At 46.1% G+C, this 121,896-nt stretch overlaps 4 protein-coding genes and 3 long non-coding RNA genes across 24 annotated transcripts; 3 read left to right on the forward strand and 4 right to left on the reverse strand.

Annotated features, from left to right (window-relative positions):
• Positions 1–16,957: 16,957 nt before the first annotated feature.
• On the reverse strand, positions 16,958–22,474 carry LOC147601918 (uncharacterized). Of its 15 annotated transcripts, none has more exons than XM_086743375.1 (7): positions 21,789–22,474; positions 21,622–21,697; positions 21,431–21,532; positions 20,247–20,306; positions 19,177–19,257; positions 17,249–17,470; positions 16,958–17,077 (listed from the first exon to the last, which is right to left on the reverse strand). In XM_086743375.1, the coding sequence occupies exons 2-6, from the start codon at positions 21,638–21,640 to the stop codon at positions 17,307–17,309; spliced, it is 426 nt and encodes a 141-aa protein (XP_086599501.1). In that variant the 5' UTR covers positions 21,641–21,697; positions 21,789–22,474; the 3' UTR covers positions 16,958–17,077; positions 17,249–17,306. The 15 variants fall into 15 exon arrangements, 13 of the variants coding, with proteins under 13 accessions (XP_086599501.1, XP_086599523.1, XP_086599531.1 ...); XM_086743405.1 differs by having other exon boundaries at positions 16,963–17,077; positions 17,190–17,470; positions 20,191–20,306; XM_086743366.1 differs by having other exon boundaries at positions 16,969–17,077; positions 17,190–17,470.
• A 2,383-nt stretch (positions 22,475–24,857) lies between these two features.
• Positions 24,858–28,182, reverse strand: LOC147601919 (uncharacterized). Of its 2 annotated transcripts, XR_015258011.1 has the most exons (3): positions 28,024–28,182; positions 26,846–27,025; positions 24,858–26,380 (listed from the first exon to the last, which is right to left on the reverse strand). It is a non-coding gene; the product is annotated as an uncharacterized LOC147601919 (long non-coding RNA). The 2 variants fall into 2 exon arrangements; XR_015258010.1 differs by lacking the exon at positions 28,024–28,182 and having other exon boundaries at positions 26,846–27,144.
• Positions 28,183–28,513: 331 nt separating this feature from the next.
• LOC147601920 (uncharacterized) lies at positions 28,514–31,308 on the reverse strand. 2 transcript variants are annotated; one of them, XR_015258013.1, is made up of 4 exons: positions 31,233–31,308; positions 31,023–31,137; positions 30,737–30,907; positions 28,514–28,916 (listed from the first exon to the last, which is right to left on the reverse strand). It is a non-coding gene; the product is annotated as an uncharacterized LOC147601920 (long non-coding RNA). The 2 variants fall into 2 exon arrangements; XR_015258012.1 differs by lacking the exon at positions 31,233–31,308 and having other exon boundaries at positions 31,023–31,211.
• A 451-nt stretch (positions 31,309–31,759) lies between these two features.
• LOC147601921 (uncharacterized) lies at positions 31,760–35,412 on the forward strand. Its single transcript, XR_015257547.1, has 3 exons — positions 31,760–32,051; positions 32,831–32,933; positions 35,288–35,412. It is a non-coding gene; the product is annotated as an uncharacterized LOC147601921 (long non-coding RNA).
• A 1,051-nt stretch (positions 35,413–36,463) lies between these two features.
• On the reverse strand, positions 36,464–45,584 carry LOC104487072 (guanylyl cyclase-activating protein 1-like). The gene is made up of 5 exons (XM_010129935.2): positions 45,466–45,584; positions 43,220–43,497; positions 40,105–40,254; positions 38,777–38,867; positions 36,464–36,596 (listed from the first exon to the last, which is right to left on the reverse strand). Exons 2-5 carry the CDS (start codon positions 43,415–43,417, stop codon positions 36,469–36,471), a joined length of 567 nt encoding a protein of 188 aa, XP_010128237.1. The 5' UTR covers positions 43,418–43,497; positions 45,466–45,584; the 3' UTR covers positions 36,464–36,468.
• Positions 45,585–47,709: 2,125 nt separating this feature from the next.
• Positions 47,710–98,581, forward strand: GOLGB1 (golgin B1). Its single transcript, XM_086743508.1, has 23 exons — positions 47,710–47,769; positions 53,660–53,756; positions 54,407–54,559; positions 55,332–55,484; positions 59,527–59,679; positions 62,129–62,251; positions 62,683–62,796; positions 67,997–68,408; positions 69,067–69,158; positions 69,465–69,561; positions 71,266–71,339; positions 73,949–74,039; positions 74,728–74,795; positions 75,575–80,607; positions 81,661–83,611; positions 85,213–85,391; positions 86,631–86,796; positions 87,934–88,065; positions 91,407–91,565; positions 91,696–91,793; positions 92,461–92,595; positions 94,865–94,970; positions 96,208–98,581. The coding sequence occupies exons 2-23, from the start codon at positions 53,667–53,669 to the stop codon at positions 96,340–96,342; spliced, it is 9,714 nt and encodes a 3,237-aa protein (XP_086599634.1). The 5' UTR covers positions 47,710–47,769; positions 53,660–53,666; the 3' UTR covers positions 96,343–98,581.
• A 4,984-nt stretch (positions 98,582–103,565) lies between these two features.
• On the forward strand, positions 103,566–120,209 carry LOC104485033 (hematopoietic lineage cell-specific protein). 2 transcript variants are annotated; one of them, XM_086743520.1, is made up of 15 exons: positions 103,566–103,647; positions 105,992–106,075; positions 107,841–107,914; positions 108,886–109,015; positions 110,241–110,351; positions 110,634–110,688; positions 112,754–112,864; positions 113,399–113,509; positions 114,158–114,213; positions 115,442–115,511; positions 115,752–115,888; positions 116,521–116,631; positions 116,996–117,305; positions 118,073–118,144; positions 118,523–120,209. In XM_086743520.1, exons 2-15 carry the CDS (start codon positions 105,992–105,994, stop codon positions 118,657–118,659), a joined length of 1,569 nt encoding a protein of 522 aa, XP_086599646.1. In that variant the 5' UTR covers positions 103,566–103,647; the 3' UTR covers positions 118,660–120,209. The 2 variants fall into 2 exon arrangements, with proteins under 2 accessions (XP_086599646.1, XP_086599655.1); XM_086743529.1 differs by having other exon boundaries at positions 116,524–116,631.
• The last annotated feature ends 1,687 nt before the right edge of the window (positions 120,210–121,896 follow it).

Consider the following 121,896-nt stretch of genomic DNA (forward strand, 5'->3'; position numbering starts at 1 on the left):
TTTCTTGAAAGACAGCAGACCGAAGAAAAGTAGGCACAGAAACGTGGCGAGTGTTAGAGAAAATAAGACAAAAACTACAAAAAAAAAATACAGACAGCTTCCTAAAACAGATGTATTAAGAAAACTGAAGAAGTCAGGGCACTGAGAAAACGTGAGAAATAATTTAAAAACCAAGAAATAAAGACAGCAAGCAAGATACATGTCCAAAATCTTTTAAATTACAGGGAGTAGGGAGATTAGCACGAAAAAAAATAAACAAACTTACATCAAACTAAAACAGCGACATAGAAGGAAAATCTCAAGGGCGCCAACAGTAACAAAAGAGGAGAAATACCAAAAAACAAAGACGTGGAAGGAAAAATGCAGCCACAGAATAAACATTTCAAAAGCGAGGGGAGGAGGGAAATAAATGGGAAAAAAAAAGACAAGACGTGACAACAAACCTAACCGGAGATGTAGAAAAATGTAAAAAGCGAGGATGCTAAGAAAACAGAAGAAGAACTTGGAGGAAACACATCAAGTTGGGAAAAAAAGAAGACGTATAAAGAAGCTTTTAAGAGTGAGGCATATTAGGGAAATACACGTTAATCTTTCAAACTAGGGACAATAAACTAACAGAAACGTTGCAAACATGTCAAAGGCAGTGAGGCAAACAAAATACAATAGCTAATTAACAGATGACAAAATAAGGACAGAGATAAAAGTAGAAAATTGAAATGGTTAGAGATGAGAGCAGCATAGAGAAAACTTTTTAGAAACACAAGTACTTAAAACAGCAGTAGAAAGAAAATGTAGAAAGTAAAGGCACTTATTACAATAGGAAAAAATGAAAAATGTAAGGACAGCAAATTAAAATAAAAAGAAAATGTCAAAAGCAACAGAGAAACACTAATGGCAAACTGAAACGGAAAAGTAGAAAGAAAATTTACCATGCAAAGGGATGAGGAACAGAGGAATAACCAAAGAGGGCTTGTAAACTACACAGATTAAATCACCGCAGCGGAATTTAAAACATAGAAGACAGGCACAAAGAAATGAAAAACACAGACAGAGAACACGATGAGTGGAGCTGTAAAGGCAAAATTTAGAAAACAACAAAGTACAATTCCCAGAAGGAACAATGAGAAAATAAGACCAAGGAGCTGGTCAGAAGTATACATATATATAAATAAAAATTGAAAACTAACGGGATAAATAAAAGAGCAAGAATGTATAAAAAACATGAAAAGACAGTGAAATAGAAGGAGGAAGAGATATTAAGTTTGTGAAATTGATGGACTGCTAGAGCAGGGGAATGTAATAAGAAATTGAGTCAAGGAGGGAGATGATACATAAAAATATATTTTTTAAATTAATGATGTGCAATAAAATGTGGGAAAACTAAAACAGGGAGAGAGAGCGAGTTAGAGAGAAACATGAGGAAAAAATTTAGGACTACACAGTACAGGGCAGAGTGGGCAAAATGACAACATGTTTTTGGGAGCCATACAGATATGTGGATGGACAGAGGAGGAGACAGAGGAAAAGAGGATGGGAGACAATTGCAGAAGGGTAGCAAACCTGAACCCGAATGCAGGGAACGGGACGAGCAACTGACCGCAGCTCCTGGTGCTGGCAGGAGACCCTCACCGCCATGACTCCTCTCTCTTTCTCTGACGCTTGGTCCTGTCCGGTGCCTCCTGCCCGACCCTCAGCTGTTTGGCAGCACACAGTGGACACCTCGATGCTCCTCATCTGTGAGGCTGCCCCGATACATGGTGGCTCACGTGCATGGTGGACAGAGCTCCTGAGCTCCCAACACAGCATGGTGGTGTGTGCTCTGAAAAGGACGGCTGGGAGGCACCTGCCTCTGGAACCCTCTTGGACTCACTCCTCAGCTGGTTCCCCTTCATCAGCTCCCTCAAGCACTCCTGCCCTCTCTATCCCCTTTATAGCTGGAGCCCCTTCACACTGCAGGACCAGCCTCACTAGCCCCACCTGGGGCTGCCCCACCTCCAGCCCCAGCTGGAGCCCAGCTGGAGCCCATCAGGAGCAGGGGCCCTTCCCAAAGCCCTGCAGCCCATCACCCCCTCCCCTGCAACTGTCTTCAGCCAAAAGCTGTGCCCTCAGGGGCTGCAAACACATCCAGGGGCACAGAGGAGGCAGGAAAAGTCTATTCATGAATGCACATTAAAAAAATCCCAGCAGTGAGTTAGCTACAAGGCTCCATCCAAAAATGCAGCAGGACACAGGGAGAAAGAGGAAAGAGAAAAGCAGGAGGAAGGACAGAGAAAAGGCAGGGGATGGGGAACTGGAAAACAGGATGCTGCGAACGAGAGATGTGGAGCCAGAGAAGTGTGTATAGAGAGGAGAGCTAAGACATTGCGTGAATACACAGAAAGACGGGGATAGGGCAGTAAATAAGAGACAGAGGGCAGGAGAGAAATGCAGAAGGAACCACCAGAACACCAAGATGAAGACAAGACAAGGAACGGTGAAAATTATGAAGTGAGGAGAGGGTGAATATCATTTGCAAAAAATCAAAACTAGAAACAAAGAGATAGATAGAGGTGGATGTAGAAAGGAAATTTTGAGAAGCAACAACCTACAACAAACATAAGCAACAAGGAACTAGCAAATTAGTGACAAAGAAAAGTTAGTTTTAAAAGTGTTAGTTTTAAAAGTGTTTCAGTTGAGCACAAATCAAGCACAATGCGTCCACCGCAAAAGGCACAGTGCAATCTTCTACCTTTCACCTTTTGCTCAAGGTAACAACCAAAGACAAAGACTTAGACGTAAAACTGAAAAAGCAAGGGCGGTAAGAAAGGAGAAGACACAATGAAAAGAAAAGAGAGGAAAGGGAATAAAAGAGAGACAGAAACGGAATGTTTTAAAACAAAATAGGACTATAGAAAAAAGTGGGGGAAAATGAAAATGAAGTGCCAGTGAGCTAAAAGAGACTTATAAAATAGAACAAAGCAAGGGCACTGAGGAAAGGCACCAAATAAATAAAAGAGAAAACAGGCAAATAGATTCAGGGAAGCGGATAAAAACAGAAGACTTGGTGATGGGTATCAGGGAAAGGGAGAAAAATATAAAAACCAGAAATGACAAACTGTAACAAGGACCTAGAAAGAAAGTTTTAAAATCAAAGGCATGAATACAGACAAGAATTTATTTTTTTTTTAAAGATAGCAAACAGAATACAAGTACAAAGAAAAATGTAGATGCAAATAAGATTAAGGTTATAAGGAGAAAGTAGGTAGCGACGGCAAGAAAACCAAAAATGATGAAAAACAATGTAAAGCACAATGGCGCTATGGAAAATAAAGAAAAAATAATTAAAGATTACGCTAGCTGACAAGGTCAAATTAGAAAACTTGAAAAGCAAAAGCACTAAAGTAATAGCAATATCCGACTAAAATGGAGAGAGAGATAAATTCTTAAAGGTGACAGCAGTAAGGAAAAAGAAATAATTAGAACAAAAATGCAGAAAAATGAAGACCAAAAATGATAAAAAGGAGAGTCAGCATTTTAAAAGCAACAGGGATTAGGGAAATGAAGAAAAAAAAAAATAGCATGGGTAAACCAAAATGGAGACTGAGAAAGAAAAAAATTACAGCACCGTAAAAGAAGAAAGAGAAGAAATAGATGAGTGAGAACAGCGAAGGAGTGTAACGGCAAATATTGGAAATAAAAAAAAAAATGCCCAAGAAACAAATAGAAACGTATAAAGAATAACTAAAAAACAAAGCTGCTAAGTAAGGGTACATTACAACTAAAAAAATAAGGGGACCGACCACAAGAAATGTATGTAAAAAAGACAAATGGTCATCAGGAAATAACAACAACAACAACAACAAAACTAAAGCGCATTTCTGGCACGCAACTAAAATGGAGAACTACAAAGAAACTTTAAAAAGCGATGGCGCTGAGGGAGGATGAGAAATGATTCAGGATCAAGAGAACAAATTAAAGATAGCAATCGGGATAGAATTAGACAGAAAATCTGAAAACCAACGGTGAATAATGAAATTGGGTGAAAAATTCCCAAATAGCACAGTCCACCTAAGAGACCTACAACATTGTAAAAGCAAGGGCACTAGAGATACTCAGGACATAATTTAAAAAAAAAAAAATAGGCAAAATAGAGGCAGAAACCAGACAGAAGTAAAGAGAACATTTCAAAGGCAATTGAAGATTGAGGAAATAAAGAAAAAATGAAAACACAGTGCCGTCAAACAAAAAAAAAAAAAAAAAGTGTAGAAACAGAATTTTCAAAGTGAGGGTTCTGTGGAACAACAAGAAATTCTTCTGTAAAAACTGCATAGGGCATAAAAGTAGACATTGAAGGAATGCTGAAAAAGCAATGGGGAATAGGGAAATAAAATGAAAGCTAAAATTATAGGGACAGCAAGCTAAAAGAGACTTAGCAAGAAAGTTTAAAAACCGAGAATGCTAAGGAAATAAATAGAATTTTAAAAGACAGCAGACGGAAGAAAAGTAGGCACAGAAAAGTGGTGCGTGTTAGAGAAAATAAGACAAAAACTAAAAAAAAAAATTACAGACAGCTACCTAAACCAGATGTATTAAGAAAAATGAAGAAGTTGGGCCACTAAGGAACGGTGAGAAATGATTTAAAGCCAAAATATAAAGACAGCAAGCAAGACAGATAAAGGTATAATTTTTTTTAAATTACAGGGAGTAGGGAAATAAACACGAAAAAAATAAACAGAGTTACATCAAACTAAAACGGAGACGTAGAAGGAAAATCTCAAGAGCGACAACAGTAACGAAAGAGGAGAAATACCAAAAAACAAAGACATGTAAGGAAAAATGCAGCCACAGAATAAACATTTCAAAAGCGAGGGGAGGAGGGAAATAAATGGGAAAAAAAAGAAAAGACGTGACCACAAACTAAGCCAGAGATGTAGAAAAACGTAAAAAGCAAGGATGCTAAGACAAGAGAAGAAATAATTAGCGTAAACACATCAAGTGGATAAAAAAAAAGACGACGTATAAAGAAGCTTTTAAAAGTGAGGCAGATCAGGGAAATACATGTTAAAATTTCAAACTAGGGACCATAAACTTATAGAAACATAGCAAAAAATTCAAAAGCAGTGACGCAAACTGCATGCAAGAGCTAATTAAGAGATGACAAAATAAGGACAGAGACAAAAGCAGAAAATTGAAATGGTCAGAGATTAGAGCGATATAGAGAAAACTTTTTAAAAGCACAACTACCTAAAACAGGAGTAGAATGAAACTTTAGAAAGTAAGGGCATTTATTACAACAGGAAAAAATGAAAAATGTAAGGACAGCAAATTAAAATAAAAGTAAGAAGAAACTGTCAGAAGCGACAGGGATGAAGAAAATGAAATAAAATCGATAAACACTAATGGCAAACTGAAACGGAAAAGTAGAAAGAAAATTTACCATGCAAAGGGATGAGGAACAGAGGAAGAACCAAACAGGGGTTGTAAACTAAATAGATGAAATCACCGAAACGTAATTTAAAAGGTAGAAGACAGGCACAAAGAGATAAAAAACACAGGCAGAGAACACGAGATGAGTGGAGCTGTAAAGGCAAAATTTAGAAAACAACAGAGTACAATTCCCAGAAGGAACAATGAAAAAATAAGACCAAGGGGCTTGTCAGAGGTACACATATATATAAATAAAAATTGAAAACTAAGGGGATAAATCAAGGAGCAAGAATATATAAAAAAATATGAAAAGAGAGTGAAATAGAAGGAGAAAAAGATATTATGTTTGTGAAATTTATGTACTGAAGAGCAAGGGAATGTACTAAGAAATGGCGTCCAGAAGGGAAATACATAGAAAAATTTTTTTTTTAATTATTGCGGTACAATGAAATGTGGGAAAACTAAACTAGGGACAGAGCTCCAATTAGAGAGAAACATAAGAAAAAAATTTAAAAACTAGACAGTATGGGGCAGAGTGGTCAAAATAACAGCATGTTTTTGGGAGCCATACATATATGTGGATGGACAGAGGAGGAGACAGAGGATAGGAGGCAGGGAGACAATTGCAGAAGGGTAGCAAACGTGAACCCGAATGCAGGGAACGGGACGAGCAACTGACCGCAGCTCCTGGTGCTGGCAGGAGACCCTCACCACCATGACTCTTCTTCTCTGCTGCTTGGTCCTGCACTGTGCCACCTGCCCGACCCTCAGCTGTTCGGGCAGCACACAGTGGACGCCTCGATGCTCCTCATCTGTGAGGCTGCCCCGATACATGGTGGCTCACGTGCATGGTGGACAGAGCTCCTGAGCTCCCAACACAGCATGGTGGTGTGTGCTCTGAAAAGGACGGCTGGGAGGCACCTGCCTCTGGAACCCTCTTGGACTCACTCCTCAGCTGGTTCCCCTTCATCAGCTCCCTCAAGCACTCCTGCCCTCTCTATCCCCTTTATAGCTGGAGCCCCTTCACACTGCAGGACCAGCCTCACTGGCCCCACCTGGGGCTGCCCCACCTCCAGCCCCAGCTGGAGCCCATCAGGAGCAGGGGCCCTTCCCAAAGCCCTGCAGCCCATCACCCCCTCCCCTGCAACTGTCTTCAGCCAAAAGCTGTGCCCTCAGGGGCTGCAAACACATCCAGGGGCACAGAGGAGGCAGGAAAAGTCTATTCATGAATGCACATTAAAAAAATCCCAGCAGTGAGTTAGCTACAAGGCTCCATCCAAAAATGCAGCAGGATACAGGGAGAAAGAGGAAAGAGAAAAGCAGGAGGAAGGACATAGAGAAAAGGCGGGGGATGGGGAACTGGAAAACGGGATGCTGCAAACGAGGCATGTGGAGCCAGAGAAGTGTGTATAGAGAGGAGAGCTAAGACATTGCGTGAATACACAGAAAGACGGGTATAGGGCAGTAAATAAGAGATAGAGGGCAGAAGGAATGCAGAAGGAACCACCAGAACACCAAGATGAAGACAAGACAAGGAACGGTGAAAATTATAAAGGGGGGGCGGGAACATTGGCAAAAATCAAAACTAGAAACAGAGAGATAGTAGAGGTGGATGTAGAAAGGAAATTTTGAGAAGCAGCAACCTACAACAAACATAAGCAACCAGGAACTAACAAATTAGTGACAAAGAAACAGAAAGTCTAAAAAGTATCAGGGCACAAAACAGAGGCAAGAATTAAGAATTGCAGACAGGGAGATGGAGAGTGGCAGACATACCAAGATAATTTTTAAATCGCCAGGATACAGGTAGCATACTCAAGACTTAAAAAGTAGAGGAGCTGATCAGAGGGAGACATAGGAAGAAAATTTGAAAAGGGACAGGGTACGAGAAACACGATCAAAGAATTAGAATTAGGTCAGAGAAACAGGATAAGGTGGCAAAAAAATGTACATACCTACTGAGTTGAAGCAACTTAGGCAAGAATTAAAAAGATAGGGTTGGAGAGATAGAAAGAAAATTACAGAAGTGGTCGGGTGCAAGAAACATAGCCAACGATTACAAGAAGACAGACAGGGAGCCCGATGGGAGGAAACTGCAGTGACTTAATATTGGATGGCTGCCGTGTGCCCTCAGAGCTGCTCTATAGCTCCCGCTCCTCAGCAAGACAGGATGACAAAATACAACAAAAACCTTGTAGGCGGACATACAGAGAGATCGCTCACCAATGACCATCACAGGCGTAAACAGACTCAACTTGGGGAAACCCATTAAATTTATTGTCAATCAAAGTCAGAGTAGAATCAACAGAAATAAGACCAAATCTAAAAAGAACAGCTTTCCCCCACTCCCTCTCCCTTTTCCTGGTCTCACCTTCACTGCTTACTGCTGTACATCGTAGCCCTGAGCAACGCAGGGTGACACGGGATGAGAGGTGCAGTCAGTTCATCGCATGTAGTCTCGGTCGCTACTTTGTCCTCAAACTTTTTTTATTGCTGCAGCCTAGGCTCTTCTCCACGGAGTCGCGGATTCTGCCAGGAGACGCCTCCGGCGCAGTCTCTCTGCACGGTCACGCCTTCCTTCAGGCACATCCTCCTGCTCTGCTGCGGGGTGCTCCACACGCTGCCAGACGACAGCCTGCCTGACCGTGGTCATCACCACAGGCTGCAGGGAAACCTCTGCTCTGGCATCTGGAGTGCCCCCCGCCCAACCCCCTTTTTCACTGACCTTGGCATCTGCAGGGCTGGTTCGCATTTTCTCTATCACAGCTTGCACGCAGCATTTTTTACCTGCTCTAAAATGTTCATCGCAGAGGTGCTACCGGTGTTGCTGACGGTCTCGGCTTTGACCGGCAGCAAAGCGGTCTTGGAACTAGAAGTGGCTGTGTCCAGCACGGAGGCAGCTCCCAGTGTCTTCTCACAGAACCCATCCCTGCAGCCCCTGCCCGGCCCTGCCGCCACAGCTAACATAACCTTGCCACGTAACCCCAGTACGACAGCGATCAGCCCCAGGACAGAGACGTGGGCTTGAGAAATAGGGCAAGGGAGCCAGAGGGAGAGGCCCAGATGGAAAAACAATATCAATGGACTACAGGCCATACAGGAGGGAGTGGCAGGGAACCAGACGGACAGAGATGAACAAAAACAAAGAATATCAATTGGTCCCAGGGCACAGGGGGAAGAATTGAAAAAAAAAAAAAAAAAAAAAACAGACAGAGAGGTGGACAGAGAGAAACTGAGAAATACAAAAAAAAAAACCTTAATGATCTAAACAGGAAGAGACAGATTAAAAAATAGAGTCAGAGAGCCAAATACAGACAAAATGAAAAAAAAAACACAAGAGTGGGCTATGGGACAGAGTGGGAAAAAATTGAAAGCTAGGGACTTGGAAGAAGTCTCTCTACAATACAGGTCAGAGACAGAAGAAGGAAAAAAACAGGGACGTGGAGCCAAACAGGTAAAGGTGGTGGGGTGGGAATTGTAAAGTGCTGAAGTGCAGACGAGGAGAAATTTAACAATTTGGGATAAGAACACAGACAGAGATGGAGAAAGACAAAAACAGTGTTGGGCTATAGGGCCAAACCAGAGGATAAAAAAAAAGAGGGACAGGTAACAGGACACAAGTGCAAACAGAAAAAAAAAAAACCAACAGAGAGTAGAACAACAGAAAGAGGTGGACTTGGAGAATTGGAGCGGGAGAGAGGCAGGGAAGCAAAAAAAAAAAAAACAAAAAAAAAAAACACAAACAACAGTGGTGAGAAAAAGAGAGGGTGCGGGCAGTGATGCTGAAAAGATATGACACGACCCCAGGCAGACGGGACTCGCCGCAGCGCTGAGAGCAGGTGCTGCTGCAAGATTTTGACGGTTCGACCGTCTCTGTCCATCTCTCTCTCTCCCCCTGCCTTCTTCCTCTATACCTCTGATCACTTGACTGTCATACAGCTAAGAAAACAGACTGGCATCTTACAGTGCTTACAACACAAGGTGTCCAAGATTCAGAGCCTCACGTGCACGTACCCTGCCACGCACTTCGGTGAGCGGAGTTGCTGAAGACTATGCTAAGAGCGATCCATCCTCTCCCGGAGGGGGGGATTGTCTCATATCTGCAGCAGGAGGCAGCTACTGTCAGGACCTTCTTTATTTTATTCTTCAGCTGCTTTACCTTTCTCTGGCCTCTCCGGCTTCAGCTGCGGCAGCTCCCCTCCGCAGCCAGTAAGCGTCCGGCCGTGGTCCTGCCTTTTCACCTGTGCCGCTGCGACGACGAGGACAAATGCGCCCCTGCAAACCTGAGCCAGATGCAGTCGACAACATCCCTGGACAGGAACCGACACCCCAGTCCTTAGTGCTGCCTCTGGGAGAGGGAAAAAACAACCGTTACCCACAGCGATGACTGTAGCTCTCCTCAGGCAAGAACGCCTCCTTCTGCAAGAGCTGCCAGAGACGCTGCTCCTCCCCTCAACTCATGCTAATGGCACCTGCATTTAGGGAGAATATCGCGTGTTTAGAGAGCGTTGAGGCTGGTGGTGCTGTTAAAACAGAGTTTAGAGCCATTCTGTAGCTACAGAACAGACTTCAGGGGAGAGGCTGGAGCTAGGTGCAGCTGCATGGGGTGAGCGTGGCTGAAGGAGTTTTGCCGAGTCAGCGAGGCACCCAGCGCCTTTGCCAGGGGCTGGAATGTCTCCGGGTAATCGGAGGGGTGGAGGCAGCCCTATGCCACTTGTCTTCCCCTTTCCTCTCCACCAGCTCTCAGGAAATCACTAGAAGCTGCCCCGACAGTGTCGACTCCGACTCGCTGTCAGCCTGTTGCACCGGTGGATTGAAACCGTCCTGACGCTCTCAGGAAGACATGCCCCAAGCAGACCATGTCCTGAGGCTGCAGCCCCGCAGTGTACACCGGGCCATCGCCATCAGCCTCTCCAGCCCCGCCGTGGCTCCTCGGGCCCCAGCCCGCAGCTACAGCCGTGCCCCTGACGCCTGCTGTGTAACCTGCTTCCGTGGATGCTCTGACAGCTGCTCACCAAGCACAAAGGACTGCAAACACAGCCACGAGTGCGAAAGAGATACCGAGCATTTACTTGTGACTGCGTATAAATCCTGGGAGCCCACTTTGAGGCTCTGTGCCTGTATCTTCACCCTTCCCCTGCGACAATTCGGTAGTCCTTACCAGAGGAGAATATACAGAAAACCAACACACACCCATGCGGGACAGGACACAGGAAGAGAAAGAGACAAATAAAACAAAGGAGAAGGACTGAAGAGCAGATAAACTAAGGTACAGGGAAAATAACCGTGGGATGGATAAGTCAGTAAAAAAGGGATGAGAAGCCCTGCTGGGACACGGCAGAAGAAAAACAGGATCAGCACCAGGATGGACAAAAAGAGAGATAAAAAAAGCAGAGAGCAAAACAGACAGATCAAGAGACATTTCATGAGAGAAGTAAGGGAAGAAGGGAGGGGAAAAACCAGATAACAAGCCAGAGAAGTGGACAGAAAAAAAGAGACACGCACAGATCAGAACAAAGAGAGGGAGAAAGAAAACACAAGCGTGGACTGCAAGGTGAGAAAAAAAGCCAGGGAGTAGTGCAGAGGGGGATAACGGGACATTAAGCTACAAAACAGGACACAGCAAGGAATGACAGCACAGGAGATATGGAGATATACAAACAAAAAGTCAGAGGGAGGATGAAAGACAGCATATGATAAAAAGAAAAAGGAAATAGGGCAGAGAGGGAGAAAGAAAGATTAGAGGGACAGAGAGAGGAGGAGGGTTGCAGGACCAAGGCAGAGAGATGAAAGAAGAAACAGGAAAAAAAATGTGCAGGGCAGGGGGGCAAAGAAAGACAGGAGAAAGGAGAGAGCAATATAGGAAACAGATGAGGCAGAGGGAACCAGACAACAGGATACTGGAAGAAAGAGACAGACAGTGAGCAGGACACTGAGACAGTGAGCGAACAAGACCAAAATACATGGACCGCAAGGAAAAGCAAGGACAGAGAGGTGAAGCAATAAATAATAAGGACAAGGAGTGATACAAACGATCGCGGCAAGTAAGAAACAAAGAGGAATGAACGCAGGGACAGGCAGATATATAATGAAAAAAAGCGGTGACAGTGAGCAAGACAAAGGGATGGAGTGAGAAAGAGAAGACATTAAAAAGAGAGATAGGAGGGCAGGGACACAGGCCAGCACATACAGGCACAGAGAAGAAAACAAAGCCAGGGAACACACCAGAGAAATGGGGAACACACCACACACCACAAGAAAGAGGGAGAACTGCAAAACCACAAAGAAAGAAAGAGAAAAAGCAGTAGTAGAAGAAGAGAAAGGGAGACAGAACAGGACAGAGAAACAGAGACAAGAGAAGCAATACAGGGAAACAAACAAACAGAAGCGCAGCAGTCTGAGAAACAGAGGGGGCAAGGGGAGGGACAGAAAGGGCGCAGGACGCAGAAAAGTGGATTTGAGGCCCCGAGGGCCTGAAACTCACCCCACCTCTCGCTGTCAGCCAATTCAGACGCTTCTTTCTCCTTCTCTCTTCCTTTCCTTGAACTCCAGTCACTTGGCTGTCTGCCACCTAAAAGAGGGTATCTCACAGCTCTTCAGAGACAAGATGTCCTAGACACGTGGCCTTGCTCACTCACGCACTACATATCCGTTCCATGCTTTGCATTACACGTACGGACCCTGCGCTGCACGCTGGGGGTCTAGGCTGCTGCACGCTACAGAGACAAATGCTTCATCACACGGAGAGGCAGCTGCCGGCCAGGTAGCCTTGGGTTTCTTCTTTTTTACCCTTCTCTGGCCTCGCCAGCTTCAGCAGCTCCTATCCAGAGCTAACAAGCGTTCCGCCCGTCCATCTTCATGAAGTGCCACAAAGACAGTGATACTGGGCAGAGACAAACCACACAAGCCTCGGGCGACTGCAGTCAACAGCATTCTCCAAGGAGGAAGCACGTCCTCTGGGAGAGCAAACGAATCAGCAGCAAGCATTACAACCACAGATTGACAGTGCCCAAAGCCTCTCCTTCTGCAAGAGCATCTGGAGATGCCTCTCTTTCCACGGACTGCTGCTAACAGCACCTGCGCTAAGAGAGAATCCAACGCATTTGGTGGCCAACTTAGAGACTTCAGGACAGGGCTGGTGAGCAGCCCAGGGCTACAGGACAGGATTCAGGGGAGGCGCTGGAGCTGGGGGCAGCTGCACAGGACCAGCGGCGCTCAGGGCACCTCAGGTGGAGCTGTGCTGTGTCGGGGGAAGCACCTGGCATCTGTGCCTGCAGCGGGGTCCGCCTCCTTCCCCTCTTCCCTTCTCTCAGCTCTCGGGTAACTCCCCGGGGCTGCCCTCACCGGGCTCCAGCAGACCGGGACCCTGCCGTGGTGGGCGCTTCGAAGCTTCCCCTCCCGCCAGCCCCAGGCGGCCGGCGGGCAGGAGACAGCCCCGCACCGGCCAAAGGGGCTCCCTCACCTCACTGCTGCTCCTGGCCCCCACCCACCCCCGGGCAGCGCCCCCCGCACACCGCCCTGCCGGCTGCTCTGTCCCTGGCGGAGGAGCTGCTCTGTCCCTGTGCAGGACTGGCACACCAGTTCTGTGCTTTGCACGCCAAGCGCCCGCCAGCAGTGTGCCCGTGGGGCGGCAGCGGCGTTTTGTTACCGGGAGGCAGCAACGAGCACGGTGGCACCGCACCGCAGCACCGCATCGCCGGTACCGGCGGCCGGCAGCGAGCAGCACGGTGGCGCCCGTGTGGCTCGCACCTGCAAGTACCAGGTTTGCTTCGCCAGGCGGCAGTACTGAGCACAGACGAGTGCCAAACCCTGCACGTGAAGCGCCCCAGAGTGTCTCTGTTCAGTCGGCTTGAAGCGCACAGAAAACCACACAAAAACGAGAACAAAACTACACCGGGGCCGCAGGAGTACCACATGCTCCACATAAGCCCGAGCGCAATGCGGCGGCGTGGCAGCAAAAACTAAACCTACCTGCACGCACTGGCAAACACAGGATGGGTGCTCAGCACTGGGTGCGGAAAGACTACACCTCCCAGGATGCTCCGCGTAGCCATCATGGCGGACCAGACACCTCGTGCCTCTGGACTTCAGCTCCCGGCACGCTCTGCGAAGCCATAACGGCCAACCGCAAGCCCTGTACCCCAGGACTACAGTTCCCAGCATGCCACAAAAAGCAGCCTTTCCTGCGGGCACACCGTTACCCCTGCACCGAGCGCCCCAGCACAGCCTCGCAACCCCCAGCACGGACGCTGGCAGCCCCCACCGCTGACTCCAGCACGCCGCAGCACGGCCGCGCCCCCACCACTTTCTGTAGCCGCACACAGACCGCGCCAGCCCGGCTGCTGCGCTCCTCGTGGCTTTTTCCGAGACCCGCTGGTCCATCGCCCGGCCCCCGCTCACCTTCTCCATCACTGCAGGTGCAGCCGCAGCCCGGCGGCCCTCGGCGACCGCTCCACTCCCCCCGTGGCTCGCACTTGCCCCTCCACGGCCACCCGGGGCAGGGCAGCACCAGCCCCTCCAGCAGCACCCACCCCTTTACAGGGAGGGGCCGTCTCCATCACCCTCACTGCCCACACCTGGGGCTCCTCCAGCCCCGGCCCACAGCTGGAGCCCGGCAGGAACTGGGGGCCATCGCCTGACCCCCACACTGCATCACCTCCTCCCCTGGGCTCTTCACAGCCCCTGGCCCCGGGCACAGGGAGCAGAAACGCAGCCATGAAGTCAAAGGAGACAGCGAGTGTTTATTCAGTCACGCACATAAGTCCGAGCAGCGAGTCTGCTCTGGAGCTTGCAGCCCCCGATCCCCTCCCCGTGTCCCTGGAACGACTGCCAAGTCATTCCAGGAGCCACGCTCGTTGGTTCGGCAGGGAACGTACGGTGGGTCGGCTGTGTCCTGGAGCGCCGGGCTGTCGGGCAGACTTGGAGGCTGCCAAAAACAAAGAGCAGGGCACGGGACACTACGAGAGAAGAGAAGAGAGAAGAGAAGAGAGAAGAGAAGAGAGAAGAGAAGAGAGAAGAGAAGAGAGAAGAGAAGAGAGAAGAGAAGAGAGAAGAGAAGAGAGAAGAGAAGAGAGAAGAGAAGAGAGAAGAGAAGAGAGAAGAGAAGAGAGAAGAGAAGAGAGAAGAGAAGAGAGGCAGCTTGCAAGACAGAGGGGCGTAGCGAGAAAGCACGAGGCAGGAAACAGGATAGCGAGAGAAGGATGGGGACAGAGAAGGACAGGGAGCCTGACAGAGGTGGGCAAAGAAGCAGAGGGGAGAGAGGAAGAGAGGCAGCAGAAAGAGGGAGCGGGACAGAGACCAGCAAAGAAGGATGGGGAGCAGGATGGAGATGCAGGAAAAACCTGAGCTGGGCAGTACGACAGGGAGGTAAAGACAACTAGGTGCAGGAAGCCAGACCGAGAGAGATGGAGAAAGCTAAAGCCATAACAAGAACAGGGCAGAGAGGGAGGAATGAAACAACAGTGAAACAACAGGGACAGGAAGCCAGGACATCATCCAGGTTGGACAGAAGAGGTGACAGCAAGGGGACAACACAAAACAAACCATACAGCTGCACGCTTAGAGGGCAGAGAGGGAAGAATTAAGAAATAGGGACAAGGAGCCTGAAAAAAAGAGAGAGCTGGAGAACAAACAGTATAGCGATGCATACAGAAAGAACAGGGGCGGAATTGAAAATCAGGTGCATCAGGGAGCCAGAGACGGCAAGCTGGATAAAGAAGAAAAGCGACAGGCTAGAGGGCACAGAGGGAGGAAATGGAAAACCAGAGACTGGGAGCTGGACAGAGAGAGAGGCAGAAATTAAATGGGCAAGTGCGACAGGCCACAGGGCAGAAAGGGAGCAATGGATAAATAGGGACAGAGGACCAGGCAGAACACAATGTGAAATAATAGGAACAGGACCAGCCTACAGGGAAGAGGGAAGAATTAAAAAACGGGGACTGGGAAGCTAGACAGAGTGACATGGAGAAACAAAAAAAATAACAGTGACGGCTTACCAGACAGATAGGGAGCCGCAGGCAGAGAGAGATGGAGGAGAAACAATCAAATAGCGTGCAGCTGCAAGACAGAGAATGTAGAATTTAAACTGAGCATTACAAGCAGGTGGGCTAGCTTTGTGGGTTTAGCCCCTAGCACCCATCGCTGCGCAGAAATTACAGAAGTAAATACCTCTGCTCTGTGCGTAAGCCTGGCGTACTGCGCACTGGGTAAACAAACCCAGATTTGGGACAGCAAGAGGGATAGGGAGCAGGACAGAGAGATGGAATGGGAAAGGAAAAAATGCTGGGAGGCTGAACAAAGGCAAAGAGAAACAAAGACAGAAAGCAGGGCACGGGAATGGAAGCAAAACAAAATAGCGATGGCCTGCAGGACCGAGACAGCGAAATTAAAAAACAACCACGGGGAGCAGCACAGAATGACAGAGAGAGAATAAAGGAACAGAGAGCAGGACAGCTCTGGAGGAAAAAAAATCAACTGTGATGAGCACTGAGAGAGAAAGACCAAGAAATAAAAAAGACAGTGAGGGAAAAAGAAAGGAAAGAAGAGACATCCAGCTGAAGAGGGGAAGACAGTTAGAAAAGACAGGAGAGAAAATGGGACAGAGAAAGAAACAAACAGACAATAAAGTGGAAGGAAGCAGAGGAAAAGGACAAAAAGAGGAAAATAAATAGGAATAGGAGTGAGATCGGGACAAAATGGCGGGGGGAAACACTGACCAAGGAAAAGAGACAGAAAGAGGGACAAGGGAGAAGGCAGAGAAAAAAAATGGCAGCAGCCAGATGGAGATGGGGGCGGGAAAAAAACCTTGGATAGACAGCAGGACAGAGAAGAACATGAATATGAGCAAGGATCGGGACAAAGGGATATAGCAAGAAACGACAAGACAGGGAGCAAGACAGACAGAACAAAAAAGCATTGAAAGAGAGAGAGCATGCACTTGTGAGATCCACAGGGGTTGGAGAGATAAAGATAGATCTTGAAAGAGCTACAAAGGCATATGAACTTAATAAAAAGGGCCAGGGAACAGCATGAAGGCCCAGAGACAGCAAGAGATGAACAGGATGGAGTGAGAGGCAGAATGGAAGAAAAACAGCAACACCAAGCAAGACAAAGGGATAAAGCAAGAAAGGGAAGGGAGGAGAGAGACAGGAAGGCAGGGACTCAGAGCAGCACGTACAGGCACAGGGAGGAAACAAACGCCAGAAAACAGACCAGAGAAACTGCAAAGAAAAAAATAAAAAGAGAAGGATGCAGAAAGGCACAAAGGGAAATAAAAGGAAAAAACAGTGATGGGCTGCAGGACAGAGCCAGAGGGTGGAAAAAAGGAAGAGGAGAGGGGAGAACAAGAGCCCAGATAGAAAAAGAAAGGGCGCTGTACAAGAAGAGAGAGAAGGGGAAAGAGAAAGACGGATAAAACAAAAAAGAATAGAACAAGAAGAGAGATACAGGGAAGCCAAGAAAATCACAGGAGCATGAGAAAGAAAAAGGGAAAGAGAGGCAGCTGGGGGAGGGCCAAGGAGGCCCTGAGATGCAGAGGAGGGGAGAAGGGGCCCCGAGGGCCCAGGACTCACCACAACTCTCAGCGCTCCAGGGAGAGTTTGCCAGTTCAGACCCTTCTTTCTCTGCTCTTCCCTTCCTCTTCTGTCACTCCAGTTGCTTGACTGTCCCAAACCTAAGAAAAGTGGGGGATGCGTTACAGCTCTTATGAGACAAAGCTCCCTAGAAACGTAGCCTCGCTCACCCACTACTTGACCGTGCCCCCTTTTTAAATTATGTGTACAGACCCTGCGGCGCTCTTTGGCGGTCTAGCCTGCTGCGGCCTTCAAAACGGGATCTTCCTCACCCAGAGAGGCAGGCTGTCTCTTGCACGCAGCGGGAGGCAGCTGCCGGTCAGACGGCCTTCAGTTACGTCTTCCGGAATACCGATCCACAGTGACAGGTGGCTGCCTTCGTCCAACCGGACTGCGCACCAGCTTGCGGCTTTGCCACCCCCTTGCCCTTGAGAGAGTGGCTACCTGGAGCGGCTCCACAACCACTGCTGCCCAAAACAGCAGAGGAAAAGGCACTAAAAAGCAACGACAAAGAACAAAGACAAACTGTCAAGACACTAGGAATGACATGACATGAGATGAGACATGACATGACATGAGAGCCTAAAGCATCAGCCAGGCAGGGCTTGCAGCTGACCTTGTGCTGCAGTTTAACCGCAGCCAGCAACTAGGCAGCACACAATTGCTCGCTCACTGCCCCAACCCTGTGGGATGGGGAGAGACTCAGAAAGGTCAAAGGGACAATTCTTGTGACTTGAGATAAAAACAGTTTAATATTAAGGAAGAAAACAACCACCACTGGTAAGGAAAAGCGGAACAAAAAAAAAAAAATACAGCAAAAGAAAACCCAAGACGTGCAACTGATATAAATGAACACACTTGTAAGTTTCAAATGAAAACATTTAGAGTGTTTTCATTTTAGAATGGAAACAATCTCCATAAAAGTTGGGGGTGGGGGCACTGGGCAAGTTGGGGAACACAGGCAGCGCCCCAAGGATCCCGAGACAGAGGGGTCATGGGGAGGCAGCGCCAAAAAGGGGGGCATCGAACAGGGACACAAAACCAGAGTGCAGGGCAGGCAACGGGCAAAACACAGGGGAAAAAAAACTCACAAGGGAGGAAAACCTTACACGGGGTGGGGGCGGAGGGGTGTGTTTTAGTGAAAAGCATTTGGAAGTGATACAGGGAATTAACGGTCTGCTAAATATTGCTTGATTTAGAAGACTGACTGTCTGCATACTGCTTGATTTAGGAGACTAACTGTCTGCTAGACAATGCCTAACAATCCTCTTTGCCTTGAAACTCACTTAATCTTATCAGGGACTGGTACTTGTCAAGAAACTGGTATTCCTCAGGGACTAATATGTCAAGCAAAGGACATGATAACAGGAGCTGCAACGTTGGTCAGAAGTCGTTAAGAAACTGCTGAAATCACCAAGTGAAAGGAGAGCATGGGTGAATGACTGAAGTTCATCTAGAGGAAGATCAGACCCCTGAAGAAGTAAACGACCACCAGAGACAGATCTGAAATGCTAACGCAAGTGGTTTTTTAATAACCCCGCCTCGCTTATGCACATGTATGTCTGTATTGTGCAATCCTAGGAATGTGTGTACCTGCACCGGATACATTTTTGGTAAAATGTGCTGTCAGTGTGCGTGCTTTTGGAGAAGCAATCCCCCACGCACCCGGTGCCAAATAAACATGCCTGCTTTATAACTCTCTCCGAGTTGTAGAGTTTGATCCACGCGTCAGGAGGGCTGAGAAACACAGAGCGGGACAGTGGGGACGGATACGAGGGAGAGACGGACACGCAAGGACAAGGGGTACGTGTGGGAAGAAAGGTGCATAAGGATGACCTATAGCAGGGAGTCCACGCAGGACAATCCACAGCACGTAACTCACCCGGCATAACCTGCACGAGATGACCCACACCGGACAATGGACCCACACTGCGTAATCCCCAGCGAGAACCCCTCCGTCTCCCACTGGGTCACACCAACTTTCCCCAAATTGAGTGGCTTTTTTTTTTTTTTTCTTGTCCACAATATTTTTTTTCCCATGGCCAGACCATGCTCCAGACCACACCTCATTTGATTTTTCCTGTGTCTGAATATTTAGTTAAAAGACTACAGAAGGAAAATCACCCCATCCTTAACATTCACTTTAAAATCCATGCGGCAAGTCCCTTAGGAAAAATGCAGTCACGCATCATAGACGTACCTTGTCCTTGCAGACCGCTACGGCTCCTTTCCATCCATCTCGTACTTTCATGGCCAAGGAAAGGGCGACCACGGTGAAACGCTGGCAGCAGACATTCAGCAGAGAGAGGGAAAAACCCCTTAGTTTAAAGCTAGGCAGGAATCTAACTCTTCCATTCGGGCGAGGTTTCTCAGGACTAAAACCACGTGAAGGACAGAGTATTTTGCAGCACCTGCTCATACCGGCCTTTAAAGCTTTTGCATTTTTCAGACACCCGGGCCTTTTTTTGACTCATTGGCAGCTTTAGTTTCACTCGAACCGCTGTCCTACATACAGGCAGGGGACAGACACAGATGCCTACATACATTTTCTCAACCCTAAGTACAGCCGAGATCTCCCCACCCTCTATGTGCCAAGTTGAATATTTGTTTGTTAAGGAGCACAGCAACACTTCTCTCCTCGTGAACTGCCTCCGAGCAGAGGAGGGCTCTGGGATTTCCTGGACGCCAGTGCTCCCGCTTTCACTGTCAACTCCGCACGGCCACCCACCGGAAAAAAGGCCTCAAAATAACGAACGTCAGACGATTGCTGCCACACCAAAAGTGCCAGCACTGAAAGCTCGTGCTGCTCCTCGCCGGCCCTTGCCAGCGCCTCTACAGGCCCACAAACATTATCCAGCCTAGAGACTGCATAAAAGGCAGACCGCCCCAGGCTGCAACACTCTTGCCCAGTGTACACTGACCAGTAACGTCTCCCCCTTCACCTTCCCGAGAGAGACTGTTCCCAGGGAGCCCTCTTCCTCCCATCAATTTACTACACCCTCCCTGCAGTTTTCAACCTTGTTCCCTCCTCGGCTGTGGTCCCTCAACTTAGCTCTCAAATGGCCAGAAATCACATTCCATCCTCAAAAGAACAACCCCATGCTAACTAAGATGGCGCTTCCTCGCCCAGCTCCTCATCACCATCTGCAAAAAAATAAAACCCCAAAAATAAAACCTACCAAACAGCACTGCCCTTCAACATCACACCACTTACCACCAATCTCTTCTGTGGCACTCTCCTCCTCAAAAGCGCCGCAGTGCTCTGCTCACCGGCTCCACTCATTCCCAAGAAGTCCAATGCTGCAACTGCCGCTCGTGGTGCTTCAGATGCTGAGAGACGCAAAGCTCAACTTACTTTTTCTGGGGTGTAGGCAGAAAAAAATAGGTGTCATACCAAGCTAACTAGAAAAGTATGTCATTACATGCAATGACAACATTATCAAAAACCACCTGCTTTAGCTTCCTACAAGAAAACAAATGCTCCAGGCTTCATTTCTAGCAAGACCATTCATGCTATCTAACTTCTACCACAGCTACGTTCTGGACAGGGCTGAATGACAAATGTAGCAGAACGTGGTGGCTCGCACACGTGGCCGACAGAGGCACGGAGCTCCTGGCACTGCGTCCTGGTGTCTGCTCTGTCAGGGAGGGCTCAGATGGACCAGCCACTCCTTGCTGGAGGCACCTGCCTGTGATTCACTCCTCAATCCCCTCCAGCAGCCATGCCCAGGCAGCCCCCTTTACAGCTGGAGGCCCCTCATAGAGCAGGGCCAGGGCCAGCCCCACTGGCCCCACCTGGGGCTGCCCCACCTGGAGCCCACTGGGAGCAGAGGCCCTTGCCAAAGCCCCACAGCACATCACCCCCTTCCCTGTGCCTGTCCTCAGCCATCAGCTCTGCACCCAGGGGCTGCAAACACATCCAGGGGCACAGAGGAGGTCACAGACAGTGAGATACAGAACAGAAAAAAAAAAAAAAAAAACAGTGACAGTGCACAAGACAAAGAGAGAGAGAAAGAAAGAATAGAAAAGAAAGAGAGAGATAGGAAGGCAGAGGCACAGGGCAGGCATGCAGAGGCACAAAGAAAAGCAGGCCAGAAAACATGCTGGAGAAATTAGTTGGGGGGAGAAGACGGATGCAGATCAGGACAAAGAGATGGAAAAGGCAAAAACAGCAATGGGCTGCAGGACAGAGACAGAGGACAAACAAAGGAAGGAAAGGGAGCAGAACAAAAGTGCAGGGATACAAAACAAAAGGAAGCGGTACAACAAGAGATTTAAAGGGAGAGAGAAAGGGGGAAGAGCATACAAGAACAGACAGAAGAGGAGAGGCAGAAGGAAACAATAACAACAACAAAAAATCACAGCAGCTTGGGAAAGGTAGGGGTCACGGGAGCGGCAGGGAAGGACAGGGACACACAAGAGAGGAGGCAGAGCCCCAGGGGCCGGGGACTCACCACAGCTCTCACTCCCGGCACTGCTGGGAGAATCTGACAGGTCAGACGCTGCTTTCTGCTTCTCTCCTCTTCTGTAACTCCGGCCACTTGGCTGTCCTCCACCTAAGAGAATACCTGGGTGTCTTACAGCTCTTAGACAAAAAGCTTCCTAGACACGTAGCCACGCTCGCTCGCGCGCTATGTGGCCGTACCGTGCTTCAGGTTCCACATACAGACTGTGCAGTGCACACTGGCGGTCTGGCCTGCTGAAGAGTACAAAGAGGGATCCTTCCTCACCTGGAGAGGCAGGCTAGGCTCTCTCTGGCCTGCAGCGGGAGGCAGCTGCTGGCTGGCTGGCCTTTGGTTTCTTCTTCTTTACCTTTCTGTGGCCTCTCCAGCTTCAGCTGCAGCAAGTCCTCTCCACAGGCAGTAAGCGCTCCATCCGTTCATTTTCGCTCCCGCACCGCCAGGAGAGCGCGGCCGGGCAGAGACAGCCCACACAAGCCTGAGGCGAGTGCAGTCAACAGCATTCCCAGGGGAGGAACGGACAGCCACGGCCTCGGCACGGCCTCTGGGAGAGGGAAAGAAGAAGCAGCGACCGTTATTACCGCACGCGGCCCCTGGCCGGAGCCCCTGCTGCCGCAGGGGATTCTCCAGATACACTGAGGTCCCCCCTCGCAGCCTTCAGGGCAGGGCGTGGCCCGGTGCTACGGGACAGGCTTCAGGGGACGCGCCGGAGCGGCGGGCAGCTGCACGGGGCCGGGGGAGGCTCGGGGGGAGCTCTGGCGAGCTGGGGAGGTGCCCGGCGTCTCCGCCCGGGAGGGGGGGCCCCCTCCTGCCCCTCTTCCCTTCTCTCTGCTCTCGGGTCACTCCCCGGGGCTGCCCTCGCCCGGCTCGCCTCCAAGCGGGCGGCTTGAGGCTCCCCGCGCGGGCAGGAGACAGCGCTGCAGCTGCCAAAGGAGCTCGCTCACCTCACGGGTGCCCTCGGTACTCACCCGCCGCCGGGACCCGCGCGCCGCACACCGCCATGCTGCTCCCGGGCACAGCGCATGCGCGAGAGGGGCCCTGCATCCACGCATGCGCAGTCAAAAGCCTGTGCCTGCCAGGCGAAGGGCAGAGCAATGCACATGCGTGGCCGGGGCTCAGCATGCGAGCATGCGCGGTAGGGCAGATGAAGCTGCCAGGAGAAGGATAGGGGAATGCGCATGCGCAGCTAGATGGTGACACCTCTGCATGCGCGGCCCCGCACTTTTAACCGGGCATGTGCGGTCGGTGTGCATCACCCACGCATGCATTTGTGCCTTACCAGGAGAATGGCAGAGCAACACGCGTGCGCGGCAGGGGCTCGGCTCCCGAGCATGCCTGTTCGGGCATCTGTGCCTGCCCGGAGAATGGCAGAGCACTGCGCATGCGCGACTCCGAGCTGCAGTACCCGCTTTCGGTCACCAGGCGGCAGCAGCCCCGTACCGCTCCGGTCCTGGGTGTTCAGCCGGACGAGCCACGGCCGGTTCCTCCCTCCCGTTCGCGCCGTCCGCAGCCGGTCACCCCTTCCCGGGGCACGGCTGCCCCTTTCCCCCCGCGCAGCCTGGGCAGTGACATTTGTGGCCTCTGTACCAAAAAGCGTCCCCGTGGGAGGGGGAGAGAATGAGAAGGGTGAAAGTGAGGAACCTCGTGGGTTGAGATGAAAACAGTTTAACAATTAAGAAGAAACAAACCACCACCAATACCCCTTGTGAGGAAAGGAGAGAACAATAAATGCCCAGAAAGAGAAGTGATAAAACTGAAAACAATTGCAAATTATCAATTAAAACAACTGAGATGGAGTGAGGTGCAGGGAAGCAGGTGGGAGGTTTCAGTTTGGGGGTGGTGGGGGGCAGGCATCACCCCAGGGTCTGCAGGCAGAGGGGTTACGGGGGGCAGGGCCAAATACGGGGAGGCAGAGCAGGGGTGGAGGGGGGAGTGAGGGCACAAGACAGGAGGGCAGGGGGCACGGGGGGGACCAATCACAGGGGAACATTTCAGTGGAAAGCATTTGGGAGGGTGCAGAGACACAGAAGGGGCAGGAGGGACGGACACGAGGTGGGGACGGATGGGGACGGATGAGGAGGGTGTGGGTAGAAAGGTGCATGAGGGGACATGTGTGGGGATGACCTACACCGGGGGTCCGCTTGGAATAATCCACAGCGGACACAACTCACCTGGGATGATCCGCAACCGATAATCCACTCCAGGTAACTGACTCAGACAGACCAGGTAATCCACGCAGGGTAATCCCCAGGACTGTCCCTCCATCTGCCAGCCTTTCACCCCACATTGTCCCCAAATTAAGGCGGCATTTTTCTTTTTGCTTTCCCATAATATTAAAATCTGGGGTTTCGGTGTTTTGCCAAAATATTCAATGCTGGGGTTTTTTGGCACTATTCCACAACATAAAATTTGGCAATTTTTGCTTTTGGTTTTGTGCACGAAAGTGGGGGGGATGTGAGGGGGTGCTTTCTAGCTGCACAAATCCAGGCTGATCTGGCTTTCCTGGGAGCCTCAAATTAGGATATTTTTCCACCTCAAACTGATGTTAATTGGGTTCCCCCCGCATTGCAGACCCAGATTCAGAGTTTTGGGTTATGTTCGTGCTGCATTGGCAGCTCCTACTCTGCGTGCACGGCCCTGCAGGTGAAAATCCCCTTGTTGGGGCATTGGCCCCAAATCGAGACAGGAAAAGGAGAAGGGGCAGCTTTTGAAAGCATTTTTCTCTCTTCAGTAGAGATGGGAGGGAGCAAGTTTTTAAATCTTCTCTGCAAATAGGGTTTCTTTCCATTTTCAAAACTTTACATAGCACAGACACACATGTATCTATTTACACACACATTTCATATATATTATCTATTTACACGTTATATATAATATCCATTTAGACTTGTATATTTACACTTCCATACATTTACACTTACACATCTATTCAGGCTAGTATCTATTTACACTTCTGTACCATAGCACTCCAACACCTTTTTAGACCTCTCTATTTAGACTTTGATGGCTACTTACAATGATATCTATTTAGACTTTGTTATCTATTGACACTTACGCATCATCTCTACTTAGATGACAGATAACATCTGCTTAGAGTTACTATGACAGACACAGTAAGCGCAGACCGCTCGCCCTGTAGGTGCCACGTCTCTCGCTCAGGCTCTGCTCTGCAACCCTTGCCCTCAGCCCCCGTGCCGGGACAGGCTCCCCAGGCCACCAACTGCCCCTGGCCCCTGTTGGCCCCGGGCTCTCCTCAGCGGCCAGCCCTTGCTTCTGCACCCACGGGGCACTCGCTGGAGACGGAGTTGGGAGCCTCCGGACACAAGGCTGGGCCCTCACCCTCAGTACGCTGAATGACTGGCAGGCAAACCTGGGCTGGGGGGATCTACCGAGCACCACGAGACGCTGACAACCAGACACCTGAAAAACAAAAATCCCAAATTGTATTTCAGCAGGTTAAAAAAAAAAAAAATAGCACAGAAGAAAGTAGAGGAATTCAGTCAGAACAAGGGACAGGACAGCAGTTGAGCTAAAGGAGGATTCTACGTAAACAGGTCAGCTCAAAATACAACACATCTTTAAAAGCTAGAGCGATTTGAATGCTTAAAATCAGTATTAAGAATAATTGAGATGATTTTGAACACATTCATAGCATAACAGTAACAACTCTTGCTGGTGCTGGAAAACGCCTCCCCCCTTCCTTACATCACCGCTGCAGAGAGCCTCACCCCTGCCAGGCTGCAGGACAAGGGTGTTCCCGCAGCAGCATCTACGCTCACGGATCCACCGCAACAGCCCTTGCGCTGCTGCTGCACATCTGGTTTGCTTGGTCAATAAAGCCGCAAGTAAAGCGTAAAACTCTAAAGAGTAAAATGAAAAATAAATAACATATCTAATTAATTCACTTCATGCTAAAAAGATGTGTTTATGTTTACATAAATCCAATTTAAATGCTTGTACTAGAAAAGTATGTGATGTTCCTTTTGCATTAATTTAACTCACGGAGCTGTGAACTGATACAATTAAGTTATCTGTCTCTGAAATACACAGCTGCTACTTGACTAGGAGGTTTTTTGTGTGTTGCGTAATTAGGAGGGGCATCTGGCCGGCTGCACTGCCCAGGAGAGTTGCTGCTGAACTGCCAGGGAAACTCGCAATTGAAAGTGAGACGGAACTGAAGTACTGCAGAGCGCTCCATCAAAAGATTGGGAAAAGAACCCTGTGACATTCAGTTGCCTCTTTTTAAACACACAGAACAAATACCTAACTGCTTAAGTACACCTAATAAATTGTATGCTACAGCTACTTGGCAGTTACAGTTTAAATAATGCAAGTCCATTTGTAAACCACACAATTTTAACTTTTTTTTCAAGTTTTATTTACGACAGAAAAATGAGTGAGAGAAGAGATTCCTCATATGGTTTTACTTTCAAAATAAAAGAAAAAAAACCAAACAAACCAAATCCCCAGTTCTGCAATCCATAAGGCTACCAAAAAGGACTGGCAGATTCGCTAATGCCTTTGGCTGTACCGAAGCACGCAGAGGAACACGTTTTTACGATATTTCAACTGCTGCAACCAAGAACTCTAAGACCTGCGCTGCCATCAACTTTTGGAAGACCGTGCTGGGCTTGGGTGTTTGGAAGGAAATTGACTTGAGTTTCCTCTTTTTTTTTTTTAAGAGAGAGTGAAAAATCTTGTTGCTGATGACTTCTACTGTCAAGTACATCATCTCTGAAGATCCACTCTGATAGGAAGTCCATAAAATGTAACTTCTTTGAATGAGAAAGATTTCCATTCTGGAAAATCTCTTTCCAACTGAAGTCAAAAGTTACACACTGCAGGTTAAGGAAAAAGGGCATCACTGAAGCAGCAACTCACCAAAACCACATCAAGACTCACTCTTGTCACTAGTGACAAGGCTGCTATCGTTTTTTGGGAAGCCTGGGAAAACACATGGAAGCAACGCTGATTTGTCCTGTTTGTCCACATCTCTTCTTCGACCCTGATTGCTTTTAGTACAGATGCTAGCATCTCAGTAAGGTTTGAGTACTACTACAAAGATATTTTTAAAAGTTATGGACTGAAATAGCATAAAGCTTTTATCATGAAAACAAAGTCTGTTTCTTCTGAACTCTATGAACAGTTTCTTTCCTCTTCTACTACAAAGTTATTTTCACAGTATCATTTAATAGTAAGCGCACAGAAACAGAAGATTACGCTTTCAGGAAGAGAAAAACAGAGGGAAGTAAGCTTTGCATAGGCACAACAGGCTCCAGGACAGACCTTATTTTATTTTTAGTACTTGTGTTAAAACAGTTCATAGAAAAACTACAGGAGAGTTGGCACATTAAGAATGTTAACTTCAAAGTCCACACTACAGGTACCTTCGAAAAAACGCTGACACACCTTGTAGATGTACCTTGTACTTGCAGACCACTATAGATCCTCTCCATCCGTCTTGTACTTTCAGGGCAGAAGAAAGAGTGACCAGAGTGAAATGGTGGCAGTCGACATTCAGCTGAGAAGGGAAAGGGAAAAAAAAAAAAAAAAAAAAAAAAAAAAAAACCACCAAACCAAAAACCCCCCCTAAACTTTAGCATAAAGCTGGGTAAGAATCTAAAGCTTTTTTTGGGGGGGAAGGTTTGTGATGACTACAACTGAGTGGAGGAAAAAGTATTTTGCATCACCTTTGGTACAATTGTTGATACCAGCCCCTAGCATGAAGGCCCAGAGACAGCGAGAGATGAACAGGATGGAGTGAGAGGCAGAATGGAAGAAAAACAGCAACACCAAGCAAGACAAAGGGATAAAGCAAGAAAGGGAAGGGAGGAGAGAGACAGGAAGGCAGGGACTCAGAGCAGCATGTACAGGCACAGGGAGGAAACAAACGCCAGAAAACAGACCAGAGAAACTGCAAAGAAAAAAAGAGAAGGATGCAGAACGGCACAAAGGGAAATACAAGGAAAAAACAGCGATGGGCTGCAGGACAGAGCCAGAGGGTGGAAAAAAGGAAGAGGAGAGGGGAGAACAAGAGCCCAGATAGAAAAAGAAAGGGAGCAGTACAAGAAGAGAGAGAAGGGGAAAGAGAAAGATGGAGAAAAACAGAAAAATGGAAAAAGATGAGAGATACAGGGAAGCCAAGAAAATCACAGGAGCATGAGAAAAAAAAAAGGGAAAGAGAGGCAGCTGGGGGAGGGCCAAGGAGGCCCTGAGATGCAGAGGAGGGGAGAAGGGGCCCCGAGGGCCCAGGACTCACCACAACTCTCAGCGCTCCAGGGAGAGTTTGCCAATTCAGACCCTTCTTTCTCCGCTCTTCCCTTCCTCTTCTGTCACTCCAGTTGCTTGTCTGTCCCAAACCTAAGAAAAGAGGGGGATGCGTTACAGCTGGCACATTCTTAATGTTAACTTTAAAGTCCATACTACAGGTACCTTGGGAAAAATGCAGACACACATCATAGACATACCTTGTACTTGCAGATCACTATGGATCCTCTCCACCCATCTCGTACTTTCAGGGCAGAAGAAAGGGCGACCACGGTGAAATGGTGGCAGTCAACACTCATCTGAGAGGGGGAAAAAAAAACCACTTTAGCATAAAGCTGGGTAAGAATCTAAAGCTTCCTTTTTGGGGGAAGGTTTGTGAAGACTACAACTGAGTGGAGAAAAAAGTATTTTGCATCACCTTTGGTACAGTTGTTGATACCAGCCACTAGAGCTTTTGCATTTTTTAAGAGAACTGTGCCTTTTTTGACTCCTTAGCAGCTTTAGTATCACTAGAACCATTTTCCTAGATACACACAGGTGACAGACACAGATACCTACACACGTCTTCTCAAGCCGACATTTAGCCAAGATTTCCTTCCCCTATATAACCCAAGTTGAATGTTTTTGTGAAAGAGTACAGCAACCCATCTGTCCTTGTGAACTGCTATTACGATCCAATTTGGATGAGAGGAAGGCCCCCTTGCATTTTAATTGACCTCAGACAAGTCTGGGAGGGTAGGGGCAGCTAGATCAACCTCTCACTGCAGGTTTGATCACCTCGAGCAAGACTAAGACAAAAACGAGGTCAAATGCCGTGTACCTGAAACAGCTTTTATTATCAAAAGTAGAAAATATTAGCAACAGGATAGGATAGAATAACAGGACAGAAATCAAGCAAGCAATCAGAATAGAGTTGCAAGAATAGTCACCACCATGGATCCGTGGCATCCTGAGAGTCCAAATCTCTCAGTGCTTCGGCAGCGGGCAATCACGCCAGGGTTTGTCTCAACAGTCCTTTAATCCTCGCTCAAGGGCTGCGGTTTCTGACCAGTTGCACGTCTGCACATTTCTGCACGCGTGCACACGCTTCATGACTCTGGCCCCGTTCCTCACACAACTGTTCCATGAATCACAGACTGGGGGTCTCTGTAGCCTTGCAGTCGTCCTTATCTTATTCAGCAGCCGGAGGAAATTCTCGCTTGGCTAAGCAATCCTTAGAGACAAATGATCTACAGTTCAGTCTCTCACATGCAAGCAAGCTTTGAGACAAAAGTCCCATAATTCAGACTCTCACAATTGCCTTGTTTTGCATTCCAAAAAAGGAATGTTTTTTTTCAGGTCGTTTCTCCAAACGGTCACAATCTTTTAAAACTGCAGTTGTGCTACCAAACCTGCTTAAGGTCCCTCCCAGTTTCGGACAGTCCTTAGATTTCACAGGTACGTGCTCTATTGCATCTTCCAACAGCAACAATACGGCACGCTCTCAGACCCAGAGCACAACCCTACGGATGTCTGCACACATCTCGTTCTTTTGATGAGAAGCCGCTGAGCATCCCTGCGAGCACAGCCGCAGGCACTGCAGCAGTTTCACCTACACCAATTGCAAAAAACCCACAGCAGCAACAGCTTCAGAATATTTAGACCAGGAACAAGGGAAAGACTCATAAACTATCTCCCATCCCTGAACACCCTACATAAATCTACCAACTTGTGGAACAGCTTCATGCAATAAACATGCATTCTGTCAGACACGTTGCTTGACCTTGACTCTTCCCACTGCTCTTGCCTCTAACAGAAGCTGTTGCTTCTCTGAGTTCGGAAATCTTTCATCGAGCTCATAGAGCGCTACTGATACACGTAAACACATAGCACTGAGCCCACAAGAGACCGCAGAATGACCTCCTTGCTGAGAGGCTTGTGGTTGATAGACCCTTGGGCTCTACCCACCATCCACCAAAAGAGAGGAGGAACCATCAGAACACACAGAGCCATCAGGTCAGTAGCAAGTCATTTGCTCTGGTTTAGGTTTACAGCATATAAAGCACAGAAAAGAGAAATGGGCTGTTACTGGAAGAAAGGACACCTGCTCTTCTACAGCAGCTTTGTATATTACACCAACATGGGTGGTGACATGGAGGGACAGGAGTATATAGCAAGAAATTATGGAAGAGGCAGTGGGACAGAGAGAGAAAAAGGTGAGGGGCAGAAAGATGGAAAATGGGATAAGAGAGCAAAAGACAGAGAAAGGAAGCAGGATAGAGGAGTAAACGGAGAAAAAAAAAGGACAAGGAGAAAGACTGAGATGGAGCAGGAAAAAGCAGCACTGCATGCAGGACAGAAAGATGGAGAAAGGAAAGACAGGGATGAAGAGCAGGAGAGAGGAACAGAGAGAAAAAGGGAGAAAACGAGAATGACAGAAGACGGATAGACCAAAATAGGGCAAGGAGCTGGACGCAAAGAAAGAGGGACAGGGAGAAGGACAGAAAGATATAGACAAAGTAACAGAGAGTAGTACAGGAGAATAGAGAAAGATGACTAGCAGGACGGAAGGACTGGGACAAAAAGAGTGGGAGAGGGAGCAGAACAGAGAAATGGAGGGGGAAAAAAGGGACAGTGAGAAGGACAGAGAAACAAAGAGAGGGGGGAGAAGAACAACAGGGAGAAGGACTAGAAGGATGACAGGGAAAGGGAGCATGGCATAGGGACAGAGAGACAAAGACAGGGATGTGGACTACGACTGAGGGACAGAGAAAGAGGGAATGGAGCAGTATGCAAGAATATGCAGAAGAAAAGAGGTACAGGGAAGCAGAAAAAATGCCAGAGAGGGAAAGAGATGGTCATGGAGTCAGAGAGAGGCCAGGGAGCCAGGCAGAGGAATGGAAAAGCAAAGAAAGAGGTGTAGGGATGAAAAACAATGCAACAGAGGGAGAGGCAGGGAGGCAGGCTGGAATGTGGAGGGGTAAGGGCTGAGGAGCGCAGTGAGGGACCAGGATGCAGAAAAGGGAGACATGCACCCAAGGGCCCAAAACTCACCGCGGCTCCCTCTCAGTTCTGGCCAGAGAATTTTACAATTCAGACACTTCTCTCTTTTCCTCTCTCTTTCTCTCGCCCATCCTCTGCTGTAGCTCCAGCCACTTGTCCACCATCCACCCAAGGACTATCTTGGTGTCTTACAGCTCTTAAAATACAAGGCTTCATAGATACCTGGTGCAACACACAAATGCACGGGCTTACCATACCTTTGGTGACACACAGAGCCCCCAGGCTACATTTTGGTGATCTAGCCTGCTGAGGACTACTAACAGGCATCCTTCCTCACCCAGAGAGGCAGAGTTTCTCGTCTGCAGACAGAGACAGCTTCCAGTTCAACCCACTGCATTGTATTCTTCAGCTGGTTTGCCTTTTTCTGGTCTCTCCAGCTTCAGCTGCGACAGCTACTCTAAAAAGCAAGTATTAGGCTTTTCCCTTTTCACAGACATTTACACGATAACCAGCCAAATCAGAGACACCCGAGGCGAACCAGAGCCACCCACTGCCACCGACACCCGCCAGGGAACCAACGCCTCCACGCCCCTCCCGGGCACCGCGCATGCGCCTGAGCCGGCGCCGCGGGGGCGGGGCCGGGGCCGGGGCCGGGGCCGGGGCCGGGGCCGGGGCTCGCTCCCGAGAGCTGCGCGTGCACAACGGCCGAGGTGCAGCACCCAGCTTCGGTCACCGGGGGGCGGCAGCGCTGCGGCTCCCGGCGGAGCGGCCTGGCAGCCCCGCGCCCAAATACTGCAGCTCCCAGCCGAGCGGCGTGGCTGACGGGCAGCGTTTCCGCAGCCTTGCCAGTCTGATAGCGGGGATCGCTTCTGGTTCGCAAAGTCCGCTCCTGAAAGTGGCGCCCGTGGCTTCTTGCTAGCTCATCAAATAGTGTGAGAGGCGAGGTCTGTGTCTTGTCATTGTCTCTGTGTATTTTGTTTCTGGCTTCCTGCTTTTTCCCTTTGTTTCCTAGCCTAGCCGACAAGGTCCCTGAGATAAGCTTGCTGGAATGAACGTTCTCACCCTCTCGCATGCCTTCATCGATTAGGGTAACTGACCAGGTTTTGTGGTCAGGCTGGTGTCCTTGTACGTTCTTGTTGTCAGTGACATCTTCCTTTCCTTATTACCTGGTTTTGTTTTGCATTGAGAAGGGTCCTTGAGTGGGTACCCTTAAAGGAGCAAACACTCTACTTCCACATACTCTTACCAACAGCAGCTTCATTTCAAGACAGCCAGAATGCCACTTGGAGCCTGTTCAATCAGCTAGGCCTTCTCCACAGCTGAAGTTGTCAGCACAGTGGCAGTTTGAAAGTTCATCCTGCGCATGGTGAGTGATGGGGATGTTGATGGACTGCTCATACCAAGGCATAGCCCTGCAAGAGAGCCCATGGCAGAGCTTTGGCAAATCCTTGCTAGTGTGACTGGGCAGCTGGCTGAGGCAAAGGGTTCAGCTGGGGGAAGGGCACTCCTAGGCCATAGCTGCCTTTGAGGCAAGCAGGAGGAGGGAAACCCAAGAGACTTCTATGACCTCTGAGAGAACAGCTTGGGTTAAGCCTTGACCAAGGACAATCCCTGCAGAGGAAACATCTTCTTGATGAAGGATGAAGTGTTTGTGGGAAGACCTGGACTGTGGAGTCAGCAGTGTCAATGCCCAGTGGGTTTGGGGGAGCATCTGTGGTGGGTGCCTGTACTTTCTGCGAGCAGCTAAATCAGATCTAAAGAGAGGGCCTAGAGCCATCAGCTGCTGAGGTCACACTCCTCAGTGAGACTCTGCACAGGACGGGGAGACATTTGGATGTTGGTGGGCAGGCAGAGATCTTTGCCAGTGGTGGGAGCCTGAGCAAAGTGGTGGCTGTGGTGGCTGCAGAACAAATGTCCCTTCATCACTGCTCTCAGTAGGACAGAAATGGCCACAGGGGAAGAGACCTGCTGCAGGCACTGGGCATTGCTGCGTAGCAGGGTGTGCCATCCTGCACAGAGGTATGCAGCAGGGCGCCTGGATCTGCATGATAGCTCTTAGGGAAGGTGTCGGCAATGAGGTGAAAATGGAGAGGGAAGTCAGGGAAAGAAAGATGCCTATGGTGAGACGGATCTGTTTTCTCTCAGGCCCTTGAGTAATGGTTCAGCTTGGCCAAAGAATGGGAGGAGGAGAACCCTGCAGGCTTATGCTCTGCTGCTGGGCACTCATGAGGACTGACTCGAGTCTATGGTGAGGTTGGGCTCCTGCAGCTGCCATGTCTCCCCTCCCTGCTTGCTTTAGTCCTGGCAAGGATCTCTGCCCAATGAGGAGGCATCGTGCTCTTGCTCTTTTGCTTGCTGCTTCGTTTCGTTTTCCATGATCACTGCTTGGGATGGGCAGTATCGGTCATTGGGACTTTGCGTGGTGAGAAACAGTGCATCATTCATTTTGTATATTTTCTTATTCCTATATTTTGTTATTATTGTCATCTTCCTTTGCTATTCTAGTAAGCTGTCTTCATCTCAACCCACGAGTTCTCCTTTCTTCCCAGTTCTCTCCCCTACACCACTGAGGAGGGGGAGGGAAAGCGAGCAACTGTAGTGACTAGGGCTAAACCACAACAACCCCTATCTCCAAACCCTCACTCTAACCCAGAGAAGTTGTGGAGTTCCCATCCTTGGAGGTATTTGAAAACTCTAATGTGCTGAATTCAAACCATAGCTCTAGATTCTATCCTCCTAATTCTTCTATTCTTCTATCAAAGGCATCAATTACAAGATATGTTTATTGTACATTATTTTAATCTTAACTGTACAAAGAAAGCCAAGTAGGTCAGAAAACAATTATCTCCCCTTTACAGAGATTTCCTCCCCCCCTCCCCAGTCTCCATTCCCATAGCTTCTGACAAAGGCACATATACTGCCAGATTGGTCTCTCGAAGTACACACTGGCTGCAGAGCCAAAAACCAGTGAAATAGTTCAGTAACAGAAGAACAGAAATATTAAGAACAAAACACATGTCTGCAACTTAGTTTAGTGATAGCATGGTGCAGTTTTTTTGGTCTACTACAAATGTCATAACTGCATCTCAGCTGGGAAATGTTCCAGCGTCATTAGCAATGACAGCTAAGGAAGAACCAGTTTTCTATAACATTAAAAAAAAAAATTAAAGTTCACTTACAAATATTCTGGATTATTATTGAGAACGTACTGTGTACATGCCCTTCCCTTTTATGTACATCAAGAAGATTCTGTACAGTGTGTATAGCAGCTTGCTGCAACACTGCTGGCAACTACAGCTTCTTGGTGATTTCTTTAATACATCAGCTGCACTTCTAAAAATTCTTTACTTTCCTAGGAACTAAAAATAGGGTTTTTCTGTATATCTGATGATAATAAAAATGCAGTTTTACATGTAACTGACCCACGAAACTACAGGAGACTGAGGACTTGTAACAGGTACAGGACAGGTTCAACAGAGTCTTGAAAAAACACCTCTGTCTTCCTTAGTCCAAAGGGACAGCAGAGTCCAACAGTATATGCTCATAATAATCCTCTGGAGAACTGAGCAATGTCTGCCAGTACCCAGGTTGTGATTCCTCTCAGAAGCTCTAAGACTGCAGATGTGCACATGCCACTGGGATCTTGACAGGCTGGAGAGGTGGGCCCCTGAAAACCTCATGAAGTTCAACCAGGCCAAGGGCAAGGTCCTGCACAAGGGTCAGGGCAATCCCAGGCACAAATCCGGGCTGGAAGATGAATGGATGGAGAGCAGCCCTGAGGAGAAGGACTTGGGGGTGCTGGTGGATGAGAAGCTCAACATGAGCCAGCAATGGGCGCTGGCAGCCCAGAAACCAACGGCACCCTGGGCTGCACCCCCAGCAGTGTGGGCAGCGGGTGAGAGAGGGGATTCTGCCCTCCTGCTCTGCTCTGGTGAGACCCCTCTGGAGCACTGCATCCAGCTCTGGAGCCCCCAACATAAGAAGGACGTGGAGTTGTTGGAGAGGGTCCAGAGGAGGCCACGCAGATGATCAGAGGGCTGGAGCACCTCTGCTGTGAGGCCAGGCTGAGAGAGCTGGGGCTGTTCAGCTTGGAGAAGAGAAGGATCCAGGGAGACCTTATAGCAGCCTTCCAGAACCTAAAGGGGGCTACAGGGAAGATGGGGAGAGACTTTTCAGTAGGGCCTGGTGTGACAGGACAAGGGGTAATGAGGGAGGTAGATTCAGATTAGACATCAGGAAAAAATTTTTACAATGAGGGTTGTGGAACAGGTTACCCAGAGAGGTGGTTGATGCCCCATCCCTGGAAACATTCAAGGCCAGGTTGGACGGGGCAGGGGGGGGTTGGACGGGATGGCCTTTAACGGTCCCTTCCAACCCTAACTATTCTATGATTCTATCTGGAGTATGAGCCCACCTGGCAAGATGTTTGCACCTACTCTAAACATGAGCACTCGCTCTCTCAGGCTCCAGTGACAATACTGACTAAATCTCCCTTGACTTAGATGAAAGTCTAGACACTTTGTTCGGTATACATACATACATACTTCACAGAAGCTTAAATATAAGCAAGAGTAAGTCTACCCTAAAGTCTTCTCGTTACAGGTCTGCAAGTTCTTCCTCCTGCACAGGAAAATCATGCCCAACTATGGCATAGGCACTCTGCTGAACTTTTCCTGCAGATTGAAAGGAGCTTCTGATTGTGACCTTACCTAATGTAAGTGAACAAGACAGTTTCTCTGTTCCTGTCCATTCTACATCACTCTTCCCATCACGTACAAAGACAGAGAGTCATTTGTGGCAGCACTGATCAAGAGTATCAACTTCACTCCAGTATTCACATGAACAGCAGGATTCACAAGTCACCTTGTTGAATTGTTTCTTTTGCTTCTTAGGTTTTCTCCCCAAGAATAAAAAGAAAGACCAATAAAGGATGCGTGAACAATATTAGGATCATCTTCACATACTTCATTTATTCAGTTGTATGAGAGGAGAGTAGTAGGATGACAAGGGCAAAAAAAGATTTGATCTCTCAGGTAATCCTTCTGCTTTTGGAAACTGAGTAGCATATTTTCTCTGGTTACAGAAGCTGCTCCTAAACTGTTGACTTATTTGGTAAAGAGTTCTTTGATCACAGAAAGCTGCAAACAGCAGCATTACTGACAATGCAGCTGGGAACAGATTTGCCACTATCAGCCTTAAAGACTGATTTTTTCTTTCAGCTTTTGAGATCTTATGAATAAAGCTACTTCTGTAGAGACTACCAAATCCAAGCACATCTGGTATGGACAAACATGCTGGCGTTTATGATCTAATACGATGACAAGAACACTGGAAGTTACACTCTTTTGATAGGTCTCTACATTGATAACAGTTTGAGACTCTTCTTTTGTGCACATCAAAAATTCTCCACACTCCATCATCCAGTTCTGCTAGTGCTCTTCGCAAACTTAGCCTTATTTTTAGTCCATTGCAAAGTCACAATCTGGGACACAGAATAAGGAGGAAATCTGTGGCCTGAAACTTGGTCTTTAAATTTTAGGAAGTCAAGTCAAATACTGCCACCCAGATCCGGTTTTTCTGAACCTGCCCTCCATGTATGTGGCTGAGCTTCAATATTTGTGTAGGAACATGCACTCAGATACACACATATAGCAGTGTCTTTCTGTTCCTACTTCCATATGCATGTTTATGGAAATTTTGTTTGTTTTAAAAAATGCTGTCTCTCCTTTCTGGTGCGTGTACACCGTTTTCTCTATTGGCACAGTATTTTCTCCCAGCTTGATTTATACACTATGCCGACGGTTGTTGATCATGGCCACAATGTGTGACAGGTCCAAACTTTTCATCATAACCTCCATGAACTCCTCATCTTTCCTTGCTCCCTCCACAAATTCATCCAGAGAAAGTTCACCTGTGTCAGACACAGACAGAAGGCATCAGAATCATGCCAATCCACATTTGAACAGGAAAAGGAGTACAGTAATGTAACTTTGGAGACCACTTACTATGCATATGCTGTTCTAATGCATTAAGAGGCCTCAGAGAGTCTTTTTAAGTTTACAGGAAACTTCCTCAATATCCAGACAACTCCAGTTTCCTTTTCTTTCCCCACACAAGGGAAACATAAGAAAGAATACAGAAAGTGCATAGCTAAGGAGTGGGACCATAGCTTGCTATAAATAAGGCTGGATTAGCTGCTTCTTTTTGGCCTAACTTGTAATAGTCCTAGCCTGCCCCATACTTGCTGTTTTTCATGTTTAAAAGAAGTTACAGAAGGAAACTGTGACAGGCACAAATAGGTTTTCTGTCCTAGGCCAAAAAGCCCTTGTGCAGCAAAGCAGCTTGGCAGAGTTTTGGAGTAACAAAGCAGCATGGCAGAACGTAATGAGCACATGAAGTAGCAAGGAAAGAACTATCTGTCAGGGACATACAGCAACTAAGGTGGCATTGACCAGCTTTTGACTGACTGGTCCATAGCACTTCATGTGCTTGTTGTACTGCCTGTAGCAGACCCAGTGAAGAGATTCTGAACCTCAACATTAAATTTCAGTTCTTCCTTTCCCTGCTGCTGAAATATTTAGGAGCAGCAGGGGCCATCTGTTAATATTTCCCACTTCTAACTCTGACATAAGCTACAAAGCAACATACAAAAAGGCAAAAATACCCCCACTACCAAAGTCCTGTAGACAGAACACAGCTGAGACAGTACAGGGAACAAATCCTGTCATACTGATTATGTGTGATTGTGTTGGTTTTGTTTAGTGAGGGGGCCCTATGGTGGCAGCTCCTGTAAGCTTGTTCTGTAAGGTTGTTCCCCTTTGTCTGGTGAACTTGGCTGGGCCTAGGGCGGACCCACCGCTGGCCAGGGCCAAGCCAATTGGTGGCAGAATGTTCCCTGATAACACCTCTGCGATAACATATTTAAGAAGGGGAAAAATAAAAAAAAAAAAAAAAGGAAGATGTGAAGAAGCTGAAGCGAAGGAAAAGAAGGGGAGGCATGACCCCTGTGGGCCTTGCGGGTCTCACCCTCTGGACTCCTGCCGGGCAGCTGACCGGGCCCAATTCGGCCCGGCTGCAAGAACTGGAGAGGAGATGAGATGTAAAGAGATCCTGAGAGGCGTCTGCCTGAGCCAATTGTGAAGAATTTCTTGTGAAATGAACGGCTGCAGACGCCAACATCAGTGAAGAAGGAGGGGAAGGAGAAATGTTGCTCCTGGCTGAGATTCCAGTGCAGCCCATGGTGAGGCCGGCTGTCCCCCTGCAGCCCATGGAGGCCCACAGAGGAGCAGAGATCCCCCTGCAGCCCATGGAGCCCACGGAGGAGCAGAGATCCCCCTGCAGCCCATGGAGGACCCCACACTGGGGCAGGTGGGTGCCTGAAGGAGGCTGTGGCCCATGGAGGCCCTGCTGGAGCAGCCGTTCTGGAGGGACTGCACCCCGTGAAATAGATGACCCACACCGGAGCAGTTTCACAAAGGACTGCAGCCTGTGGGAGGGACTCCACGATGGTGCAGGGGAGGAATATGAGGAGTTCTTCCCCCGACGATGAAGCAGCGGCATAGAGTGACAAATGATGAATTGACTGTAACTCCCATTCCCTCTTCCCCCCTGTGTCGCTCGGGATGGGGAAGAAGGTAGAGATAATTGACATTAAGTTAAGCCCGGGAAAAGGGAGGCGTGGGGGAAGTTATTTTGTTTTCTTTTTCATTATCCTGCTTTGGTTTTAATAATAAATAGTTTTCCCCAAGTTGAGTCTGTGTTGCCCATAACGGTAACTTTAAGGATCTCTCCCTGTCCTTATTTCTAACCTTGAGCCTTCTTTGTTATATTATCTCTCCCTATTCCCTTGGAGGGTGGAGGAGTGAGTGAGAGACTGCGTAGCTTGGTCTCGAGCGGGGCTAAACTACAACAAGGATGCAAGGAGAAAAATGACTTAGCAAAATCCATGGAGAATGCATTACCAGATGAGAATTCATATAACAAGCAAATGTAAAATGAAGAGGCATAAAGTTCAATCAATAAAGGAAGACATGGATGTTTGTCTGTAGCACAGAGACCATCTGAGTTACATGACAAAGACAGGAATCTTACCATCTCCATTCACATCAATTTTGTTGAAGACTCGGTTGGTGAACTCTTCTGCACTAGTTTCATGGTCACCACCATTAATAGCTCGAATAGCCTAAAAGAAAAGAGCAAGAATAGGAAGCTGCCTAATGACTCCCAAAATGATAGATGGATTCCACTGCAGCCTGTCAGCGTAGATTCAGAACAAGATAGTAATGCTTGGTACCTACCCCATACAAATCAACTGGCATCATAGGAAAACACAGCAGAAATCATCAGGCCTTACAATTGGCACTGAAAAGTGCAAAGGGAGCATGGTTCTGGAGCATGTAATGAGCAGTGAAACCCAGAGGATCACCCTAAATCTGCTTAGGTAGAGGTTAAGCACTGCAGAAATGGCAGAGTCAGGATCCACCTAACTGATCCACTTTCTATTACCTTATGGTCCGCCAAGCCCAATAAACACTGTCGAACACTCTCTACATTTGACATTATGAAATTCCTTTGTTATATGCTGTGTTCACTTATTTCTATTCTTGCTTTCCCTACTTCCATTTATATACTGCTTCCTGTGTGTCCTGCTTCTCCCTAAAGCTCGCTGGAAATTCATTTTCAGCCTGAGAAAATTTAAGCATTATTCACTACGGTTTTCTACAATTCATCTTATTCATAACCATACAGTGCAGGGTTCTCTTTTCTTTCCATGCCTAATTGTTTCCTTTGTTTAAGGATGTCCATGAAATACATGATTCCATCAATCATTTAGGGTCACTGAATCTTTCCGGTACCTTTCTAGTTTCCCAGTCTCTACAGAATAATCTGAACTTCCAGCATAATTCATTATGAGATATTCATAAGGTCATGTTTATGCCTGTAACTCCAACACCTTCCACAAGAGCTATTTCCATGCAGCCTTTTCCATTGACAGTCATTCTTCTTCAAACTGTTTGCCAGAGTCAGAAATATTTTATTACGTTGACTTCTAAAAAGTAAACTGGGAGTAACTGTCCAACTACTATTCATATGGGGAAAAGGACATATGAAGGACACATTGCAGAGACCACAACTGACAGTCACGGAGTCTGAAATCTTGGAAAGTGCAATTTAGGTCCTAGGCAGCTAATACAATTTTATGGAGTTAGCTATGGTGTAACATACGCTGTGATGGTAAAAAGAGTCCATCAAGGCTGCTTACTGGACTATGAGATTGTGGGGAATTCTGCTAAAAGAAAAATGCTGTTAAATAAAGTCTCATCCATTATCATCCATATGGGAAAAAGTGAAAGTCTTACTTGTGTGGTGGAATTTGTCTTTAGGGAAAGAAGAAAGAAGACAGACCCCTGGAGACTTGCCTTAATAATGTTGAGCAGTTCATGTCTATCAATACAGCCGTTGCCATCTACATCATAGAGCTTGAAATACCACCGCAATTTCTGCTCCATCTTCCCACGGAGAACAAGGCTGAGGGCAGCCACATATTCCATGAAGTCAATATATCCATCCTGGGGGAAAATGAAAACCAAATTGTAGCAGAAACAAACTGAGGGAGTTATGGCTCTGGAGCTGTTTTACCTTACTGCTCTTTAGATTCACAGCTAAAAGAGAAAGAAAACCAAATGGCAGAGAGACTTGAACGTAGGAAAAAGCTTTAGTACACACACATACACACACACACATGCTATTTCTCTGGCCACCTTTAAGATCTCCTAAATATCTGGATTCCTAAAGTTGTGATCTATTACATGTCTAGGCTATTCTGTGCTTGCCACTCCTCATGGCCCGTGCGAACGAACCCTTCTCTGTCCACCAGAGCTGACTGCCTATGGCCTGCTGGGAGAGAAAATTGATCCAGAGCTCTGGATGCAAGAAAAGTGGAAGGTAATTATACTTTAGGTTTTCTGTTCTACTCTGCTTTGTCTTTGTGGGAAACTGCTGCTACTGAAGTAAGCAATAGATCTCTTCTCCATTCTCTGAAAAAAAAAAAAAAAAAGACTGAACATCCTTTTTAAAATATGTAGAACATGATTTGACAGCTGGGAAAAAATGGTTCTCTATTTAGGTTTTTAAACATTCAATTTCTTGAATCTACAAATAATCTCGAAAAGCTCTTGTTTCCTCTGCAAGAAAAATGACAGACAGTAAAGGTTCATAATTCTTAGATTTAACACTGTCAAAAATTTGAAGTGGTTAAAAAGAAACAACAAATGACGTGCTTATCTCTGTCAAAGATTCTGAATAACGACTTCAACAAATTACAGAGCAAAAAAATGAAACTTTCATTTATTGAGGTATTTAAACAAAGTGAGATACCTTTCTGGAAGGGATGTAAATAAATATATGTAAAAGGCGAATATAGGTGAGCACTACTGTTTTAAAGCAAGGATCACAACATTTTAAAATATTCATTCAGGACCATTGTAGTACTCCTCTTATGTGAGTTTTTCATAACTTCATTGAGCAAAGTCACAGAAAACAAAGATAACCAGCTCTAAAGGTGGGAAGGCATGACTGCAGTTCATATAATAACTCTCTTGAAAATTTATCCTCCTTGTCCTCAGCAGAGTTCTCAGTATCTGAAGGTCCAGAGGGCAGATGATTGCATCCATCATCAATGTCTGTATTACTACAGGGTGGCTCTTCCTCTGGGTGCTCTTGTTCCTTGCCCTTGTTTATAAAAGGAGCTTAGATTAAGTGGCTAACTAATAACAGGCTAAGATTAACTGATGTAGGTCCAATTCCACTAGTTAGAATCATAGACTCACAGAATAGTTTGAGTTGGAAGGGACCTTTAAAGGTCATGTAGTCCAACCCCCTGCCAGGAGCAGGGACATCTCCAAACAGATCAGGTTGCTCAGAGCCCTGTCGAAGTTTCCAGGGATGGGGCATCCACCACCTCTCTGGGAAACCTGTTCCAGTGTTTCACCACCCTCATTATATATTTTTTTTCCTTGTATTTAGTCTGAATGTACCTCCTTCTATTTTAAAACCATTATCCTTCTTCCTTTCACAACAGGCCCTGCTAATTGTTTCTCCCTGTCTTTCTTGTAAGCCCCCTTTAGGGGGCTACTTGTCACATTGTTACTTCATACCCCTTGATATCACTATTACTTTATTTAGAATATAGCTCTTTATCTTTATATGACCAAATCTGAATTTAAGAGTCTTCTGAAAACATTGTTTAGTGTATAACATGGGGCTCCCAGAACTTTGGAATGTGTAACATCCTTGACTAAAGTCCTTAAACATCCCAAGAAATTACAGAGGTAAAGGGAAATACTTGTGCAAGAACTGTAAATGTGTTAGTTTAGTTTATAAAACTGCTTCTCATCACTATCATAATCCTGGGAAGAGAGTTTTAGTATGAGAAAGGATATTCTTTGAGATTTGCAGTCATTTCCAGTCACTATATCCACCACAAGACCTCAGCTACCCTAATGGAGCCTGGCTGCTCCTCTTTTACCTTTAAGAATTTTGTAATATTCCTTAGCATTCCTTAACTCCTTATGCCTTCTCACATGTTGTTCAAACCAATGTTCTTTGCTCAGTCCCTAGCCTTTCCTTCTTCAAAACTGACCCTGTGATTTCCCAGATGTTTCACATATCTCTGTGACCAGTTCCTGCTTGACTCACAGATATTTACTCCAGCCATTTCAGAACCTTGGAGCAGAGAGCAAAGCTGAATTTTCCCAGGCTACCACAGAACCAAATTTTTCTGTTATTGAGATTACAGGCCTGCAAGCATAGGCTTAAGTATTGGATTAAAAAAACAAGCAAAAGTGACGGGCACTGCATGCTTAAAGGAATTATGGAGGCTACTGTTTCTTACCTTAGAGATAGTCAGTGGTCACCCGTCACGGGGAGGAGAATACTACCTGCCTCCTAGCCACTGCTACATGCTGTACCCTCTGAGGAGAGCCACACAGATCGTCTGCCTATGCAGTATTAATTTCCGTGCCAAATACCTGGAAATTACTTCCTCTGTGAATGTTATAATGATTTTGGTTGTGTTCGATTCCTGTAGTCTCTAGTATCTAATACATATATATTTTTTAATAATAAGAACGCAAGGATAAGGATAAGGATAAGGATAAGGATAAGAATAAGAATAAGAATAAGAATAAGAATAAGAATAAGAATAAGAATAAGAATAAGAATAAGAATGAAATCTCCTTTCATTAGTATTTGTCTAGTCAAACAAGGCCAAGTCAATTAATACACCATAAGGAATCCTCAAAATTCAAAGATGAACTTGCACAAGGTAGGTAGATAATAAGGTCTTATTACCTATGGTTATGTTATCTATGTCATTATCTATGCACATTAATTTGCTTCTTGCATTTAGCTACTTTGCATTAGTGACCCTCAGCAGCTTTCCATGCTAATGTTTGTAAGAGAAACCCAAGGACTCCTGAAGTGCAGGAGTTGGTACGCTTTTTAAGCAGTTAACTTCCTTACCAGAGAACTCACCTTGTTCATATCAAACGTGCGGAACATCTGCTCGATGTACTCATTGGCCTCTGGATCCAGCCCTCGAAGCCCAAAGAACTGTTTAAATTCATGCTCCGTCAGCTGTCCAGAAGGACATTCTGTCATGAACTTTTTGTACCAGTGGTGGATCTCAACAGCCTGCAGATCATCCACTGTGGAGCTGCTATTGTTCCCCATGCGTATGTGTGGTCAGAAGAATGATGGTACAGGAATGATCCTCTTCCTTCTGTTGCTCTCACAGCACTGCCTGTCTGCCCCTGTCCGTGTTCAACATTAGCGTCAGTTAAGTGAGGGATCTAACTTTCCACAAGCCAATTATAAATGTTAATCTGCTTAGAGGATGATTTACAAACCTGAAAGTTTCAATGATACAAACAGTCTGCTTAGAATGGAAAGGAGGTGCAAGATAATCTAGCAAATCACTGCTATTTCAGAAGCCAAATCAGAAAGGGTGAAAAAGTTAAGCAGACACTGGCATCAGGAGCTATACTGGTTTGGTACACTACCCTATTTTTAGCCTTGATATAATTATACATGAAGATAAGAGGAAAAGGCTACAAGATGTGGGATCTGAGGTGAAGTAAAGATCTGCTCCTCTAACTGGATTTAAGAGTCTGTTTTCTGAAATAGAAATGTTGGACAACTTAGTGTATAGGACCAGAAAGTGTTAAAGAAGTAGCCCAAGATAAATGTTATGTTAGGCTATGTGGGAAAATGTTAATCTCCATACATACAAAGGGGTACAGAGGAACAATGGCAGGAGGAACCCAAATAATCTCCTGACCTGGCTAATCCCAGAACCACCACAAAAGTGCAATCAACCCATAAAAGTCTCATCTGCACAAACAGGAAGCAGCAAAAAGAGACAACCACAGGCTGGGGAACCCAAATAACCCAGTAAAAGAAATGAAGCCCCTGTTGTGGCTCCTTATAAGGCTGTCGTAGGGAAGCCATCAGCCCCACGGGCCTGGAGGTGACACCCATCACGAAGAGTCAATGGGAGAGGCTGTCGGAGTACCTTACGGACTGAGTGGGGTTACTGCTTAGGGCTATGAAAAACATTGTGGGGTGCAAGGGAAGAGCATTTGGGGATTGCACAAGACTTATAATGGGATGTTTAGGGGAGGAACTAAAGGTGAGGAACTAAAGGTGAGGAAAGGGATGGGCCTAGGTAGTTTGGGGATGAACGAGGATGGGAAAATGGAGGGAAAGGGGATGCAAGGGGCTGGTTACATGTAAAATGGTTGCTGGTCAGATGAGTGTCTAGCCATCTCCTATGCCTCACCAGCAGTGTCTTTCCTGTCATCTAACATTTCTAACTCTTTTTCTGGCTGTACAGCTCTGTTCTGTGTGCATGTGTGTACATGGGGATTTAAATACCCACAACTGGAGTGAGTACTATGGGTCACAGAAGCCTGCATGTATTTGGTGCCAGCAACCAGAATGAGTGAGGATCTAAGTGCCAGCAACTGGTATCAGACCATGGATCACAGGGTCCTGCATTGTCTTGGGTGCTAGCCACTGGAGTAAGTGAGACTATGTACGTCTCAGTATTTGATCACTAGTGAATATCAAGCCAGATTACCCAGCAAATAGGTTAAGTGGTTTAAGAACCAGGTGTGCGTCTGTCTTTGGTAGTAAGGCAAATGGAGAAGCTGACTATTGGAGGACCAGGGGTCCAGCCCAACTGCTGGAGAGACTGTAAGGTGTTGGGTTGAGCTAGACCCACTTGTCTGTGTGTGTTTCTTTGTGCAGGAAGCAGACAGCTGGAGAAAGCAAGGATCCTGAGAGTCTCATCACAGTTACTGGAGGGACCTACACTGTACATGTCCATGTGTATGCTGGTGTGTGCAAAGGGATCTGCGCCAGCAACTGTAGTGGGGCTATGGGCCTTGGGGATCTGGCACGTCCAGGTGCCAGCAGCTGGGAAGACCAGGCTTCCAGAGCCAGCTACTGGGTAGACCAGGTGTCTAAGCCCAGCTACTGGAGTGATCTGTATTGTGCATATGTGTGTATTTACACTGATGTATCTTCATCCCCCACCAGCCAGAGGGACGACAGGATGCAGCCATTGTTGCTGTTCGTGTTTGTGTGAGTATTGAGTGCTTCTATCGGTGTTGCTGGCTGGGTGCATATGTGGTGTATGTTTCTGTGTGCCTACTAAGAATGCATTCTCAGCTTTCCAATTGGGTGGACCTGGGGGCATGGAGCTGTAGCAGCCTCACCTCTATCAGGCCACCAGATCTGGCAACTCCTGACAACAGCACAGATGAATCAGAGGCTATCACCATCTTTACTTAGGAATGGTTGTCATTCCAATGTTTTATTCTCACAAACCTGTATCTGTTAAAACACAGAAAAAGCTTATTTTTGTACCGTAATTTACAAAAACACCTCAAACACAGAAACATTTTATAATAAAACAAGGAGACATAATTTTAGATCCTGAAACAATGAACAGTGCTAAACAGTCCATGTACTTATCTTTTGTGGCCAGCATCATATAACAATATAAGTAGCACCACCTCAAATTCACCTTCTCTCTCTAAGAGCATATTAAATCAACAGAACAAGACTATGTATCACATTTTGAGTACTTATACTGAAGCCGCAGATAAACATTATTAAGACCATTAAAAATCCCCCCTTCAAGAGGGGCTAAAACACAACACTGCTGCTCCTCTGGATATTAAAATCTGTGGTTCACTCTGATGTTTGCGGTGCGACAGGGGAGTGTCATGGCAAGTTGTCAGCATCTGAGTCCTTCACTGGGAGGAATGTGATGTTCTTTTTAATGGTTTCCTCATGCTCTCTGCTCTGGGTCTGCATTTTTTAAATGGATCATTAGTTAGTTGTTCATAGCCATGGAGTCTCCAGAAAAAAAGCCTGTGCCCCATCTCTCACCATCCCATATCTGTTCTCCTCTATGCCAAATCCTGCATCTCCACTTCTCAAGACCCCAGCTGTTTTACCAGACCTGTATTTCTCTACATCATTGTGTTAGAGTTGTAAATATCTAATTCTACCTAGAATAACTGCTTGTTAATATTACCTATATAAAACCATGGTTATACCACACAAGGATAAATAAGTAAAATAGCCATAGACACCTGATACAGCTAAATCAAGTGAAACAAAGCTGCAGGCAGGTCATGGAAAGTTCAGAACAGGCCTGGCTAACCTTAGTTCTGGAGCTTTGCAAGCTCAGTACAGCATCTATGGCAATACCCTATGACAGGACTACATAGTCACATCAGGAGGAATATGGGTGCATTCAAATGTATATGCTGAGACATGATGAAGACAGACGGAAGACAATGAAGATTGTGCTGATTAAACTTCAGGAAGTCTTAATGAACATTATGAAGTTCAAAAAAGCCAAGTGCAAGGCCCAACACCTGGGCTGGGGCAATCCCCAGTACCAATACAGACTAGGGGGTGAATGCATTGAGAGGAGGCCTCTAGAGAAGGACTAAGGGATACTGGTAAACAAAAAATTGCACAGAAGCTGGCAATGTGTGCTTGCAGCCCAGAAAGTGAATTGTATCCAGGGCTGCATCAGAAGAAATGTGGCCAGCAGACTGAGGGGGACAATTCTCACCCTCTACTCTGCTCTTGTGAGACCCCACCGGCAGTACTGCATCCAGCTCTGGGACCCGCAGTACAAGACAGACGTGGACCTGTTAGAGTGGGTCCAGAGGAAGCCACGGAAATGGTTAGAGGGCTGGGACACCTCTCCTGTGAGGAAAGGCTGAGAGAGAAGCAGTTGTTTAGCCCAGAGAAGAGAAGACTCCAGGGAGACCCTACTGCAGCCTTTCAATATATAAAGAGCGCTTCGGAGGAAGATGGAGAGAAACTTTTTACCAAGGCCTGTGGTGACAGGATAAGGGACAACAGTTTTAAACTGAAAGTGACTAGATGTAAGCTGTACATCTCCAGAAGTGTTCAAGGCCAGGTTGGATCAGGGCTCTGGGCAACCTGATCAAGGTGAAGATATTCCCGCCCATGGCAAGAGGGTCGGACCCGATGACCCTTAAAGACCCCTTCCAACCCAGACCCTCCCGTGACCGCGCAGCGCTCACCGGCGCAGCCGAGCACGTCCCGGAACCGTGCAGCACTCACCAGCGCAACCGAACCGCGTTCCCGCCCCAGCAAAGCGCGGGAACCGGACGCACGGCACCGCCCCACCCACTGTCTCACCACGCCCCTAGACAGGTTTCAGAAAGCCTTGGCTGATTGGTTGCTTCGTTATTATTGGGCGGGCCCGCAATCCCTACTCGGGATTGGTGATTTTGTGCCATGTTGCAGGATAACCATGGCGCCGAGGCGGCTGCCTCGCTGCAATTAGCTGATAATCACGTCTATCTTCCTGCTTCCGTAGCTGATTGGCTATCCTCCTGCGGGGAGGCGGGGTCGTGCTGGAGGCGGAAGCCGCCGTGGCGTGTTCCGGTGCTGAGGTGGCCGGAGGTGGGGTTGGCTTCACAGCGGCGGCGCCGTTGCTGGCGGTGGTGGGTGCGGGTTGTTGGCAGGTCAGTGCTTCCCCTCCGCCTCTCGGTGTTGTCTTTCCGCTGTGCGCGGTCGCCCAGCTCTCGGCAGTGGTCCCGGGCTGGGCTCCTTCCGAGGTGCGGCGCGGAGTGCGACACCGCTGCCAGTCCCACTGGGAGCGGCCCTGCCAGCCTGCAGGGCCCAGGGAACGAGGGCGGGTGCGCAGCTGCTTGAGGCGCAGGGAGGCGAGGAGCAGCGGGGCGGGCTGGGCCGGCGGCGGCGACCCTCTCTCTCCCGGGCTCCGTGGCCCGGCCCGGCCCGGCCCCCCCCACGCCGGTACCAGCGCTGCGACCGTGCCGCCTGTCGCCGGCGGTCTGACCCAGATGTAACCGGCAGCGGAGCCCGTCCTGGGAAGGTTTCTGCCCTGTGAGGCCCGCTGGCGGCATTGCGGTCAACGGAGCTCTCGTCGGTAAGTCTGCGGGACTGGCAGTGCAACCTGTAGCTGCCTCGGCGCTGGCTTCCCCTTCCCTTGGCAGAAGGCTGTTGCTAGTTCCCGAGGCCTGGGATTGCAGGCGGCAGCAGCAGTCGAGATCTATTGCTCTTCTTTGATCCTGGTCCCTTTCAGAGCCCCTCTGTGCACTGTGAGAGGTTTGGTCCAGGGCTTGTGTACAGCAGCAATGCCTGTTTGCCTTCAAAAGAAGGGAAATGCAAAGAATTAAACTTAATTTATGTGTATTAAACTTATAATAAAATTAATTAGGGAAAAACACTGTCAAGTCTTTCTTCCCTATGGCTGATAGCTAGAGATAGAAATGTATAGATTTATGCACTGCTTGTTACTCATACACAAACTGTCCTGTGACTAGTAATGGACTTAAGTTGTTTGGGCCAGCAAGGGAAGTATTGGTATGGTACGCTGGTAGTCCCATTGTTCAAAGTCTCACAAGCAAAAGTTCATTAGTCACAGAAGTCATAGAAGTGTTTAGCAAAGCATTCTTTTCAGTTACAGCCAGAATGCAAACTCTAGTGGCGTACATCATGAACACAGTGCAGATCTTTTGTGTTCTACTATTAATTACAAAAGTGGAAATCTGTATCAAAGTTAGTATGATCCTGGAAGAGCAATAGTCTTGTCTCTGAGAGCTGTACTGTTTGCTTTATTTGGGTGAGGCAGTGGAACACCACATGACCTCTGTCCTTTTGTGTTGGTCTACTTCCATTTATGAGGAAATTGGCCAGCATTATATAATACTTTCCTGCTGTAAGCTCAGAAGTAAATATGAAGTGCACGCACCAGAGTATTCCTGCCACAAGTCCTTGAGGCTAATGCATAAGACAGCTACCATCTTGTGTGTGGACTGTTGGCTTTGGGACAGTATTTAAAGCTATGTTTTGCTTGTTCTTGGATTTATTCTCAGGAAGAGTTCAAAGAAGACTGAGCCAGGCTCTTTACAGTGGTGTCCACTGACAGGATGAGACACAATGAGCACAAACTGAAACACAGGAGGTTCCCTCTGAACATCAGGAAACACTTTTACTGTGTGGGTTGCTGAGCACTGGCATAGGTTGCTCAGGGAGATTGTAGAGCCTTCGTCCTCAGAAATATTCAAAAGCTGTCTGGGCACATTCCTGGGCAACTGGCTCTAGGTGACGCTGTTTGAGCAGGGAGATTGGACCAGATGACCTCTGGAGGTTTCTTCTAACCTTACCGATTCTGTGATAAGATCCTCCTTGAGCCTTCTCTTTGTCCTTCACTGAATTTGCCCAAACAAGTTCCTGCCTCTCTTGTTCTGGAGAGCCCAGAACTCGATACAGTACTCCAGATGTGGCCTCACCAGTGCTGAGTAGAGAGGAAGGATCACCTTCCTCCTGGCAATACTCCTAATGCAGCCCAGGATGCTGTTGAGCTTTGCCATGAGGCTGCATTCATGGCTTATGGTCAGCTTGTTGTCCACTGTGATCCCCAGGTCCTTCTCTGCAGAGCTGCTTTCCACCTGGTCTGCCTCCAGCATGTACTGGGGCATGGGGTTATACCTCCCCAGGTGCAGGAATCTGCATTTCCCTTTGTTGAACTTCACAAGGTTCCCGTTGGTCCCCTTCCGCAGCCTGTCCAGGTCCCTCCGGATGGCAGCACACTCATTTATGGAGTATCAGCCATGCCTTCCAGTTTTGTGTCAGCTGCACAGCTGGTGAGGGTGTGCTCTGCAGTGATATCAGCCAGCTGCCTCTGCAGCTGGAAGCAGTTCTGGAAGCATCCTGTCAGGCCCTGTGGACTTGTGTATGACCAGTTTGTGCTCCCTAGCCTGGTCCTCTTCCGCATAAGATAAGTCGTCTTTGCTCCAGAGTTTCCGTCAGGTGTTGGTGGACTGGGATTCCTGAAGCATGATCTTGCCACTGAAAACGGAGAGAAAGAAGACAGTGAGTACCTCAGCCTTTTCTATGATCAGAGCCGCTATCACATTTAGCAGTTGGCCCATGTTTTCCCTGGGCATCCTTTTGCTGTTTATATGGGTGCAGAATCACTTTTCATTCCCCTTCACAACCAGTGCCATATTCAGTTCACTTGAGAATGTAATTTAAAAGCAAGTTCAAAAGACATGAATCTCTAAGACTTGAGTTCAAGTTATTTAAGTCTGTGCCTGTGCAAATATGTGCAGACAGGCCTCAGTTCCTCTGTTTGCATTTTGAGGAGACCAACTGTGAGCCAAGCCCAGCAAGGCATATTAGCTTGAGTTGAATATCAGGCTAATGTAGCCAGCCTGGACAAAGGCTAGGGAATCTTTTCTCGATGTAGTCCATGTACACATGCTTGAAATTGTAATGCTTGTAGCATGCAGATATCTGCTGAGCCCCATACATATTTCTTGTTACAATGGATGTCTGCAGATGCCAGATTCTACTTTTTTCCATATTCCTAATACCACTTCTAATAATTCATCTATTGGTTCTATTAGTCCTAAATCATGTCCTCTTAATAACCCTGTGTCACATCTCAGCCACATATTGTGCATTTGTGACTTTAAGAAGCTGTGGCCTAATGCTCAATAGGAAGATCAGATTCATCCTCTTCAAATATTGGTGACAGTCAGAAAGACGCATTTTTGCATTTGTTTGTCTGGTTTTTTTAAGTGTGCTTTTACCACTGCCAAGACAGCAGGTTCTGTTCCTCATTGGGGTATTATGGGGAATGCCCCATGTTTTACAAAACTATAAATACTTCATCATTCTTATAATGAACCATGATTCCAGGTCTTTAAATGAGTCTTTTATTTTGTCCGCTTGGTGAACAGTTGATGTTGACTGAATAAATTTCTCTAGTAGGAACTGTAAAACTGTATTATTCTGGAATTCTGTGCCTCAGTCTCACCCGGGGCCAGCTAAGAAGCAAGAAAAGTACTTTTTTCACTGGCTATTGTATTGATACAGAATGTGAACAGTCTTGGCTTTCTGACTGTATGCTGCTTGAATAGTTTCATCTTCTAGAACTCTTTGCAAGAGACTGTGTCAGGCCTGACTTCTTGCCTCACGTCGTTTTGCTCCACTAAGTGTTTCTTGAGCATTTTATTCTGTAGGCTGAAGAGACTAAGCTCATGCTACACCAAGGCATGTCTCTGCAAGAACAAAAGAAATCTGGTTTCCCGAACAAGGAAGACTTTTCACTTTTTATGCTTATTGCAAATGACTGACTGTAATAATCCCGAAGTGTACTGTGTAGGATGAAGAATGGGTGGGGGTTTTTTTTGTTTTTGTTTTTTTGTTTTTTTTTTTCTTCTCTCTCCATCAAGAGGCTTGGTTCATGCAACCTGTCAGTACCCAAGAGATAAAAAGGAATGGCATAAAGGACCTCTGTATGACTGCTCAGCCTTGGAAACCTATTTATTACTGAATAAGCAGACCTATGAGCTACTTGGTGCATAAAAGAGGTTAATGTTCACTGCCCTTTTCTGCTATTCTTACTCTAATGTGCATTGTGACATTTTCTACTTCTGCAAAATCAGGTGGTTAGAAGGTGTGACTGCTACGGAAGGGTAAAGCACTACTGCTCTCTTCATTGTCAGTATTTCCACACTTTAAGTGGCAATCTAAGAGCAAAGATTTGCTTACTGAGATAAAGGAGGTCAGGAATGAGTGGGTCATTCCAGCTAGCTTTAGAAGCCTACTTCCAGCTAAACAGAGACATCTTGCCATATTAAAAGATTCCATTTAATGGAGTTAATTATTGTAATGTAAACTTGATCTTATGGCTAAAGTGAGTTTACCTAGTTTCAGTTTGCACTACTGGAGCTTCTTTTACATTTGTACAAATTATTTTGCCATTTACAGGCATGGACTTAGAGTTGGGACAGATCTATAGCTTTTCTGTTAAGAGATATGTCAAGTGTTGCATGTGACCTTTCCTCATAGAATACTAGAATGATTTAGGTCTTAAGGGATCTTGGGAGCTGATTTGATCAAACGCTCTGCTCTTAGCATGGCTAACTTCAAAGTTAGATCAGGTTGATGTAAGTCTATTCCAGTATTTTTTTTTTGTCATCTTCCCTGTGCATATTTTTTTTTTCTTGGTTGAAATTTCTTATGCTGCAACTTGCGTTCACTGCCTCATGTCCATCTGTGGTGCAGCTCTGTCTCTGTCTTTAGCTACCTAATAGGCGATTAAAGGGAAGACATGAATTATAGCCCCTTCCTTACCTGCTATTCTCAACATTCTTAGCGTCTCCATATGTCTTGTAAGCCAACCACTATTCATCCTGGGGGCTTTCTGCTGTCCTTGCTTCAGTTTATCCCTGTTATTTTTCTGTATTGGGAAGCTTGAAAGTGGACACTGTACTTCAAACGTCTTACAAGTGCTGAACAGAAAGGAATAATTGCTTCCCTCAACCTGCTGGCTATAGTCTTACTAATACAACTCAGTTGACCTTTTCTGCTGTGAGAGCACACTACTGGCTGATGTTGAGCTTATCCACTAGCATCCCTAGGTTGTCTTCTGCAACACAGTTTTACAGCCAGTTGGTTCCCAGCCTGTACTACTGCATATGTTTGTTCAGTCCCAGGTGTAGGGCTCTGTATTTGCCTTTTCTGAACTTCATGTTTCTATCCATCTGTTTCTCTAGCCTGTTGAGAGCCCTCTGGTTGGCAGCTCTATATTTTGGCTTACCAACTGCTCATTAGAATTTGGTGAACTTTCTGAGGTGGGTTGCATCCCATTTACTTGGTTAATAATGGAGAACTTAATCTGCCACTCTCCCCAAAATAGCAAATTATGTATTGCTGGTTGGTACTGCTGGTTTTTTGTCTCCTGAATGTTAAGGAAAGAAGGTACGCTAAGCAGCAGCCAGGGAATATATGCCCTCTCCAGACTATTCCCCTATGTCAAGGTCCTGTCCTGTCACATATGTGACATGCAGAGGTCTCATAATCTCTCCAATGTGACACATTGGCATCTACTTAGCAAACATCAGGGCTGAGTTCAGCATTCCCATCATTTATTAACAGAAAGCTGCTTTTATGTATTTACAGGCCATGTTTAGCCTCTAAAGAAGTGACTTCATTTAAGAATCCCTCTTCTTTTGAATGAACTGAACAGATCGTTGTTCTGTGATGTCATTCTTAAGAAAGATCAAGGATCAACTATGAGGATGACTTGAAATCTGGTATAAAAATGTAGTTTTGAATCATACATGTAGAGTGGTAAAGGTATCTTCATGTGTCTCAGCAGCACATCCTTTGCTTTTGTGTTCAGAAAGTCTGGCTGATTTTCTTAATGTGACCACTTCTTTATTCCTGAGATTTTACTTTGTTTTTTCTCTTTTGGCAGAGGAGACATATTCCCTATGAGCCTGGTCACCTCTATAATGTTCAAGATCACAATGAAGAGATGCTTATTCTTCTTAGCAGTTTTGACTCTGTAACTGTATTCTGACTGTTTTGTCTTAGGCCGAAGATGCTGAGCCGTTTGTCAGGTTTAGCAAGTACTGTTTTACAAGAGCTGTCAGGTGATGATGGAGATGGAGTTACTGAATCCTCTATTGCTGTAAGTACGGTGTTATCTAAAGACTTTCAGATCTTATTGAGAGTTAGTTTGGGGAGTGTGAATCGTTTGACTGCAGTGAGAACTGTTTCCTGCTTTTTCATTGCTGAGCACTGTACCGAGCTATTGTTCCACTCTGCCTCTCCTATATTCCTGACCTCTGAAGTCAGCACTTCTGTGGGGCAGACTATAATCTCCTTAGTTTTCACATCTCAAGGTGGAAAGGATACAAGGATACTAGAAAACAAACTAGAATTAGAGTGAAGAAAAACTTTTAAGAGTGCTAATGATTCTGTGTAGCAGAAAGGGGAGCTTTGCATGATTGGGTGACAGTGGAAGGCTTGATGTGTATGTTGCCCTTTGGTACTTGAGACAATGGGTAGTATGTGAGTGGTAGAGTCTTTCCAGTACCACTTGTTTCAGATTTGCTGGTGTTGTGTTGAGCAAAGATGCTCCTTTTTGGTGTGTTGGCTCGTGGGAGTCCTGTGCTTTCCTCCTGGTTTCACCTAATTGTGTATAGTACTATAGGCTACATGAAGAGCTTGCAAGGAACAGAGTTCAGCATTTAGGAGTGGAGCTGAAGATACATTTGGATGCTATGATGCAGTCTGTTTAGACTTTTTTTCTCCAGAGCACTTGTTTCACCATTTCAGGTACAAGCTTTAGAACCAGAAGCAGAAGGCATGGAGGAGACACCTGCGGACCTATTGGAGCGCCTAGCTCAAACAGAAAAACTGGTTGTTCAGCTGAAGGGTTTGATCCGAGAAAAAGATGCTCTGCTCCAGCAAAAAGAAACTGTACTCAAGGTATCATTTCTTTCACTGGGGACCTGGGAGCAAGAGTAAAATGCTGCTTCAACTTTCTGTGCAAGGCAGTCTCTGGTTTATTTTGAACATTTGAAACACCTGCACTACTAAATGCATAAATTCCAGAGAATTACTGGAATCCAAAGAATGGACCCTAACCCAAGAGATGTAGGATAGCTTCTGTTCATTTTGTTTAGGGATGATTCCTTCTAGAGTAGACAGGTTACATCCACCTTACGTACCGTTTTGTCTTGGAGTGCCTCAAGGCCTGTGCAGATTCCTGGTGGCTCTAATAAATACTAATATGTTTTGTGTGACGTTTTTCTTTCCCTGCTTCAGAGGAAGTGTTTGAGACAGAGTGGGCTGTGCTGCAGTCACCCAGGAGTGCGGTGGTTTTATGGCACATAACCGAAGATACATATTGCATACCCTGAGGCGTGACATGAAAGAAAGTGCAGTTACCTGAAATAGTGTTGAGGGACCACATATAGTAGAGGAAGTCAAACTGAGTTTGTACTAACTGCTAGGACAAGTCCCTTGAGTGATCTGTCCCTTGAAGAGAAAGTACTAGAGCAGAAGCTTAACTATTTTGCTCTGTATAGTGTTTCAGAGCAAATTTGTTTCCTGGGTATGTTTTAATTAGCACTATTACTGGGGAGACAGGTTTGGACAAAGAATGGCGGACTGACAAATTATGTAACTTTTCCAAGTGGCGCTTTCAAGGTGATAGCACTGGAATTTTAAGTGCAGTCAGTTTGTCTTTCTTTTACAGGAAGAACGAGAGGCTGCAGATGCTAAGCTGATGAAGCTTAAACTTCAGGCCAAAGCCAAACTGACCTCTCTGAACAAACGCATTGAGGAGCTGACAGAGAAAGGATCACCATTGCCTGCACAGACCTTATCAGAAAAGCAAGTCTATCCCAAGGTTGGGAGAACAGGGCTGTGTAAAAGATGTTAGCCTCTACTGATAATCTGGTGCCACCCTACATTTTAGGTCCCAGTGAGCTAGCAGGTGCGCTCTCTCTTGTTAGCAGGACATTCATAGTTCCAGCAAGGATATCTATGCTGCAAGAAGCTGGCCTGTCCAGCTTCCTTGTACTGCAGATGCCCTTGGAGTGCACAACTTGATCTCCTCAAGGGTATAGGCCAGTTTCACTTCGCAAACCGCCAGTAATCTGTTGTAGCTAAGTTCTTTCCTGCAAAAATCGTACGTCTATCTGAGCTGTGAGTTTAGAAATGTTATCTGTCATGTGAGTACAACAAAGGAGAGGGAAGGTTTTCTGAAATATGAGAACAAGGAGTTAAGGAGGTCATTAAAATTCAAAGGCAGTAACTTAAATGTAAAAAAAATATATATATATATATTTCCCAGCCATGTAGCTTCCTATGCCACCACACAGTTTTATGGTTAACAAGCCATAATTGTGTAAGCTAGGTTAAAAATGAGAGGAAAGTGTCCTGTACCAAGACATTAAAGAAACTATTAGCTACTACATGGAAACTGCTATCGGAGCTGGTAATTTTTGAAAACTTAAAATAGTTCTGCTGACCACATAGTTTTCTTTAAAAAGTTAGTAATATTAGGCAAGGAAAACATGATGGAAGTCCAAACAGATTGCAGGACATCAGATGATGTTCATTAAAGCAGAGAAGATAAAGGTTATTTGAAACATTGAAAAAAAAGATTAAAAGATTATAGGAAACATTGAAGGGTGAGTGTGAGAGCTGTCAGGTGAGAGGTGACTACTAATGGATTAAAGATTGGTTCCATGACTTGTGCTCAGTATTTTTGATTGATAACATCATAAAATCATAGAAATGTGCTACTGTAGTTCACTTGACAATGCGATCTTGAGAATCTTTCTCAATGCAAAGAAGCATTTGGTTTTCATACAGGAAGATCTGGATGATTTTGATGATTGACATAGTATGAAAATAAAGAAAAATTTAACAAGTGCAAGATCAAGCACTTGTGGTATCCTGGCACTGTATACTGCAAGGCCATGAAAAAAATCCCCCAGCTGCAGAGGACAGTGAAGGCCCTGGAGGCTATTTAGCTATGTCACTTTGCATTGCTGTCCTGCTGCTGAGGCTGTTTTTAGCTTATTCATATGGAGACCTGTGTGCTATTATATTACTTTGTGTAGACTTGCTGTTATGTACTAATGAGTGTTCTTGCTTCAAAAATCCAAATTTATTAGTTGAAGAAGGCAAAATGAGAGAAAGCTGATCATCAGTTGATCAGTGTGATGCAGATTTTTAAAAGGAGGCCTACTCCTTTTTGTTTTGTTTTGGTTTTGTAAGGCAAACAGTTATCCTTCCAACTATTTTCCACTAAGAGTGGCGAGGCTTCATGTGGAGTGTTGTCATGTTCTGTTCACTTGGAATTAGGAAAGATAAATTCTGCGAGCAGAAAGAATTTCCATCCTCCCATCATATTAGTAGATGCTTTTACTAGACACTCAAAATAGCTTGGCTATTTAGTCAACCAAAGGCAGAGAAGAAACATCATGTATTTCTACAGTTGTATGAGGAAGGTAAGCACCAGGAAAGTAGGAGAACCGTTAAAGTGAAAGGACAGTACTGGCAGGTGAATGATAAGAAAAATGGCCTTCTAATTAGAGGAATGAAGTCTTGATACAGTCTCCAGTGGAAATGATAAGGACTGGAGCATTATTGATTTTGGGTTAGAACATCATTTAAGAGAAATTGTTAGGGCAGTTACCTGCAATATTATTTATTTGAACCAGAAGCACTTTTTAGATACTTTCTTGTACAGTTAGACCTACTGAGAAGCTACAGATTCCTTTATTTATTTATGATTGTTTAGAGTTGTTATTTATTTGTAATTGCTATCTTGAGTAATGGTGATATTTCCTGGACCGATACCCTGCCATTTGAAGGTGAAAAATATAGGTTAGGGTTACATGACTTGCTGTGGTATTGAACATTAGGAATTAGGATTTTCTTTTGGAAATCGTGAGGGATAAGTATAGGAAAAGGCTTTTTTCTTTTCCTCTCCATGGTGGAGGCCCCATGGGAAGTCTGTATTTTAAATATCTAATTGGTAGTATTAATCTCTGGGCTTTTAAGAGTGCCTCATTTCCAGAAGAATCAAAATATCAGCTTATATCTTTGTATTAAGTAGTTGGTATTTGTATACAGAACAATTGAGGCTTCTCGTAAACTTTTTAAATGGGTAAACACAAATTATGTTCAGATATAAGAGCTTATATGTTTTGGAAAAACATGATACTTGAAAGCTTGATCTCTGGGAACTTTGTGGCTGTGCTGTTGTCCTTAATTGTGGTACTTTGTGTAGTGACCAGTGTGCAAGGACTTTATCAGAAGCCTTTCCAAATCCAACTGTAAATACCAATCCTGAAAGCTAATCCCAAATAAGCAAACTAATCCACCCGTCTTCCCCCCCCCGCCCCCCAGCAACTGCTTTGCCTCAGCCTTATAAGTGATGTATATCTCTGGCTTTGTAAAGGTTCCTGCACTTCTTTTGTTTATTTTTTCCTGTTCTATTTCTAAGTCTACGTGCATTAAAGCTTCCTTTGTCTATTTTACCTGCTTCCAAAGACCTTCTCTGTAGGTGACACATCTTTTGAGGAACTTATTCTTATTACACTGACTTATAAGTCCTTCTAAAAGTCTCCATAAACTTTTCGGAATGGGTTTAAAGGACGTAAATACTCTGTAGACTCCATATGTTATTGGTGATCTTTGATCCAATACGTGTAACAAGGAAAAAGAAAGAGAGAAATTTTGTATATATTCAGTCAAAAGTCCCCAGCACTAGGTGCTTGAAGTAGTTTGGAGTGCTGAGATGATAACGATAGCGGGGTGTTTTTCCTGCTCTCAGTAACAGTGTTGATATGCTGGACCTACTATGTGACTCTGTGTTAAGCAAGTGTACAGCTGTGGTGTTAAGAGAGTTGCCTGCCATACAGACGGTCTTTGAGAGACAAAAAAGAGTGCAGGTGTAATGTGCTAGTATGTCTGAATAGACATAGCCAAAGCACATGTTTTATGTGAAATGTTGTCTGAGTTTAAATTTCATGGTCATAAACAGGTTTTTAGTTCCTCAGAGTGGAGTAGAACTGATGACTGTTTGTGTGTTCCCTTTGCTTATTTCTAACAGATTCATTGCTATAAATCCCTTTAGTCTAAACAGATTTCCATGGGCGTTTTCTGTAGTCTAGAATGTTTAATGTCTGCCCCTTTGTCGTGTGGAAAATATTCTTCTATTGCTAATTTTAAAATGTTTCAATTCTGGAATTAGAGAAATGTCTAAAATTAAAAAGCCTCACAAATCAAGGTGGTCATATCATAGCTTATGTATTATATTTTATTTAATAATGTGATTTACCTTAGATTATATGGTAAGCATTCATGGATAATTAGCCATTTCAAAGTGATTTGACACCTCTGAATTAGACATCTTGTGCGTATCTACACAGAAACAGGGAAAATAGTTACTTAGTGTAGGACAAATGCATTTAAAGAAATGTAAAGTTAAAAAATTAAGAAATGTAGTAGAGATTTGTGATGGGACAAGGGGTAATGGTTTTAAAATAGAAGGAGGTACATTCAGACTAGATATAAGGAAAAAAAAAAATTTACAGTGAAGGTGGTGAAGCACTGCTTCAGGTTGCCCAGAGAGGTGGTGGATGTCCCATCCCTGGAAACGTTCCAGGCCAGGTTGGCCGGGGCTCTGAGCAACCTGATCTGGTTGGAGATGTCCCTGCTCCTTGCAAGGGGGTTGGACTGGATGGGCTTTAATGGTCCCTTCCCACCCAGACTATTCTATGACTATGAAATAAACATCTGGTTATGAGTCAAGAGGTCAAGAGTGCAGTAGCATTCTGAGTTTTAAATTTTTTTTTAATTTACCAGTAATAGGGATCAGTTTACTTTCTTCTGTTTCTTTTCTTTCCACTTGTTTCCTCCTGCAATGTCAGAATAACCAAAATACAAGTGAAGGACATAGAGAGGAAGCCAAAGCACTAAAAGAGCAGCTCAGGGAGCGAGAGGAGACTCTTCAGGATCTGAAGGATCAGCTGGCTCTAGCCAAAGTGAATCTGAAAGATGCTGAAATCAAGTATGCAACACAGGTACAGAAAAATTTTTCTATTAACCAGTTTGTGTGTGTGTCTGTGTTTCCCACCCTAGCCTTTACACTAGCATGATAGAATATTTTCAGCTGGAAGGGACCTGCAACGGTTGTCTAGTCCAACTACCTGACCACTTCAGGGCTGACCAAAAGTTAAAGTATATTATTGAGGGCACTGTCCGAATGCCTCTTAAACGCTGACCGGCATGGGTATTGGCCACCTCTCTAGGAATCCTGTTCCAGTGTGTGACCACCCTCTTGGTAAAGACAGGCTTCCTAATGTCAAGTCTGAACCTCCCCTGATGCAGATTTAAACCATTCCCACATGTTTTGTCACTGGATAATTTAATAGACACAGTTGTTCCTGAGGACATGCTGTTGCTAGGGAATATGGCTTAATCCTGCAGCCTGACAGAGGTAAGGTTGACAAAGCTCTGTGGTCCCCAGTCCAGCCAGTAGGATGGCTGAAAGTGTGCTCCTAGCAGGTGCACATGCACAAGTCCTGTATGTATGGCCAGCCACATCGATAACACAGACAGAAGCGCCCAGCACGCACATGAACACAAATAGTACCAACAGCCTCACCTTGTTCCCCTCTATGGCAGCTTGGATGAGAGAGTAGTAAGAACATACACAGATGTACCTTGTGGATCTCACCAACAGCTGTGCTTAGACACTTAAGGCTGCCTAGTAACTGGCCCCTGGATCCGAGTCTCCCCAGTTGCTGGCATGTGGACTTGCAAAGCCCCAGGAGCCACAGCTCCACTCCAGGTGCTGGTACAGACCCATTGCTTGCACACACGTGTGCACAGAGCTGGCTGGGACTCCCCTGGTCTCTCCAATAGCCCACCCCCCTGCGCTGGCTTGCTTTAAGAAAAATGGGCACTAATGTGCCCATGCATGCAACGCGGACACTCCCTCCCACCACCATCACACCTGACCAGAGCTCCCCTGCCCCCTTCAGTGGCCAACCCACTGTGATCTTATCCTTAGAGAGACACAGGCACACAGAACCCTGACTGGGACTCTCCTGGTCGTTCTGGTAGCCAGCCTCCCTCTGTTCTTACTCTTACAGACACACAGCCAAGCACATGCACAGAGCTGACCAGGACTCCCCTGGTCTCTCTAGTAGCCAGCTCCCTTAAAGATTCACACATACGCACATACGTCCTGGCTCCCGGGCTGTTTCACCTACTTTGCCACCTAGTCTGGCTTAGTACTCACTAAGTGAGTATGACTCACTGGTCATACATTCACTTGCACACTCGCACTTGGTCTAGTTTCTGGCACCATGACATAGAGGCCCTCAGACCTACGGTCCCACTGCCAGCTGCTGGCACTTAAGTTCACGTGCTCTTATCTCTCCAGTTGCTGCACCGTGGACACACAGGCCGTTTCACTCACAGTCTTGGTTCCAGTTACAAGCACTTAGACCCCCCCCTGCACAAATACACACCAAATAGAGACCCTCTCCCACAATGAAAGAATTAGAAATGGTGTTCAGTAAGAAGACAGGACAGACTACTGATCAGCTGCAGGGCATGGCCAGACAAGCATATTGAGCAGCCACTGTTTACACAACTGGCCTTTTAAAATTCCCTTACCTTCTCTTTTTTTAATTTTTTTTTTTTTTGTTGCTCCCCTAATCGCCTAGGTCCATTTCCCTGCCTTTGGTTCCTCCTCTAAGCATTCCATTAGTCTTTCACTATCCCAAAATGCTCTCCTCTCATGTCCTGTAGTATATCCTATACCCATAGACAGTAACCACCCTTGGTCCAGAAGGTGCTCTGCAGTTAAGTCATCTTAATGGGTTTCACACTTGGAGAAGGGGACTGATGTCTCTCTGAGGAGGCGGGGAACAGCCCCTCGAAGGGCCTGGACAAGGTGTCCCTTCCTCTAAGTCAGAATTTGGGTTCTTCCCTGCTTGCCATTGCTGTTCTGTGATGGGCTTTGGAATAGCTGGGGCAGAGTAGTCTTTCATTTCCCAGACCTGCTATTGCCACTCTGTGTTCTACTATGGATGTGCAGAGGAGCTTCTTATGTTATGTTGTGTTTATTTATGGAAAGGGTTTTGTTAATACTCTGAATTGCAGGTTTAGCTTTTGATCTGTGAATTGGGCTGCATCCTATACGAATAAAAACCCAGAGTTTTCTGAGCTTGTAATTATGTACTAATCATATCTTTTAACATTCTGTATATTTGTAGATGAAATTCTATTTTTTTTTTTCTTTCTAGGATCTGAAATGTTATCAGTTAATATATACGTATTGATAGGATAAAGATACCATTTGACCAAGGTCACAAATAGGATTATCAAGCTGAACACCTCACTGCACACATAATATGCTGGTGCATGTTGAAAGCAAGCCTGTATGTCTGTCAAGCTCATAACCTTATTGTTGTTTTTGTTTGGTTGGTTTTTTTTTAATTTTGTGGCTTATGTTTTCAGCTGAGCTCCCTGCAGGAAGTGATTCAGGAGAAGGAAGCTCTCCTAGAGGAGCAGGTTCACCAGCACCAAGCTGAGTTACTCAAGATAGTGGCCCAGTCAGATCTGGAAGCAGAGATGCAGCAGGTATATTTGATATAATAATTTTCGGGGACAAGAAAGGAAAAGAAATTTTACCAGTCTGAAGACTGAGTGAACTGTTTTCATCAAAGTAACTCAGAAAGGATGAGAAGAGATATCATTTGGTTATTTGGGTTTTTTTGGGGTGCTATTTTGGACTTTCAGAGTCCTAGCTTCAATCTGCTGATTTGCTATCAGTTGAAAAGAAAGAACAGTTTAAAAGAAATATTAAATTATTGCACTTCAGTTCCCTATTTGTGAAACAATGGTGAGCTCTTCCTACTGCACCAGGGCTCCAGAATAACTGTCAACAGAAATTAAGTTATTCAGGCTGTTAAAGTAACTGTGTTATGAAAACCAGGTGTATGGATGAAACTAGGAAACCTAGCCTTCTTATCTTAGCCTCCCAGATACTGGTATAGCACTGTCTCTCACAGAACCTGCGTACACTTCAGAGAAAGCTAGAGGAGCAGGAAGCAGCTCTGCTTGGACGAACTCAGATGGTAGAATTGCTGCAACAGGAATTATATACTGCTGAACGACAAAACCAGGTACCTTTTCATGCTTTACTTATTGCTTTACTCCCATGTATAAGTGGCAGATGGGGCCTTTGTCAGTAGCTCAGAAGTTACCAGGTTAACATTTCTAGCACCAAGTTTCCAGCATGAAATCAGCTGGGAGGCTCCCTCAGGTCAGGCTTTATACATCCAGCTATAGTAGGTCCAGCCAAACAACAGGGATAGGGACACTGCAACAGCCATCTCTAGTGACCCGGGTTCTGAGCAAGTGGACAGGGACAGACAAAATTGATCCATGATTAACTGTGCTGACTGATACATTCAAAGTCATCAAATACACAATGCTTCAGCTAAGACAAAAGTGCCTAATGGTGCTGCTCTAGCTGCGTTGTTTGTGGACTGCAGTATCCAGGCCAGATCAGAGCATAGACAGATACTGCTCCTGTGACTGGAGTGCTGGAATAGAGGGATGCAGGCTCTTTAGGAGGAACAGGCAGGGGAAATGAGGAGGGAGTGTTGCCCTCTATATCAATGACCAGCTGGAGTGCAGGGAACTCTGCCTGGGGATGGATGAGGAGCTGACCGAGAGCTCATGGGTCAGGACTAAAGGGAGTTCAGGGACAGGTGATGTTATAGTGAGGAGCGGCTGAGGGAACTGGGATTGTTTAGTCTAAAGAAGAGGAGGCTGAGGGGAGACCTCACTACTCTCTACAACTACTCGAAAGGAGGGTGTAGGGAGGCAGGTGTTGGTCTCTTCTCCTAAATAACTTGTGATAGGACGAGAGGAAATGGCCTAAGGTGTGGCAGGGAGGTTTAGGTTGGATGTTAGGAAACACTTATTTACTGAAAGAGTGATCAGGCACTGGAACAGTCTGCTGAAGGAAGTGGTGGAGTCACCATCCCTGGAGGTGTTCAGAGAATGTGTAGACATGGCACTGCAGGACATGGTTTAGTGGACATGGTGGTGTCAGGTTGACGGTGGGACTTGATGATCTTGGAGATCTTTTCCAACCTTAAAGATTATATGATTCTATGATAGTGGAGGTCTGCTACAGGCCACCCAATCAGGAAAACTGAGCGGATGAGGCCCTCTATAGACAGAAGCAGCGTCACGTTTACAAGCCCTGGTCATTATGCGGGGCTTCAGCAATCTATGAGGTTTCTGGAATGTGTGGATGATAACTTTTTTCTCCAAGTGATAGAGGAGCCAATGAGGAGAGGTGCTATGCTGGACCTTGTTCTCAGCAACAAGGAGTGGCTGGTGGAGAATGTGGAGCTCAAGGGTGGCCTCAACTCCAGTGACCATGAAATGGTGGAGTTCAAGATCCTCAGTGCAGCAAGGGTGCCACACAGCCGGGACTTCAGGAGAGCAGACTTTGGCCTCTTCAGCAATCTGCTTGGCAGAGTACCATGGGATACAGCCCTGGAGGGAAGAGGGGCCCAAGAAAGCTGGTTAATATTCAGGGATCACCTACTCCAAGCTCCAGAGCGAAGCATGCCAACAAAGAGGAAGCTGGGCAGATCCACCAAGTGGCCTACATGGATGAACAAGGAGCTCCTGAACAAACTTAAACACGAAAAGGAAGCCTATAGAGGGTGGAAGCAGGGACAGGTAGCCTGGGAGGAATACTGAGAAATTACCTGAGCAGCCAGGGATCAGGTTAGAAAAACTAAAGCCCTGATAAATTAAATCTGGCCAGGGACATCAAGGACAACAAGAAAAGCTTCTATAGATACATCAGGGATAAAAGAAATACTAGGAAAACTGTGGACCCTTTCCAGAAGGAAATAGGAGACGTGATTACCCAGGATATGGAGAAGGCTGAGGTACTCAACAACTTTTTTGCCTCAGTCTTCACCAGCCAGTGCTTTGCCACATCTTCCGAGTCACAGAAGGCAAAGGCAGGGACAGGGAGAATGAAGAACCACCCACTGTAGGAGAAGAACAGGTTTGAGACCATCTAAGGAACCTGAAGGTGCACTAGTCCATGGGACCTGATAAGATGCATCCATGGATCCTGAGGGAACTGGTGGATGAAGTTGCTAAGCCACTCTGCATTATATTTGAGAAGTTGTGGCAGTCAGGTGAGGTTCCCGACAGCTGGAAAAGGGGAAACGTAACCCCCCTCCCTTTTTAAAAAGGGAAAAAAGGAAGACCCAGGGAACTACAGGCCAGTCAGTCTCACCTCTGTGCCTGGTAAGGTCATGGAGTGGGTCCTCCTGGAAACTATGCTAAGCCCCATGGAAAATAAGGTGACTGGTGACAGCCAATGTGGCTTCACTAAGGGCAAATCGTGCCTGACTAATTTGGTGGCCTTCTATGGCAGTATTACAGCATTGGTAGATGAGAGAAGAGCAACTGACATCGTCTACCTGGAGTTGTGCAAAATATTTGACGCTGTCCCACACGACATCCTTGTCTCTAAACTGGAGAGACATGGAGTTGACAGATGGACCACTTGGTGGATAAGGAATTGACTGGATGGCCACACTCAGAGAGTTGCGGTCAACAACTTCGTGTCCAAGTGGAGACCAGTGATGAGTGGTGTTTCTCAGGGGTTGGTATTGGGACCGACACTCTTTAACATCTTTGCTGGTGACATGGACAGTGAGATTGAGTGCACCCTCAGCAAGTTTGCTGATGACGCCATCTATGAGGTGCGGTCGACATGCTGGAGGGAAGGGATGCCATCCAGAGGGACCTTGACAGGCTTGAGGAGTGGACCGTGCAAACCTTGTGGAGTTCAAGAAGGCCAAGTGTAAGGTGCTGCACCTGAGTTGAGGCAATCCCTGGTATCAATACAGACTAGGGGATGAATGAGTTGAGAGCAGCACTGTGGAGAAGGACTTGGGGGTACCGGTGGATGAAAAAGGGCCTGTTGTGACAGGAGTAGGGGTAATGGTTTCAGAATAGAGGGAGGTAGATTTAGATTAGATATTAGGAAGAAATTTTTTCACTGAGGGTGGTGGAACACTGGCCCAGGTTGCCCAGAGAGGTGGTGGATGCTCCATCCCTGGAAACATTCCAGGCCAGGTTGGATGGGGCTCTGAGCAACCTGATCTGGTTGGAGATGTCCCTGCTCCTGGCAGGGGGGTTGGACTGGATGGCCTTTGAAGGTCCCTTCCAACCCTAATCATTCTACGATTCTATAAAATGTGTGCTCGCAGCCCAGAAAGCCAACCTCATCCTGGGCTGCATCAAAAGAAGTGTAGCCAGCAGGTCAAGGGAGGTGATTCTCCTTCTCTGTTCTGCTCTTATGAAGACCCCACATGGAGTACTGCGTCCAGCTCCAGAGCCCCCAACATATGAAGGATGTGGACCTGTTGGAGCAAGTCCAGAGGAGGGCCACAGTGATGATGATGATGATGATCAGAAGTCTGGAACATCTCTTCAATGAAGATAGGCTGAGAGAGTTGGAGCTGTGCAGCCTAGAGAAGAGAAGGCTCCAGGGACACCTTATAGTGGCTTTCTAGTACCTAAAGGGGGCTTATCAGAAAGATGGAGATAAACTTTTTAGCAGAGTCTATTGTGATAGGACAAGGGGTAATGGTTTTAAACTAAAAGTGGGTAGATTTAGATTAGACATAAAGAAGAAATGTTTTATGATGAGGGTGGTGAAACACGGGAGCAGGATGCCTGGAGAGGTGGTAGATGCCCAGTCCCTGGAAACATTCAAGGCCAGGTTGGACAGGGGTCTGAGCAACCTGATCTGGTTGGAGATGTCCCTGCTCCTTGCAGGGAGGTTGGACTGGCCTTTAATGGTCCCTTCCAACCCAAACTATTTAATGATTCTGTTATATGATTCTACAATTCTGTATTCTTTAGTATGTCTTGGTGAGAATCATAGAATCATAGAATATTTAAGGTTTGAAAAGACCTCCAAGATCATCAAGTCCAACCATCAACCTAACACCACCATGTCTACTAAACCATGTCCTGAAGTGCCATGAGAACTTTCTAATATAATGACACAGCTTCTGGAGTGATATTGGCTCTCAATCAATTTTGAGCATGAAGAGAATGAGATCAATTCTGTTCATATATGACTATATATACATGTGCCCCTTGAGACAGGGTTCAGTACTTGTTTGCAAGTTTAGGCCTTGTTTGCAGATAGAGAATGAGCGTATTTTTAATTTTTTTTCCAATATCTGAACTTCTGAAAATAAGTCTCCATCCCTTTAGAAGAGACTTACACTGGATCAATCTCATGTTAATAGGCTGCACAATCTCCAGTCAGTCTGGTGCTGAACCTCACTTTGATTACTTTTACACACTTATGCACCACTGTTTTCTTTTCCTGCGTGTCCCAGCCAGGCACAGTGGTGGGACCTCTTACCACCAGGAAGAGGTGAAAAACCTCAGTGAGCTGATTTGTACTCACTACTGATTACGTTGCTCACTGGAGTGTTTCATGAGTGGCAGCATGGATATCTTCATGGCAAAGTTGTTAAGGTCCCATGACTCCTCCTCTGTGTCTTTGACTCCCCTCATGCATGTTATATGGTCAGAGGGAGACCCTGGTACACACGTAAACTTGAGGCCACGTGGTTGAAGTTTCTCTTTCTACCCATAAAGGAAAGGGAGCTCCTTATGAGACTCCTCTAGAAACTTGCTATGCTAACTGTCCACAGCTCCAGGCCGAGGAAGTTTGACAAAAGGAATTCTGACGAGTGTAGGGTCTGTTTCTGTTCCTTGGTTGCCTTACGTCTGTGGTCAGTATTGACCAGCTTTCTGGGATCTTTCTTGAAACAGTGGCACTGGGTGGAGCACTCTGTTACCTCCAGTTTCATATTTCAGTATTTCTGACCTTCTTTCACATACACACTTTTGTTTTGGTCTTTAATTATACTCTGGAATTGTTGACTATCCCCTCTTTTGTTGTAGTCCTTCCTCCCCTTTTTAAGAAGCTTTCTTTCCTCTAAAAGAGAACTCATGGCCACTGTTCTGTTGTTTTTCTTCTATGTTCTCCTGCTCTAAATTAAGACTCATCTTTTCTTTAGCAAAATTGAGAGTTCTTGTTTCTCCTTGCATTGCTTTCCTGCAATTTGCAAATAGTAGAGCAGTTTCTTTCTAGCAAAATAAGACTTCTGCCATGTTTATTTCCTCCATTCTGCTACTTAGATATTTGAAAATTATTTAATGGCAATTTTAAAATATAAATCGGGTACTTTACTTTGGCAATATATTGAACTAGTTGAGAGTTAAATTCATTTCCATATCCTTTTACAGACACTCCTAGATCAGTGCCAGAAGATGGAACTGGATCTAAGCTCCCTGAGGAATGTGCTAGATACAGAGAGACGAGAGTCTCAGGATCTCAGAGAGAAGATGGAGCTGGAACTCGCTGAGAGGAAGCTGTGCTCCCATCGCTTGCAGGAGGAGGTGCGGTGTCTCTCAGAACAGCTGGAAGAGGCAAGAAGAGCACAAGCTGAAGTAGAAGTGAAGTATAAAGACCTGGAGCAGGAACAAAGGCTAAAGGTGGAAGAGAAAAACCTGCAGATCAGTTATCTTAAGGTTGCTGAGCAAGAGCTGCAATCTAGACATGGTGCCCTTGTAGCTGAAAATGATCAGCTGAAACGGGATGTTGACCGGCTGTTGGTGGTGGTTGCTGAAAGCAGTGGTACAAAACAGAAACTACAGGGTGAGCAAGCACAGCAGTTTGGTGAAGCAGGTTCTCGAGAGCCTAAGGATCATTGGATTGCCTTCTATTCAACTTTGTTTTTATAATACCTCATAAGAAATTATTTGTATAAGAATTCCTAATTGCATAGGAACATAGGAGTGGTTGTACTGTCTCAAACTACAGGTCTCTAGTGCGATCCCACCTTTCTGTCTTTGGCAGTGCCCAAAGCCAGTTGCAAGAGGAGAAGCATAAGAGTAGGGCAGCGTATGTGGTGCTTTCCTTGTGTACTGTCCCAGCCTATAATCTTTTGAGGCTTATGGATTTCTTGAGCCAGTTGTATTTTTTTAATTAATAAGTTGAAGGAAAAAAAATCCAACAAGTTATGTAAGTTCTTTTTAGATGTGCCACATTCTTAAGGGTCTGAAATTACAAGTAAAACAACCAAGGAAAGCAAACTGTACCATTTCCTCTGTAGGCTTATATTAGAACTAATAACATTGATCTTGCCTCAAGCTGTTATTTCAAATTGATTTTCTTCCAGCTCCTTTACAGTCCAAAACAGAAGCAATGACTGAGAGATGAGGGATCTCATATACTATTGTGCATACATGTAAACTGGATACGTATCATCAAAAAAGGCAACACACCTTAACTCCCTTTTTCCCCACTCTGTTAGATGAACTTGTACAGAAATCTGAGGAATGTGCCTGCTGTCAGAATGAGCTGAAATCCCAGTCAGTAGTGCAGGTCTCTGAATTGAAGAAACAGGTATGATCTTTTCATATGCGTCTCCTGAAATTTTCCAATAGGTTGAGGAACTGAAACTAAATTAAATGTTTGGTATTCCTTTTTTATGATGTATTGCTTGAGAAAGGCTCTTACAGGTTCTCTCAGCCAATCAAGGGGCAGACATGTTATCACTGTTGAAGCCTGAGAAGAAATAAGAGTCAATTTGAGTAATTTAAGTGTGGACAATTGATTTGATGAAAGGTTAATTCAAAGATCAAAAACTAATGTGTATGTAAAAGCTGTACTGAAATTTATCTTTCTCCCCTCCATCCTATGTTTAAACAGGATGAAACAACTTCACAGGAAAAAATAATAGATCAGGAAGATGGGAACGGGGCTTCACTCCTACCCACAGGAAACTTGAAAAGAAAGAGGACTGAAGGTGGGTACAATTATCTCACCTATTTTAATATTCTTAAAATATGTAAGAATTATTCTTGCCTATTTTTAGATAATAAACGTGTCCATGGCTATTGGTTCATTATGCTTTCATTGCCAAGATCTTCAAAAATAATATGTAATTCTTTCCAGTGGTTAAAGTAAAATTTAATTCTAAAGGGAAAAGGAACTATTTGAACCTCAGACAGTGAACAGACTGACAGAAACAAATCGGTGAACCATCTGGAATTATTAAAAAGATGGGGCTGTGCATTATAGGCCCGGCTGTATGGTGTTATCTTGTGATATGCAGTGTGATGGTTGGTGTTTTGGCCGTGAGACAGAGTGGGTAAAACTCTTTACCTGTGTGGTTCATGTGCTTCATGTTCCTCCATGTATGGTCTGTGGTGATAGGTGCAAAGAGCATGGAGAAGATATGAAAAACCTAGGATGACGGCAAGGAGGGTAATATTATGTGATTGCAGACTTTTCCAGAAAAGGGTGCTGAGGTTAACTTTATTGTGATAGGGTATATTAAGTTCAATTAATAGTTTTCATTTATTGGGTTTTTTGTTCCATTAGCGTCAGCTATACCTAAGGATGGTAGAATAAATTTTGTATTCCAAGACACTGTGTACTTGCACATTGTTATATTGTACAAAATAAGATATTACTGAACTAGTAGCTCCTCCCTGATACAAAATGCTGACAGTTTGCAGGTGGTGCTTCTGCAGAGCTTATTTTTGCTCCAGTGTGGGTCATTTCTTCCACGGGGTGCACTCCCTCCAGAACGGGGGGTCCTCCACGGGCCCCACAGGGCGGGGGGGGGCCTCCACGGGCCACAGCCTCCTTCAGGCATCTGCCTGCCCCGGCATGGGGTCCTCCATGGGCTGCAGGGGGATCTCTGCTCCTCCGTGGACCTCCACGGGCTGCAGGGTCACAGCCGGTTTCACCATGGGCTGCACCACAGGCTGCAGGGGAATCTCGGCCAGGAGTCGCATTACTGCTCCACCTCCTTCTGCACTGCCCTTGGCGTCTGCAGCCGTTCCTCTCACCAGAAATCCTTCACAACCGGCAGGCAGACGCCTCTCAGGGTCTCTTCACATCTCATCTCCCCTCCAGTTCTTGCAGCCGGGCAGGGCCGAGTCGGGCCCAGTTGGCTGCCCAGCGGGAGGCCAGAGGGTGAGGGGTGCAAGGCCCACAGGGGTCACGCCTCCCCCTCTCTGCCCCTGCTCAGCATCTTCACATCTTCTCTCTTTTTTTTTTTTCCTTTTTTTTTTTTTCTTTCTGTTTTTCCCCTTCTAAAATACGTTACCACAGAGGCGTTATCAGGGAACATTTTGCTACCAATTGGCTTAGTCCTGGCCAGCAGCGGGTCTGCCCTAGACCCATCTGAGTCTGCTGGCAAAGGGGAACAACTTCTAGCAGCTTCTTGCAGAAGCTGCCACCATAGCTCCCCCCCACTAAATAAAACCACAACAATAACAGCAATTGTTCTTTTCTAAAAGCTGCTTAGAAGAGCATGTTGTTTTGGTGGTTTGCCTCTAAAAAAAAACCCAAAACACGTTATCCAATTACAATGTTATATATCTCCACTACATAAGTGTTACTAACAGCCATGTGCCCTGTTCTCTAAAGCTCCTGGAAGAATATCCTGTTACTCTCTAAATCAGAGTTTTAATTTTCAAATAAATTGTTTCTGTTTCAGAAATACCACACTTGCAACTTGCTCTCCAGGAGCTTCAGCAGGAAGCTGTGATGGTCGCAGAAAATGCAAAGCAGGTAATGATTAAGCAGCTCAAATAAGCTAAAACTAAAATAGGTCAAGGGCTCTCCTTAAAACAGCTAAGCTGTTATGGTCTTTTTTAACAATCCTCTTTGGAAGGTTATTATTAACTGGATTAATGATAAAAGACAGAAATAGATTACAAATACTCCTTGTACTGTCTTCTTATCAGACTGTATTTCCCTTTGCTGGCTGTGTGGAATTCTTGTGTCCTTCATCCACTCGATACATATTTGTGCTGTTTTCTGCCTCTTATGAGTTAGTTCTTCAGCAAAACCATAGGCTGAACTGAGGCAAGTCTCAGGAAATACAATTCCAAAGGCTCGGCTGTCGTGATAGGGTGCCTTTGCAACCAACCCTATCTATGCCTACTGCCCTGATGGGGATCTGGCAGACTGGAGGAAGCTGGGTTCTTTGTTAAGTGGGAGACAGTAGACTCTATCCTTGTACTCTTCCACTGTGAACAGCTGCAGGTACTATTGCAGTCAGTCTGTTGGTGAGAAGAATCATAGAATGATTAGGGTTGGAAGGGACCTTCAAAGGCCATCCAGTCCAATCCCCCTGCAAGGAGCAGGGACATCTCCAACCAGATCAGGTTGCTCAGAGCCCCGTCCAACCTGACCTGGAATGTTTCCAGGGATGGAGCATCCACCACCTCTCTGGGCAACCTGGGCCAGTGCTCCACCACTCTCAGCATAAAAATGTTTTTTCCTTACATCTAGTCTGAATGTACCTCCTTCTAATTTAAAAACATTACCTCTTGTCCTATCACAACAAGCCCTCCTAAAAAGTCTCTCCTCATCTTTCTTACAGGCCTGCTTTTGACTACAAGTCCTTCTCCTTCTTCTCAATTCATTCTCCACCAAGTCTGTGCAGGATCACATACATTCTGCTTTGCTTTATACTCAGCAGGGTGGTGGAGATGACTGCCTCTCTATATCTGTACTAAGAATTTGTTGTAGAATTTTTTGTTAGCTTAGAGCAAGGTCTGGGCTCTTTCCAGACTGCTCCGCTCTGTTCCAGCCTGCCAGCAGGAGGAAGATGATGATGCTGTGTTTTATCTAATACATTCCTTTCCAACAGAGAGAGTTTATAGTGTATATATATTACTCTGTGTGTGTGTCTGTGTTGTATTGTGTGTGGGAGGTCTGTCTGTGTGTACACACACACGCTCTTTCTCCGCCCCCCCTCCCTGAGGGCAGATAAAGGTCTTTGAGCTGTTTTCTAGAGCCCCTTTATAGGTGGTGGAGATAACAGGTTCTTTAGCATATGACTGGCCTGGACCAAGGAGGATGTTGAAAATGGGTCAATGAATCCAGCTCTGGAATTGTCCCTTTCAATATCTTAATTATAAACAGTGTAGCTAAATAGCTTGCATGTAAGTATTTACACTTGGCCAGCGATATGCTACCATTTGTGCATCTGACCCGTGATTTTAGCCCAAGATATGTGTGAATCCAAACCCTGTTCAAGGATTTGGGTCATGTGCACAAGTTGTTTGGATGCATGCCATGCATTCCGTTTCAGTGCTTGGAGCCTGCAAAGGCAAAGTGCTCTAGAACTTGGGGCTGGAGATAGTTTCCTTATGATTGTGTGACCTGTTAGTGCCCTGTACTTACATTCTAGGTAGTTACAGCAACTGTTAGTTCTGAATGCTTAACTTTGTTTTCAGTCTTTCCATTAGTTGGATTGGGATTTTTTTTTCTTGCTTTTTGTGAGGTGAGAGGGAGTAGCTTTTTTTAGAGACATTTTACTTTGTTCTGACTTATGATCTCTTTGTACTCTAGTTAAAACCTTTTCCCACAGAAGTGGTACTAACGGTGCCACTTGTTTGTTGTGGTGATAGACAATGTGTGTTGGGAACTAGCCAGAAATATTGCCATTCATTTCAGGTGCATGGTAACTTGTAAGTGGACTTTTCAGAATGAAGAAATTAGTAGATGAAGTCTTAGTTCTCCTATGGATGTCAACAGCAAACTAACCAATTTCCTGGGCTTTAGTCAGCATCTTTGTGTGGGCAGAATAGTTTGTGTCTGTGAAACAGCAAAATCTCCTCTCTTCCCAGTCTGTTCCATCTTCTTTAACAGTCAGGTTCTGTCCTATCTGACAGAGAAGCAGGAGACCTATAGTAGTTAATAGATTGTTGTGGGGTGGTTGGTTTGTCTGTGTGGTGGAGCCTAGTGTAACTTTCCTGGCAAGACTGCAAGTTCTTTATCTGCTGGAGTAGTGAGGCTTACAGTGACAAACACATGACTTCTCACCTTCTCTGCATAGGTGGTTCAGTGAAAGGTTATGAATCTATAGTTAGTCCCTTTGAAGCAGTGAAGATGGAAAGAGGAAGCATCTCAAGGTGGGAAGGAAGTTACTAGAATCACGGCATTCATTGATATCGTAATCTGCTGAGATGTGTCTTAGTCTCTTGCTTAACATCAAAACTAATCTACTTTTTAAAAAAAAATTATTTTCATTAAGTGTTAGTGTTACATCTAAAGTTGAGCCTGATAGTTTTTACTTAAAGCTTGGCAGAGCAGCAGGCAACTAAGACAGCTGTCTTCTAATGCAAAGATCATGGCACAAAACTAAGTATTTTTAATTCAACCAATAGAATAAGAATGTTGGACCTGAGGTGAAATTGCAAGACTTGCAGACTCTGGAGGCTCCAGCATCTTACACGGACTGCTCTTCTGCTTCTACAGGTGAGGACACAGAATAAGCCACATGACAAGAAAACTCTGGAAAATTGAGAAGTTTCAGGGACAAATCCAAGGTGATTTGGAAAGAGGAGCTTTCAGGTCAGAATATAAAGATGTACAGGAGATAGAAAAGATGCACACGAGGTAGAGGAAAACATTCTAATGTGGGACATATCAGAAGATAGAAGAAAGAAGTGGTTCCTAAGATGAGAAAGGGAGAAGAGTTTGAAGGAGGGTGTGTTTGTAGATACAAAGGCTGATGTGTGAGACACAGAAGAGAATGAAGATAAAATGAAGAATTGGGGAATTGGGTTCGTCTCTGCAAGCTAGTAAGTTTCTTTTTGTGTCTGGAATTACCACCACCTCCCTGCCCCCAAATTATAAAAAAAACCAAACCCTCACAACCCAAAACCAAACAACCTGTTACCTAGTTCACTTGTCTCTTTGCCTTTTCGTTCTTCTATGGAGGTTAGATATAGTGTAGATATAGTGTAAACTTAGGTGATACCAGCATGCAGCAAATGCAGGAGGTTTTGCATGTGCAGGGCTATTGGGCATGTCTGGGTTTTTTTGTCTTTCTCACCTTGGAAACTAGAGAGGCTGCAGTCCCCTATATTGTCTCTCCACTTACCTGCTGACTTTACATGCAACTCATATTGCTGATGGTGACAAGTGTACCTTTTATTACTAGGTGTGTCAGGAGAGCTGGTGAATTCTGAAGTGCAAAAGCCTTTTGATGACACTTCAGTACTCCCTGAGGTACAATTTTAGTTTTAGTTTAGTTTTGGTTTGGTTAAATTTTTAAATCATGTAACTTATTAAAGTGGTTGTTGCAACACTGCAGTAGGCTTTAAGAGAGAGCTCTCCTTTAATAGTTCCCTGAAAACTGTTTCTGCCCTCCAAACTGACGAATAGACAGCCTGTACAACACAAGATCTTGACTTATGGGTGGGCTGCTGATCCGTGCTTTCTGGGAAGGATTTGTGACTACTTTTCTTCTGTAATCTGCTTTTGGGGATGGGGGGAAGTCTTAAGATAGTTATTTGGAAAAAGCCAAGCACTTTAGTCCAGTGCTCTCACTTTGGAGATGGACACAGACTGGAATATGGGCTTCTGCACTGTTTCTCTGCCATGTTAGATGGACAGATAGAATAGGGGACAAAACCTCCTTATTCAGGAACTGTGGATAGGATGCCAGGAAAATGTGGCTGGATAAGTACACTGGAGAGAATCACAGGAGAACTGAAACACTTCAGGATCATACTATCTTGTAATCAAGAGAGAATGGGAAATAAGGGAATAGGAAGGCCATTTATGGTCTAATCCTAAAGCCAGAATCTTTCATGCTGTAACTTCAGAAACTGAAATGAACAGAAGTGACCTGAGGAGTCCTCCTGTTGTTAGTGAGGCTACTATTTATTGCAGTAGCCAGCTCACGAAAGGGTATGCTTAAACTACAAAATGTGGGAAAAGATATTTCCAAAAGTGACCCTTTCACAAGATTAAAAGGAAAATTGAAACCTATTATTTTCTTTTAGGCAAGCACAGATGGTTTTCCAAATGGAAGTGAGCAGTTTACTGAGGAAAGTTGTCCACCTGGAATTCTAGAATATCTTGCTGCAGAGAAACAGAGAGAGCTGTCGGTGTTGCTGCTGGAACTGAAAGAAGCCCAAGAAGAAATAACTTTTCTGAAAAGGCAACTCAAGGGCCCAAACAGCCAAACTTCTACAGGTAACGAAACAGGAGAAGCAGCTAACCAGCTGGAAGATAATTCCCAGATGCGGTTTCTTGAGAGGGAAGAGCAAATGGCTTCAGATACACAAAATGAGTTGGGCAGTACCTCATTACTGAGAGAAATAGAAATGCAGCAAATTGGTGTGCTTCAGGAAGACAGCATCAGTCATCAAGAAGTGCCCCAGGAGAGCACTGTCCCCTGCAGAGAGGAGATGGAGGCAATGGAAGAAGTCTCTACAGCAGATCCAGAGCCTGGAACCACTCAATCTCAGAAAGAGATAAAGTTACAAAACCAAATTACAGAACTGCAAATAATTCTACAGAAATTAGAAGAATCCTATAAGAAAGATCTAGGAGAAAAAAATGCAGAAATAGATAGGCTAAGCCAGTTGGCTGAGGAATACAGAAGAAAAATAGAGGATTCTGACAGTGTATTTTGTGCTTTGACTGAAGAACGAGATCAGCTCCTGTGTCAGATGAAGGAACTTTCTACCACAACAGAACTGAAACAGCAAGTGAAGCAACTTGAGGAAAATCTAGCTCTTTCAGAAAAGCAGAGACTGTCAGAGAGTCAAAGCAGTCTTCTGAGAGAACAAATCGAGAGCCTTAAAAATGAATTCAAATCCAAGGAGATAAAAATTGAAGCTTTGCAAAAAGACTTGGATGAAGCGCAACTCCAGCTTTCTGACCAGGACATGCAGCTGAAAGATCTGAGAAGCCAGCTTGAAAAGAAGGAATGTGAAGTACTTGATCTGGAACAACTTTTGAGGAAGAATACAGCTGAGATAGAAGAGCTTTCCCAAAACTTAGCCTCAAAGGGACGTGAAGCAGCAAGCCTAGAACAGCTTGTTGCTGAACACATCAGATCTATAGAGAGCCTACAACAAACCTTGCTGGAGAAAGACCGACAGATGACGGAGATCAGTGTCAGCATGTCTGAGAAAATGGTCTTGCTGAACGAAGAGAAATTTTCTCTAGAAAATGAGCTGAAGAGTCTTAGAGAGCAAACAAGTCTATTATTAAAAGCACAGGAAGAAAAAGACCAAAACACAGAAGGAAAAGATACATATCTGAAACGTGGGGCATCTGAACAGCAGTATGAGAGACAGGCAGCCTGTGAAGAAAGTGAGGTATCAGTAAATGAACTTCTGAAAAAAGAAAACGAGCGAGTAAAGCGGAAGCTGCAAGCAGCACTTGTTAACAGGAAGGAGCTTCTGAAGAAGGTTAGCAAACTGGAGAATGAATTAGTACAATTGAGAAGAGAACGTGAATCAGAAACCTCAGTGGCTCAGGAGGCTGAAGGGGAAGAAAATATGACAAGTGTGATAAGTAGAGAAGTGAATCTTGAAAGCCAGCCCAGTGAGGAGTATCTAATTCAACTGCTGTCTGAAAAGGAATCTGAGTTGCAGAGCATCCGGAAGGATCTGCTGGATAAAGAAGCTACTGAAGCACAATTGCAGGCAGTGATTGAGGAAATGAGGCAAAGCTTGCAGTGTCAGACAAACATTGTTTCAATTAAAGAAGAAGTCATGGAGAGTCAGACAAATGCCGACAAAGTAACTGAAACCAATAAAAGCCCTGAAGATTATGAAGAAAATGAAAAAAATAGTTCAGCAGCTACAAATCCTGAAGAACAACAAAAGTCTGCCCTGAAGGAGAGGATTTCAGCTCTTGAACAAGAAAAAGAACAACTTCAAAAAAAACTTCAGGAAGCTCTGGTATCTCGCAAAGACACTATTAAAAAGGCTCAAGAAAAAGACAGGCATCACAGAGAACAGCTGAAACAGCAGAAAGATGATTACAATATCCTGCAAGAACAATTTGATAGGCAAAGCAAAGAGAAGGAGAGCATCCAAGCTCAGCTCAGACAACTGCTGGAACACAAAGGATCAACAGAGAGTGTTCTTGGGAATCAGGGTGGGTTGGATTCTTCATGCACGGAAGCGGAAAATACAACAAATAACAAGCTTGTAAAAGTTGCAGATGTTTCTGGGGAAGAGCTTAAGAAAAACCTTGAAAAAATGCAGATGGAGAAAGAGGAATTGGAATATAATGTTAGCCATATGCAAAGTGAACTTGCTTGCAAATCAGAATTAGTCTTTCATTTGCAGGAGCGCATAGCGCAGTTGTTTCTGGAGATAGAAGAGCTGAAGAGAGCCTCTGACCAAGCTGAAGCTAAGGCAGCAAGTCTTCAGATAGAATTGGATGAGAGTCGAGCAGAAATTTCTAGAGAGGGCAGTCTGGAAGACCTGAAAACACGTATGCACCAAAAGGATCAAGAAATTGAATTTCTTAACTTGCAGTTAAGGGAGAAAAGTGAAGCTCTCAGTAATGTGCAGGCGCAGTTGCTGGAAAAAGAGGATTCAGTCAAGAGACTATCTAGTCAGTTGGAATCTCAAGCTCAGGTACATGAGGAACAAAGCAAGCGACTGCAAACAGAGTTGCTTGAAATTCAGGAGAAGCAAGATAACAGTGCAGAAGCAGCTAAGCAGAAGAATCAAATGCAGAGAAAGTTGCAAGCTGCACTTATCTCTAGAAAAGAGGCACTAAAGGAGAGCAAATCTCTAAAAGAGGAGTTGGCTGATGCTAAAACTACTATTGAAAATCTTTGCGTCAAGTTGACAGATATGGAAAGCCAAATATGTGGCCATATTAAAGAAACAGATACTTTAACAGAAAAGTTAACGAGTCTCAGTGAGGAACGAGAAAAACTTATTGGAGAAATTGATAAAGTACTTACAGAAAATCAGAATCTTGATGAAAGCTGCAAAAACCTGGCATTTACTCTAGATAGAGTTGTTCTAGAGAAGGAGAACCTGGAGAAGGAGATGGAATCCTTGAAATGCTTTCAAGCTACTGAGAGTTCTGAGTGGCATGAGAAATACAGGGACCTTCAGAAGGAATACGAAACTCTCCTGCAGTCATATGAGAATGTGAGTGATGAGGCTGAGCGGATTCAGCGTGTTTTGGAAACTGTTAGGCAGGAAAAGCAGGAAATTTTCGTTAAGCTGAAAAGTGTTGAAGCAAAAAAAGTGGAAACGGATAAGCAGCTACAGGAAGCTGGACAGGAAATTGATGGAATGAAGGAGAAAATGAGGAAATTTGCAAAATCAAAGCAACAAAAGATCCTGGAACTAGAGGAGGAGAATGAGAAGCTTAGAGCAGAGGTGCGTTTTACAGATGGAGAGCTACAGAGGACTGGAGATGTCTTTACAAATTCTAGCCTGAAAGAAGATCTGGAGAGCTCTAGGAGGGATTACCAGTCTCTTTCTACTCAACTTGAGACAGTAATGGCCGAAAAGGAGTCTCTTAATCAAGAGATCACAGACTTAAAGTGTCATTTGCAGTTAACAGAATCTAAGCTGAAGGAAAGCAGAGAACTGGTAGACAAGTATGTTGCTCAGAAGACAACAGAGGAAGAAACAAATCAGACAGTTGCTACACCACCACCAATGGAGACGACTAAAAGTCAAATGGACCTAAGTTTTAGACCAGAGTCTCCTACTGCGGAGCTGGAACAAAAAGCATTTGAAGGTACTAGCCCTTGTGAAGATCTCGATACCTACATACAGCAGATAGCTGAGCTCACAGAGCGAATCACAGAACTAGAAGACAATAGGAAGGTTTCAGAGCAACAGCTGGGCGACATGCGCATGTGTGTTGAGACTTTGGCAGGTGAGAAAAGGGCTTTAGAAACTCAAATGGAAGAGAAAGTCCATGAATTGAATGCTCTTCAGGACACACTAGCAAAGATGGAACAGACTGTCCAAAAAACCAAAGACGACCTTATCAGGATGACAGAACTGAAGGACACGCTAGAGGCTGAGAAGGATGATTTGGAAGAAAGGCTCATGAATCAGCTGGCAGAACTTAATGGGAGTATTGGAAACTATCAGCAAGATGCAACAGACTTCCAGATCAAAAATGAGCAACTGAAATGTGAGCTTCAGAGTTTGCAGAAAATGATGCATGAACTGGAGGAGGAGAAATGTCAGATGGCAAAGGAGAAAAGTAAAGCAAGTTCAGAAAAGCAAAAGGAATTTGTAGAAAAGCTAAAATGCAGCTGGAGGGGAGACAGCAGCATACATGTAAAGGAGCTTCAGGAACTGCTGAAAGAGAAGCAGCAGGAGATTAAGCAGCTGCAGAAGGACTGTATTAAAAGCCAGGAAAGGAACAGTAGTTTAGAAAGAACTGTTAAAGCTCTGGAATTTGTGCAGAGTGAGTCTCAAAAAGAGGTAGAAGCAGCCAAAGAGACTTTAGCTAAAGCAGTTGAAGACACCAGGAAAGCTGAAGCAGAGCTTGCTCTCTGCAGAGTTGTGTTGGATGACACCCAGAGTGAAGCAGCAAGGGTTCTCGCAGAGAGTGTCAAAGTGAAAGAAGAGTTGCAGGCAAACAAAGAGAATATTAAAATTCAAATGAAGAAAAAAGATGAGGACTTTGAGAGAAGACTGGAACAGGAAAAAGAGAAGCACTCAAAGGAAATTAAAAACATGGAAGAAAAGCTGGCGACTTTGCAGAGGGAGAAAGACTATATGGAAACAACTGTTGGTGATCTTCAAGACTCCGTGAAGACAAAGGATGAAGAGGCCAAGCAATTGGAAGGCAGCCTAAACAAAACACTAGCCCAGCTTGCAGCCTTCACCAGGAGCATGTCGTCCCTTCAGGATGACAGGGACAGAGTGATAGATGAATCAAAAACTTGGGAGAAGAAATTCACTGAAACTATTCAAAAGAAGGAGGAAGAAATACGTTCAAAAGAGGAAACTTGTGCTGTGCTAAAGGACCAGATGAAGCAGATGACCATACATGTGGAAGAACTTCAGACTCATATATCCAGGTAAAGAAAGTGATAATGGCTCAACTGATAGTCTTATATTTCCTTTTGACAAGGCAGCAGCCAGAGGTGAGGTAAGATTCCCCTTTCTTTTGCAGTATACCAGAAAGAAAGAATTTTGATTATGTAAATATGCTAAATGTGACAGGTAATTGGCAAAACTACTGCACGCCTAAGATGGAGAGCAGAATTAATCTTCTTAATAAAGTCATAAACATAAGGGTCATCTCCTGGATCATTTATGTTTGGACAGAAAAGAAGTTTTGGAGTTATGTTGTAGGGAGTTACTATGTATTTGTTGTCTGCACAAGGATACAGGAAAATTAACACTGTTAAATATTCCTTCTCATCATTAGAGTACGGGTGTTAAATTGTTTCTCTGTGACAAGCAATAGCCATCTGAGTACCATCTAGAGTCTTTATTAATCTAAAATTTGAAATAGATTATTTTGCATAGAGTTGTTGCATTCAGAGATTAAACTTCAGAGATTACATTTAAACAGAGAGAACATTGGGATACATAATTCCAGTTGAATATCAAAATAGATTTTGAGGGAAAGATGTAGCTATGGAAAAGTAGCAAAATGTACATCTGGGAATTTCCAAAATGGTTCTAGAAAGTTTGTGATCAACATGCTAATGAAATGAACATCAAGCATATGAGAACAGCAGTTTCATTGTTGGCATTTTTTTGTTGTTAGCTACAATGGATGAGAGAAAGAAGTATTTTGATGAAAATGAGGTGATAACATTCAATGTTTTATGTCCTCCATTTTTTCAATATTGACATAAAGATTTATCTCACTGGACAACTTTTAAAAAATGTTCCCCCAGCACCACCCCCTTCAGACAATAGTGCAGTCAGAACTTTAAAGATGCCTTGAATCTTAAATTAAGGGAAAACTAATCATCTGTATATTTCCAGCTTGCTTTCTTAAAGTAAAACTAATTTTGTGGCTTTTCTAAATTAGTGTAATCAATGAAAACTATTACTGTGGTCTTGGATACTGAGGTATTTCATTGATTTGTGACTGATTTTCTCTTCTCTGTTTTCAGGCTGGAACACAACAAGAAAGACTGGGAGTCTGAATCCAGGAAGGAGATTCAGCGTCATCAAAAGACATGTGAAATGTTGCAAGAGGAAAAAAAGGAACTTTTGGCTCAGCTTGAAGGGTCTCAGAAACTGTACAGCAAGTCTCAGAGCGAACAGCAGAAACTGGAGTCAGAAATCAGCAGCTTGAGAAACCAACTTGCTGACTTACAGAATTCCTTCACCAAATGTGAATCGGTCAGAGAAGAGCTAGGGAGTATGGTCAAGCAACAAGAGACCAGTATCCAGAATTTTAAATTCAGCTGTGAACAGCTCGAGGCTGATCTGCAAGCTTCCAAGGATCTAATAAATAAGCTGCATGAAGAAACTAGTGCCAAGGATCAAAAGATCATTAGTTTGCTGTCTGACAAGGAAGAAGCAGTTTCAGCTGCTCTATCAGAATTACAGCAGCAACATTCTGAAGAGATGAAAGAGCTGGAGCATAGGCTAAGTAAGGAGGAAGAAGATAAAAAAGCCTTGGAAAATGAGAAGAACAAATTTCTTGACAAACTTGATCATCTCACTGAAAAGATGAAGAAAAGCAGAGAAGAAAGTAAACAGCAAAAGGCACAGCTGGACTCCTTCACCAAGTCCATGTCATCTTTGCAAGATGACAGAGACCGCATACTGAGAGACTACAAGCAACTTGAGGAACGTCATCTTGTTATAATCTTGGAAAAAGACCAGTTAATTCAAGAGGCTGCTGCTGAAAACAATAAGCTCAAGGAAGAAATCAGAAGTTTTCATAGCCGGATGGATGACCTCAACTCTGAGAATGCCAAGCTGAATGCAGAATTGGTGCGGTATAGGGAAGACCTAAACCAAGTTATTTCAATAAAGGACTCCCAACAGAAGCAACTTCTCGAAACACAGCTTCAGCGGATCCAAACTCTGGAAAAGGAAAAGGCAATCATAGAAACACAGCTGAAAGAGTCCGAGCATACTCAGGATGATCTCAGGAAGTGCATGGAAACCTTGAGAGAGGATAAAGTCAGTATGTCTCAAGAGATTGAAACCCTTACATCCTCTCTGTCTCAGATGCAGAGTGAGATGACAGCATTACGTGAGGGGGGTCCTCTCATGCAATATCAAGCACAACTGAAGGCCCGAGAGGAAGAGGCACAAGAACTGAGTCATAAGCTTTCCCTCTCACAGAAAAGGATAACAGAACTTGAGGGGGAACTAGTATGTGTTCAAAGGGATGCAGCCAAGAGAGTGGGAGAGGCTGAGGACAGGCTTCGAAAGGAATTGAAGCACCTACATCATGATGCAGGGATAATGAGGAATGAAACAGAAACAGCAGAAGAGCGAGTAGCAGAGTTGGCACGGGACTTGATGGAAATGGAACAGAAATTTCTTGCAGTCACAGATGAAAACAAAGATCTTAGAGATCAAATTCAGTCTTTTGGGAAGTCTATGAGCTCTCTTCAGGATAGCTGGGACCAGGCCAATGAAGAGCTCTGTGTTTTGAGACAGAAATACTCTGCAGACTTAGAAGAACACAAAAGTCTAGTGCAGAATCTTCAGAAACAGATGGTTCAGCTGCAAGAGGAGCAACATTCCACTGCCAAGGACCGAGATACAGTGAGGTCTGAGCTGACAGAACTACAGAAAGCCACTGATGAAAGAGGTCTCTTGGCCCAGATTGAGGAACTTAATCAGAAGCTCAGAGCCAAAGATGATGAGCTTCTCCATTTGTCTTTGGAACTGGAAGGCTCTTCCAACCAAGTCAAATCTTTCTCTAAGGCTATGGCAAGCCTGCAGAATGAACGTGACCGTCTGCTGACTGAATTGGGCAAAACACTTAAGATTGAAGAAGTGAAACAACAAGCAGAAGGGAGTACTTCCACCGCTCCTTCCGAAGTGCAGAGTCTTAAGAAGGCACTGTCCTCCTTGCAGAATGACAGAGACAGAGTGGTAAGTCATCGTTCTCTCTTCCTGTTCTTACTTAAAGCCCCATAGGAGATTTGGATCTTCAGACCTTAGAATTCAGCACACTTAAATCTGGTATTTGCAATGTGAAACATAGATCATTGTCTTCACAGAATCACAGAATAGCTGAGGTTGGAAGGGACTTCTGGAGATCTTCTAGTCCAACCTCCTGCTCAAACAAGGTCAGCTGGAATAGATTGCACAAGACAGTGTCCAGTCAGATTTTTAATATCTCCATTGGTGGATATTGCATAACCTCACTGGGCAACCTGGGTTTTTTTGTGTATCTGAAAATGGTTTCCAGATTTAGTTGCTCCATCACCTTCCCAGGGATGGAGATGAAGCTGACCAGCCTGCAGTTCCTAGTTCCTCCTTCTTGCCATTCTTGTAGGTTGGGATGACATTTGCTTTCTTCCAGTCTTCAGGAACCTCTCCAGGTCACTATGACCTTTCAAAGGTAATTGAGTTGCCTCCCAATGACCTTTAGCACTTGTGGGCACACTCCATCAGATCTCATAAACTTATTATGTACCATCTCTGTTATCTTCTCTGACGTATGGAAGCTGTGATTTGTTAACTTTGCAGGATGGTTTCTCTTGCTACCTTGATTTAAAACACAGAATCATAGAAATAAGATATGGGTTCCTGTTAACCAGCTTAGTCCATATCTGTGGAAGCTCGTGCATTTGATTTGTCTTAGATTTCCAGAGACTAGGGCAAAGACTTAGGAGTGTTTCTCCTCTTGGCAGCTGATTACCAAGACAGGTCCAAGGCATTGCAGCTTATTTAAGCAGCATACTTAAGAAGTCTGTGTTTGTACAGTCTCTGGCATAGTGTGGCTCAGCAAGTTCAGAGTTTTCATTGCTGGCCAAATGACAGACTTCTGCAATCATTTTCTACTGTCACTTAGTCTTAGTTTTCCCTTCTGTTAATTCACAGCAGATTTGTGGTACTGTTTTAAACACATCTTCCTTCTTGTCCATTTTGTATCTTGGTTATTTGTAGATGTATATCTCCTCCTGCTGTTTTGTTGAACTTGCATATCTGTGCTGATACCAAGATAGACCCTCAGTAGAGGGGTCTCCTGACTCATTAAGTGTTCCCTGTCTCCAGAGTCAGCCACGTCTTCTTGTCTTCGAAAACTGATTGCAGTGATGGATCTGTAATGGCAGCTTATTTCTAATTCCGTTCTGAGTAGACTGTCTAAAGGATTTTAGTTGCTCAGTTCTCTGGCTTACAGCAAATACCAGCTTCGGGAGTTATTCTTAACCAGCTTCTGCTGTCTCACTTTGTTGTCCTCTGAATAAGGGGATTAATATTGTAGTCCAGGCTCTTTTTGTTAACGTATGTCAAATCTTCATGGAAGGTCTCAAACCTCAATGCTCTCATTAACAATAGAATTCTCTGAGGTTTTATTTCTGAGCAATTTTTAGTAGACTGCTATAATCACTGATCCAATTTCTAGTTTCTAAATGTAACTTTTTTCTCCAGATGCCACAGTGGGAAATGCTCTTAAACACTTAAAAGTAATAAACCTAGCTGCTTGCTCAGTTGTCACACACTCTGGTATTTCCCTTTAATTAAAGGTAAGAGAGCTGAAGAATCTGCAACAGCAATATATACTAGTTGGAGTAGAATCAGCTGAAAATTCTCGCTTAAAAGCACAACTGCAGGAATATCAGCAAGATGCAGATAAACAGCGCCGTCTCCAAGAACAGCTGAAGCAAGAAAGTATTTTCTACCAGCAGGAGCTCCAGCAACTTAGGTGAGAATTATCTGTCTTCTCACTGCCTCAGGGGTGGAAATGTGCCATTTCTTTCATTCAAAGAGCAATTGTGGGCATGAGGCAAAGAAGGCATTGAGAACTTCAGCCTCACTTGTGTCAGCTGTCACTAAATCACTTTGCCGTGTTCAGGAGTGGGCACACATTTCCCTAATTCAGCTTTTGCCTCACACTTAGGGTGAAGGATTACAGCCCAACGTATTGGAAGGAAATGTCTGTGTGAAATACATCAATGACCTTTTAATTTTTATTTCCTTCATCCCGTGGTGGCCAATATCATATGAGAGGAAACTTAGACTCTTTCTTGTGTTGGTGCTTATGTATATAATTGCAGAACTGTCCATTCCAAACTGATGATGAACACCCTGTATTATCCCACTGATATTGTTTAGAAAATACTAATTTTGTATGACTGCCTAATCCTCTGTTTCACTTGCTTTATGTCATCTATTTTTTAAAAAGTCTGTTATTCAAGTCTACTAAATTGTCATCTCCAACTGGACTAAAACTATTCAGGCAAATATGCTCCGTTCTTAAAATGGGGGAAAAAAAATCCTTTCAGGTACTTCAGAGATCCATCTAAGAATGACTGAACCTGGAGTGAAAGAGGTGGGGGTTTTTGTGGAAAGATGTATGGCTTATCTTTGTCCAAAGTGATATAAAAAACTTGTTGTGCTCCTTCCCCCTCCTCCTCCCCTCAGTCAGACCCTCAGACTAACACCTCAGATCTCATAAAGTTTGAAGCAGCTTACAAATTTTATTTATCTCCTGATAAAAGAAAAGAAGATTTATTTCTTGTCTAGCTTCTACAATGTAAATGAAGCTAAGGCCTCAAGTTTGCACGCCGGGATCAATGCTATGGTTCTGGTGCATGTTTGACTAAGGCAGGGCTAATGTTATGGTGACAAGTGGCATTGTCAATTACTCGCTTGACAGAACTCTTTGTATAGCAAGATCAAAACAATATCCAGGAATACTGAAAGTGTGAGCATTGGACATTCTGCAGTGTTGAGCCAAATACAGAATACTTCCTTAGACCTGCTTTTAAAGTTCTTGTACTTAAGTGGGTTGTTTGTTTTAGTTTAGTTATAAAAATTATTTTCTGTCATGGGCTAATGATAGGAAATAGAATCATCCTCAGCTCATTCTGAGCTGGATACCTGGATATCGTAAGTGATACTGGTAACTTCCTGGTAATTTCCTTTGTGTCGTACTGGACAGACAAGAGAAAACTACATGGGAAAAGCAGAACAGCAGCATAAAGGAGCAGTACCTGATGGTCATAGCAGAAAAAGACAAGCAACTGAGCCATTTACAAAGGATCATGCAAGAAATGAGATCGCCTCTCAGCAAGTCTCAAATTGTAGAGGAGCAGTTCCAAATGAAGGTGAGTGGAAATATACAGATTCTTTATTGCATGGAAATGTGAGGCTTGAAATTCAACCCAAGTAGTACGTGTTGCTTATATTCAGCTCATACAGACTGCAGTATTGGAATTTGTTGTATGGCCTCCGAGGACTATACCAAGAATGCAACTTGGATCATTGAAAACCTTTGGAAAACTCTGGCATACCCTTATGTGCTCTTCCCTTAGTTCATGGTTCCTAGCGTTTCAAGAAAGAGAGTAAAAGAGATAGGGCTTCCTAGGCACCTTAGATCCTTCTAAACAGTATGGAATGTCTAAGGTCTGTCTTTCGGGCTATTTTTGCAGAATTGCCTCTTGCACCATGTTTGAATCTACAGTCTTCTGGTTTAGTTCTCCTTTTAATGTCACGCTCTAAATTTTATGTTTCCTATTGAATTTTTCTTGCTGTTTTTGCCATGACAGGGATCTACAATCCTAACTCAAGCCCGAGAGGCTGAGGATTGAACATTGCACTTTCTGCCTTCTTTCCCATGTATTGCAGTCTTGAAAGTGGAGTGGAATATGCTGAGTATTTTGTTGGTCTAGGGAAAGGTGCTTGCCTGCTGCATGTACAATACCATTACATTATGAGGAATGAACTCTCCTGCCCACATCTGTAATGTTCCAGTGAGAAGCTTTTATGTCAGTGGAAGAGGCGGGAAATCTCCCCGTATCCCTTTGACACGCACATGCATATATGCAAAGAAAAAGCTAGAACAATAAGCATGTGATGTTTTCCAGGAGAATGCTTCAGTGCTAACCTTTTAGTCTGTGTTGAATGAGCGCAGTGTGGACATTGCTTTGGGTTTTTTGTTTGTTTTTCTTGTTCTCGTTCATATGCTTTTTTTCTTTCCTGTATTTGTAGACAGCTTTAAGACAACTTTTGAGAAGGACCCATCGTATGTGCAAGTTCAGTGATCTTTCCTAATTATTTGGATTTTCAGATGGCTTTTAGGATATTTCTGTTTATTCCCCATTTGCTGTTTTGCTTGAGCAGATCAAGATCCAAGCCTAGGAAAAATGTTGGGCTTTGACCATGGAATATTAAACAGAGAGGACAAATACGAGAGTGAGTTGTCACTCGTGCAGTGTATTTTTTCATTGTTCTTTCCCTGGCAGATTTCTTCAGAAGTTCTGAGAGGGGACTTTTCAAGCCTAGAAATGGAGTCGAAACATCTCCGGGCCCAGCTAAGTGACAGCCTGAAAGAACTGCACCAAAAAGAGCTCAGAATTCAGCAGTTAAACAGCAAGGTATCAATTATATCTTATACTTGCTTGCAGAGTCTGGGATGAGGAATGTGGGGAAGAGGGTAGGCTCGAGTAGGGCTCAGGGAGCAGGAATTAGTCTTTCTGTTCTTGTGGGCATTTAGTGAAGTAACACAAAATCAGAAACATTAGTTAAAGAGACTGCTGGAGATGATCTAGTGCATCCTTCTGCTGCTCAAGGCAGCACTGTCACCAGCATTAGGTCAGGTCAGCCATGACTTTCCCTAGCTGAGTAGTGAAAGAATAGAGATTCCAGAACCTTTCTGGACCTTTGTCCAGAACTGCTCTACACTTTTAATGCAAATGTTTTTCTTAATGTCTAGTCTGACTCTTCCAAGCCAGTCTGTGGCTATGGCCCCTTATTATATTTTCTGCCACTGTCAAAGAGAGTTTGGCTCTGTCTACTTCATGACTTTCTTTAGTTTATTTGTAAAATACTGTAAAATGACCCTTTAGCCTCCTCTTTAGCAGACTAAAGCAGCCCAGCTCTCACAGTGCTCTCATGTGCTCCAATCCCTCAACGATCTCAACAGCCTTTTCTAGACTCCTTTCCATTTCTCTGTCCATTTTAGAATCATTTAGGTTGGAAAAAAACCTTAAGGTTACAGAGCCCAACCATTAACCTAACGCTACCAAGTCCACCACTAAGCCATGTCCTTAAGTGCCACATCTACACTTCTTTTAAGTACCTCCAGAGGTGGTGACTCAACTGCTTCCCTGGGCAGCCTGTTCCAATGCTTGACAACCCTTTTGGTGAAGAAATTTTTCCATTTCCTCTTGTCCTATCACTTCTTACTTGGGAAAAGACTCTGACATCCACCTCGCTACAACCTCTTTTTAGGTAGTTTTAGTGAGTGATAAGGTCTCCCCTCAGCCTCCTTTTTTTTCCAGACTAAACAAACACAGTTCCCTCAGCTGCTCCTTATAAGACTTGTTCTCTAGAGACTTCATCAGCTTCGTTATCCTTCTCTGGATGCACTCCAGCACCTCAAAGTCTTTTTTGTAGTGAGGGGCCCAAAACCAAACATAGTATTCGAGGTGTGGCCTCACCAGTGCTGAGTATGGGGGGGACAATCACTTCCCTGCTCCTGCTGGCCACACTACTTCTGATACAAGCCAGGATGCTATTTGCCTTCTTGGCTGCCTGGGCACACTTCTGGCTGATATTCAGCCAGCCATCAACCAACACCCTCAGGTCCTTTTTCACCATGCAGCTTTCCATACTCAGACTCTCATACAATTGGCTTCAGCCCATCGATCCTGCCCATCCAGATCCCTCTGTAGTGCCTTTCTACACTCCAGCAGATCAACACTCCCGCTGAACTTGCTGTCCTCTGCAAACTTACTCAGAGTGCACTTGATCTCCTCATCTGGATTGTTGATAAAGATATTAAACAGAACTGACCCCAGCACTGAGCCCTGGGGAACACCACTTGTGACTGGCTGCCAACTGTATTTAACTCCGTTCACCACGGCTCTCTGGGCTCGGCCATCCAGCCAGTTTTTACCCAGCGAACAGTACACCTGTCCAAACCATGAGCAGCCAGTTTCTCCAGGAGAATGCTGTGGGAAACGGTGTCAAAGGCTTTACTAGACTCTAGGTAGACAACATCCAAAGCCTTTCCCTCATTCACTAAGCGGGTCACCTTGTCACAGAAGGAGATCAGGTTAGTCAAGCAGGACTTGCCTTTCATAAACCCATGCTGACTGGGCCTGAGCACCTGGTTGTCCTGTAAGTGCCATGTAATGGCACTCAAGATGATCTGCTCCATAACCTTCCCCAGCACTGAGGTCAGGCTGACAGGCCTGTAATTCCCTGGATCCTTCTTCCAGCCCTTCTTATAGATGAGCATCACATTTGCTAACCTCCAGTGAACTGGGAGCTGAAAATGTGTGACCTAAAACCAGTCTCAGTATTCCAGGTACAGTTTTATTGGTACCAAGCAGAGCAGGTAATAACTTCCCTCAATCCACTGGCCTTGCTTTTCCTAATGTAGCCCAGTAGACAGTTTGCCTTGTTCACAATGAGGATGTACTTGTATTCAGCTGGGCAGCTGCTGTAACTCCCTGGTCCTTTACAGCAGAGCTGCTGCCCTGGCAGTCTCTTCCCATCCTATAATGATGCATGGGTTTGGCCTCAGGTGCAGAAGTTTAAACTTATCCTTATTGAATTTGAGATTTATGTTGGTCTAATCCTGAAATTTCTCAAGGTCCCTCCAGATTGAAGTTTTGGTCTTTGATATTTCAGCCACTTCCCAAAATACAATACTGGCTGCAAATTTGCTGATGCTATATTCTGTGTCATAACTTATATTGCTGTCAGTGTCAGGTAGGCCACAGGAGTATTCTGCTCATTGTACTGGAGCTGGCTGGCATGGAGTTAATTTTCTTCATAGCAGCCCCTAGGTTGCTGTGTTGTGGATTTGTGACTACAGCAGTGTTGATAACACAGCAGTGTATTAGCTGCTGCTGAATAGTGCACAGCATTAAGGCCTTCTCCATTTCTCACCCTGCTCTTCCTGCAGCGAGTGGGCTGGGCATGGGCAAGAGCTTGGAAGAGGTCACAGCAGGGACAGCTGACCTGAATGGACCAGAGAGATGTTCCAGGCCATATACAGACCACACTCAGGAGAGTCAGTGACAGTAGTGTCTGAATCAGCAACTTTTCTGTCACTGAATTAGTGCCCTTTCTCTAAAGTAACCAGAGAGAGAAAGGAGGAGGGAGAAGGAGGAAAGAGTGGGGGTGGGGAGAGAGAGGGAGACCAGAGAGCAAGATTATGTGAGGAAAGTTGTTTCCAGGTTCCATTTCTATTGTCTGGAGCTCTTTCTAGCCTCCTACTTTCTAAACTCCTGAAGTAAGTCCCTCCTTCTGAAGGCATGCTTGTGATCTTCACTGCTGCCTGCGAACTTGGAAAAATTGTCTGTATTTCAGTGCAGAATCACCAGCAGCCTGATTCCCACATTGAAATGGAAGACTCAGAATTTAGCAATCTTCAGAAAGAGTTGCATTCAAGGAGAAAGCAAGAATATAAAATCATAACTTAGTGATGATATTTCTGAAAGGTTTAGGTCAATCTCAGCACTTCAGAAATCTTGTTCTAGAAGCATGTTATTCTGTGTATTGTGTGGATGTTTTGGGACTCCTGTTCTGGAACCCTTAGCCACAAGTTACCACTGGAGATTATCACTGGTCTTTGGACCTTAGTAACATGCAATGTGGCAGTTCCCATGTTCTCAATAGAATTCTTACCCTCAGTTAAACAGAGAACAATTTTGCTTTCACAAAAATGTGAATTCTTTACTTAGCAGTTGTGTTCTCTTCACAGCTATCTCAGGTCTTTGAAGAGAAAAATGCCCTCTCCCTCCAGCTGCGCGGTAGCAATCGGAACATCTGTGAGAGCCATCAGCGCTACAACGAGGTTCTGAACCGCTGCTTGGTGCTTGAGAGGCAGCTCCAGGAGCTGCAGTCTGCAGACAAGGGCATGGTAAGGGTGGGCTTCTTGGTGCAAGGGAGGGAGAAGCTTATTGCGGATGGCTCCAGTAACTGCAGCATTTTAGCTGCTTTCTCTCCTCTTCATTCAGTGTTATCTGCCATGCATTCATGCTGTCTTTCAGGAGTTGTTTGCAACAGATGCTGCTCCAGGAGCACCCCAAGAAAAGAATGAGCCTCAGAGAGGCAGTTACACACCAGAACTGCAGGAGTTGCAGCTGAGGTAAAGGAAGCCTGAGAAAACAGGGGTAGGGATGTTAGTCCTGATGGAGCTCTTTGGGCTAGTGATGAGCTTATTTCTGTTACTCTCTATCAGAGTGTTGGAAAAATTCAGTTCCACACTAGGGCCTTGCAGAACTGGAGGAACTGTTATATGCACTTGACAGCACTATGGATAGAAGTTTGAAAAATGAAGAGACAACATGCAGCAGCAATTCTGGTTGACCATTACCAGCCAAACTAGCTAGCATCTTTGATTTGATGGGCTGGGTCCTCATTAACTGCTTAAGTATATCAGTGGTCTTGGTCTCAAGGATGTCAGCCTGAGAGTGTCTGGAATTGAGACCTAGCACGTGATTCCTTGTAACCTTCTGGAACTAAGATCTAGCACATAAGTCTTCATACCCTTTCACAATAATTTTTCAGAAGGTGGGGCCATGGATGACAGAGCCAAGGATCTCCTTCCTGATGTGACACAGAAGTTAAATAGATTTATTTTCTTTCTTGCTTTCCAAATAATTTAAATATATTAATAAAAGATAACTAAGTCTTCTGTGTGAAGTGGAAGGGAATCAGAGTCTGTTCACATACTACACCAGTGAATACAACAAAAACAGAATAGTCTATTAATTAGGCCTTTTTTTGGCATGTGCTTGGTTATTTTCTGACAGGTTGTCCGAAACAGAACACATACATAGCAGCACAAAGCAGGATCTGAGGTATTTAGAAGAGCAGCTGGAGGAAGAACGGGACCGTCGTCTTGCTGTAGAGGAGGCGCTCTCTGCAGCACAGGATCAGATCAGGAGGTGAGGGAGCATGAGCAAACAGGCAGTATCACCATAAAAGTGTGGTGATCTTAGCTCTGTGTTCTTTGCACTTCATTACATCCTTCTGTCGAATGTAACTGGGGGCATAGAAACGACTGTACCATAGAACCACAGAATAGTTTGAGTTGGAAGGGACCTTTAAAGGCCATTTAGTCCAACCCCCCTGCAAGGAGCAGGGACATCTCCAACCAGATCAGGTTGCTCAGAGCTCCGTCCAACCTGGCCTTGAACGTTTCCAGGGATGGGGAATCAACCACCTCTCTGGGCAACTAGTGTGTTCCAGTGTTCCGCCACCCTTATAGTAAAATTTTTTTTCCTGATGTCTAATCTGAATCTGCCTCCTTCTATTTTAAAACCATTACCCCTCATCCTTTCACAACAGGCCCTGCTGAAGAGTTTCTCCCCATCTTTCCTGTAGGTTCCTTTAGGTACTGGAAGACTGCTATAAAGTCTCCCCAGTGTGTCTGCCTCACAGAACGGTTGAGGTTGGAAGTGACTTCTAAAGGTCATCTGGACCAACTCCCCTGCTCAAGCAGGGCTACCTAGAACCAGTTGCCCAGGACCATGTCCAGATGGCTTCTGAATATCTCCAAGGATGAAGACTTCACAACCTCTCTGGGCAACCTATGTCAATGCTCAGGCACTCTTACCGTAAAAAAAGTGTTTCCTGATGTTCAGGCTATCCTTGAATTGTAGACAATGATAGAATGAGACAACTGACTAGACATTAAGACAAATTCAGACTAGAAATGAGATGCCAGCTTTTTCAATTAGTTAAATTAACTACTGGAAAACATAATTTGGAGACTGGGAATTCGGTGAAGGCAGAAGAGGCATTTTCATACTTCCAGGGGATTTGTCTCCTCAGTAAGCACCTGTCTGTCATGGGCAAAACAGTCTTTACTTGAAGAATGTCACTCAATTTTAATGTATTGCCAATTAACATAAACTTTTAATTAATTTGGGTATTAAGAAACAATTAAACATTTAGGGAAAACACTTCTCCCCGCTTTTCCCAGGCTCAGCTTCACTCTAGACACCTCTCCTCCCCCTTCCCAGTACTCAGTTCCCATTGTTTGCACCGCAGATGACACTCGGTCCCTTTGGTGAGGCAAAGGACAGTGTAGGAGGTGGGGGTCAGGAGGGCCACGAAGATGATAAGAGGGCTGGAGCACCTTTCCTATGAGGACAGGCTGAGAGAGTTGGGGCTGTTCAGCCTGGAGAAGAGGAGGCTCCGGGGAGACCTGATAGTGGCCTTCCAGTACCTCAAGGGGGCCTACAAGAAAGATGGGGAGAGGCTGTTCAGTAGGGTAATGGTTTCAAAATAGAGAGAGGTAGATTTAGATTGAATATTAGGAAAAATTTTTTTACAATGTGAGTTGTAGAACACTGGAACAGGTTGCCCAGAGAGGTGGTGGAAGCCCCATCCCTGGAAACGTTCAAGGCCAGGTTGGATGGGGCTCTGAGCAACCTGACCTAGTCAGGGATGTCCCTGCTCCTTGCAGGGGGGTTGGACTAGATGACCTTTGAAGGCCCCTTCCAACTCTAACCATTCTATGATTCTATTATTTTATGTAGTAATTTCTGTCTGCTGCTCCTTGTTTCCTACTCATTTCCTCCTTCCCCTAACAGCTACCGCCCTTTTCTGAGTATGTTTGAGCAGAGGTTCCATATGCTTCTCTGGTTGTAGTTCTGGCACGCGGTGAGACATCGTCCATTGCCAAGCCAGCTGGAACCAGCTGTGACTGGCACAGGGCATGTCAGGGCCTGCTGCCACACAGCTCTCCCTTGCCATCTCCCTGTTACCAAAACCTTGCCATTTATACCCAGTTGACTGTGTATGGCAGGTTACTTGACAGATGCCCTTATAGTCAGCAGAGAAAAGCAGGCTGACTTAGACTAGATGTTTCTCTCTGACTATGGCTATAGCCATGGTACAGGAAGTGGCAGGCATTGAGCAAGTGTCACTTGTATGGAGAGCACAATATGCCTGCTCTGGTCAAGTTTCACCAGCCTTCTGGTGGAGGAAGGAGGACTGCTGCTGGTTGGATCACCCAGTCCTGCTCAGCTTGAGCTCAGGAGGCACTGCAGTTGTACAAATGAAACCAGGTCTTGTCAAGTGAGACCATGGCTTGCTTGCAATGGTTGATTACTTCTTGAAGAAATACTTCCTTTCCTAAGCTTGTCTACAGTGTTGGTTTGGGGCATCATGCAAAACAATTTAATTTCACCTTTTTTTTTGCGGCAGGTTGCAATCAAGTGAGTGGACGTCTTCCTTAAGTGCTAGCACTGATATGATTCCAGGTCATGAGCATTCCTTGCTGATTGACTCCGTGGATAATAATTTCAGCAAAGTAAGAACTTACATTCACAGTTGTCAATGATGTGAGCCCTGGCTGATCCAAGAAAATAAGAACTGAAAACTGTGAACCTATAGCAGCTAAATCCTTCTGTAGGCACATTTAAATCTGTTCGGGTTTGTGTAGGTTTCTGCTCTTGTCTTGCTCTGTTTTCCATGCCAAAAGCCACATACTGTTCTGATTGTGGCTCTACTATAGTCTGCATAAGCAGACTAAATTTCAGAGGTCACTAAAATGTAGGCCAGCATTGTCTGTACCTAAAATGTGGTCCCAGGTTTCTTGTGGAATTTTCAGCGCTTCAGTGGTGAGCAAATAGGCATAGTCTGTGCAAACAGCGTGCAATCTCATGCATAAGAAGTGTACATGTTACCGGCCCTACCATCTGTGATGTCTGGAGAGTATGCCCTTTTGTTTAGCAACCATCTCAGTTTTTTCTCACTTGCTGTCTTTCAACCCTGCATCAGCCAGGCTGGCAGCTGAATGGAGAGCTGCTTTTTCACTGTACTGAATGACAGCCTGGCAGTCACCTGTCGTGTTTTACTAAGGAGGAAGCCCTGCTGAAGAGTTTGCCCTGTGGTCTCTTCAGGACTTGTGGGTGGTGCTCTCAAGAGCAGCACCAGCAGAATTATGGCAAGAGTCATAACTGCATGCTACTCTGTGCTCATGCCTGGGGTTTGTTACTAGCATAGACAGTTTTTTCTTTCTACTGGAACTTTGATGGGAGATATTACATTGTCTGAGGACTCCTGAAAGAGCCTCTGTAGAGAAAGGTCACTCTACAGCAGCTTGTTCAACAGCTTCAGAAGTGCTTTGAGCTGCAAGGGTGAAAGGATGCAACAAATAAGTAATAATTTTCTTCTAGGCCAGAGAGTGAATCAGGATTCCTAGTAGCTCGAGGCTCTAGCAGAATTGATCCATATATTTCACTTGGAGGAACTAGAAATTTGTAGGGACCAAATGTTAGCGTTAGGAGACGTTGTGCATTCTGTTGCCCTTTCTCAAGCAGAATTGGAGAGAGCTGGTTCATGAGAAACCTGCAGAGAGCAGGGGAAGGGGAGTATTTAACTGAGGACTGGCTCTAGAGGTCAAATCTGACAGTGGAATGGGTTCGGGAAGGTTGATGCTCATTACCTTAAACAAACTTATCTTCATGGCCTGGAGAGCTCTAGGTGAAGGTAGCTGGAGACATCGCCATTCCTGGTACTGACTGGTCTCTCTTTTACTCTTCCAGACTCGGAATATCCTTGGACTGCGACGCCTGTTACGCTCTCTCTTCCTTTCCCGGACGCACTTGCCTCTAATAGTGGCCATGTATCTGCTTGCTGTCCATGTGCTGCTCTTCCTGTGCTTTACAGGCCACCTGTGAACAGGAGTAACAGCCTTTTCTTGAGGCACAGCCCTCTGTGTAATCCCTGGGCCTGCATTCCCTATCAACAGCGTAGCACTTCAATCAGCTGCCTTCTTTTTCTAAATCAGCCCTTAAGGAGCAGCTGCACCCAGCAACTTGCACCCTGGGTTGCTTGCTGTCTAAGTATGCAGCAGCCAGTGCTGATGCTTGGGATCTGTTTCCAGGACATCTGCCATTCCTTTGGTGTTTTTAAATGAGTGGTACATTTTCTGAGATAAGGTACTCACACTACAAGCTTCAAGGACAGCATCTGTTCTGTACCCAGAGGTAGCACTGCTCACAGAATCATAGAATCACAGGATGGAAGGCTTGGAAGGGACTGTTAAAAGCCATCCAGTCCAACCCCCCTGCCAGGAGCAGGGACATCTCCAACCAGATCAGGTTGCTCAGAGCCCCAGCCAACCTGGCCTGGAATGTTTCCAGGGATGGGGCACCCACCGCCTCTCTGGGCAACCTGGGCCAGTGTTCTGCCACCCTCATTGTAAAAGTTTTTTCCTGATGTCTAATCTGAATCTGCCTCCCTCTATTTTAAAACCATTACCCCTAGTCCTGTCACTTCAGGCCCTGCTAAAAAGTTTCTCTCCACGCTTTTTATAAGCCCCCTTTAAGTACTGGAAGACCGCTCTAAGGTCTCCCTGGAGCCTCCTCTTCAGGCTGAACAGCCCCAGCTCTCTCAGCCTGGCCTCACAGCAGAGCTGCTCCAGCCCTTTCAGCATCTGCGTGGCCTCCTCTGGACCCTCTGCAACAGCTCCACGTCCTTCTGATGTTGGGGGTTCTAGAGCTGGACGCAGCGCTGCAGGGGGGTCTCACCAGAGCGGAGCAGAGGGGCAGAATCCCCTCCCTTGACCTGCTGGCCACGCTTCTTTTGATGCAGCCCAAGATGCAGTTGACTTTCTGGGCTGGAAGGTCACATTTCTGGCTCATGTTGAGCGTCTCATCCACCAGTACCCGCAAGTCCTTCTCCTCAGGGCTGCTCTTATATAGTATTGTGCTGTGGTAGGAATAAGAAAAATATTCTTGAGTTGCTGCAGCACTTCAACACTTCTGTGAACTGCAGGTTCTTCCCCCTCTTAGCCTGAATCAGTGAGTTGGGTTAGCGAAACCTTGTAGCTACATAGAAAAAAGAGAAGCTTCTTCCCTTTCTGCCAACACTTAGATTTGCTCCATGGCTCAGTGCTATTTGAAATGCATATCCTAAGGAAGTTGTGGACACTTAAGAAACATGAATTGAATTTCAAAATCGTGTTTCCTGCTCAGCTGCATCTCCTGTTAAAGAAAGGCCAAAACTAGGATATCTGGTCCTGTTTGGCATTCCATTTAAAAACAGTCGTATGTCTGCCCTGACTAACCTGTAAAATAATGTCAGTAATTTAGTTATTGAAAAGGAATAGGAAACAATAAACTTTTTATCTCTAGGTTAATAGCCTTGCTGTTTATAGCATTTGTGCACCCCTCACAATGGCAGGTGCTTTCATACCTCTTGAAATGAGAGCAGCCATGCTCCTGCCACAAGATGTGTTGAAGGGTTCCATAATGTGGTATGTGGGCCCACATCAAAAGCAGAAGCTCCAGAAATCAACTGTACCGCCTATGCTGAGGAAGCGAGTAGAGTTCTGAAACCTTCTGGCCTCTCTGCGGTAGGAAAGGCCTGTTGTAGAAAGCTAATGCTGGTCATTGGACTTGTTTGAATATAAAGCAAACTGATGCAAATGGACTTGATCTGAAAGGATATATGGAAAGCTGTGTTTTCTAAAGAACTCCTGAATATGTCCTGGAATTGAGACTGCCCTCTTCCAAAGGGGGAATGCTGAATGCAAAGAAGATTAATTCCCTGTTGCAGACCAGGTCATCATTCTGGTCAGAGTACTTGCCAGAAGGATTATATCTGCCTCTTGCTAGAGTATGAGCGGTTACATTTTTCCCATGGGAAAGCGGTAGTTCTTTTCATATTGCTGGTAAACTAAGATTCTCTAGCCAGTGAACAAAGCCTGTTTGAGGATGGACTGATTTCATCATGGTAGCTAAAATAAGCGGATCCCTGGCTGGTCCAGAAGATTGGTACATACATTTTTGCACTACCCTTGATTATCTGTGTGGACTTCCTCAGCTATATAAAATTCATGACCAAATATTTTGCCTAGAGCTTCCTGGAGCATGTAATCCTGTATTTATAATAAAGATTATTTTTCAGATGGGATTTGTGTAATGTTGTCATGTAAATGTCAGAGGTCTCTTGAGGGTATGGTGCTGCTGTATCGTACCTTTTACAGGACCACTGTGGGCCTGTAGGTCACTTTTGTGTACGCTTGTATGTTGATTGCACAAGCTCTGTTTCTTCATATTATTTGAATGTCTATAAAAAGATTTTTTTTTCCCCATCTCACCTTTCTCTCAGCCTTTTTCAGCTTTTGCTGCAATGAAAAAAGAAGGAAATAGCATTTTAATAGTGAAAGCAATTCTGGTAAAGCAAGATCTGCTCAGGTTTACTTTTCTTTGCATTGAGGCACATCTGACTGGACACTGCACCCTGTCAGAGTGCAGCCCCAGCAAAGACACAGCAGTTAGCAACAGCAAGCTGGAAGCATGTTCCTAACTACTTAAAAAATATTGTCCTCTGCCAACTTTCTATAGCCAAAGACAGGTACTTTTGTTCATATTCACTACTACAACCCCCCACCACCCTTAGAACAAAAGCTAGTAACGGGGTGTTAGAAGACTGTAGGTAATGTTTCCACTGTATTTAATAGCAGCAAGAATTACAAGCAAAATACATCTTGTAGAATCATAGAATGGTTTGGGTTGGAAGGGACCTTAAAGATAATCCAGTCCAACCCCCCTGCCCTGGGCAGGGACACCTTCCACTAGTCCAGGTCGCTCACAGCCCTGTACAACCTGACTTTGAACACTTCCAGGGATGGGGCATCCACAGCTTCTCTGGACAACCTGGACCAGTGCCTCATAGCCCTCATAGTGAAGAATTTCTTCCTTATGTCTAGTCTAAATCTACCCCCTTCCAGTTTAAAGCCACTACCTCTTGTCCTATCACTACATGCTCTTGTCCAAAGTCCCTCCCCACCTTCCCTGCAGCCCCCTTTGGGTACTGGAAGGCCGCTCTAAGGTCTCCCCGGAGCCTCCTCTTCTCCAGGCTGAGCAGCCCCCTAAGCCTGGCCTCACAGCAGAGCTGCTCCAGCCCTCTCATCATCTGCATAGCCTCTGGGCCCTCCAACAGCTCCACATCCTTCTGATGTTGGGGGCTCCAGAGCTGGCCACAGCACTGCAGGGGAGGGTCTCACAAGAGCTTTCCTGAACTGAAATAATGCAAGCTCCTGCTGGTTCAGAGACATGTAAATATTTTATACCTTCAGATGGAACAGTTACACCTTAGATTAAATATATAAATATTTTTTAAAACCACCTCAGAAGGAACTCCTTATCTGATAATCGTAGTCTGACAAAACAGCTTTGTGGTTTGACCTAATGAATGATGTGGCATTTCAGCTGATGTTTCAAATGTTTCAACTTTTTGTTTCTTCTCTGTTTGATGGAATTGTCCTGCCTAGTTTTTGACCTATCTGCAATAGAGTCTGAGAAGGAGATCGACGAATGGAGCTATGCTCTGCCATCTCTGGTACACACAAACCAATTTAGTGTGGCCACTACTGAGGCAGGTCCAGGATTTGGTTTTGTGCCAGGAGGAAGGCAGCATTACAAGGGATAAGGAGGAGCGGAAGCAGGTTACTGCATGGAGCTGTAAGAGGAACCCCTCCCTACCCTCTCAGCTACATCTACAGAACAGGTATGAGCTTTGGGTGTGTCAGACAAAGCGCATGATGAGACAGAAGGGGAGGAACCTATGCAAGTACTCTCACCAAGGTCAGATCAACTGACACCTTACAACAAGAGTGGCATTAAGACCAGTGCTGAGAAGCAACAGTGAATTATGGTCATAGGTGACTCCCTCCTGAGCAGAATGGAGGCACCCATTTGCAGAGCAGACCCTCTTTTGAGGGATGTTTGCTGCCTCCCTGGGGCCCAAATCAGGGATGTCACCAGACAACGGACAAGCTTAGTACAGCCTTTGGACTATGACCCACTCTGGCTCTTTCATGTGGGTACTAATGATGTTGCAACAAGAAGCCCAGGGTTCAACAAAAGAGATTTCAGGGCCCTGGGAAGAACGCTAAAAGATTCAGGAGCACAGGCAGTGTTTTCTTCAGTCCTCCCAGCAATGGGGAGAGACATCACTGGAACAAACAGGTATGGCCAAGACATGAATACCTGGTTCCAGGGCTGGTGCAGCCACCAAAACTTTGCTTTTTACAACCATGGGAGAGTCTCTAAAACAGAAGGTATGCTGGGGCCTGATGAGATCCACCTGTCCCAATGGGGGAAACACATCTCTGCTTGTAAACTGGAGTTGGCGAGTGCTGGTCAGTTTTTAAGGAGCACTTTTTATAAGCACAGGAGCAGGCAATTCCACGGTGTCAAAAATCAAGCAAGTGAGGCAGAAGACCAGCTTGACTGAACAGGGAACTCCTTGTGGCGCTCAAGAGGAAAATGATCTCTGGAAGCGAGGTCAGGCTTCGCAGGAAGATTACATGGTTTGCATATGCAGGGAGAAGACTTGAAAGGCCAAACCTCAGAGTTGAAACAGGTCAGTGTTGTGTCAGACAACAAGAAAGGCTTTTTAAAGTGTATTAATAGCAAGAGAAGGTCTAAAGAAAACATTGGAGTGATCCTTGTCAAATATCGTTACCTGACTAATAGGGATGAAGAAAAAATGGAGGTGCTCAATGCTTTTTTTGCCTCAGTCTTTAATAATACTGATGGACCTTGGGCTGCCCAGTCCCCTGAGTCAGAGAACTGTGAATGTGGAACAGGAACTTTCCATTTGTGCACACTGAAATTGTAAGGGACCAGCTGTATCAGCTGAATGTTCACAAGTCTGTGAGGCCTGATGGGATTCACCCCACAGCACTGAAGGAGCTAGTGGATGTTACAGCAGGACCCATCTCGATCATCTAGCAAAGGTCCTGGGAGTCTGGGGAGGTCCCCCCTGACTGGAAGCTAGCCAACAAGAAGGGTTTAAGGGAAGACCCAGGAAACTACAGACCTGTTAGTCTAACCTCAGTTCCTGAAAAAAATATGGAGAAGGCCATACTGGGTGCTATTGAAAGACATTTAAAGAACAATGCCATCATCAAGCACAGTCAACATGGGTTCACAAAGGAAAGTCCTGTTTAACTAATTTGATATCTTTCTATGATAAGGTCCTATGATCCACCTAGTGGATGAAGGGAAGACAGTGGATGTAGTTTTTCTTCATTTTAGTAAGACTTCTGATACTGTCCCTGACAGCATCCTTCTGGACAAGTTGCCGAACTGCGACATAATCAGGTACGCAGTGCACTGAGTGAAGAACTGGCTGAATGGCAAGGCTCAAAGCGCTGTAGTGAACGGGGCTAACCTGGCTGGCAACCACTCATCTGGAGTGTTCCTTAGGGCTCGATTCTGGGGCCAGTTCTGTTCAATATTTTTATCAATGATCGGGATGCAGGAGTTTGCTGGTGATAATAAACTAGGAGGTGCTCTGAACTCATCTGAGGGACAAGAGGCTTTGCAGAGGGATCTAGACAGATTGGAGCATCGGGCAATCATCAACGGCATGAAATTTACCAAGACCAAATGCCAGATTCTGCATTTGGGGTGGAGTAATGCCACGTACAAGTATAAACTGTGAGAGGAGCGGCTGGAGTGCAGCCCTGCAGAAAGGGATCTGGGGGGGCCGGTGGGCAGCAGGGTCAACAGGAGCCAGCAGTGAGCCCTGGTAGCCAAAAGGGCAAACCGCACCCCGGGGCGCACCACACACAGCGTGACCGGCCGGGCAGGAGAGGGGACTGTCCCGCTGTGTTCAGCGCTGGTGCGGCCTCACCTCAAATACTGTGTGCAGTGCTGGGCCCCACCATTTAAAAAGAATGCTAAAGGTCCTTGAATGCGTCCAGAGCAGGGCAATGAAGTTGCTGACAAGCCTGGAAGGCATGTCCTATGAGGAGCAGCTGAGCACTTTGGGTTTGTCTCGTTTGGAGAGAAGGAGGCTGAAGGGCGACCTCATTGCTCTCGGCAGCTTCCTGAGGAGGGGATGTGGAGAGGGGGGTGCTGAGCTCTTCTCCCTGGGATCCAGTGATCGGACTTGTGGGAATAGTTCAAAGCTGTATCAGAGGAGATCCAGACATGAAATTAGGAAACATTTATTTACTGAGAGGCTGGTCAAACCCTGGAAGAGCACTTCCTGGAGAGGTGGTCCATGTCCCAAGCCTGCCAGTGTTTATGCCGCATTTGGACAACGCCGTTAACAACATGCTCTAACTTTTGGCCAGCCCTGAAGTGGCCAGGCAATTGGACCAGATGATTTTTGTAGGTTGCTTCCAATGAACTATTCTACTGTGTTCTAAGATCTATGTATCTTGCCATTGTGTCAAATAGAAATGACTGCTCTAGGAGCTTTTCTTGCTTCACTTGACTCATTCAGAAAGAAGGTTATTTTGGTTTGAGATGTTTATCTAGTGACAAACTAGTGTGATTCATGCTGCTAATTTCAAAGTTGTGCACTTCCCACCAGTAAGCAATGTACCAAAGAGTTTGCTCCGTAAGAGCTTAGGGTTCTTTAACTACATACTTTCCATCTTCTTATTTCAAGCTATTTTTTTTTCCCCTGGTCCTGAAAGAGCTTTCAGTCATGTATGTATATATATGTGTGTGCATGTCTGTGCATGTTTATATGTATTTTTTAATTGTGCTGTAAAGTAGTGAGTCAAATTTCATAACACGTTCTGTAAGCAGCAGCTTGCTTTCTTTGAATCCGTTTGTAATCATCAAGTCTAGGGGCTTCAGCCTGTTGTTTTTTTTTGTACTTTTATGGCAGAATGATTTTGTGGAAGAGATTAAAATGGAGATCCCAATCTGGTTTTGCACACTAAGAAATGTAATTGTGTCCCATCGAGTGCTGCTCATGGAGTCAGCAATTTGTGTCCCCAGCATGTCAGCGTCCCAGAGCACAGGCAGCATGCAAGGGAACTGGAGCGCGCCAGGGCAGGTTTTGGTACTCACGACTTGAGCAGAGCTGGGGGCTGGGACGCAGGAAGTGAAGATAGCGGAAAGTAAAACAGGAACTCGGAGCACACAGCAAGCCAAAAGCTGTCGCTTGCAACAGGTGCCTGAGCAAAACGCAGCACTTTGCCAGCAGCAGCCTCTGAGCCTTGTAAGGTAAGAAAGCTGAGTGGGTTTTGAGAGTGGAAAGTGAGAAACTACAACAAAAAAAATGTAGGGTTTTGGTGGGCAAAGAGAACTCCTTCCTAACTCCGCATGAGTGAGTTGGTAGCGCTCGGCATTTGCTTTTCAGTCGGTTTTTTGGTCATTGTTGTTGCTCTTGTGTTTGAGGCTCCAAAGAACCCCATTTCCAAATCAACCAGCACGACTGTGCTGTGTGTAGCCCTGTATTTGTGCTGTAGCGGATGCTTTTCAGGGGGAAAAAATGGGGCAAACTAAAGGGTTGAGATGCTATTCTGGCTGATAGTTCTCATTATAGAGTGTGTCTGGAGCTCTGTGGTGTGACTACAGTCTGTGGTTAATCACGGCTCCCAAGAGGCATGGTGGGTGGCTTTGGAGAGCAGGTGGCCAAGAACCCTTTACAGCAGGATTTAAAACGCTGGACCATGTGCATCTGAGCGAGCTGCTCAAGTAGCTGCCCAGTTGCCCGGTCCTGTGCTGGCTAATTACTGCTGCTGTTTTATCATTAACAAAAACGAGCCACAAACTTCAAAAATCTTTGGAGTGAGAGATGGTAATAAATTAAGGAGGGGAGAAGGAGATTAAAGTTACTGTTAGATTGTGCTATATTGTTCACATGAGCCTTCCTGCTGCTTCTGCTTCTATTTGCCATTAGCTATGTTCACTTTGTCATACGGTTGCTGTCAGTGCACACAGGCACAGCAGACGATCTCCCAGACCTGCTGTGTTCTGGAGTATGAGAACTTCTTTTTTTTTCCCCTGAAGGAGCCTGGGGAAGGCCTAAAGCCTGATCCTCACAGTAAATCTGCCTTGGTCCTACTCCTCTCCCTTAGCTAACTATCTGGCTTCTGCGTAACAAAAGAAAGACTCAACCCTGCTGTGCTCTTTTACTTTCTGTTGTCTTTGCTCCCTGGTCTGAGAGTGCTGATTCTCCAGACAATCGGTAAGGGCGGCTTGAAACTGAACTGAACAGTGCAGTGTATGGAACTGGAGGGTTATTTACAGCTTTTTGAGTTGTGCAGTTAATTACTTGTTCAACATAAACATTTTGCTTGCACAGAAAGCAACTATCCTGGCACTTGGGGCCAGTTCGTAAGCTACTGCACGGCTGTGGGATTGCGGGGTTAGTGCTGTTGAGAAGCACGTAATAAAAGTGTGCTGTTAAATGAAGATCCATCGCAAAGCAGTTCTCTTCCCACTTGTTAGCTGATGTTTGCAGTGATGTGAAACAGGGCTCAGCAGCCCAGGCTTTGCTGCACATTCTGTTCAGGCTTTCTCTCTGCCCCAGTGAAAAGATGCTTTGGGCAACAGTAAGAAAAATTTGTGGCTCCTTGACACTACAGGCAATAACAGGTGGTGGGATGCGAGAGCTCTACTGAGAATGATTGCTCTGTTGTGTAGGGGCAGGCAAGTCATGCAATCTTTCTTCTGTCTCTCATTTTGTAGAAACTGTTGTTTGGGAGGGGCTTCTCCATCTTTCCTGCTCCTGGCATGGCGGTTGGACTAGATGACCTTTAAAGGTCCCTTCCAACCCTAACCATTCTATGATTCTAAATTTTTTCACGGTCACCTTCAAAATAAAATGCAGGAGTTTTAGACTTCACATTTCTTTTCTTTAACTTCCTCTTCCTGGGCCTATCACTTCCTCTGGGCCCCTTTGGACAGCCTGTACAAACCATACCACCACAGCTTCAGCCTTTTCAGCCGTGCACGCTTACAGGTTTTAGCCCCATTTCCTGTTTTTACCATATGACAGACACAAACGCCACACAGCGTACTCTACCAGCACTGTCAGACCAGCACACATCTTTTCTCTGAACCTTCTGTAGCACGCTAGGCAGTGATTAAAAGTGACTGGAAAACAGACAAGAGACTGGAGGAGTCCAACCCCAGTAATCGTGTGATGGCGGCAGAGCAAGCCATGCCCTGTGGTGGTGTGCCGTGACTGTACTTAACAGAAGGGAGGTTAAAGCGGGGGATGCTCTCCCACAGCACAGAAAACTAATGTGCGTTGGAAAAGCAGAATCTGGTAGTTGGATGCTAGCACTAATTTACATTAAAGTAAGGTGTACATTTTAACTGTGGAGTCAGTGTCCATGAAGACTGTGGTTGACGCCTAAAATCCCTGTGTGTTTTGGTGAAAGAGGTGCTGGGGCTCAAGAGTAGCTGTTTTGGGGTGCCCTGTGCTGTATGAGGGACAGATAGATCAGCAGGGCAGATGTCCTGCAAGGGACAGTGCTGTGGTCCGACATGCCCATGGCCATGAGCCAGCAGTGCCCATGTGCTGGGCTCTGGGTGATACCGTGTCCTGTTGGTGCAGATGTGGAAAGCAGTCGTGGGACATGATGTGTCAGTGAAGACTGAGGCTCAGGGAGACGACTGGGACACAGACCCTGACTTCGTGGTGAGTGTCCAGTGTGATAATCCATAATACTGCTGGTGGTGGGAAGGGTTCACTAGCCCTAGGCATATACTGGTCAGCTGTGCCGAGGCTCTGGGTGAGGCATGGCATGCAGCACTGCTGGCTGTGCGGGATCGGCCAAGTCCCACCAGCCCCTCGCAGGTACTGTCAGGTCATCAGTCTTAGCCATTTCTGACCCATATCTACGTTTAGTCTCCAGAACTTCCTACATCAGTGTACCCCACATCTGATGATAAGTAATATCGTTTAAGGAGTACAGAATATTTATTTTCTTTTAAACCCGCTCCCTTGGTAACTTCACTGAGTCCTCACCACAACTTAACCTTACAAGAAATAGCTAAGACTTACATTTTCTCTTTCCCACACTGTTTGCATTTGTACAGGATTCCAGCCTAGTCCAATTCTCTAGGTGAGATGGTGACAGACTAGAAGGGTTCAGCCTGTGGGAATCCCGTGCAGTCGTACAGTGTCATGATTTTCATTTTCTATTTGATTCTCTATTCCTTTCCTAATAAGTCACTCGCACTTTGGTTTTTTGGACAATTCTGTATTTGCTACTCTTCTACATAATTCCGTATTTTGTACTCCTTTCTGAATGGCAAATATTTTGGAACCATTGTTGTGCAGATACAATTAGGATTTTAGGTTTTTTCCATATGGTTTACTTTTGTACTTATTAACATTAACCTTCACTTACAATGTTACCACCCGCTGATTTGGCATCATGAGATTTTTCTGCATCGCTTTGTCTCCTGTGTTTGGTTAACGTACACAGTATTTTACTGTCTCAAGACTGACATCTCATTCTTCATACCCTTTTTTTAAACTTCTTAGGAGCACATAGCACAGCAAAAGTCCTGCTCCTCCTGGTGCCAGGGAGCACCAGCCATACTTCACAGCCACAGGTCTCTGAGCTCTGTTGAGATTTTGGTTTCCTTTCCAAGATAGTTTCTTGATGGACAGTCTTTTCTGTTACACAAGAATCCTACGTTTTCGAGGTTCAGCCTTGCCTAGTTATTTCCAGTTAGAAATTCTGGTTTGTGACAGAACAGAAAGTCCTCCCCTCAAAGTTCCAAATTATTAATGCTTTTTAAAAATTCTATGCTCTCAAAATTATTTTTTTTTACTTCATTTCTTCTATTTGTGGCAGCATTCAGAATAAGCCTGAATAAGACTTTGTATTATTTTTTAAATTCTGTTTTGTATATAAGTATTTTTAGCTTTACCTTATATTAGGAAAGAGTGTACTGATGCTTCAATTTATCAAACACATGTTCAGACCTTCCAAAAAGAAGACAAAAGTGCCGTCGTGACAAAGCTGAGGGAGAACACTCGGCCTTGAGTGAAACGTTGACTTCAGTGCTCTTCCCATATTTCCCTAAAAAAAAAAATTTCCACAGCATTTTTGTTTGCTAGCTCCTCCCCGAGGAAGCGGGACGGAGCCTTCCGTAGCCCCGGGCCGCGGACCCGCCATCCCCGTCCGCCCGGCCCCGCACGACGCCGGCGGCCGGCGGGGATGGGGCGCCCGGGACCCCCGGCCGGCCCCGCTGTGCCTTGCCCGCCGCTCCCTTCCCGTCCGTGCCCGGGAGCCCCCCTCGTCTCTTCGCCCGCCCCGGCCCGGGTCGTCCTCGCTCGCTCGAGCGCCGTTCGCCGGAGGGGCGGGGGGCAGGGGGCCGAGGGGCCGAGCCCCGTTTCTCTGGGGCGAGCGGTTGCCGCCGGCCGCTGACGGCTGCGGTTCGCTCTGCAGAACGACATCTCCGAGAAGGAGCAGCGCTGGGGAGCCAAAACCATCGAGGGTTCCGGACGCGCCGAGCACATCGAGTGAGTGCGGCCGGCGGGACGCGTGGGGCTGCGGGCGGGCGGGCGGGCGGGCGGCTCCGAGGGCGTCGGGGGATCGGCACCTCCGGGCGGGCCGTTATCGCGGCGGCGGCCCGCGAGGGGAGGGCAGGCGGCAGCGCCGGCCGAAACCAGCCAAATTAGGGAATACGGGCTGGCGCGCGGCAGGGCCCGCAGGGCGGAGCGGCCCGCGGCGGGGTGGGGGCTGGTTCGCCGTCCCGCACTCCGCCCGCGCTGCCCGGCGGGGGCGCGGGGCCGAGGGAGCCGCCGTGGCGGAGCGGGCTGCGGGGCGCTGGGGCTGGGCCCCTGGCGTGGGGCTCCTCGCCTGGGGCACACCGCCGGCCCCAGGAAGCAGCGGGGCGGCAGGGGAGCGGAGGCCTCGCCCCGGGCGAGGAGCGGCTTGGGGCCGCGCTGCCACCCGCGCCCTGGGCTCTGCCGGCTGCGTGCGGGCTCTTGGTTTGAGATTCTTTTGCTGCAGAGGCAAAATTCACAGCCGCCTGTGGGGCTGCGAGGTACCTCCAGGCAGCGGCAGTCCCCGTGGCAAAGGCTCGCTGCTCCTTCCCTGTCCAAAGCTGGCAGGCCAGCAGCTCCCTCGGGCCACCCCGGCACTGCCCTGCACAGTGTGTCGCAGCGCAGCGCACGGGAAAAGGAAAGCGTGGGCTCGACAGCGTAGCCCTGAAAGGGGCTGCAGGGTGGGGCTGCATGCGCCTGCGGACCCTCCTGCTCCAGGTCCTTTGCCAGCCCCTGGGTAGCATCGCCTCCTGCCACAGCGCAGTGGCTGCACGGGTGGGGCTGCCACGCAGAGGGGCGCAGCGTGGGCACGCGGTGGCAGCTGGCCATGGGTTTATGTCCTGCTCTGTGCTGGGCTCTAGCTGGTACAGTGGCACAGAGATACTCCAGATGGCTGCATGGGTCTGCACAATCCCGGCTTGCCGTGACTCTGTCTGTCTCACCAGCATCCATCAGCTGAGGAACAAGGTGTCAGAGGAACATGAGGTCATCAAGAAGAAGGAGTTGGAGACTGGCCCCAAGGCCTCCTATGGCTATGGGGGCAAATTTGGAACAGAGCGGGACCGAATGGATAAGGTAACAGTTGTAGGGGGCTCCCTTGGGCCCCAGCGGAAAAGTATTTTTCTTGGAAAGAGCATCCCTGTTGTCTGGCTTGATCCTGAAGGGAGGGAATGGAGACCTGGCATGGCTGCGCAGATTCACACATCTACCTGGCCCATAATCTGTCTCCAGGATCTGTTTGGCCGCATTTATGTAATTTGTCTCTACAACTTCCTTGCAACACTCCCCTTAGCTGTGAAGAAGGACTTTCTGTGGCTTGTTCCAAACCTGCTGTGTAACAATTAAATTAGGTGCCCCCCTACTTGTGCTTAGAGAACTAGTGAATAGTAATTCCCTCCTCACATTCTCCGTTACAGACCTCTGTCATATCTCCCCAGGAAGAAGCCCAGTTCATATTCTCTGTTCCCACATCAAATCTGTTTTACGTTTTCTGATAATCATCACCACGCTTCTTCCTGCACCTTTCAGCATTTAATACATCTTCTTTTCCAGAAGTGAGATTGTAAGATTGCAGTAGCATGCAATATATGGAGTCACCGTGGGTGTGCATGATACCAGGATGGCAGGGTGAGAAACAGACATTTCCAAGAGGCCAAAATGGAGCAGCCATGCTCAGACCCTTCTGTTAGAGGAGAGTTAAGATGTTTTTATTGAGCAGCTCCTCAACCTTTGAGCAGTCTTACCACGGTGTTGCAAGCATTCAGCCTCTGGCCCTTCTGAGGAGTGCGTGCAATTCGTGCCCACACCACCTCCTGCAAGGAGCAGCGGGACCCTGGCCTGGGCTGTGGCAGACGTAAAGAGTGATCCCAGACAGGTCTGCTGACTCTCTCAGACACAGAAAATAGGGAGCAGGTGCCAAACCTACTGCCTGTGGGTTTTCAGTTGTGCATGCTTATCTGCACTTTTCTCCTCAGTTTTCCCATGTGATTATCCACTGCTCTCTTCACTGGCATTTGGGAGTAGCAGATATTCAGCATCCCATGGTTTGTGTGATGAGCTGGCAGTGGGGCCGGTTGTGTGGGATGGCTGCCCTTGAAGCTGCATCACAAGTCTCAGAGCAGAGCTGGTATTGGCGAAGCCTGTGCGGAAGGCATTGCTGCCACCAGCACGGTCAACTGGGACCTGTCATCTCGTGGCTGCAAGCGTGTCAGCAGTGAGGCAGAGCAGCTGTGAGGTGCCTATGTCTGTGTCCACCTTGCCAGTCTGACTGTGGGTGCTCACATCAAGCTGTCTCTCTTAGTGCGCAGTGGGCCATGAGTACGTTGCTGATGTTGGGAAGCACTCATCGCAGACGGATGCAGCCCAGGGCTTTGGGGGAAAGTATGGAGTCCAGCGGGACCGAGCTGACAAGGTGTGTTGGACAGGGCAGCTGACCCCAGTGTGGGGTCAGGATTGTGGCCCTCTTACCTGGGGTGCATGGGCTCTTGGCGGGGCCGTTCCTGGGCGTGCTGCCACGTGGACAGCAGGGCTGATGTGAGAGGCTGAGGAGGCCTGTACCCGCCGAGGAGTGGCCAGGCGCCTGCGTGTTACAGCACAAGACAGGGAGCAGGGGCCCAGCCCAGCCCCTAGAGGAGGGTGGGTGAGACTGGCTTGGCCCTCAAGACAACTGACATTCCTCCCCTTCTTCTTCCAGTCAGCACTGGGCTTTGAATACAAGGGTGAGGTGGAGAAGCATTCATCCCAGAAAGGCAAGTCCATGGGCATGTGTTGCCCTTTGACACTTTGCACAGCTTCTGTTCTGCTCCCAAATATCCTGTGCTGTCTGCTGTGGCACAGTCTCCTTTGTTATCCGCCTCCTGTCACTTCTTTCAGATTCCTGTTCCCAGTCAGTCACCCTTGTGGCCCCTATTCCCTGCTGTCCTGTCTACCCTTCTGTTGTACATTCCGCTTGTCTTTATGCTTTGCTTTGATGGAAACCACTCCATGGCTGAGCAGAGAAGACACCTCCACACACACTCCAGATGGATAGCTGATGCTCCCTTTCCTCGAAATGTTCTTCTGAGCAACTGCTCCAGAGGGAACCCGAGCGCTGTAAGACATGAGAAGTGATTTCTGAAAAAGTGGCATATGAGAAAAAACACAACAATGGATATGGAAACAAAAGCCTAGATGGCACCCAAACTTTTGCAGAATTCTGACGATTGTTTAATCAAACTTTGACGTATTCATACAAGCAGCTATATTAATTAGAACCATTGCAGAAACTGAAACCAAAGATATTTTAAATATTCTACAACCAAAAGAAGATGAGAAGGCAAGGTCTGTTACTGTTTCAGATAAATGTGAGAAATACTGCATTACCAAGAAAAGAACTGAATCATGTTAATTTCAGAGGAAACTATAAAAGAAGGAAGATCTTTGGCTGATCTTAAATTAATGAACCAGATGCAGTTATGCTACATTAACATATTCCTGTATAAGAGATTGTATACTACATTGTAGATACAGAAATTCATCAGGCTGTGTAAAACCACAGAAATCACTCAGGACAAAATGAAAATGTTAGAAGTAGGGTAAGGAGTTCAGATTGTTTTTCATAAAAATGTATCTGTACTGGAAACTCCAGCATCAAGGTGGCTATAAAATCTATATTTGCTGAAAACGGCATCCTAAAAGGTCCATTTCATAATGGCCTAATGGGTAAATAATCGTTTAATTGAGATAAGTTTAAGAAATTTCTAAGACTTACAGATTCGTCCTTAAGTGACTGAGCTTCTGTGAAAGAGAGAGTCATTCTTGAATACAAAATGTTTTTAAGCATATTTCTTTAGATCACAGTCTTTATGGGTTGATAAAGCTGAATTTGCTGGAGAAGCCCCACCTCATTCCTGTGAAATGCAGACCTGTGAGAATAGGGTCAGGGAACAAAGAAAGGTGACAGCGGTTTACTCCTTCTGAAGGGTGGGATTTGGAGCCAGAGCTGGCAGACCAGGTCTCTGAAAGGAAGTGTCTCTGTACAGCTAGCAGGCTGAAATTTCTTAGGACATCAGCCAATACTAAGGTATTCCTGAGAGAGTAACTGAACACAGTTGAAGTAGTTAACACATTGCTAGTTTAGAAGATGGAAAAAGGAGAGATGTAAGGAAGATGTGCTATGCCTCGATAACGATTCAGCACGCGAGAGACAGTCTGAGGGGGAGAGCTGGAGCATGTCTCCAGAAATGTGGGTTTCAGCCTTTGCTGCAACATCCAGAGTCAGTGGTTTCCTTACCAAAGTTGAGATTCCATTACAGCAAATGTAAACCGTACAACAAAAGTTTACAGTTTCTTCTGTACTTTCAAGGGCTCAGTATACTTATATACAGACCTTTTCAGAGACTGGCAGCCCACAGGTTGAAATCCTTGCTCTGGAGATGTGTGAGTGGGTGGATGCCCAGGCTGTCAGCGCCCAAGTCTTGCCTTGGTTTTGTGTCCTTGGGTGGCTGAGCTCCCACTGCCTCCCCAGCTGCCCTTAGCATGTCGCTTTTCTTCCTTGCCTTGTTGGCCTGCTGTGTCTCCTGCTGCCTACAGCCCTCAGGCTCTCATGCTGCCATGACCCACGCTTGCCTGTGCACCCGTTCCCATGGACCCTCATAGTGCTTCCTGCCATCCACTCTGTCCCCTCCAAACTCCTTGCCTTTTCTAGTGTCTTCCGTCATCCCTGCTGTTCTTCCTCCGCTCTGGTGCTCCTCCCCAGTGCCACTCCCCTTCTTTACCCCCTCCCCTCACCAGTCCCATGCTCGGGGCAGCATTTCACTCCGTGCACAACCTCAGATTACTCCAAGGGCTTTGGTGGCCGCTACGGTGTGGAGAGGGACAAGGTGGACAAAGCAGCAGTGGGATTTGACTACAAGAGCCAGGCAGAGAAGCACGACTCTCAGAAAGGTGAGCTAGGGGAACCCAGTGCAGCACACAGTGTCAGGACCAGAGCCTGGGACTGTGCCCACTGGGGCTGTGGGGCACTATGCTTGATTTTTGCAATCTGCTGCATGAATGGTGGAAAAGCTGCGAGGCACTATTGGGTGCCCATTGCCCACTTGCCCACAGCAAGGGAATGGGGCAGGTGGGGAAAGCCATTGCACAGTGCATAACTGCTGAGAAAAGTTCAGGCTAAATGAAGAGGAGCAGCAGATTTCTATGGGCACAGGGATGTCCTGGGCAGTAGGTCACCAAAGGGAGCATGCAGGGGAAGCCCAGGCAGGTGCTAATAGCAGGTGACATGTCCCAGGGAGGAGGGAGGGCTGTTGCTGCAGCCACCGGTGGGGAAATCTGGCCTTGCTCCATGTCTTCCTCTAAGTCCTGGGCAGGGAAAACTATTGCCTCTGTGAGAACAGCCTGAGCTCACAGTGCTGCCGCTTTTCTCTTTCCCTCCCTTGTCTGTTCTCTTCCATGCCATAATCTGAATCCCCATGGCTGAAGACTATACTGTGGGCTTTGGTGGGAAGTTTGGGGTCCAGAGGGATCGTCAGGACAAGAGTGCCCTTGGTTGGGACCATCAGGAAGAAGTGCAACCCCATGCATCCCAAACAGGTAGGGCAATGCTGCCAGAGGTGGCAGCACAATTTCCTTGGGGCACACACATCTAGAGCTAGTGGGTCATCCTTGGCAGAGATCCACCTCCTGAAAAATGAATGTGTACAGCGTGTTGTGGAGCAGCTGAGATATTGTGAACCCCCAAAGCACAAGGGTAAACTCTGTCAGAACAGGTGCCTGCTTGGATCAGTGGGGACACTGAATGCAAGTCCTTGAATCGGGCTTCCCCAACTCTGCTGTGCTTTCTCTTGTGAGGTACGCTGCTGATCACAAGCTTGTTCAAAGGGTGAGCACGTGGAATGAGGCAAAGCAGGTTCGAGGAATGGCTTGACTACTGTATGTTTATCATCTTCCGTGAACAAGGCCACATTGTACTCAAATGGCCTGACTGGCTTCTGACCCCAGTGCCTTGGATGCAGATTGGCCAGCGTACAGCCCTGAACACCTGTGCACTTCACTGAAAGGAATGAAGGATTAGCCTTAAAAGCTACTGTCAGAGCATTTTGCGTGTATTATCTCCGTTTAGTTCCATATGTGTTAAGATGCAGGTAAAGCTAACTCATTTCACTGGTCACAGCATACTAAAGTTGAAGGTGCACACGGAATATAAAATATTATAAAATAGTCTCATTTTTTCCCATACAGACTATGCCAAGGGGTTTGGAGGCCGTTTCGGGGTCCAGAAGGACAGAGTAGATAAGGTAGGACTGCATGCTGCAGCTTGCAATTGCTTCCTGCTAATCGCTGCTCTTTGCACTGCTGCAAGGGAAGAGACTTCCCCAGTGGAGATGCAGTTGCACTGCTCAGTGCACGGGATATCTGGGCATGTTCCCACATTCTTGCTTGCCTGGTTTTCAGGCACTGGAGTGGTGCTGAATTCATTGTTCCAGAGTAGAGCATAAAATACCACCAGGCAATCTTATCGCCCCTTTGATAAAGTTTTGAGCACCAACTTCAGGATTCAGCTCTCACACTGAGACTCCTTAATTTAACAATTTAAATAAATATTTAAATAAACAACAATAATATTTAAATAAACAACATGTCCGAGTCTCTGCTGTGCAGACCTGCTTCTGAGCTTGCAGTGCTGTTTGCCTGCTCAGGTGTGTTTTCCTTAAGGAGAGCAGAGCTGCTCTCTGGGCTCCGCTGACTGTAGCTGAATTAGTCTGAAAGCTGGACCTTACCTGCAGTTTCCTTTTCGTATGAAATAGTTTTCTCATGAAAGTAGATAAACCCCCTCTGTCTCACTTTGTTTTTTGCTGTGAACACCCCATCGATGCTGTCACCAGTTTAGCCATCTCTTCACATCTCATAAAGCCAGTGAGATCTCAGATGTTCACACACATTTTCTCTTTGATGTTTTCCAGCCTTTAGGGCTGCATACACATACTGCAGGCAATGACCTACTGAAGGGACACGTTTTTCACAGTTAAGCAGCTGCAGCTATGCATCCAATGGGGAACTGCTTCCATGCCTCACGCCACTGGGATTGCAGGGGATGGTTGCATCAGGTCCCTGGACCTCAAGAAGTGGTTGACTGCCTGGCATCCACTCAGCTCTTTGCTGTGTTAGCAGTGAGTGCTTCTGCCTTGAATGCCCAGCCTTGCTGTCCCCTGCAGCAGTCGTCTTGCCACTGTGCAGCCTCCCCCACTTGCCTCCACGTAGCCTTTTCAACACTTGGAGTGCCACCCCTCTGGCAGGAACAGCCCTTGCCTTTGGCTGGAGGGCAGCAGGCACTCCCACAGTGCAGGGAGGCATCAGGAGAGCAGGACTGCAGCCAGCAGCCTCCACAGGGCTGTGGCAGTTGTACCGATGAGGACAGACACAGCTGGGAGCACAGCTTGCAGTCACCAGTAGCCAAAGCCAGCAGGGTATCTCCGCACTGGCCTTGCCTAAGAAGCTGGACGCTTCATTCACTTCCTCTTGCAGAGTGCTGCTGGCTTTAACGAGATGGCAGCTCCCACCTCCTCATATGAGAAAACAAGACCGCTGGAGGCAGGTGAGACAACGGAGTACCAGCTGTAGGCTTGGTGGGAAGCTGTGGGTCTCATGGTCCCTCTGTGGCAGCACACTGGCAGGCATGTGCTGTGGTGGGATGTGGATTTAACCTGTGTTGGGAGAGAGAAGGTAGCTGAACTGCAAGTTTCTCTGGGAGAGGCAGAGGTCTGGGTTTCTCCTGGGTGCTTGGGGTGGTGGAAGGGAGCCATTGGGCAGGTTTGATCAACTGTCTTCTCCACAGGAGCTGCCAGTGGCACCAGCAGCCTGCGGTCACAGTTTGAAAACATGGCTAAGTCAGCAGAGGAGGAGAGCAGAAGGCAGGCAGAGAAGGACCGGGTGAGGCGGCAGGCTCGGGAGTGCCAGGCGGCTCGGCAGAAGGTGAGCTGTGGCCATCGTGCCGTGTGCCCCAAGGCTTGCGAAACAGACTTTTCCTCAGGGCCAGGCAGATCCATGTCCTTCTACCTGATGTCTTTACAGTAATGTCTTGCCTAAACTGCTTCCCTGTAACTGCCAGGGGCTGCCATTGGACTTCACAGCTGTCACTGCGTCTTCCCTGTTTCAGCACACTGATCAGGATGAGCCTGCACCCAGCCGTGACCCCCTGTGCTTTGACCTGGGCTCTTTCTTGTCTCTAGTGCCTGGCAGACAGTGCAATCGCACCTCCCCAGTATCGCCATCCAAGCAGTCTGCATTCAGGGTTTGCCGAACTGGAGATTGCACTCAAACCCTCAGCGTTACAAGACCTTCTACATTGTGCTGTTGCAGCGTTTAATGTGCGGAGAAGGTTTCACCAATAAAGCACTCCCTGACACATTCCCTCCTTGAGGCTACTTTCTGTGGAGCCCATAGTTGCTACTGGCGACTGTCCTACTACCAGTCTGTAGGACAGGTTTATGGGAGCTGGAACAGATTTCAGCTGAAGGAAAATTTTCTGAGTTGCTCTGTTGGGAATGGATGTTGCTCTGGACCTCATTCAAAGAGATTGAGGGGATCTGATGACTTTTCTCCAGCAGGAAATCCCACAGAGAGAGAAGGACCATACAGAGGCAGCCCCTGCCACCATTCCAGCTAAAGCACCTGGGAGTGCTGACCGAGACAGGCCTGTGTCACAAGGAGAGCAGGTGCCCAGGCAGCTGGGGAGAGCCAGGAAGGGGAGCGGGCAGAGGGAATCGCCCCTGGGAGGGGGCTGTGCTTTGTGGGCAGCCCTGCCAGAAGCAGTGGAGTGCAGCCACAGCGTGGGAGAGGCTTTGGAAGCAGTGAGAGGGGGAACGTTGGGATGGTGACGGGACATGGGAGAGACAGGGACCGTGAGACAGGCTCTTGAAGTGGCAGGCAAATGGAGTGTTCTGTTTGTGTCGTGGTAGCACTAAAGGCACCTGCAATGGAGCAGGCTCCCTTGTGTTGGGTGCTGTGCAGTCATGGGAGAGCTGCCTGCAGTGGATTCTCTGCAGGTGACTTTCCTGTCACTTTCTCACTTCATGGCAGGAGGCAAAAAGGGAGAATGAGGAAACACCACCCACTTTGCCACCAAGGCCAGCAGATCTGGGCGAAGAGCTGTGCAAGATCCCCAGCCAGGATCAACCCATCTACAGTGAAAGTTTGGATATTGATGGAGACTATGAGGAGCTGCCAGAGCCCTCTGACTACTGTAACAGTACCAAAGGAGGTGATGACTATGAAGAGCTGCCAGCATCCTTGGGAAAGCTGGATGCCATCTATGACCATGGAGATGATGGAGGTGAGGACTATGAGGAGATCCTTCCTGAGGAGCCCAACCAGAGCCAGCCCCACCTGGGTGAGTACTGATGGAAGACCCCATGTCTTGGGGAACTTGTATCTGTCTGCTCACCTCACTGGATGTATGGGACAGATTCCAGAGGGAATTTGTATCCTGAAGCCTACTGTGGTCAGGGTAGCAGCCCATTATGACGGAGACTTGGTCATCTCCCACTCTGTTGCCCAGCTCAAGGTGTGAAATCAGCTGCACAAGATGCTGGGCCAGGCAGCAGGTATCTCGGCTGAAGCAGGACTCAGGCAGCAGGACCAGAGGGCTGCCATGGGCTCTGAAGAAGCTGGACCCGGACCGATGCTCTTTCCCTTGGTGCACTGTTTACTGGCAAGTGACTGCCAATGTTGCACTGAGGCCTGGGGGTGCCCTTGTAATTCAACTTGTTGGTCAAATGGCTGGTGCTCATGAGACCTGATCTGGCGGTGTCTCCTGGGTGTGAGGAGTGCAAGGGTAGTCTTCTTCCAAGCACTTAACTGGGTGGTTGTTAATGTTTCTTCACAGCTTCACTAGTACTGGAGATGGTAAGTGGAGAGGCTGGAGTTATGTCCAGCCTTTTTCTTGGGAGAAGAATATGAACTATCAGGACCCTACCTCTCTCCTTGCAGAAGGGGAGAGAAGTCACACCTTGCTTTGAGCCATGGTGCACCTCTCCCTGTTGATAGGGTTTGGATGTGGTTCACCCCAAGGCTGACAGCTAGGTGGAAGGTGGCACTGACCAGATCTCTATGTTTGCTTTCAACCTCTTTCTCATCTGCCCATCCTGTCTTCTGCAGGGGAAACAGGCAGTGTTTATGAGGTGGAGAGCCCGGGGACCTGTGCAGTGGCTCTCTACGATTACCAAGGAGGTGAGTCTGCCATCCAGGCTGTGGGGAGAGGCACTGGGAGCTGACTGGGGCAGTGCGACAGGGAGGTTGGTGGTTTACACCATCAGCAGTGGTGAAAAGATTTTGGCTTGGTGGTTTAAATTTCTTCCTCTTGGAAAGCAGAAAGAGACCTGATGTGGTAACACAGAAGATTCATATTTCATCTGTGAAGGCTTGCTCCTTCTCTGCTTTTTCTGTGCTGTTTGGTGGGGGTTTGGATGAGATGAACTCTGAGGGTTTTCAGGATGCTTGTTCCATGTTCTCCTGCTGGGAAGGGCCTTGGGAGAAGGGATGCAAAGCCAGCTCTCTCTCTGGGGTTATCTTTGCATTGTGACTATCTTTTCTGAACAATTTTTGCAGATGGAGATGATGAGATTTCTTTTGATCCTGACGACACAATCACACACATCGAGATGGTAGATGAAGGCTGGTGGCGGGGCCAGTGCCGAGGCAAAGTAGGCCTCTTTCCAGCAAATTATGTGAAGCTTCTGCAGTGAAACCAGCCTTGTCTAAGCTGCTTCCTTCCAAACTTTTGCCTCTCTCTGCTTCAGCCTTCTACATGTTATTAGCTTAATGTGGCTCAATCTGATGTGTCTAGATGCAAGAAATCTCAAGGAACAAACTGTCCATGTTCGAGGGAATGTCTTGGCCTGTATCCAAGAGGTCTTTGGTTCCCATCCACTTCCAGATGGTTGGGACAGTTTAAGAGCGTGTGAGTGTGATGTAAGATGTCTTTTCTACCTAGACTATCCAACATGTCAACCAGCAAGCTTGCAGGAGAAGTGTGTCCATTCCTGTTCCCTACAGGGCAATTCACAGAAAAGAAACACCAACTCTAATGCAGTCCAGGCAGAAGGGGCATGAGCTATGGGACCTTTTTAAGTTGCTATGGCCCTGGATCTCATCCTACCCAGGAGTCAAGGAAAAGAACACTGTGAAGACCAAACTTGCCGTTGTTCCCAAGAAGGGTTTCCACTTGCGGGATGAACTGTATTTGCAGCATGGAGTAGAAGAACATGAACCTGGTCTATCTGGGCAGATTCCAGGGCAGCGACCTGGGAACATTTGACCATCACAATGAATGCTGCTGACTTTTCCTGCGCAGAGACACAAGCTTGGCTGTATTGAGCTATTCCATTAAACAAGAGAAGTGTGTGCTGGCTCAATGAAAATGTGAGATGATCTTGCTAAGCTAGAAGATTGCTTGCTTGGTGTTCCTCTGTGTGCCAAGAATGCTGTTGGGAGATGCGGCATTTCTGGGGTAAACCTTGAAAAAGGAAGCTTAAAAATTAGATTATTTTCTGAGAAAAATTATTCTGGAAAATCTGTCTTGGAGCAAGAGGAAAATACTAAAAGGCTTCACTTAATAAATAGTATGTTAATAACTGTCTTGGTCCTCATCCAGGCAGCCCATCAGAGGAGTGTTCCAGGGAAATCCGTTCAATCTATCAAATGAATCAGAGTAAGTGCTGTTTGATACAGGCAGTAGCATATTTTTAAGAGTTCCATTTTTCCTGTTAACTACTCTGACGGTATAAATAAGCATAGATGTGCCGGTGAGGTGGGAAGAGCAGCCCCACAGCTTCTCATAGGCTAAGGGCTCCAGTGCGCTCTGCAGTCAGTGCTAAAGCTCCGTTCCCCTTCCAGCGTTCGGCTTGGCCTGTTCTCTCCACTGTTGGGCGGTGTGAGTCCCTGCAGTGGAGCCTCCCCAGTGGGGCAGTAAAATGCTGAACACCTCTCAGGCCTGTGCAGGACTCACTAGTTGAGAAATATTTACAGGTAAGGGTCTCACCAGTTTAATTAACAAAGGAGTGAGTTATTTGTTAAGGGGTGTGCTGCCCAGGGCGTCCTTATCTGAAGAATGCTATTGTTATTTACAATATCCTGCTTATCTGATCCAATTTGGTGAATGAGTTGCATAACCTAAGGGTATATAAACTCTGTAACTGTCCCGTTTGAGCAGCGTTCATATGCGCAGTGTCTGTCACTGCTGTGCTGTGCTCTCCCTCATGGCTGCAGTAATAAAACTACTTCTGTTCTGGCCTGACTAAAATTGCATCCTGCTTATTCTGTGCCAGCAAGTCCCCTGTGTCTGTTGTAGGCTCAGTTCCTTGCACAGTGCAGAAGGCCCCTGAGTCCAGCCCTCCTTCATCACAGATGTGGGGAAAAGGCTGAGCAGGTGGGAAGCAGGACACGAGGAAATTTTTTATTTTTAGTGTGCAAAGCAGTATTCAGTAATAATGCAATGCGAACCGAAGCCCTCCCTTGAACCAGTATATTCCAGGCTGGATGCTCAACATGCCACTGTAGGAGTTGTTCCTATGTGGTATGTGCAATAGAAATAAATCGGGGACATGCTGGGTACCCCAGCATGTGAGAAACTGCAGGAGCACACCCCAGTGCAGTGCCAGCTGCCCACAGCAGGGGTGCGGAGGGTCCCGCTGTGGCAGCTGAAGAGTTAAGTGCGGCACACAGGTAGGTTCTGGGCCGTCCTGCGCTTCAACAAGACTGAACTACCTGGAAGGTACTACCTGAGCATCCCTGCTCAGTGTTTGATACTGTGAAAATCACAGTCTGTGTCTGTCAGTCATGGGAAAGACAAACTGTGATTCAGGTTAGAAATCGTAAATTTTAATGTAAATTTTCTGGATGTTTTTGGTTTGGGTTTTTGATTGGTTGGTTTTTGGGTTATGTGGTTTTGGTTTTGGTTTTTTTCCCTGAAATAACTTTCCCAGTATTTTTTCCTCATGCAGTTCACCCTTTATTTCCTGATGTTCCTTTCCAGAGGGCTCTCCAGAATGGGCCTCATTGTGGCAGACTCTCTTATCTCTCTTCAGTGAGACTCTGAACTAAGGCTGTTCCAATATTTTTTTACAATCAAGAAGAGTGTATGGCAAGTAGAGCTGGTGGAGAGGCTCGCGACCTAGGAGCAACAGGCCATCCTAATATATGGGCTACAGAAACACTTTTTTCCCTGAAGAATAAAATCAGTGTGTGTTGTGCGCTAAGAAGAACTGGCAAACTGCTCCCAACAAGGTGTTTGTCCCTCAGCCCCATTTTTTGACTCTCCAGTAGGCTTCTTTGGGAACAGACTGGCTTTGTAACTGAGGTGTGGAAGAGCATGTTTCGGCCCCATCCAGCCAACGTGCCGCTCTGTGGCACAGCTGCAGAAACACCGGCGCCTGCACACAGAGCCGGTGCCAGCTTCCCTCCCCACACAGACCTGTGTGCTGGTGGCTGGCTGCTTCTGCCATGGCATTGAATGCTGGCTCCCGTGTACCTGCCTGCAGATTTGGCCAGCAGTGGGATTGCCCCAACACCCATGCTATCATGTGCGCTTGGACCCAGCTGAGGAGCTGCTGCAAGAGGTTAAACTGAGGCCGTGGCAGCTGAAGGAAGCTGGCTGCCCCATGTCACCAGCTGGCACTCAGCCACTGTTGTCCATAGCCATACCTCACAGAACAACTGCATTTTGATTTTTTTATGGCTACAAAGCAAAGCAAGCATTTCTGGTGAGGGTTTAAGCAATTCCATCTCACAGCTCAGTGCTGATGACTTGCTGTTTGACCAAAGCGCTGAGAATAGTCGGTGGCCTGTTAAACTGCTGCCTGCTGTGCTAACGTACAAAATGCAACAGAGCTTTAGTGGCAGCCAGGGGGAACCCAGCAGACACCAGGCTCATGCCAAAGCATGTGTGGGAGGAGGATGACGTGATGGCCCCTTTGCGGAGGCCA

This window comes from Chlamydotis macqueenii, chromosome 1 (assembly GCF_036417535.1).
Source record: "Chlamydotis macqueenii isolate bChlMac1 chromosome 1, bChlMac1.mat, whole genome shotgun sequence".
Classification (NCBI taxonomy): Eukaryota; Metazoa; Chordata; class Aves; order Otidiformes; family Otididae; genus Chlamydotis; species Chlamydotis macqueenii.

Bases quoted from the DNA above. Each gene is read 5' to 3' on its own strand.
- LOC147601918 (XM_086743375.1), bottom strand. The intron at 20,307-21,430 runs GTGAGTCCCCGG...TGCGTCTCTCAG, and splicing joins TGCCGGGAGTGAGAGCTGTG to CATCTGAAGCACCACGAGCG. The intron at 17,471-19,176 runs GTACGTCTATGA...GTTGCTTTTTAG, and splicing joins TAGCGGTCTGCAAGGACAAG to TGCCTTTTCCTCTGCTGTTT.
- LOC104487072 (XM_010129935.2), bottom strand. From the start codon at position 43,417: ATGGGGAACAATAGCAGCTCCACAGTGGATGATCTGCAGGCTGTTGAG. The intron at 40,255-43,219 runs GTGAGTTCTCTG...ATTTTCCCCCAG, and splicing joins GCACGTTTGATATGAACAAG to GATGGATATATTGACTTCAT. The intron at 38,868-40,104 runs GCAAGTCTCCAG...CTTTTCTTTTAG, and splicing joins AACTGCTCAACATTATTAAG to GCTATTCGAGCTATTAATGG.
- GOLGB1 (XM_086743508.1), top strand. From the start codon at position 53,667: ATGCTGAGCCGTTTGTCAGGTTTAGCAAGTACTGTTTTACAAGAGCTG. The intron at 83,612-85,212 runs GTAAGTCATCGT...CTTTAATTAAAG, and splicing joins AGAATGACAGAGACAGAGTG to GTAAGAGAGCTGAAGAATCT. The intron at 91,566-91,695 runs GTAAGGGTGGGC...GCTGTCTTTCAG, and splicing joins AGTCTGCAGACAAGGGCATG to GAGTTGTTTGCAACAGATGC.
- LOC104485033 (XM_086743520.1), top strand. From the start codon at position 105,992: ATGTGGAAAGCAGTCGTGGGACATGATGTGTCAGTGAAGACTGAGGCT. The intron at 106,076-107,840 runs GTGAGTGTCCAG...TTCGCTCTGCAG, and splicing joins ACACAGACCCTGACTTCGTG to AACGACATCTCCGAGAAGGA. The intron at 117,306-118,072 runs GTGAGTACTGAT...TGTCTTCTGCAG, and splicing joins CCAGAGCCAGCCCCACCTGG to GGGAAACAGGCAGTGTTTAT.